Genomic DNA, 144,179 nt, shown 5'->3' with positions numbered 1-144,179 from the left:
CTACAAAACTGGTAAGCATTTTTATTACTGATTTTAATGTTTGAAATTAAAAGGTAAAGAAGTGAAAAAATACACAGAGATCAGAATACTCCAGCTAAGTTAGAGAGGAAGGAAGTTTGACCGTGATTTAGTCAGTAGTTGCTGGATTTTTCACTCTACTTTCATACAACTACATTTTTGGGATCATTTGGCTGATTTTGCAGGAAATACTGATTCTTTCCGCTGCCTGAGTCACTGATAAAATTTCCATTGTTTCTGCTCAAACATTTTAGAAATAAATATAAGTCTAATGTTCAAAATCCAAATGCTTAAACAGCAGATAAATTTTTATTATCTATATTTGATTTTATTTTGTTATTCTATTAATAGCTGTTGATATTCAGAAAGAGTTATTTTAAGACCATGTGTGTCCAAGAAGAGCTCTAGAGATAAATATATATACTGATACTATAGAGATAAACACATATACTGATAAATGACAAACTCCAAAATAAAAACATTCTTTGGTGAAGGCGGAACATTCAATCTCATAGTTTATTACTCTCTTCATTAGACATGAAGAACCTCCTACGCCAGGCTCTGGGAATACGAAAATGAGAAAGAGACAGTGCAGGCCCTTAGTAGCTCACATTTTATTGACAAGACAGTTACTATTCAATTTGCATACTGTGTAGACATGATGTAATAGAAGTATGTTTAATATTCCATGAGAAATGCATGCACAAAGTGCCTCAATCTGTGAGAAATCCTTAGGGAATGTTGCCCAGAGTACGTGATCTGGAGAGCAGAGGGTAGCAAGGCAGAAAAGGTTTACCATAGTAGAAACCAGCTGTTTCTGTCCAAGCTGGAAGGGTGCCTCTAGCCAGGAAGGAAGCTTCCATTCTTCTGAGCACTCATCACTTTAACAATGGCTGCATGAAGTGATATCGGAGAACATGCAGGGGGCATCTATAAGCAGTGGGGTTCTAGAAAAGCTTAGAAGAAACTTAAAAATGGCTACACTAAGACAGACATGTCCTCTTTCAGCCTATGTGTGTTACTGTGAGAAGGTATGATTCTAAGGCTCGCCACAGTTTTGTTATCACCCTAAGAAGAAATAAGAAGGAAAAAATGGGGGAGAGCAATCAAACTGAACACAATCAAAAGTTTATTTGGTTACATTTTGCATATGCACACAAAATGACTTTGAGGTCTTTACTAACTGGTCGAAAGAATCCAAAAGAGACATAATAGGTATAAATATAGAGATATATATTGTAGTTACCCACAGCCAAAGGGGGAGATAGAACAGCCAACTTAAAATGAGAACCTATCCTCTACTGATCTATTTAGTCCTAAAATTTCACCTTCCGTGAGTCACTCTTTTTGTGTTTTGATATAAAACCTTAAATATCATTGCATAGGTTCAGTTATTATTAGCTAATGTAACAATACATATTATGCACATAATAATGTAATGGGTCAGAATTAGAGAAGGATGGTTTTTGCCTGGAAGAGGGCTAGAGACTGGGAACCTAGTCAAGGGTACAAATCAAAGGAATAGCAAAAATAGGAGTGAAGTTAGAATGAGACCAAATTTGCCTACTTTATAATTTTGTCTAGCTATAGTCGTAAACACAATCTTTGAGCTAAAATCTATTTCATTCCAGAAAGCTAAATTTTATATCTAAAATTGCTTTTCTATTTCCTTATTAATCAAGTCTATTGTCAACTGGGTGCCATTTGGAAGTATTCCACTATAGTATTTGCAGGTCTATTATGAAATAATGATCCCAAATTGCTGTCATTATTGAAAAGTACTACACGGAGGAATTGTGTTCGATATGTATTATCTCATTTAATGCTCAAAGCAAAACTATGAGGCTGATATAGTCTTTATACTCCTTGATAAAACCCAAGACTCAGTTGACCAAAATCAAAAAACGTGTAAGTTTCAAAAGCAAGATTCAATCCCAGGCTTTCTGAATGTGTGTGCTTTTAACCACTAGCTGTGATGTATGGCTCCTAGGAAGAAACATGTCAGTAATTAGCTAGAGTATGGCGCCTCTTTGCTCTAGAGATAATTATTTCAGTGTTTCGTTTTTGAGTGGTGAAGTAGTCTATGGCAGTGTTTCTAAATATTCGTATCATACAATCATATCAAATTTCCTTGTCAAAAAAAAATGTTAACACAGCTTTTTTACTGAGTACAGACCAAGTATTTGCAAGGATTAATAATTTCTTTAAAAATACCTCCAAACAATCCTGTAACAACTGATCACTAATTTCCTCCTAATTATACACATGTATAAAAATGAACATTTTAAAAGTTACGTACGTTAGGATAGCATGAATAACATATTCTCTTGAAATTTTATAGGAATATTCATAAAGAACATTATAATTCCTAGTTTAAAGGTGCTTAATTTAAACGATGTATGGACTCTAATGAAAAGGTCAAGTGTGAAATTTATTGAACTAAAAGAAAGTTGTTCTTTATATGTAATTAATCATGAAGCTTATACTGACTCAGACTGAAAAAAAATGTGGCTCATTGCAATTGAGCCCTCCTAGGATTGTTAAACAGAGCACTAGTTGTTCAAGTGACACCAGCCTAAGGAACACAACAGAACTTAATATAAGCAAAAATGTCACAATTGCCACCATGTAATATTCGTTGGCTGCCTACTTAGTGGATATAGCTACGATAAATGCTTTAAGAGTTTTAAAGAGAGAGAGACCATCATGGGGCCGCAGCACAGGAAAAATAAGTTACATGATGTGATTATTAAATCTAGGATATAGACCCTCTTCCATGTACAGAAAGCATTATTCACTCACAACTTTATTCTTTTGTTCATATTTCACTCATTCATTTCATTAAGAAATATTTGACACAGATGAAAGAACATGTACAAGTATATACAAGCTATACAGAATAATAACAAACTAGATACCATCAAATACACTGTCTGTACTCTTATATCTTTTATTTTTGTCTATCACCCAGAAGGAAACATTTTTTTTTAAGTAAGATTCCCTTGTTCTTTACAGTTTTAGCGTACAGATATCTATTCCTGAATAATAAGTGAGTTTACTTGTTTTTTTTGAGATTTATAAAAATGGCATCATAGCTTATGTCTGTGGTTTGATTTTTCTCTCCTCATTATGTTTCTAATACTTATCCATTTGTTCTATTTTTTGTTTCACTTATTTTCATTACTGTAAAATATTCCATCATGTAAATGGACTTCAGTTATTTATCAGTTCTCTTCCTATATTCAGGAAGTTAGTTTCCAATTCCTTGCTTTTTATTTGTTTGTTTTGGGTATTACAAATAAAACTGCTATGAACATTTTTGCATCTGTCTCCCAGGGCTCACATACAACAGTTTCTCTGGGTACATATCTAGAAATAGGATCCCTGAGAGGTAGATATTAGTTTCTTTTTTTTTTCCTAAGTGAATATAGCAAAGTACAAAATTTTACTTGATCTACTTCCACACCAACACTTGATACTGTTGCTAAGCTATGTCCCAACAAAGTTGAGAATTATATTTTGTTTTTTAAAGCTATTCAGATTTTTTCCAATTTAATTGAATATATAAATCAGTTTGTAGAGAAACGACAAGCTTATATTTCTTGATTCATTTAAATTTTCTATAAAGACTTCCATTAAAATTTCATAAAATTTTCCATGCAGTTCCTCCAAATTGTATTATATATTCCAAGGTAACCTTTTTGTTGATAGGGTAAATAGTACTATTTTACTGTAGCAAAATGCAGTTGATTTTTATATATTGATTATCTGGACTTTGGCAATTCTTCTAATTTCTAATAATGTATATGCTGTAAGATATATATATATATATATATATATATTCATATATATATATATATATATATGATAGCATATATATATATAGCATATATATATATATGATAGCAGTTTTGTTTGTTCTTTTCTCTTAATATGTTGTATTTTTTCTTTCTTACTCTTTGGCCAGGCTTCCAGTACAATGTATCAAAGAAGTGAAAATAAAAGGAATTTTGGTCTTTTCTTTTTTCTTCCTTCCTTCCTTCCTTCCTTCCTCCCTTCTATCCTTCTTTATTTTTTTATTTATTTTTTTTTTAATTTATTTTTAATTTATTGGGGGTGACAATTGTTAGTAGAATTACATAGATTTCAGTTGTGCAATTCTGTATCACATCATCCATAAATCACACTGTGTGTTCACTACCCAGAGTCAGCTCCCCTTCCATCACCGTACATTTGATCCCCCTCACCCTCATCCCCCACCCCCCAACCCCCTTACGCTCTGGTAACCACCAAATTACGTTCCCCAGATTAATTTTCAAACCCCGTGGCCATCCTGTGGTCACCGACTGCCCTCCAATCCCCTCACCCTCCCCCCCACCCCCCACCCCCCCCGCCCATCTAGCAACCCTCAGTTTTTCCTCATTGTCTCCCAAACTGTTTCTGATTAGTTCATTCACTTATTCTTTTCTTTACAATCAGCAAATAAGTGAGATCATATGGTACTTATCTTTCTCTGTCTGACTTATTTCACTTAACATAATGTTCTCTAGATCCATCCATGTTGTTGCAAATGGTAAGATTTCTTTCTTCCTTATGGCTGTATAATACTCCATTGTATAAATGTACCACTGTTTCTTAATCCAGTCATCTACCGATGGGCATTTTGGTTGTTTCCATGTCTTAGCTATTGTGTATAGTGCTGCAATAAACATAGGAGTGCACAGAGATTTTTGAATTGAAGTTCTGGATTTCTCCGGATAGATACCTAGGAGTGGAATTACTGGATCATAGGGTAGTTCCATTTTCAGATTTTTGAGATACCTCCATACTGTTTTCCATAGCGGCTGCACCAGTCTGCAATCCCACCAACAGTGCACAAGCGTTCCCTTTTCTCCACATCCGCGCCAGCACTTGTTGTTTGTTGATTTATTGATGATAGCCATTCTGACTGGGGTGAGGTGGTATCTCATTGTGGTTTTTATTTGCATTTCTCTGATGGTTAGTGAGGTTGAGCATTTCTTCATATGTCTATTTGCCATCTGTATGTCCTTTTCAGAGAAATGTCTCTTCAAGTCCTCTGCCCATTTTTTAATTGGATCGTTTGTTTTTTTGGAGTTGGGTTGAGTAAGTTTTCCATAGATTTGTGATATTAATCCCTTATCAGATATATCATTGGCAAATATCTTTTCCCATTCAGTAGGATCCCTTCTTGTTTTATTGATGGTTTCCTTTGCTGTGAAAAAACTTTTTAGTTTGATATAATCCCACATGTTTATTCTTTCTCTTAGTTCCCTCGCGCGAGGGTGTATATCAGTAAAAATCTTACTCCGGGTAATGTCTGAGAAGTTTCTTCCTATATTTTCTTCTAGGTATTTTATGGTTTCAGACCTTACATTTAAGTCTTTAAGCCATTTTGAATTTATTTTTGTATATGGTGTAAGGAGGTGGTCCAACTTCATTTTTTTGCATGTGTCTGTCCAGGTTTCCCAGCACCATTTATTGAATAGACTGTCATTACTCCATCGTACATTCTTGCTTCCATTGTCGTAGATTAAATGGCCATATAGGCGTGGATTTATTTCTGGACTCTCTATTCTGTTCCATTGATCTATGTGTCTGTTTTTATGCCAGTACCATGCTGTTTTGATTACTGTAGCCTTGTAGTATAATTTGAAGTCAGGTATTGTTATACCTCCCACTTTGTTCTTATTTCTCAAGATTGCCTTTGCTATTCGGGGTCTTTTATGGTCCCATATAAATTTTAGGATTATATGTTCTATTTCTGTGAAAAACGACGTTGGCAGTTTGATAGGAATTGCATTGAATATGTATATTGCCTTAGGCAGTATGGACATTTTAACTATATTAATTCTTCCTATCCATGAACATGATATGTGTTTCCATCTATTTATATCTTCCTTCATTCCTTTCATCAGTGTCTTATAATTTTCTGAGTATAGATCTTTTACTTCTTTGGTTAAATTTATTCCCAGGTATTTTATAGTCTTTGGAGCGATTGTAAATGGGATTGTTTTTTTAATTTCTCCTTCTGATGTTTTATTATTGGTATATACAAATGCAACTGATTTCTGAATATTAATTTTGTATCCTGCCACTTTACTAAATTCATCTATCAGCTCTAATAGCTTCTTGGTGGAGTCTTTAGGGTTCTCTATATATAGTATCATATCATCTGCATACAATGATAACTTTACTTCCTCCTTACCAATCTGGATGCCTTTTATTTCTTTTTCTTGTCTGATTGCTGTGGCAAGAACTTCCAGAACTATGTTGAATAGAAGCGGAGATAGTGGGCATCCTTGCCTTGTTCCTGATCTTAGGGGGAATGGTTTTAGCTTTTCCCCATTGAGTATGATGTTAGCTGTGGGTTTGTCATATATGGCCTTTATTGTGTTGAGATAAGATCCCTCTATTCCCACTTTCTTAAGGGTTTTTATCATAAATGGCTGTTGGATTTTATCAAATGCTTTTTCTGCATCTATTGATATGATCATGTGATTTTTATTTTTCATTTTGTTAATGTGGTGTATCACATTAATAGATTTGCGGATGTTGAACCACCCCTGCATACCAGAGATGAATCCCACTTGATCGTGGTGAATGATCTTTTTAATGTATTGCTGAATTCTGTTTGCTAATATTTTGTTGAGGATTTTTGCATCTATGTTCATTAAAGATATCGGCCTGTAGTTTTCTTTTTTTGTGGTGTCTTTGTCTGATTTTGGGATCAGGGTGATAGTGGCTTCGTAAAAAGTGTTTGGGAGTCTTCCCTCCTTCTGGATTTTTTGGAAGAGCTTGAGGAGAATTGGTGATAATTCTTTTTTGAACGCTTTGTAAAATTCACCTGTAAAGCCATCTGGTCCAGGGCTTTTGTTTGTTGGGAGACTGTTGATTACTGATTCAATTTCCGTGGTGGTAATCAGTCTATTCAGGTTTTCTGTTTCTTCTTGAGTTAGCCTTGGAAGGTTGTACGCCTCTAGAAAATTGTCCATTTCTTCCAAATTGTCAAATTTGTTGGCATATAGTTGCTCATAGTAACTTCTTAAAACTCTTTGTATTTCTGCAGTGTCCGTTGTCACTTCTCCTCTTTCGTTTCTGATTTTATTAATTTGGGTCCTCTCTCTCTTTTTTTAATGAGTCTGGCTAAAGGTTTGTCGATTTTGTTTATCTTCTCTAAGAACCAACTCTTGGATTCATTGATCTTTTGTATTGTTTTTCTGGTTTCTATTTCATTTATTTCTGCTCTGATCTTTATTATCTCCTTCCTTGTGTTCCCTTTGGGCTTATTTTGCTGTTCTTTTTCCAAATCCCTTAAATGTGAAGATAAACTGTTGATTAGTGATGTTTCTTGTTTCTTTAGGTAGGCCTGCAAAGCTATGAATTTCCCTCTTAGGACTGCTTTCGCGGCATCCCATAGATTTTGGGTCGTCGTGTTTTCATTTTCATTTATCTCGAAATATCTTTTGATTTCTTCCTTGATCTCCTGCTTGACCCATTCATTATTTAGTAATAAGTTATTCAGCCTCCATGAATTGGTGTGTCTTCCCGTTTTTTTCCTGTAGTTCATTTCTAATTTCATAGCATTGTGATCAGAGAAGACAATTGGTATGATTTCAATTTTCTTAAATTTATCAAGACTTGTTTTGTGGCCTAACATATGATCTATCTTGGAAAATGTTCCATGTGCGCTTGAGAAGAAGGTGTATTTTGCAGCATTGGGGTGAAATGTTCTGAAAATATCGATTAAATCCAAGTGGTCCAATGTATCATTTAAGGCTGTTGTTTCCATATTGATTTTCTGTCTGGAAGACCTGTCCCTTGTGGTCAGAGGTGTGTTGAAGTCCCCGACTATAATAGTGTTACTGTTGATCTCTGCCTTTATGTCAGTCAGTACCTGTTTTATATATTTAGGTGCTCCTATGTTGGGTGCATAGATGTTTACTAAGGTTATGTCCTCTTGTCGGATCGATCCCTTTATTATTATATAGTGCCCATCTTTATCTTTTAGTATGTTCTTCATTTTAAAGTCTATTTTGTCAGAAATAAGTATTGCAACTCCAGCTTTTTTCTCGTTTCCATTTGCATGAAATATCTTACTCCAACCCTTCACTTTCAGCCTGTGTGTGTCTTTTGTTCTGAGGTGAGTCTCTTGTATACAGCATATACAAGGGTCTTGCTGTCTTATCCAGTCAGCCACCCTATGTCTTTTGATTGGAGCATTTAATCCATTTACATTTAAAGTGATTATTGATAGGTACATAGATATTGCCATTTTTAAATTTGTAGTTAGGTTGTTTTGATCTTTCTTCTATTTACAGAAGTCCTTTTAGTATTTCTTGCAATGCTGGCTTGGTGGTAATAAATTCCTTTAGCTTATTTTTTTCTGGAAAGCTCTTTATCTCTCCATCAACTTTAAATGATAGCCTTGCTGGATAAAGCAATCTAGGTTGTAGGCCTTTGTTTTCCATCACTTTGAGTATCTCCTGCCACTCCCTCCTGGCCTTCAATGTTTCTGTAGAAAAATCATTTGATAGTCTTATGGGAGTTCCCTTGTATGTAACCCTCCGTCTTTCTCTTGCTGCTTTTAGGATTCTCTCTTTGTCTTTAAGCTTTGCCATTTTAACTATAATGTGTCTTGGTGTGGACCTGTTTGGGTTAATCCTGGTTGGAACTCTCTGCACTTCCTGGACTTGTATGTTGGTTTCCTTCATCAGGTTGGGGAAGTTTTCAGACATTATTACTTCAAATATGTTCTCAATCCCTTGCTTGCTCTCTTCACCTTCTGGTATTCCTATGATGCGCATGTTGTTGCGCTTGATGTTATCCCAGAGGTCTCTTAGGCCATCTTCATTGTTTTTTATTCTTTTTTCTTTTTGTTGTTCCGTTTGGGTGATCTCTGCTACCTTGTCTTCTAAGTCGCTGATTCGATCCTCTGCTTCATCTAGCCTGCTGGTAATTCCTTCAAGTGAGTTCTTAATTTCGGTAATTGTGTTCTTTAGTTCCAACTGGTTTTTCGTTATGATTTCTACATCCTTCTTTATGTTTTCTCTAAGCTCGTTTGTTATGATTTCTACATCCTTCTTTATGTCTTCTCTAAGCTCCTTAAACATTCTTATCACCAGTGTTCTGAACTCTGTCTCTGAGAGGTTGGTTACGTCTGCTTCATTTGGTTCCAGTTGTGGAAGCTTCTTCTGTTCTTTTATTTGGGACGTGTATCTTTGTTTCCCCATTGTGGCTGACTGTGTTTATTTTGATATATTAGGTAGATCCCCTAGAGTTCTTAGTTCTTGCTAGGTTATCTTATGTAGTATGTGTCCTTTATATTTGACTCGCACCACGTCGTCCTCCTCTGCGTGTGCTCCAAAGGTGAGTCTAGTGTTGTGTATACTGTCCCGTTCAAGAAGATCTTTAATTGCTTCCCGCTAATGAGCAGGTGGGGTCACCTCCTGGGCTGACCTGCCGTGAGACTTGGCTCTGCCCCCCGCAGGGCACTCTGCTGCGTGAGGGTTTATCACCCCAATGTGATTTGGCCTCTATGGGCTCCAGAGCCTGCCGAGAACCCCCTCTAGGTGTGTGACCTGCAGGTCAAACCCGGCTGCACTCCGATTTGGTCTGGAGTTGGCCCCCGGATATGCCGAGTTCCGTGCCACCCAAGCTGGGCCCCGGCAGGGAAGTCCCAGAACAAGGCAAATCACCAAGCACAGCAGCAACGACAACAGCAAAGAGAAAAAAAAAAAAAACAAAACAAACAAACAAAAAAAACAAACAGCCGATAACCCCCGCTCGACACAGGCAAAGATATCAAAGATACAAGACAAAGCAAAACAAAACCAAGCAAAGCAAAACAAAGCAAAACAAAAAGCAGCGACCGTCTCGGCCTGAGCCCACCAAGCAATGACCAGGTTGTCCTCTGCTGTACCAAAGAGCCCCCTGCTTATTGCGCAGGCAGAGCCGGTCACCTGGTGCTCAGAGAGACTTTGGGACTGCAGACTTAAAAGCGTGGGCCTGAGGGGTCTGGATGATAGTCTCCACAAAGTCAGTGCAGCTTCTGCCCTTGTCCGCACGTATGCACACCGGGAGGAGCACCACCAGTCCTTTGTCCAGAGCTCGTGAGTCCTAGGGCACTCCTTCAGTGTGTGTGTATGGGTGCGGGCGGGATATTTCTGATCTGCTGACCGCGCCTCACAAGCTGGGCCCCGGCAGGGCAGTTTCAGAACAAAGCAAATCACCAAGCACAACAGCAACAACAACAACAAAGAAAAATATCAAATACGTTCACATGCAAAACCACCTGATAACCCCACTCGACAGAGGCAAAGATATCAAAGATATAAAGACAAAGCAAAACAAGACAAAACAAAGCAATACAAAAAGCAGCGACAGTCTCGGCCTAAGCCCACCAAGCAACGTCTAGGTTGTTCTCTGCTGTACCAAGGAGCCCCCTGCTTATTGCGCAGGCAGAGCCGGTCACCTGGTGCCCAGAGAGACTTTGGGACTGCAGACTTAAAAGCGTGGGCCTGAGGGGTCTGGATGATAGTTTTTACAATGTCAATGCAGTTTCTGCCCTTGCCTGCACAAATGCACACTGAGAGTGGCACCACCAGATACGTGACCAAAACTTTTGAGTCTTAAGGCACCTCTTCAGTGTGTGTGTGTGAGTGCGGGCGGGAGATTTCTGATCTGCTGAAAGCCCAGAGCTGCACCTGCCTCACTGCTGATCTCCGGGTGTGTCTCGGCAGCTGCACCCACCCCACCCTAGGCAAGCCAGGAAGGGTGGGGGCTGGAGATGGAGGGGTCTTCACTCTCCTAGCCCAGCCGTGCGTCGCCCTCTTCCCGCAGGCCAGAAAAGGTGGTGGCTGGGGGTGGAGGCGTCTCTTCTCTCCTAGCGCAGCCAAAATCACGCACACTGCCCAGTCTGCCTGGGTCAGGGCTGCCCGTCAGGCTTCCCAAAGCGTGAGCGTTAGATACCACTCCTCGGTTCAGGGGCCGGTTTAAGTCTCTGGAAGGGCGGGGTAAGATTGGAAGAGCGAGGCGGGGGAGGGGCCTAGGTATGGAGACTGCGCCCCCCCGTCCGCCGCAGGGCGCGCCGCCTTCCCGGCGGGAGAAATCAGCCGTGGGACGCAGGGAAAGCGCCCACCCCCGGTCTCTGCGCTCTCTGCTCCGCCTTGGGCTCCTGTGCGCGCCCGGCACAGCGGGGCTGCACCGCGGTTTCCAGTCCCAGTCTCTGGAAGGGCGGGGTAGGATTGGAAGAGCAGGGGGGGAGGAGGGGCCCAGGTATGGAGACTGCGCCCCCCGACCGCCGCAGGGCGCGCCGCCTTCCCGGCTGGAGAAATCAGCCGCGGGACGCAGGGAAAGAGCCTACCCCCGGTCTCTGCGCTCTCCGCTCCGCCTGGGATCCTGTGCGTGCCCGGCTCCGTGGTTTTCGGTTTTCTCCCCCGCCAGCCGAGGCTCCGCTGGGGGCTGGGCTCTCCCGCCGCTGCCGGCCGGGCGCTCCCACGCCGCCCCTCCTCCTCCTCTCTTTGCTCCGTCCAGCCAGCGCACCCCCAAGAATTTCTTAGCTTCAAGCAATCCACGAATATCCCCACTATATTGTGTGGTGAGCGAAAATTTCCTCGATGGGTTATAGTTCCCGTTTGCAACAAGATCCGGAGGAGAACTCAGAAAGTGCGCCCTGCTGCCGCCATTCCTATGACGTCACCTCTATCCTTCTTTAAATTACAGTTGACATACAATATTATATTAGTTTCATGTGCAAGATAGTAATTAGACATTTATGTACCTTTTGAAATCATCACCCCAATAAGTTTAGTACCCATCTGACACCATACATGGGTATTACAATATAGACTATAGTCCTTATGTTTTTTTTCCTTAATTTGAAAGCAAGCATTACTAATGAAGAATGGTATTTGCTATAATCTATAGATCATTTTATGGAGAAATGACACGTTTATATCACTTGAGTCATTTAAATTTTCTATAAAGACTTCTATTATAATTTCATAATATTTTCCATAGAGGTCTTCCAAATTGTATTATATATTCCAAGGTACCTTGTGTTTTTTCTTGATATGTTTCTAAAATTTCTAAAATCAGCAGGTCATAACAGAAATGGGAATGGTTTTGTGGTCTGTTCCATAAATGTGGTAATGGCACAAATTTGTTTGCTTTATCCCCTGCTCTTTTAAGATAGGTGCTCTTTCAGGAAGCATCTTCATCACTAATGTAAAGAAATTTGTGGCAGGCAGCTCATTCAAGGCAACTAACATACTCAATTTTCTACAATGGATCCAATTCATTTTTCATAGGTGTGTCTGCATACATACACATGTACATGTGCAAGTACACACACACACACATATATATGAATATAAAAACTACATATATATGTATATATATAGTTTTTCTTCGTTTAATAATCTCTCCTTCTAGACTGTGAACTTCAGAAAGCAACAATCTTCTCTGTCTTAGTCGTTCACAAGGTCTTTATTCATTTACCATTCAAATTTAATGGATGTATTTATTGGATAATAGGTTTAATCCTTCAGTGAATATTTATTGTTTGTTATATGCCAGTACTGTCTAACATGCTGTGGGGCCAACAGTAAAGAATTCATATTAGACCAAAGTCTCCACTTTTATGGATTTATAGTCCATCAGGAAAGAATGTAAAGAGATATATCTATATATCTAAATATAAGCAGAATGACAATCAAGTTCAAGAACTTGTTGCAACAATGTTGCTAACCTTTTTTGATATCAGAGGGATTATTCATTATAAATTTGTACCAACTGGACTAATAGTTAACTAAGTTTACTAATTGAAAGTGCTGTAAAGGCTGCATGGAAAACTTAGACGACCTGAACTTTTCGCCAAAAATTCATGGCTCTTTCTTCACAACAAAGCACCAGCTCACACTGCGCTGTCTGTGAGGGAGTTTTTAGCTAGTAAACAAATAACTGTATTCGAACACCCTCCCTATTCACCTGATCTGGCCCCCAATCACTTCGACTAATTTCTTTCCATGAGGATAAAGAAAATATTGAAAAGATGACATTTTGATGACTTTCAGGACGTCAAGGGTAATATGACGACAGCTCTGATGACCATTCCAGAAAAAGAGTTCCCAAATTGCTTTGAAGGGTGGACTAGGCACAAGTGTAGGTGCATAGTTTCCCAAGGGGAACACTTCAAATGTGACCATAGTGATATTCAGCAATGAGGTAGGTATGTAGCACTTTTTCTAGGATGAGTTCTTGAACTTAATTGTCAGACTGCATATATCTATATCTATACAGAATTACAATACATATTTTCTCAGATGGCAGTAAATGCCGTGGAGAAAAATAAAGAATAAAATGGGGGGAAAGAAGTAATAAATTTAATATTATGGTTTTAAAGTAGTCAGGAAAAGTCTCATTTAAAGAGTAACATTTCAGCAAATACCTGCAGTGCAAAAGCAACATGTCAATGCTGAGCAGGTGACTAAGACAAATCCATGTGAAAAGTAGGAGAAAAGCATTGTGAGATGGGGGACTTGTAAGAATAGATTCCCCAAAGAAGCCAGCATTAATGGAGTTGAATGGGGGAGCAGTATGGAGGAACTATAGGAGGGGAAGTTAGAGAGGTAAAAATGAGCCCAAATTATATATGGCTCTGCAGGGCAGTGGAAGAAATTTTGCTTCAATTCTGAATGAATATAGGTTGTCATTAGATGGTTTTGAGCAGAGTAATGTCATGATACAAGTTGCATTTTTAAAGATCACTCTAACTGCTGTATTGAGTACAGATTGTATGAGGGCCAAAGATGAGAATAGAAAGTCCAGTTAAGAGATGTACAGAGACACACAGGAGAGGGATGGGGATGGCTTGGACCAGAGTCAAGGTGGTGGTGGTAGTGAAATGTAAAAGGATTCTAAATAAATTCTCAAGGTAGAGCTCACAGAATGTGCTGACGAATTAGACGTTGGGTATAAGAGAGAACAGTCAAGAGTTATTTCAGGGCTTGTGTCTCAAGTAACAGGATGGAATTATCCTTAACTTAAATATGGAAGTAGACAGTTTGTTAATGTGTTGTTTGGGGTAGAAGAGGAGGAGATGGGAAGTTTAATTTTGGAAACTGTTTGAGACAGTCTAATGGCACATCCAATTAAGTAGTTCTAGGTGATAGGGATATAGTTGAAGCATGACAGTAGAAACAGTGCAGACATAGCTTCATCAGGCTTCATCTTGTTCACTGTTAAACCCGCATTACCTTGCATAGTGCATTGTTCTTAGGTGCTCAATAAATATTCAAGATGTGAAGGAAAACATGTCTTGTTATGAACATCTGAAATCGTGTTGTGATTTGCCTCTATGGGAGCTGTTTAGCAAGCATACTTGAGGATAAGGCCAGAAATTTCCTCAGAATGCAATTCCAGATCTATTCGTTTTTGAACTCTACTCCACTGAGTAACTTGCTTCCTGTAACATGTTTGATTTGAACAGTGATATCTATGTGAGTCAACTAGAATGTTAGTCAGAAAATAGACCTCTAGATAAGTAAACATGTTAAGAAGAACAGTTTAGTTTTATCTATAGGCTACCAGGTCATTTTGTGTAAAACAGTAACTGATTTTTCCATAACTGATATTCGGATGTTTTTCTGACAAATTGGCCAAGATGTTTGGCAACTTCTTGAGACCACTCCTGAAAAGAGGAAGTTTGTTTTCCTGTTGTTCTGACAGGAAGAGGTGGTTCTCCTTCGTCAAAATACAGAAACAAATTGCTGAACACAAGCTAAAAAGGATGAGTAAGTTAGTATATGGTACTCTTTAAAGTTATATGTTTCTATATACCAAGTTAGGTGTGTGTTTGTGCATATGTGTCCACATACTGAGTTTGCAATGCTAAAATATCTCATATGGGTTGCTGGCAAACCAGTTTTAAAATACTAATTTGACAGGTGAAACCATGGGCTATGTATGAGATGGGATCCAGACACTGCCACTCACCAATAGATGATATTGGACACATTTTATTCTGGGTAAGCTTCAGATAGTCATTCCTAAAATGCTAATGCATGTTTAACTTATGGAGTTACCTCAAAATGTACACGAATTTATATACACAAAATGCTTTAAAGTGGCTGGTATATAACAAATGCTTACCACATATCAATTATTAGTAATACTTTTATATATTAAAATTGGTATCTTTCTGTTCTTTGCTTAAAATTATGCCATACTAATCTTCCATGTCATTGAATATTCTCTATAAGCAGCACTTAAAATAGTGTTTGTGATACTTACGGTGTACAGTTATTCGAGTACGTGGGGCTGTTTTTAAGAATACACTCGTCTGTTTTGTTAGCATTATGCCATGATGTTGACAATTTAAAAATCTGAAATCTGTACCATTATTTTATTCAGGTGATGTTCAGTGACTCTCTTATATAATTAATTTGAAAACACAAGTCAATTTCTAATCGATAAACCTAGCCAGTTCTGTGCCAGTGAGTCTACATAGGCAAATATTTTGTGATATTGCAAATCTTCTTTTGTAAGGACGACTCTTACTCTACTTCAAAAGCATTCCAAATAAATGGAATACAAACATAGCAGTATTAAAACTGCTATATAGGTAAGTCTGCATCAAAACTTCCATTTGTCTATGATAAAATTACAGAAAATGAAAAACCAGACAACTGTTCTTTGTTATATGTATACATATAATTATTATATCCTATGCTCCATATATATATATATATGGCTTGCCATCAATAAAATGTTTGCAGAGCCAGGGGAAATAAAAAAAAGAAGAAAAACCTAAACTCTTATTTTAAATGGTCTCTTCAAAGTTATCAACTAAGGGATGTATTATTTAAAGAAAGATTTGGAATAACATATATGGAATTATGTTATAGCCTGTCTCGGCATCATTGTCTTGACTAATGTCAGAAAAAGCTTCTTCAGCAGCAGGTAATAATCTACATACAAAAATACTCATTAATGAACACTGATGATATTGACACTTTTTTTAAGATAGTGCTTTTTTAAAAAAGATCAAATATCATTTTGCTTTAAATATTTAATAATTAAATCTATTTTTCACTTTATATTATTTTTGGTTTACTGAACATACTTCATTATGTCAATTTTTATTTGAATTTAAAACATTTTTTAGATAAAAGAATAGCACTGATATCAGCATTTTGGAATTAGCCAAAAATGAAAACAAAACACCAAACTAACCATGTTGCCTTACTATCACTATCACTAATTATGTACGTGTATATCATATAACATTGACTGGTTGTGACATAGTTCCCTTATTTCCTTTTTGTTGAGTTTTTAAATTGTTTTCAATATTTGAATACTATAATTAAAGTAGCTGTAATTACTTTGGTGCATAAAACGTGTCAAAATTTAGGGATGTTTTTGTTTTTTTTTTTAGTATATACGTAGAGACTAGGAACTACTGAGTCAAAAGGTGAGAATACTTTTAAGGCTGTTGATAAATGCTGAAAATTCCTCTCCAAATCAGCTTAGATATTTGATTTTGTTTTGTTCAGTTTGTTTAACTAATTAATCAATTAACAGCTTCACAGAATTGCAGTATGAGACCACTTGTGTCAAGGCATTCTTAGGCATTAGGCATTACTGCTGTAACAATATCTACATGATAGATTTTCACAGTGTATGGCAATGAGTGAGCATAGGATTTGACTCAAAATTACATATAGATAACAGCACAAGACAGGGCTTGTCCCTGATGGAGCTTACTGTCTAATGTGGGGCATTCTATATGAATAGCCTTACTGAGGCAGGCAACGTAAGAGTCAAAACAGATAAATAAAATCAAAGGGACATGGAGAATGAAGAAATTAAATTCCATAAACAATTGTAAATCACAGAGCAAATGGTGTTCCTCATCACTAATGTGCACTCAAAATGTGAAAAGATTTTTAGACTATTCTTATTTTCTTCCTTAATTAACCATTATATTGAATCTGTATTTTATTTATAACTGAACTATGCACATAAAACTTTTCTTCATGTTTTCCCCCAAATCATTGTTGATCAATCTTATCAATATCATCAAATTTGTAAGATTAAATGAATTGTTTTTTAAAAAGTTTATTTATGATTATGCAAAATAAATTTTGATATACTCATATAGCAAAAAATTCCATGTTCTTGATAAAATTACAGAGACTTCTCATAAAGATCAAAATATTCTCTACGTTTTATCCTTCTATGAAAAACCACCAATATCAGTAAGCTAACATTATCAAATAATTGCATTTGAAAGTAAAACCAGAACTGACAATTTTACTAATAAAGCTATTAGTTCTAAGGATTTCACTTAAGATGTCAACTACCTAGAAACCAAAAGACTTTATCAAAAAGCCACATTTGCTTCACTCAAAGCCTGGGATTGTGTTTACAAAAACACCATGTGATAGTTATAAATTACTAAAAATTTCCATGATCACTGATAGCATCCTGGGATGCTTTTATGTTATGCTTGTAAATACGCTTATTTTTTAATGACCATCTTCGTAATATATCTAAGTAACCGTGTCAACTCTCTAGAAATGTTTCAGTAACTATTTGATTGAAAAAGTCCTTGTAGAATTCTTTGAAATTTTGAAGGTTTGCCATTATTTTTAATAAAATAAACAAAGCATTCAGAAGATGGAGTCATGAGCATTTAAACACTTGGATTTGGGCTTGCTTCACTAAGGTGTTTTCATGTAGCATTTATATTTTCATCAGGGATGATCTCTTCAATTTAATTTATAATGTGAGAATCTATTATAATAAGTTCAATATGCTCAAAGCATTTGAACAGACATCCAATATTAAAGCTATTATCTCATAATAAATTTTGAGATTTTATTTGCCCTAATTTTGTTTTAATCCCTAGATTCAATAAATAAATGAAAAAATATGAAAATAAAGATTCTAATTTTGATATTGTTGTACTTATGTATGAAAAGCAGTTACAGTTTCAAAAATTTAACATACATGTGTTTATCTAGAAATATACATATATAGTAAGTCCTTACTTAATGTCATCTATAGGTTCTTGGAAACTGACTTTATGTGAAACAACATGTAAGGAAACTATTAATAATTATACCATAGGCTAATTGATATAAATAAGACTTAATTTTCTGTGGCATATTTCTGGTCACAAAAACAGCACCTTCTACACTTCCAACATTAAACATTGAAATAAACAGGAACTCTACGTACACTTAAGAAAGATTAATAAAAACAAGAAAGATAATTCTTTTCCAACTGCTTATTCTAGGTCAGGGTCTCAGGTTGCCAGAGCCTTTTTGGGCAGCTCAGGGCACAAGGCAGGACCAACCCTAAACAGGATGCCCTTCCATCGCAGGGTATACTCACACACCCACAACACTCAGACCTGGACAATATAAACACACCAATTCACCCAACTGCACATCTTAGGGATGTGGGAGGAAACCGGAATCCCAAAGAAAACTCACGCAGACATGGAAGAATGTGCAAACTCCACACAGACAGTAGCCCCATACAGAATTGATTTTTGTCCCCCTCACCTACATAACAAAAGGACGTTGAATGAAACATTATTCGAGGAACTGCAGTATGCACAAACAAGGTGTGATTAAAAATTACAGTGAATACTGCTGCCAAGTGCCATCCAACGGAAAAGCAGAGATCTTCAATCTGGGAGCAGCATTTTCAACCTTAGTAAGTGTGTGACAAGTTTCAACTTGTTCAGTGCAGTAGGTTGGGTGTGAACTACAGTTCAGAGAAGGTGTTTTAATGTGTGCCATAAATCATCCTCCATCATGACAATACTCCGTGTCAGGTATTCCTTCTGGTATACGGCAATTTCTGTCAAATAAAAAAATTACAGTGTGTCTTCATCCACCTTATTCATTGGACCTGGCACTGTGCAACTACCTTCTGGCTCTTCCCCAAAGTCAAAATGACCATGAAAAGTAAACGTTTTGAATCGATTCAGGACTTCCAGGCAGCCACAACAGTGTAATCAAAGATACTCATGAAAGAGGACGTCCAGAACTGCTTCAGAAAGTGGCAAGAATGATGGGATAAGTGTTTTCGAAGCAAGGGGGAATATTTTGAGGGGACTAATGCCACTGCATCTTTTACTGTAATTTTTTTTTCATTTAAACACTTACCATATTTTTTAATCACACTGTGTACATACACATAGACATGCACACTCATGGATAATGTATATACTCTGACAATTAAGTTCGAGAACTCATCCTAGAAAAAGTGCTACAAAGCTCATTGCTGAATATCACTACAGTCACCTTCAAAGTACTCCCTTTGGGAAGCTATGCACCGATGCCAGCACCCAGTCCACCTTTCAAAGCTATTTTGGAACTCTTTTTCTAGAATGTCATCCTATTACACTTGGAGTCCTGAATGTCATCAAAATGTCTTCCTTTCAATATTTCCTTTATCTTCAGGAAAAGAAAGAAGTCATTGGGGGCCAGATCGGGCTAGTAGGAGGATGTTTGAATACAGTTATTTGTTTACTGGCTCAAAAATCCCTCACAGACAGTGCCGTGTGAGCTGGTGCATTGTCGTGATGCAAGAGGCATGAATCGTTAGTGAAAAGTTCAGGTCGTCTAACTTTTTCATGCAGCCTTTCCAGCACTTTCAAATAGTACACATGGTTGACTGTTTATTTAATTGGTACAAATCCATAATGAATAATTCCTCTGATATCAAAAAAGGTTAGCAACATCATTGCAACAAGTTTGGGAACTTAATTCTCAGACCTTGTATATTTTCATGTGTGTGAGTGTGTGTGAGTGTGTGTGTGTGTGTGTGTGTGTGTGTGTGTGTGTTTATGTGTATTTAATTCCCTAAGCTATAGTTCAGTGTCATGTGGTAGCGTCGTCTTATCCTAATGTCCCTACTTCCTGCCTGTGCATCTGTTTTCCTTTGCTGACAATCTCTGGTCATTACCTGGTCAAGAACAAATTAGGTCAATGCTAGGCATTATGTTGGTACAAAGAGTACATTCGCAGACTGCCATGGTAACCATGCTTTTGTCCAAATGTATAACAACCGTGTCCTCGTCTCCAGCTCTCTCAATTCTAGATCATTGATAGTTCAGAAAATATTGTCAGTTGGGATTAGATTTACCTATGTTTAAGAGTAAACCTCAAAACAACAATGGTTCAATCAAGGTAAGAGGTTATTTGTCTCACATTAAAGAAAGCTAGGGGTGGCCCATTCTGGGACGTGGCACTGGATCTGCTGTCTGTCCTCAAAGAGGACTCTAGTTTATCACTTCACCAAAGGAAGCTGCAGCTCTTTCTCCTAGCCCAAGACTGCTGCTAGTGTTCTGGTTTTTACCACTGTGTCATAAGTAGCAGATGGAAGAAGCAGGAAGAAAAAATTAGTCTATTTAAACATTTCCAAAAGTGAAATTCAAAGCTTGTGCTCATACCTCAAAGGCCAAAACTTAGTCTCAGTAGGCCCAGATGCAAGATAGACTAGAAAATGCAATTTTTATTTTAGTAGGCCAACTTCACGGCTTCAAGTACAGATGAAAAAAATATGCATATGTTTGGAAGCAGCCAGCAATCCCTGCCATACCCTCATGGAAAGCAATATTCTTTGTACTATTGATAATTAGTTCTATTGATAATTAGTTCTTTTTGTTAAGGTTTTGGCTTATCATTGCTTAACTCTAGAATTACTGAGGTCAGGAATATGCCATGCCAACTTTTATGCTATGAGGCGCAGGACTGCCTGAAAGTTACTCTGAGGATTCATTTTGGTTACTTAAGATAGCTTGGATTAAGGATTTGCTTTCCATCAGCAGGAAGTTTTTCTTTCCTACCTCAACCACCCACAGGAAGAGTTGTAACCTCCCAAGGGCCTAATAGTCAAACCAATGTTAGGCAGCTGGTATATAAAGCTAAATTTGTAGGCTCCCAGGAGTCTGCTGCCCTCTGAAAAAGCCATTTTCTTAGAATTGTGCTATAAGAACGGAGAACAGAGGACTGAGTCCCCTTCACTGGACTTCAAACCCACAAGGTGTGTCCAGTAAAGCACCCATCCAGATAAATTCACAATCCCAAGGTCAGCAATAGAAGAGAAGGCACAGGCCCTCCAGTCTTCCCATCATGCCCAGGGGAGGGCTGCTGGTTGAGGTTTTGCTATACATGAAGCACACATGATGTGTCTTCTCATGGAGAAGCTTTCCCGTTTAATGGGGTGAGTATGAGATCAATTTCTCAGTTGTAGAGGAAGAAATTGTCAGTTGATAATTGTGTTGATAAGTGCCAGGATCTAAATTTTGACATCAGTTGTTGACAAGATTCCTCTGAGAAAGTACCTCCCACGTTGGGGTCTCGTAGGAAGTCAGGTTTGGCAAAACCCCTCGTAATGAAGAAAGCAGGGAGGCGTCTTCAAATCTCAGCTGGTTCACTGTCCAGAAAACCTACAGTTAGACCCTACCTTCATTTGGGGATGTTTCTAAATGTTACAATTTTGCATCTTCAGACTGTCACACAGAATATGCCATAGAACAGACACTCAGTAACAATGGGTGGAGAATAAACGAATAAATAGAGGATATCTGATGCTACACCTAAAAGCAACATTGAGCAATTATATTAATACTTGAATTATTTGCTTCTTTCTTTAAATGAAAAAAAAAGTCATCTTTATATAGATTAATTACCCTGTCAGTGTGTGTTTTCTCATGAAAGACCAAACCTTTCTATAGCTACTAAGGGAAATGCAGAGTGAGCTCTACTGGAATAATGCTAAGTGCCTTTGTCTTAGGATTTACTCATCAGATGGAAGCTTTATCTACTTTATTTTTTGCAATCTGATTCCAATTACCTAATTAGAATAGTTTTCCTTTATCATAAATGTTTGGTTTTTTTTCTTTTTCTTTTTTTTTTTTTTAATGCATTATAAAACAGAGGCCATTTCAACTGTTTTGAAGGCACATGTAAAAGCAGGAAGGTCAAGGATGGACTGTGCTGTGCTTCCTGTTCTGAGATAGATTATCAGGCCAGGTACATGAAGCAATGCCTTTGGCTTCCGAAGATAAAGAAGTCTGACATCCCTTGGGCATACAAAGTCACTGGAAGCCAATGCGGATATGATTGTAGAAGTGATAAATGTGAAATGGAGTACAGTTTTCCAGATAAAGCAGAGCACTTCGAAATTATTTTCTATTCCATTGTTCCTAGTGTCTTAGTTAATTATTACACTTGTTATGCAGACTATTGCTTTTTTGGATAATAATATTTGGAGATGCTTCAGTACTAGAGTGATTTGATACTCTAATAACAGATTTTTAGGTTGAGAGTTAGATAATATACATTAAAAGTTACATCCAGGCAAATTATCTTACCATATACATACTTCTTCAGTGCTATGTAGCAATCAACATGAACCAGGAGGTTACTATTTAAAGATTCTGATAAAACAGTTAAAGTTCTTCTGGCATATTATCTCTCAGTAACTTTTTCCACAGTGTAAATATAAGGTTAAATTCAAGAATAGCTCTTTTTTTTAGAATCGAACACTTTATAATGACAGAGGTACAAAATTAATCCATTTTGTTGACAGCTTTATAAGTCTTTTGGAAAAAAAAAAGAAAGAAAAAGAGAAGATGAGATTTAGCCATTCTATTGACAGGATAGTAGGGAAATGGAACAAAATTGGTATATTTACAGGACAAACTCTAAGACCATAATCATATGGTTCCTCTCAAATGCTATCGTAATGGACAACAGGACTCTGTAAACAAGAAACATCACTTAAAAATTGTATAAATCAACCTTAACAATCTAAGTACTAAAGGTATAAGCAATGCATAATATTAATCTCAGCCTTCAAAAACAAAAAGAAGACAGTCAATTGGATTAAGTTTTAAAGTGACACATATTATTATAAAGTTTTCAAAATTACTTTCTTACAAGTATATGTAAAACTCTTATTCTCTCAAATATGGGGGTTATGATGGACATATTTAGAAGATTTTAATAATAGAACACTGAAATTAATAAAAATAAATTTAAAATAAGCAAAAAAGAAAATTGGCCAATAATATATAACAATAGAAATCAAATTCAAAATACTTAAGAAACTGTTTAATATGTAGCTCAATTTTTTTAAAGGAGAGGAAGTACCTATATTAACATAAATGTTAACTGCTTATATTGGAAATTTATTTTTGTCTTTCAATTTAATTAGGCAAAATGAAAAAACACTGAAAGAATCTCAACTTCAGGATTAAAAGGTCAATTTTTTATGATAATTTAACTGTCACTTTTATCTTTCACAACTAAATAATTTCACATGTAAACAATTTCATAACAATTATAGTTTAGAATTCTTTTCATTTTAATCATATGTATTACTAGAAAAGGTACTTATAAATACCTAAACATCTACTAATAAAAAAGAAAAATCAAAACTCTTCATTCTCCCAGTGTTCTAGGTTCAGCAATCACATTTGTCACAAAAACAAAATAATGTGAGAATTGTCTCATATCTTTATTCTTTGCACCTTAAACAATTTTGTTTACATTTCACAAACAAGATTTACTTGCAAAATACATCATTTAAAATACTTTTTCCCTCTCTCGAAGTACAGTCATAGGAAAAAAAAGGAATTATCACCCAAACTGATCATTATTCTAAATTTACATCACTTTCTTGTAAGTCATTGAATAAAACAAATATTTATATATAATTTCATATGACAAAGAAATTTGTTTTTTTGATAGATTTTTAAAAATGACATTATACTATGTTACCAAAAAAATAGTAGTATTTGGTATATCTAAAATTTGCAAAATCAATATTTAAGAATTTTGGAAGCGAAACTAGTGCCACTGGTTTGTGAATAATTTTTAAGGCATATATGAAAACTAAACTATATCTTAGCCTTTGTTTTAAAATGTTAATTAATAAATTATGTGACAATGATGCCTTTATCTCACCATGACTATTAGCAGAGAAAATGGTTATCCTTAAAATTGTTTAAGTAGGCAAAAGTATACTAGCAATTGGTTGGAAACAGCACTATTTATATGCATTTCTGAGTAAAAATGGAGATACGGGGAAAACTCATGGCCTAATGTCCACCTTTAATGAAAGACTTTTTAAAGCAAGGTAAATTACAAATGATTATAAGCTAACATATTTTATTTAGACTTCCAAATAGCTTTCTATTTTTTAAGTCAATCCCTTCTCAAAGAATGATATTAATAAAATAGACTACAATGGAAAAATTAAATCTTCTCTGAGATTAAAGATTTCTGACATAATAGAAAGCAAAGAGTAAAAAAGATAATTTTCAAAGTGGTAGGAAGTTAATAATAATGTTCCCTGGAGATCTGAACCAGAGACTTGTATCTTCAATATAGATGTTAATAATAATGGAGGATCACGATTAACAAGTAGCTGAACTATGCGGACAGTATATAATTACAGTGTTTAATTTTCCTAAAAAAATTGAGCAATCATGGGGAATTTTAAGAAGGTTTAATGAACTAGTGATTGAAGAACACAAAGGTAGATGAAATGTAAAGTACAATGTATTACATACCTAAAGAAATAATTTAAATTACTCGTACATCCTGATGGTGTCTGCAACCTCTCAGGATACTATTTAGAACAACTCAATGAAGAAAAAAAATTAACTATGAATAAATCAATGCTTCAACATGTTAAAATCATAGCTACAAAGTTTAACTGTATTAAATAGAAGGTGATTTAAGCATTGCTTGTAGTTTAAAAGTGCCACCCTTTTTAAAAAATGAGGTCAGTTTAATATTTTTATAACATGGAAAAGGTCCAAAGAAAGGAAAATACATTAATAAAATAATTTAGAAGTCAGTTACAATGTAAACAATCAGCATAATGCACATTTTTTTAAATTTTTTAATCAATGCCTGCCTCAAAAATATCAGTTCCTGACTGGATGTTAATTTATGAATCTTTAGGAACAGAAACCATAGGAGAGAGAAAAAAAAATCATACAAAACAGAAATATTCTCAAATGTTAAGCAGAATAATGGAAAGAATTACTGAGTTTTCTTAAGGTCACAAAACAATTGAATGATCAGATTGGGAAGGAACTCAGATCTCCTCCCTTCCAGTCAACTTTGAAAATTACCAGATGCTCTTTGCACCCCCTTCCACTAAAAAAATTAGTAGCATAAGAGCTAATCAAATAACGTTTCTGTTCATAGCTTTAGAAACTCAATTTTTAAATGTTCTCTTAAATACTAAAGAGGGTTATTTTTTGTTGTTTTTAGAGGATGAAGTCATTAAAAATGCCGAAGTGGAAATGTGTATTGAACATTATAGTTTATGTTGGATACAAAATTTTGACAGACACTAAATAGGCTCTATATAGATTAGAAAAACACAAATTTTCAGATAGCTAGGTTTGAAAAATCATAGCATCTTGACTACTTAAGACCATAAGTTTAACACTCGACAAAGAAAAAAAAAATAGCTCTACTGTTTAGGAACCATGAATTACAAATAACTAAGGGTTCTCCTGGCTTTTTTAAAAATGTAAATACAAAAGATTGAGATTTGTTATATTCCAATAGCATGAAATATATTTGGAAACCTAGATATAAGACCCCTGAAGCAAATAATTTCCTGTTAATCTCCAAAAATAAATATTCCATTTTTGATAAATTTTACTATGCACTGTTCTAGATATTCATTGATTTATTTATTCATTTGATCAGCACATTTCTTATTACATACCTTTTATCCTCAAGGCACTATCTGAGGTGTCATGGAGGAAAAAAAAAGAGTTTCTTACATTTGAGTTCTAAGAGGCAGAGTAACAACTATTAACAGACAAGTCCACCTTGTGGAATTTCAATCCTTACCTATTTATGGAAGTACCATTATTTGGGGTGTGGGGGGCTGATGTCCTACTTTGGTAAAGATTTCCTTGGTTTCAACATTTCCTTGGTGTTGGAATCAGATTACTCTTCCTAACTGTACATATAACTCAATTTTCCTTTTATTTTTTTTTTAACCTTTTCTTAAGTGTACACTGTTAATGCTGGGTTTGTCTAAAATTGACCTGTGGTGGAAAAATCTATCTAGTAAAATGTAATACTATTGATGGTACAATGGGAATACAGATAATATGAAGGAATGAGGAACTACTTACATTAACTAATTGGTTACGGAGTTTCCGCAAGTTAAGAAAAATCGAATGATTTGTGAGTAATAACAATACTTGGCGGCATAGTCACAGAGCTGGCCAAACACTTAGAATCCAATCACATTATTAACACTTAGGTGAGGAATTAGACTCTCTCACAGAGGCCTCAGGAGGGGGCTCCATAAACTGCATAGGTTCCTGGGGCCAGTCCCTGGGGGCACCATAAACACACCTTTGGAGAAGGTCTCCACATCATTGTGCACTCATTTCCTATATTTAGATGTGTTAAACATTAAAGGTACGGAATACCCAGTAGTTCTGACATGTATGTTAATAACCTTAGCAATCCGCTGTGATCTAGTCGGGCAGGCATTGCTATTTCCATGTTACAGTGGGTGAAATGATCCCCAAAGAGGTTAATGAATATATTGAAAATAAAAGCTAGAACTAAACCTGGGTCTTCACAGTGAATAATTTTCATAGCAAACTTCAACCTGACTGAGAACCTTTCAAGGAAACCCTGTCGAATTTGGCATCTTATAGACAGACCTAAGACAGAACTAATCATAGATGTGATAATATCTCACATTGCAAGATGAGTGTTTATAATAGCATATTAAAACCATAATTGGGTAGGCAGCTTAAAATAACTTAACTTCCATGTGTTATACTTAGGCCAAAATCAAGCTCTAAGTAATTGTTGTATCTTCAAAAGTTAGACATGTCTCACTGGTACCCAAGTGAAGATTGTTGATAAAAGTTTAAATTTACAGTTCTATACTTCTTTCAAATATGCCTTTCTCTCACTTATAATTAAATTATTTCTTCGGATTGAAAATTTTAAGTATTTCTTTTTCAACAATGGATCCAAAACTATGCAGTTATTACCTCATATCTCTTCCTTAAAATATAAACTTCTCTAAGTAATACTTTTCTAAGTAATTTTGATTTTTACAAAGAACAATATTAAAAGTATAAGCATCACTTAAACACTTCATGTTTGCCTGTTATCTTGTATTTTCTTGACAAAATATATGAATAAACTTTTACTTTTTAATAACACACATGCAAAGGAAAGTTTGGAAAATATTTTTTAATTAAATTTTACTTTAGTTTTGCTAATTATTAAGCAATGTTAGAGAAGAACAACATTTTTTTAATTGGCTACTTCTATTAGTTTTTGGATAATAATAAAGAATAAGCATGTGTAGCTGATTTGTAAACTATTTTAAGGTAATGATTTTAAAAATAAGTACTGTTTCTGTTCATAAAATGTCTCAAAAAATCATATATGTCTATGTTCGTGCCTTTTGAAGTATGAGTATATTCGATGACTTTGGAAAAAACTGTCTTCATATAAATGGAGTACAAGTATGTCATAGAATACCTTGAATTTTATATTATAAAGTAGACTCATTACATGTACAGTTTTTTTTCCTTCAAAATGACTCTTCATCCTATCTTTCCTATTTTTTCAATGATTCCAACCTTCTTTGCCCATACAACTAGAGAACCTCCATACTCTCTCTGTCTCAAACATATCCCTTAACCTTAACAAGTCAACCTGACATCACTTAGTTTTTATCTAATCCTTTCTGGAATCTGTCCCTATCTCCCCATCCAAATACTCTTGCCCTTGTTCAGGCATTCCTAGTCTATTTCCTGGACTATACTGGCTTCCCTGCCTTTGATGTCTCCTTAACATCCCTCATTCGGACTGCTGCCAGAGTTTTTTTCACTAAATCACAGTTCAGTTTTTGTTTTGTTTTGTTTTGTTTTGTTTTGTTTTGTTTTGTTTTGTGTTTTTTTTTTCATTTAGAGCATTTAAATTACCTTTCCAGACTCTGAAATGCAGTGACTGGTGATTCCTCATTTTTGCAACATCCTCCTGAAGGTACACTATAGCAGGAATATAGAAGGATGACTGAAATCACCGACCCAGAAGAAAAATAGCCTGGGTTCGAATAAAAGCCAGTCGCTTAGACTGTGTGACTCTGGGCAAGTCACAGGACACCTGTGTTCCTCATTTCCCTTATCTATTCTGGTTGGTACCACTCTTAGAAGCTTTTTGCAGGAATTAAATTAAGCCAGAAAGGAGATGGATAGCCAGGAAAATATGCCTATCCACAAGTACTTATCTCATCGTTACTCCTGTCATGGTGACTAGCTTTAGTTGTTGCCTTACTAGTTTATAATCTTCTTGGAGTTCAAGGGCCATGTCTCGTTCATCTTTGTGAGGGTACACCCTACACAGAGAAGATTCTCAGTAGAGGTTTGTTAAACGGAATGTGAATGAAATATGACAAAGCCGTGCCAAACTGGTTAAAGGTAAAATGACTTATATTGCTGGCACAAACATTAGTCATTTCTTTAAATCAACTTTATTGAAATATAATTTACACACAATAAATGCATTAATTGTAAGAGTTCAATGAGTTCTGATAAATGCACAAGTTCAAGATGTAGAATATTTCCACTGCCCCCAAATTTTCCTTTGTGCCTCTGCGTAGTCAATCCCCACTTCCCACCCCAATGAGGCAAAAACTGATCTGCTTTCTGTCATTATAGGTTAGCCTTGCCTGCCAGTTATTTTTAATTTTTAAGTGAGAATTGTTTCTAAGTCTCAACTCAACCTGAATCATCAGTTTCTGTATAATGACCTCATATATGGGAACACACAAAAGGAAGACTATACATGATGCACCAGACGTTCAGGGGTGGAGGGTGAGAATACGGGTAACTTTTCATTGAAAATGGGAAATAACATTCTGTAATTCGATAGCCGTTTAATTCTTGAAACTTGGTGTTGTTTTTTGTTTGTTTGTTTGTTTTTACTCAGTCTTTTTAGGTACAACCCTAACCTCTAGTCAAGGTAGAGAATATCCTTACTTTACAGTCTGGTACCTTGAGCCCCAACTAGGTTTGGACTGAATACTGGCAATGAGAGCCCCATTGTTTGAAGTCAGGGCTCCTTCCTACTGCTTGGCCTGCAGTTCTTTATAGAAATTTACTAGGAAATAAAAGAACTGCAATGTCCTGGAATTTAGGCTGTTGGAAGGACCCCTAAGATCTACGCAGCTCTAGATGCTCTCTCAGGAGAGACACTACATGGGTCTCTGAAGCGCTTTATAAAGCTACTGAGCACAGGCCTTGAGTTTGGCACTCTGGTCGCTGCACCTGGGGGGCAAAATGATGCCGCAAAGGGTCTGCAAGAGTGCTGGAGGTTGTAGCCAAGAGGCAGGGAATGAAGTTACGGTGGCGTGGGGGAAGGGGCTGGGGGCCGGACGAGACCAGCGGACTCAGGGCTTGACACACACACACTCACACAAAAGAGGCCGGAAAGTGTCCGGAGGAAGCTGGCGCGTCACTGGGGACGGAGCCGGGACCCTGCCGCGCCCGCCCAGCTGCGTCCCGTCCTGGGTACACGGCCACACACCCTGTCGCGCTCCCGCCACCGCCACCACCGCGGCCACCGCCAATGAAACTCCTCCCGCTCCTAGGTGAGTGCCCAGCGCCCCTGGTCTCTGAGGTTGCCTATACTTATAGGGAAGGGGATTTTTCCGAGGTGGAACTCACGTGCCAAGGGCATATGGCCAAGTCTCCAATGAGAATTGACGCAGACCTTCTCAGGATGTTTTTCTCCCGGGCCTTTCAACTTGGAAATTCAATATTCAGTGCCCAGGGACAAAGTCACCTTTTGTTCCTGCTAACAAAGTCCCTCAAACCCCCAAGTCTCAGACTTTGAACTTTCTTCTAAACCCCCCACCTCCTTAAGAAATTTGGGGAATCAGAACATTTGGGGAACCATTAACACTTGTGAGAGCTTTCTTGGAATTTTAAGGGAACTGCCAGCCCAGACTTTGGGTTCATTAAAAATACGATTTTGATGATCCAGTGCAGAAAGATAATAAATCACATCCTTGAAAGGTGAATTCATTATGGTTTAGACAGTATATACAACCCTATGTGAAGCTGGCATTTAGAATCAAATGTTTAAGGATCTCTTGTTATCAGTAGGGACAATTTATGTCAGATGTGACTGAAAATATTTTTTTTAAAAAAGTTACTTTCATGTCTCATAACTGTCCATCCCCAAGCAGAATTGTTTTGAGATCTTAGACATTAAAACAGGAACGGCCTATGCTTTTCCTTATTTTTTTCTAACAGCCCACAAAATACCATTTCCAACTTCATTTTCAGTGGCTCTAAAATAAGTCTTGTTCTCTTCTATGCTGCATTTTGTTGGTCATGTTTGTGTGGTGTTCCATTTCTGGAAGATCACTCTTTAACCAGTCTGTTGAGTTTTATTTTAATTTCCCCTAATGGGAGAAAATGTAAAAGATTTTTTTAATAGAAAAGTCAGAATTTAAAAAGATCATTAGAACACACAAAATATAGTAATTGCATGTGTCCTTCTGGATGTTATGGTATGTTGCTCTTCGTCTTAAAATAACACAAATATGAATTTAAAAAGACCCAAACACTCAATTTACTGTGAGTTTAGAACAGTATCATTCCCAGAGGAGGGAAATTGCTTTACAATCATGCAGTTACCTTTAAAAGTGTCTCACCTCAGGGTGAAGGGTGATACTATGGTCCAATGATCTCAGAATGTTGTTTTCTTTATAAACCTGGATTGTTTACTACCTTTTAGCTTTGTGGAGACTTATTTGAAAAACACTGAGATTGAAGAAATGCCTTAATCTTTTGCTTACTCAAGCTTCTGCTGTTATTTTGCTAAACGTTCCCTTGGGAAATTCTTAAAATCTAAATGGAAAGAGAGAAGACTATTTGTATTTATGTTCAGTAATTCAACTGAACAATGAGGGGAGACTTTTCTTTTTCTTTCTGAAAATATGTATTTTTCCTTTTTCTTTAGTGGGTTTTTCCACTTTGCTGAATTGTTTCTACGCTCAAAATTGCACCAAGACACCTTGTCTTCCAAATGCAAAATGTGAAATACGGAATGGAATGGAAGGCTGTTACTGCAACATGGGATTTTCAGGAAATGGTGTCACAATTTGTGAAGGTAAACAATCTTTATTACTTCTTTTAGATTTTATTGTAAAATTAAATTTTGATGTAATTAGTTTTTCCTTGTCCAGAAATTAAGTTGTTTTACATTATACTGTTTGATTTCATGCTATGGATTTTAAAAAAGCTTAATTAATTAAACAATAAGTTTGAATTTCCCATGTCAAAATGTATCATTGATGAAATATTTGTGATGATTCCATGTATATCTTATTTTTAGTGTGAATATTAAAGATTGTCCTTGAACTTAAGCTGGGAAACTGAGTTGCAGAGAGCAGAGTCAATACCTTTGAAAACAAAAGTACAGAAAATTCATGAAGTCCAGGCTCTACCGGTATAGGTTGTGCTCAGATACTTTCTTTAGTACTTGATTACCTGAATTTGAGGTTAACATTAAGAGATTTGAAGTTTTATACTGCATACTCTGGATGTAGGGGTGGGGCTGGGGGAGAGAGGGAGAGGGAGAGGAAGAGACAGAGGGAGAGGAAGAGGGAGAGAAGAGAATTTTGAAAATGCATTATTTTGTGAAAAAGTAGAACCCAGTATAGAACTTCAGGCTAGAGCCCAGAGCAAGAATGCTAGTAAGGATCCTTCCAGGGTGCAATTTAGGCATTGGCTCAATAAACATAACACCATCTGATAATCAAATTTAAGTAATATCTTGTCTGTGGTCTGTACCATCACCACCACTCCACCTCTTTCCTCAAGCATCACTCAATTTTTCTTTATTCACTCTTTCATTTTTGGTAGGATCTGGTTTTAACTGGATCAATAGAACAACATATGATGTAGAAGAGAGAGAAAAAAGTTTCAAGTCATGTCAAATAGTGTTTAAAATATAACTAAATAGCAACTTCAAATTAGAACTGTGTGGTATTATATCCTTAAATGTATTTAAAGTAACATGGACTTTTTCTAATTAAGCCAGGATATTGTACATTGATAATATTGCATGTATTTGCTTATAGCATAAACAAGTTGTATCTCGTGATTCAATTTGATAAGATTGTTAAAAAGATTAAATATGCACTATATAGTAAGATCAAACCCTCATTATAATCTGTTCAATATTTTGAAAATGTAGAACAAAGCTACGCTTGCTTAATGGTGCACTGGGTCAAGCATTCTGGGTATTAATGGGAATTTATTTATGCACCTATCTTTATGCTGGTACATGTGAGGATAAGAGAGAAGATAGAGAACTTTATGTAGAAACGTTGAGGTATGTTCAAAGGCTTTTGAAATCATTGGTGATATTTAACCCTAAAGTGTAGGTTATTTTTAGCTTTTTAAACATATATTACTATTGCTATACCTGATGCTTCTCAGTACAGTTTTGGTTACCCTCTGGTGCATAATTATCATAAATATAGGGAGTGAGAGATCCCTCCTCCCTCAGGTAATTAAGAAAGTGCTAACAATGAAAGGGAAGCTTGGAAGGGTTCAAAGAATCTGTGTACATCTACAACATGAAGTTGCTTGAGTTGGAAGAAACTGAGCTGGAAGAAGTGAGAAGCAAGAGCAAAGGGAAGAATGCACTACAGTGTGTGTTTGGATGTGATGATGGGTGGAAGAGATAGTCTCTCTACTCTGACGCCATGCATTAAGTGGGGCTGTTTTATTGGCAGTTTCATGGAATCAGAATGAGGCAAGAAACACAGTTTTCCTAGGAAGAGTCAGAAAGGATGGAATTGCCAGCTTGTATCCATGTATAAAAATATTGTCATAGCTTGGGACTTTTCATGGTTATTATGAACAACATCACAAGCACTTTACAGAAAATAAGGAAGTCTTGAGGGCCACACTCAGGGACACATACGCTACGTTTAAAAAGCAAGTTTTCGTTATTATCAAATAATCATATATATATGTGTGTAAAACTCATCTGGAAGAATATTATAATAAACTAGAGAGCAGTAGGACACTGGTAAAGGTAGAGAAAATCCTGTCACGAAAACTAAGAGTCAAGAAGAAAAAATAACCTATGGGTTCAAAATGTGGGAGTAAGAATAAAGAAAATAATCCACTAGCATAATTCCGCCTGGAATAAAATAGAAGTGCTGAGGACATGCAATCGCTGCCATAACAATTGGTTCTGTAGTAAAAAGGAGGAGGCTCATCAGAATTGGCAAAACAACAGTCATCAGAACAGATGCAATGCATACAAAGTGTGTGTGTCTGTGTTATGTCATGTGTATACACATCAATTCACACAATTAGATATACTTTCTAAACTATGAATAACTCCAGTTTTAAATATTTAACCAAGCGATAATTTGATAATTTCCATAACAGAAATTGACCAGAAAAATAATTCTAACTCTTCTTTGCACCACATTTCCATGGTATTTCACATTTAAGTATGGATATATAGTTACACCTATATGATAGATATGACATATATATATATACACATATATATGTACACATATATATACACATATATATATATACATGTACTTTTGACTTTTATGAGGTGTAATCACCTCATATATGTGAATGATTTTTTAAGAACAAACATGCCAGAATCACATGTGCTAATGAGGAGCTTCCATTTCTTTCTCAAATAAGTGTCATTGTAAGTTTGTTTAATTATTACAATGATGTTGCCAGTACTGAAAATTTGATGAGACCCCTTCTTCATGTTATATATATAATTTATCCTCAATGATAGTGAGATTGGATTTAATTTCCAAAACCAGCTAAGAACTTTTAGCCAAATTGGATGGGTAAAGTGAACAATTAATTCCCAAAGTGGTTTTAAGAAAATGGTATGTGCTTATAAAGTAATATGAGATAAAATATTTTGCATGAGTCGCGTAGGATAAAGATACTTTTAAAAGTTTTGAAGTAGTTTGATATTGCTTATAATATCTTACTTATAATAGTAAGATAACTGGAATAATATACTGGCTTCCGAATTGTTACCTTTCATTTGGATGTATACATGCTGTTATTTGTTTAAAGATAGGTGCATTATTTTCATGCATTTGTCTCATAAACATTATCTGTTCTTCATGAATCCACTTCCAAAGAACATTGTTAATATATTTCGCTTTAAAAGTAACAAAGATAAACCTAGTTCATTGTTAAACTGGATTCTAAGTATATATGAGCTTATTCAGAAATATATTAATCACACTGCTACTATCTAAATATTGTCTAAACTAACCATTACAATGTAGGGGAAAATGTCATAAAAATATATCAGTGCACTTTGGGAAACAAACCAAACATTTTCTTATATGAGAAAACACCATAATTGTCTTTTTTTTTTTAAGTGACCTAGAAAGAGAAAAAAATCATTTACTTATTTTAACAATTGGAATATTCGTTCTGTCTCTTCCATGCTGGAAATCTATTATAGTTTAGAAAATTTAGAACCTGGTACTCCTAATCACTTAGCATGATAACATTATATTTCTGCTACCAAAAAAGATGGTCTATCAGCCTAGTTTTGCCATTCCTGACAAATTAAATAGTCTGGTTACCAAAGTTAGGGATTTATTGAGACAGTTTGGAACTAAAATGACAGAAGTTGAAGTTCACAAATTATCTCTCGTTGTATCCATATAACTGCTGTGAAGTGATATGCCTAGAATGTAGAATGGGTCAAAAGTTCCTGGATCAGGTCCTTTTAGAGCAGTTATTTTTCAGTGTCTTTTAAATCTTGCCTTTTTGTCATAAAGCTTCAAATGGGTATCCTTTGAATATTAGTTTTCACTTCATATAAGACATTGTCAACTCTCCTGGTAGCTCATCTGCAACTTTTCTTGTCCTTTTATGTTTATTGCATTTTTTGTGTTATTAATGGGAATAGAAGGTTAAGTAGCAGCCTAGGCCAGCATTGTCTTTTCTTCCTCCCTTCCTCCCTTTTCTCTCTCTCCTCTTTCATTCTTTTTCCAATCCTCAGAAGGAGGTGACTCCTGATTTTTAAGAAATATTTTAAGAACGTTTGAAGAATTGGAAATATATACCTCAATGACATCACGCATGCATCTTCCTTCATATGAACATGTTACTAAAAATTATTGAGAAAGGAAATGATTTTTGTAACACAAATGTAGTTATACATAGTCCAGAGAAACTTCTGATAAATGAATACTAACAAAAATTGAAATACTAGAAACTCTGATGTGCCTCTATATAGTCGTAAATCAGATTTGTTTAAAGTGAGGTGCATATTTCCTTGGGAAGTCTTGTACTGCATGGAAACCGTAAGACATAATAGCCTAAATTAACCTAAGGCTTGCATACCAGGATGCATGATTTCTGTGAACTTCATCCAAATAAATAAAACACCTTTGCCAATTTCAGAAATCTTTTTCCTTGTACTAGAAATATGACCTCTTTTGTCTGTTGACAAGAAGGGCTACACAACAGAGAGAAAAAAATCTACCACAATAATTAGGCAGAATGTCCTCAAAAATATCCACTACATAAGACTGCAAATTTATTCAACGTATAGAAAAAGAAAAAGAAAATAATAAGTGATAATAAAAACTTCTTTTAAGCGAATATTTTATTTTTTAAAATGAGACAGAAAGAAGGACTTGTGTCATTTGAGTTTTGCTGATCAGCTCCACACTTTTAAAATTAAACATTTCTCTGATCTGATTTAACAATGTTGTTTTTTGCAGACTAAGTTTCAGGAATCATTTTTTTTTTTATGTTGTTCCGCTCCATGTTTATCTCACAGGACAATTATGAGAATTAATGAGATACAAACTAAGAAATATCTTGATATCTTACAGGAAGGTTTAATATGGACATGTGATTTGGGGTTTTGCCAAATCATCTACAATGAAACATCAAGAAAATTTTTCTCCATGTAGAAGTCTCATTTATTTTTAATCATTTTTAAATCAGTATCATTTATATGGATTCATTACATATTTAGAATCAGAAAAGTAACATCAAATAACTAAATAAAATAACTAAATTAAATAATTAAATAACTAAATTAAATAAACTAAATTAAATAACTAAATTAAACTGAAATAGCAAAATATACACACAGCTCTTGAGTCCTAATTTCAACAATAAAAAAGAGTTATTCAAAATTCTGTGTGAAATCAATCACAAATAAGACTTACTATCTGATTTGATATTTTTAATTACTGACTTTTCCCAGGTGAAGTGTACGACTTTTTTGTTTGTTTTTACTTCAGGCTAAAATATTAACTCGTTATAATATGTGCTACTGATGATAAGGTGTCAATAGCAATAAAAATTAGAGATTGTTTTCCAAGAATCAGTTTTAATTTTGCATGTGAAATGAACATGGCACTTATACCATCTTATATTTTCTGTTCAGCAATACCTTTAGGAGCTGCTAGGATATTAAAATTAAATAAAAACGGTGCTCTAAATGTGGAATTTTAATCCTCCAGAAAAATACTGGTAGAAAGAAGAGCAAAGAGATCATAGAGGTAGCACCTTCAATACCACAAAGCAACTCACTGAGTCTCAGTTTTTCTGCTTTGTTTATTATAATGCTACTCTTTTGTCAATATTTTAAGATTGCTAAGTTTATTTTGCAAAATTGACATTTCCTTTGTTCTGGAATGTCAGTTAACTATTGCTCCAGTTTTGTAGGGCATCAGCCTACTTCACAGCCATTTCCAACAAATGAACCAGTCTTCTGATTACTTATTTTCCCATTATTCCTCTCTTCCTTATTTAGTCTCTTTAATGCTTAAATAAGTAACTTTCATTTTTTTTTAATTTATTGGGGTGACAATTGTTAGTAAAATTACATAGATTTCAGGTGTGCAATAAGTAACTTTCAGATTTATGGCTTATTCACAAAAAGAGTAATAATATTGAAGTTAATTTTAGTGCTTTCTGTGAGCTAGGCTCTACTCTAATCTTTTTACATGAATTTATGAATTTAATCCTCAACAACTCTCTGAAATAAAGGCTAATATTATCCTCAATTTATAGATTAAATAATTCTCCCAGAAAAATCACATTCCAACAATTGCCTCATATGATCCTCAAACTACCATGTAAGGTAAGTCTGTAAATAAGAAAATTGAGTATCATTGAGATAAAAATAAATTATTGTGGTTCTACCCCTCCAACCTCAAATCTGCTTTCTTTCCCACTACATTATCAAAAGAATTGATAAAATAATATGTGTGCATGTGTGTGTGTGTGTGTGTGTTATGCATATTTATAATGCCATAGGAATAAGTGCAGGAAAGTTAAAACTATTTATCTTCCAATATCTTAATTGGGCATAATTATTTTTTTAATTCCTCCTTTTAAACACCTCCTTCAAGCCCAGTGTAGTGACAATAAAATCAATGAAATCAGAGTGGGGCCATGAGAAATCTGTAAATTGAGTGAATTTCTCAAAGCAGAATCCAGTGCCACAAAAGGGAGAATGTAGAGAAGGCTGCGGTGAAAATGGTGACTTTTCCTTGTGGTGATGGTATGCTATCCCCTTCTCAGAAAGGGAGTGGAAATCTAGATGACAATCGTTGAGATATTATTTTCCAAAGGCCACACAGGTCAGGCTCCCTATCCCCCATTGGTGTTTGCTCCCAGATAAAGCCAAGAAAATACTCCCAAAGGAAATTTTGTCATCTGCCTGTAGGGAAATCTTGAGTGCGAACATTAATGCCACCTTTCTACATAACCCCCACCTCTGCTACCTGGAATAATATCTGAAAGCTGCTGTACCGCATCCAGGTATACAGATAACTCTGAATTATCTTGCACTAAAGAGTTTGTAAAGGCTGACAGAAAAAATCTGGGCCAAATACTTGTAATAATCAACATTGTTTTGATTATAAACATGAGGGTCATTTAAGGATAAGTAGTCATTGGAGAAAAGCCAATGATATAAACACAAAGATGAATAAATAAAACAATGGCCTGGAAAATGATACTTTAGGAGGAGAAAACACGTAGAGGGAAAAAGTACAATTTATAGCCTCACAGAGATTCTGGAAAATTTTGCACCCAAACAAACAAAAAGTAGAATAGGCTTCTATGTACAAAAGAGCTACCACACCACAAAAATACTTTCTTCTTCGATAAATTCTATAACCTTTGTGTTGCTCAATTCTTGGTACCTTCTTTCTCCTCTTGTTCCTCTCCTGGTAGCAAGAGGCACCAAGACAATACGCTGATAAAATTGTCAGTAACACAAACCAATGCCAAAAAACCACCAGAAGATTGAGGCTAAAGTCTCCATTCCTGGGTTTCTTCTTCTACAAGGACGATCACACATAGAATAGAAAGGCTACAAATAACATTTTGTTTTAACACATCAGTGGAAGAAACACCAGGACTGCGTTAGTCAAGATATTTTTGAGCTCATCAAAGCGATTCAATCCTCCATTTTGTAATAATTTAATTTCATGCCCTTGTGATCTTTTCCATTGCCTATGAGCAGACCTCTCCCAAATTCTTCCCCTAATTTATTTATCTCAAAGGTGAAACAAGGTAACCAATGTGTTTTCTGACCTTAATTGCATGATTTACCTATGGTTTTTCACATTGCAATGTCATTAAAATGGATACAGAGCCCATATGTGGTAATCAGAAATACCACATTATTGTTGAAGAAACTCTGCCCCTTGTGGTTGAACTTAAAACTTTTGTGGTTATAAAACAGTAATTATCTACAGTCTCGTCCTTATGTTGTCTATTTTCCCCAAGTGATTTTATAAATTCACTGGCTAATACTTTTGATTGTTCCTGACAAACAAACCCAATATATTTTTACCCTCTAATAAAATATATTTACCATCTGATAAATATTATTCCCAAATCGAGGTGATAATGTACAATAGAAGAAATAAAAAAATAATATCCACAGAATTGCATATCTAAAAAGCAAAAATATGAGAACAAAACTGAGAAACAGAGAACTGAACATGGAGAACCTAATGTCTATCGAATAGCAGTCTTATTGAAGAAGGGATCAGACAAGATTTAGCAGAACAACTAATAAATGATGTAAGACAATTTTCCAGAGCTTAAGAAAGACATGAGTCTTCAATTTAAAAAGCACTCTAATACCCGCCAGTCTTCTGTAGAATATGTTTGCACCTTACTTTTCAACTAATGTTTGAGGAATATCTTTTGATATCTTTTGATATATTACTATAAAAGAGCAGTATAGTTTATGTTGTAATCTGTCTCTTTTATTACTATATTCAAGTCATTTATTACCTATATGTCCCTAAATAATAATGAAATATACAAGCTGCTAATTCCTAGAGCCTAGGTGAAAACCTATTCAAAACATGGGGATAGAGTGGGAGAAAGTGCTTTTCAAAAGGACATTTGGGTTACTGTTATCATCAGGAGCATGAATAGATGCCAAGCCGCCAAAACCCAGAGATGACCACCACAAGAAGAGTTTTTATCAATCCTTTGGGCCTCCATTTCTACATTCATCTACTTTCATTTAACCCCTACTTCATTTAATCCCTTTTCTCAGACTAATTTTAGCTTAAGGAAAGGGGGCATATTTTAGAATCACTGTGGTATTACCTCATCATGATAAAAATAAATAATTTCTACACAAAAGTGTTATCCTCCAGGTACCATTATTGGATCCCATCGTATATTCTCATATCTCAGTAACTAAGACCCAGCCCTCTAATTTGGAACCTGCTAGTATGGCATGCCCTCAGAACTAGATTCTCTAACAAATTCTAATTCTACTGTGCTAAGGTGTTTATTCTAGCCCCATACAACTAGGATTCTCATGGTAAATCACAGAGACCATTCCAGCCTCAATTTCTGTGTAAAATGACCAGATTGAACTAAGATTGTTATTAATGTCTCTATTTGCTTGATTCAAAATACTTGATTCTATTATTGTGAGACATTGATTTAACCTGTAGTCAGTTTCCAGTTCATCTGCTTTTAGGGTAAAGCCTGGGTTTGGGGCTCAATGTGAAATATAGAAGTGAAATAGATATGGATTTTGGTCTCTCGCCTCTACACTTAATGCACTTTCCACTGCACTACACTGTTCTTTTTAACTCTGATCTCTAGCTGGCATGACCAAGGCAGGCAATGCTTTCAACCTAGTTTGTCTGCTTCCCTCCTCCCTAGTCACAATGACATGTCATGATATTCTTTTCTGCTGAGCCTGGATGTGACCTCAAAGTTCTTCTCCTGGCAGAAGCTACAAATCAGTAGAGGTTGGCACATTAATGAAAATATTTTCCATGTTTTCTCTCGTGGCTTCCTTCTTCAGAAGGAATTTCTGGGCCAATTTTCAGTTCTGAACCCTCTTCAGTTGCAGTGCTGAGAAGTAAGGTATTAAATATAACATAATCAGCAAGAGAAGTACTACAGCAGAGTCACCTGAACCATTAAAAACAAACCAAAAGGCTGTAAAACCTTGATTTTTATATCTGTTTTCCTATGGGAGAGGTTTAGTCACTGCTGTATGTGATTGCGAGAACCCCCTTTGAATTAGATGGTATGCATATCCATTTGAGGGGAGGAAGATTTTGATTCATGTGATTTTATAATTACCCTTTAACTAACATCTGGAACAAAATGCTACAAAATGGAACTTCACCTTATGTTACAATTCAAAAGAACTTTGATGATTTGTTTATGAGTGCATGGTGAGCCAGGGACAGGGAAAATGAAATTGATCAGAGGGGCAGTGCTCTCAGCTGGAAACTTGTAGCCAAGTGTCTCCATTCTGAAGATTACATAATTCCAGGCATCAAAATGCTTTGTGTCAGACTCAACAAATTAGACAGAATAATCAAGTGTGTGCATGTTCAGGGGAGAAACTGGACACTTTTTGTGTTGGAAATATTATAAGCTGAGATTTATTTTCTAATACCCAATATACATATCATTTTCTTTGCAAGGCCTTTCTTATTTCTATCTGCTAAGGACAATTGGTTGTTTTTTCATATTATCCTCATAATTCCCTTTCATTTTTGCAGTAATACATAATATTGGAGTAAGTTTTGATAGGGTCTGCCTGCTTTTCAGTAGTACCTGGGGAATCTTATCAATGATTGCTGTTTGAGGATAGTGACTAATTCTTATTCTTTATTATATCCTTGGATCCAATCTATAAAATACCATCGATAGATTTTGAGTGGTTATTCTGATTAGTTGGTGCCCAATTATTATTATTCCTGCCTGTGCTGAATTTTTTTAAGATACTGTGAATGATATTCCTGCTTGCGTGAATCAGCACTCATATCTGGTTGAATTTTGTACATTGTTAAGACCCAATACAACAAGATTACCTTAGGTGTAATCCCATCCCAAATATTTAGTTATAAATGAAGAGTAGCAATTATATTAGGTTGGTGCAAAAGTAATTGGTGTTTAAAAGGTTAAAAATAATTGCAAAAACCACAATTATTTTTGCACCACCCTAATTGCCAGATGGATAATTTTCATGAATGATCAATTAGCATCATAAATTTTACATTGGTTTTCTAAAACTATCAGTTTTTATACGTTGTTTTGAGTGACCAACTATTCAAAACAGCATTTTCATTAACTTATTTATTGCTGTTCTGAACCTTTTCATGAATTAGGAAGCAATATGACCTAAGGCAGGGTCAGGTGCAATATTGGCACTAATACCTGGTGATGGCCTCCTGTTTTTGAGGGACCCTGGCCTTAATCTTCAGAGTTCCACGAGTCACGTTGACTATATATTTTCTTCTGCATCTTATATATTAAATATGCCTTTTTAAAAAAAAACAAAAATCCTAGGAAGTGTGAAATTAGAAAAATGATTTTTTTACTTCTAATTATATTAGTACTTTGACAGTTCTTTTTGTAGTTACAAAAATATTTAGTCTACGCGTTATTGAAAATGCCTGTCTCACATTTATCGTTCCTTCCAATGAACTGACCTTTTTAAATACAATTTATATGAAACTGTGTTTAATGTTCAGTTACCTATTTAAGAAGTTTTATGTTTCTTTGCATTAATATGCACAAAGTGAAGGATTGTTATTAAAACAAACTTTATTTTGTTTTTTATAAACCTCTAATCTTGATTAAAATGGAATAAATGATCACATGAACGAATTAGGAAGAAAAATATCCTTACCCTCTATAACTTTAAATTATTTCACTAGAATTTTGGTACTTCCAAATATAAAGATTATGAAGAAAATATTGTCTCCATCCAAAAAAAAAATGTTTTGTTTAATTTTTTTAAATGTGTTTAAACTCTTCCCAAGAATGATTCACTTCCTTGCTCTAGGAAAGATTATTTTCATTCCATTTAGCAGTGCCGAAATCAACAAAAAGATTACATGTGTAGGAGGATGTGGAGAAAATGGTTTTGAAAACTCTAATTTATTATTTCAGATAATTTCTTCTTCCTGTCTTCTTGAGATATGATTTTATAGCCTGTATTTTACCAACCATCAAACATCAAACTGGTCCAAAGGATCTGAACTTAATTTGTTCGTCAGCTATATGAGAAAATAGTACTGTGTAGTGTATATTATACAGCATTTGTATAAATGCATCAAATATCTGGAATATTAAAAAAACATAGAACAGAGCATATTTGTCTGGCATGAAAATTGTGATTTGCTGAATATTAAAACATTTAGGCAAGATTATTGAAATATTTCAGCTCCTTTAACTATTTTGGTCTATTGCCATTAAGAGAAAGGGAACCGGCCCTCAAGTTACTGTAGTCTCATGTAGCTGTGAGTAGGTTAAGAATAAGGATATTAGGACAAAAAAAAAAAAATTATGTTTAAAGAAATTGGAACACAGAAAAAGAACTCCAACACATTACGGTAATACATGATGTAGTCAATATTCAAGTCAAAGAGTTTTCATTAAAAACATGATTATCTTGAGTGCCATTGGTCAGACAAGCTCAATTCTTACAAAGGCCCTTTACATGGGATTTACTGCAAGGTAATGCTATTTTCCATATTAACATGATTTCTCTTGTAATTTTATGTTCAGATATTGATATTACCAAGAGATCTGGATTAGTATACAGTTTCATGCATTCTCTTTATATTTGTGTAAAACTTCCCAAATAAATTGCTGGAAGATACAATGTCAAAACTGTTTAAACCTTGTACTTATTTTAAGGAGGAAATTAATACTTTGGTCTTTTATTTGCAATGGAAGGAGATAATGAGGTTCTCTCTAAGATTAGAATCTAACGAAACATTGTAGGCTATATATAGCATACAAAGTCTTATACCATTTGTGAAAATGCTATTGGGTAGAAAACCCAATGACTGAGTTTCTGTACTACATTTTTTAGGTACACAGATTTAATTTAGAGATTATGATTTGAAAATAAAATTTACTTGTATGAGTGTTATTGGCTGATAAGAAATTGATTTTGTGACCTTGCTACACATTAATTGAAATATCTGGCAATGTGTTTTGACTAAGTTTAAGGAATCAAACATACTGAGAATCATATCATTTCTTCACATAACACTCACAGGTTAATCACTGTTACCATTGTAAGGAAGGAAACTGCTTTTTGCTACTGCAGGATCTGAGTAATCTCCCTCTATTGCATAACAAGTAGGTTATATAATTGACAGAATATTTAGTTGGTTCATTGTATTGAAAGTGTAGCCCTTTAATTTCTTTAACAGTGATATTACTTATAGATTAACATAGTACTTTATATTTTCTAATATTTTAAAGGTTATATTTATAAAGTAAAATTATGAAAGTGTGTGCACATGGGCTTCATTTAGACCGCAATAAAGGTTATTTGTTATTTAAATTGTTTAATGCATTTTAGATTGTAGTTTTGAAGAAGTTACAATAGAATGAAAGTAGTTAAGTTGTCAGTGCTCTTCATATGTCTTAAATGTTTATTTAACAGATAGCTTATTTAACAGATATTGACTCAGGTTGTATTTACACAGGCAAAACATGGATTGCAGAGGATAGTTAAAACAAGTTCTGAAATTTGTAAAATCTTCCCAAAGAATGCCAAAATATATCATTTCCATGAGATTCTTTGGACATGACTAACCAGATCAGTTATCTATACAATAATTATGCTGCCAATGGATGTCTTTACTTTGTTTCTCTTTTGTGGATATAACATCAGAACCAAAATTTGCGTCATATTTGTTTTGTGACTATATACAGTTGGCCCTCCACTTAATAAGAACATCTTGAATCTTAAAGAATTGAGCCTGAAAAATATAATTGAAGCTGTGTTTAACAATTACAGCTCAAATTGGGAAGGAGTGTGCTGTTTCTTGTGCATTTTTTTTTTATAATTAAAGTTGACAGGTATAGACAACTAACGCAATTTTGATTAGGTTGAACAGAATTTGAGGTGGATCTAACACGAGCTTGATAGTTTTGCATTTGTGGCAATATTTTTTTTTTTATAGTTTGAAATAAGAGAGTAGTCTACCCTTTGTGTTAGAAAGGTTGTTATGCCTGGTTTCCTGGTGCCATATGGAGGTAAGTTCTGAAGATAATTTCTGGACCTTTATAAACACAGAAATCTATTGAGAATACATAAAAAAAGTACAACAAGTCTCTGTTGTATATGCAAAGCAGGAGGCAAGCAGATGCTTGATTATAGTGTTATGTTTGTTCAACTAACGTTATGTTCATTGCAGCAGTTTCGTAATAGAGTACCATGTGGAGAAGAATGTTTTTTCAAATGTGTTTTGGACTTTGAATTTCAGTTTATTAGTAGACAAATATGTCAGAAAATTTTCAGTAGAGGCATTAATTATTGTTTTATAGTAAATAATCTCTTTATAGTTATCCTCTGAAAAAAAATCAAATGATTGCTTTAAGAATAAATAAGTAGAGTTAATATGAATTTAAGCAAGACTTTAGATTATAACCTTAGTGCAATTTCATTATTATGCTGAGAAGAGAAAACCTAAGTTTTATCAATTATTGGTGATACAGTTTCAATAAAAGATTCCAGTGATTCTTAAATTGTGATCCTAGGACTTAGTACTACTACTGTCTTAATATTTGCAGATCAATTTCTTTATTAATGGAAAGGTAATTGTTCTTAGAATGATATTTTAAATTGAATAGAAATATGATACACCTAGACAGAAGAATTTAAAATAAAAATTTGAAACCATAATAAGTGTTCAAAACTAGGATATCAAGTACAGATAATAAATATAGGAGAGAAAAAATGGTATTGTTTGCTTCAAAGTTGCTTTCAGAAGGTGAAGCACTATGATGGAGACAGACCCACTATGAAAATCTTAGGCTCAAGTTTTGAGATTCATACACTACGACAATTTCAACTAAAATTGATCAAAGTAGAATCACAGTTTATTGTAGGAGGCAGGACCATAGAAGAGCAAAACCTCTGAGGAAATCACTTGCGTGATCAAACCCTGGTTTTCTCATTTATTCACTGTCAAATTTGTACCATTTTCTACATATTTGGAATATAAATAGTTTTATCAAAATCAAAATTTTTGAAGCTTGAAGAAGATAATACAAATAAAACACTTAGATATGATACTGGCAATATAGAAATGCCTCAAGAAGTGATAACTGCTATTAATGTAAATCTGTCAATCACATTCTGCCAAACTGTTTTTGGTAGGTTCATGCTCTTTCTACATTCCCAAACCATCCAGGAAACCAGATTATAATCATCTAGGCAGCTAAGGTCTGTGGCTAACATCACACATATAGTAGTAACAAGATGTTCTGTTTTTCCCAAACACCAGGGACAGCAATGCCTATCTGCACTTCAGCATATCCCTGGAGTAAGGGCATATTACTCCCTATTTGTTAACAGTTTATTAATTTTGAACTCACCTTTTAGGCTCACTCTGTTTGGAGGGAAAAAAAGTTTTAAATCACCTACTTTTTTGAAAGAGTAAATTCCATCAAATTTCCTTTATGCCAATCACCTCAGCATGACAGAAGACTAAATTTAAAGTAGAAGCATATGTGAAAGGAATATCTGGGAACTACTCCCAAATTATATATATATATATATATATATATATATATATATATATATATATATTCCAATAAACAAAATTATTTTAAAAATATTTAATATTGAAAGCCTGCTACCTAATAGAGGATATAAAGCATAGTAAGAAACAAATTTAAAAAGCTTATCAGAAAACAGTTCTTTTAGTTACTGAGTATTTAACATGATTGAAATATGTTAATGTCCATCACAAGTTTTACTGCTTGAAAACAATAGGGTTTACATGAAAACTTAAATAAATCTCTGTATTACAAAATTCTAAATATTTTTGTTTGGATTAACAAATCTCCCACTAAAATTAGCTATTTAAAAGTATATGAAGATAGATAGCTAGACACACAGAAAAATATATGATAAATATTTCTATATATAAAGTTTCTTTTAATTATTATTTATGCAATTTCATAGAAAGATTGCAGGATACTTTGGTATAAAGCATATTAGAATAGAGAAATATATATATATATATATATATACATATATATATATATCTTTGTGTTTATATAATATCATTGTATATAATAAGATCACTCCATATATAATAAGATCATTATATATAATAATAAGATTCATTTTTCAAAGCAAAAGATCATTCTGAGAAATATGTAAGGAAAAAATAATTTGCAGACTGGAAGGATTGAACATTTGGCACAACTTTGTTTCAAAGAGGGGAATTTGGTGTCTTACTTCTCAATATAATCTCCAGGTAGATTCTTAAACTCTGAGAGAAATCATGGATCCATAGAATAACTCCATAGACCACACTTACCAGGATTTTCAGTGCCTGGGAGAAATGACGTGTGTTCATTGACAGGAACTGGTTGAGAGGAATGATTGGAATTACTCTTCTGCGGCTGTTCTAGCATTCACCAGTATAATGTCTCATCCTGAATAATGATAGATTTGAATGGAAATATGTCAAGACATCTTTATTCAGTTCAGCAACATTGCTGAGTTACAGTTTAACTCATGTCAACCCAAGATGATCAAAATATTATCAAATATTTACTCATTGCATTTAAACCCTCTATAATTTCTTGGAAACTTTCCCAAAAAATGAAAAGTAGGGAGGCTGAATACAAATCCAATTGATTAAAAATGAAAAGGCATCCTTTTGAAACTAAATCTCAACTTAATGTTTTTAAAAAGTCAAAACAGACTTTTTGCACTTGGCCAGTGATGAAAACTCCCATCAGGCTCTTCTAAGTCTAAAACTATTCCTCTATAACTTTCTTGAACCTCTCATTTCGAAACTATTAGCAAGAGCTGATGATCAATTTAACTTTTTTAGAAAGGCCTGCCATACAGTGTTTATACTCTCGATATAATAACATTTGTTTTTCACTACTTTCATTTTGTAATTTGGCAAGGAAGTACTAGGTTATGACTTGGAGTCCTTCACTTTTAAGTTTGTTATTTTGAATTCTAATACATTTTGCAACTGTCATTCTAAATTGTCAGTATTCCAAAATTATAGACGCAAAAATGCAATTGCCATTTAAAAATATATTTAAGTAATATGATAAATAATACTTGTATCATAAATATAAAAACAATAGAATAGTAAGGTTGAATCGGTTTGGAAGCTCTTTTGTCTAATTTTCCTTTCATTAATTCATGCATTCACTCACTCAAATAATAGTTGGCGATACATCAGGCACTATATAGGGATAACTATAAAGCAATGAACGATCATATATGTCTCTCATTAATTCTAGAAGGAAAGAAAAACATTAAAAACACAATTATAGAAATGATTATTTAATTATTTGAGTGGTGTGAGTGCTCATGGACGCTTCATAAGGATACAGTGACTAAGCTGAGGGCTGAGCTGAGAATTAGTTATATGGAGCATGTGCATGAGAACAGAAATGGGAGGCAGGGATGATCATTATACACACTTATGAAAGCTCTAATGCATGATAAAAAAAAGCAAATTCCTAAAACAAAAATAAGTGCTGAACTATAGTTAGTGATGTGCTGCAATTATACAAAATGTATCTAAAAATTTGATCAGTGGCCATATTGTATAGATAGCCATAGAAAAACTGGATTCCATTCTCAGCTATCTGCATTTTTGAAAATCACCTTTTTCTCTACAAAGGAAATGAACTGGAGGCCAGTAAAGGTGGATGCAACCTTATCAGACTGAGGCTGTTGCATTCGTCAGGAAGAAAGAGAATATTGGCTTAGTCAAGATTAGTCACCAAAAGGATGGAAGAAAACAGATAGGAGTGATAAATAAACTGTAAAGATCTATAGGTTTTGATGATGCTTTGGATTCTCCAAGTGAGAAGCAGGGAGATGTGAAAAGATATCTCTTAAGTCTGTAGTATGAACAATTGGGAGGATGTTTATGCATTTAAGAAAAGGGAATATAAAGAAAATGATTAGTTCTGTTTTGGACATAGTGTGACTGACATGCTAATCATACATCTAAGAGGAGACAGTATGGCCAAAAACTTAGAAAACTCTTGAGTAGACAGAAAATTTTTGGACTCATTAGCAGAATGTTGGTGTTAATGGAAGCCATGTAAGTAAATACGATTACCAACAGAGATCACGTAAGAAAGATCACAGAATGAAAATAAAGTGGAACGAAACCCAAGTTCTAAGAGACTCCAATCTTTAATTAGTAGAGAAAAGAAAACTAACATAGAGGAATTTGAAATGCAGCCTTGAAGGTACGTAGAGCTTGTGTGTTATCCTTAAAGTTGAGGGGACGGGTATATTAAGAGAAAGGGAGAGTTCTCGGTTTCAAATGCTACTGAAAGGCCCAGTGAAAATTGAAAAACTTGGAATAGCTCTTTTAATAATAGAGATCAATGGTAACTCTAGTAAGAACTACTTTGGTGAAGTTTTGATGATTGAATCTAACCTAGAATGGGCTGAGCAGTGAAGTGAAGTGAGAAGTGAAGAAATTATTTTAAGTAGTTTGGCTATGAAGGTAAACAAAAAAGCCAATATGGAAATCAACCAAATGTACAGGATGTTGGGAAGAATTGAATAGAAAAAGAGTAGAAAATAAAAGACTGGTAGGAAGTATAAGTTTACTGAAGACAACAATGGATGGGATCATGAACACTGGAGAAGACCCCCAGGCTCAGTGAAGATTTAGAACAGAAGATTCTGGCTTACTTGTAGGCACAGACACAAAGTTGGCATCTAGAGCATTCTCACATGCTATTTCAAATTCTTGAGTGGTGGGGACAAAAATGGGAATAAATGTGGCCTGCCTAGGAAAATGACAAGAGTCTTACAATATTAAAAGGAAAGGACAGCAACAGAGAACTTATCCATGTGAAATAACCAAGCAGTACTTGCTAGTGCCGAAAGCAGGATGTCAGATGGTGGTTCCAGTGATACCACACTTCCTATCTTCTCTCACAGATAACCACCACATCTTTTATCTGAATCAGGTTGGGCTGCTATAACACATACCATAGACTGGGTGGTTTAAACAACAAACATTTAGGTGAAACAGTTCTGGAGCCTGAGAAGTTTAAGATCAAGGTGACAGCAGACTACGTGTCTGGTGAAAACACCCTTCCTGGTTTTCAGATGGCCATTTGCTCTTTGTACCCTCACATGGCAGAGAGGGAACATGTTGTCACACAGCATCCTGGTCATCTGTCTCCTCTAGCCTTTCCTTAGGAAAGAGGGTCGCAGGGTTGTATGTCCTAGGGGTTGAGTTAATAAGTCTATTTTCTAGGTCCCAGTATGCAGGGTCTGTGGTCAAAGACGAGTAAGTTTCCTCTAGGGAGGGATGACTTAAGCCAGACGGGACCCCGGGGACCCCCATGAATGTTGCTCTAAGACTTAGAGGAAGCACTTCTCTTAAAGTTCCATCACAGGTTGCTGACGCATGGCTCATGTGGCAGAGACCTTGTTGTGCAAGGAACAATAGTGGAGCGGAACCTCCTGGCTCCTCGTTTATCTCATGGGAAAGCAATACAGAGACCTGCTCCCCCCGAGGCTTAGCATACCGCACCAGTGACCACCTGGGGACAGTTTGCTTAGGTTGCTTTGGGACACAATGATTGGGTATTGGCGATAAGGTGATTGTCTTAAGTGGTGTTTGAGATGTAACAGACCCTGCCCAGAGTCACATAATGCCTTTTGGAAAAATCAATAAATACTCAGGAGAGACCCGATTCGGGGCTCCAGTCTCTTGTGGCTGTGAGTCCCTTGGTCCTCTGTGATTTCTTGCTATGTAAGTGTTTGTGTCTTTATTTCTTAACCTAGCCCTCGCCGCCTCCCTCGTTTCTTCCCACTGCTTGTATTGTGCAGGTCGCAACAGGAACACTGTACTCCCATTGGCCCCTTAAAAGGGCACTAATTTCATTCATGAGGGCTTAACACTCATGACCTACTTACCTCCCAAAGTCCCTACCTCCAAATACCAACATCAGTGGGGATTAGGGCTTAAATATGTGATTTTGGGGGAGACACAAATATTCAATTCATAGCAGTATCCCTTACCCACATTAAATGAACATTGTCTTAGAATTTTCTCAGAACAGTGTATTGAGCAATAACTACCAAATAATTAGGATTGTTATGGAATCAATTCCACTCTAATTAATGATGTGAATTTTTATCTAATCCTCCATTCATGCTGTAAAATAGAATTTTTCAGACTGACATCATATCCAATGTGTGTACATTTGTTTAATTGTATTTACGCCAGTCTACATTATAGAATACCCCAAAATGGAAATGGAAAAAGGAAAATATATAAATAAATGAAGAAACGTTAACATTTTTTTCTTGTATATCAGTGGCTTTTTTCACATGCACTTTGGGGTACATTTTCTCCACTGTAATTTGGAAACAACTGGTACTGATGAGGTCCTTTTTGACAGGTATACCATGGGAGCTTGTCAAATATATATATACTGTGTAGCTGTCTTAAATCATGCATGGAAGTGTAATTATTATGCTTTCTGTTAGTTATTGATTTAGATACTGAGATTTGCAGCTACTTTTAACTAATGTTCTTGGTGGTGGAAAAAAATTCATGAGATTGAAAATTTACTATTAAAAATAGCACTGACAGTTCCTTCCAAAGCATGCTTTTTCAATGATACCATCATGCCATGATTTATCTATTTTTGTATTGAGATTAAAGTGCCTTCAAATCATCATATGGCTACAGAACAACTCCCTTGTGGTCAAATTCATTTTTAAGACTCTTTATCCAATCTCTTTTCCAAGATACATTTTTTTTTCTATTTTTTGATAATCTTCTGAGGCATTAACTTAGATTGTTCACAGTCATTTGAATAGAATACCGGCTGCTTTTAGCTATGATGAGTCAAAGATGTTGAAACTATTTTTTTCTTTTTTAAATAATTTTTTCAATATTTTTTGTATTTTTCAATTACAGTTGACATACAATATTATATTAGTTTCAGGTGTATGACATAGTGATTAGACATTTATGTAACTTACAAAGCAACTACCATAATAAATCTAGTACCCATCTGACACCATACATACAATATTACTGACAATATTACTGACTTATTACAATATTACTGACTATATTCTCTGTACTGTACTTTACATCCTCATGACTATTTTGTAATTACCTATTTGTACTTCTAATCCCTTTCCCCTTTGTCACCCACTCCCCTAAACCCCCACATCTGGCAACCATCAAAATGTTCTCTGTATCTATATGTTTGTTTCTGTGTTGTTTCTGCATTCATTTTGTTTTTGTTTTTTTAGATTCCAAGTATAAGTGAAATCATGTGGTATTTGTCTTTCTCTGTCTGACTTTCTGCATTCGTGTTGTTGCAGATGGCAAGATTTCGTTCTTTTTTTTGGCTAAGTAACATTCCATTGTATATATGGATGCATATGTCTTTTTGCATTGTACCCCTTCTTCTTTATCCATTCATCTATTGAGGGACACTTAGGTTGCTTTCATATCTGGGCTATTGTAAATAATGCTGCAATGAATATATGGATGCATATGTCTTTTTGAATTAATGTTTTGCCTTTCTTTGGATAAATACTCAGAAGTGTAATTAGGGGGTTCTTCTTTGTTTCTTGTTATAGCCTTTGTTTTAAAATTTGTTTTGTCTGGTGTAAAAAGTCTACCCAGGTTTTTTTTGTTTTTGTTTTCCATTTCCATATTCATGAAATATTTTTTCCATCTTTTATTTTCAGTCTGTGTGTGTGTGTTCCAATATGAAGTGAGTCTCTTATAGGCAGCATATGTAGGGGGCTTTTTTTCATATCCATTCAGCTACCCTATGTCTTTTGATTGGAGCATTTAATCCATTTACATTTAAAGTAATTTTTGATAGATATGTAGTCACTATTTTATTATTCATATTTTTATCTTTTTTTACGTGATGCATACTACTTTTTTAAAAATTGACATTTTTATTTCATATTTTAATTCCAAAAAAAGGCAATTAGTCATAGTTCTGCTATATGAAACTTAAATATTAATCTTTTTTTCATATATTTTTTAAGCTTTGCCACTCATATTTTCCACCATCTAAGAGGACCTCTTTATGTGTAATTTTTATCTTTCATCTTCACTTATATGTGAAATGAGAGATCATATAATAGCTATCAACCAATCTGAAGTTATATTGGAGGAAGCACAGTGTTGTGCAAAACAACAGAAATGTCAAAATGAAGGTATCATCACTAAATTTATCAAATAAAGAATGAACTCTAGTCTTTTTTATATAAATATTACTTTAGAATAACATTTTTGTTTTCATAAAAGTGACATTTACACGTTATAAAAATTTCAAGCATTTAAAAAGTTAAAAAAAAAAAAAAATCATTTCAGATCTCCACCCCCATCCCAAACTTGATCTTATGTGTTTAACAAACATTACTCTGGGGATTTTTCTCTGGACAACTACAAAAGGATATTATAGATAAGGGAAACTATAAATAAATAAACTATTATATCAGTCGGGTTATTATTTTACTGAATGGTGCCCACTCTCAATTTACTAGAAGTTAACAGATGGAAAAAGAAACTGAAATGAAGTTGAAATTATCGCTGATTGCATATTTCTTTTTTTAACCACCAGAGAAAAATGAATTTTGAAGTAACTGTGTAAATATAAGAAAAAATATATATAAATAGAATCAGACTGCTGAGATAATTTTTTTATCTACTTGTTTTAATTTCAGACAGTACTGATTTGTCTGTTGCTACAAATAATGAATCAATTACGTGCTAACACTTCTTTCTTTCTCCCTTTCCTTCCTTTTTTACCTGGTTTTGTTGCTCACACAATTTTCACTTTGTCAGGAATTATACTATTGATATTCTGTTTTACCACAATTCCCATAGAAGTTTAGTCTTGATTTTATGTTTAAAAGGTTTTATTGCTTCACTTGAGTAATTTTCACTATTGATTTTCCATTTCTGGGTATTAAAAACTATCTTCTCTAATTACCTGAATTTGTCTGTATTTTTTTCTTGTTCTTTAATTTAATATAACAATCAAATAAAGAGATAATTTTCCCTAAGAACTGTGAAGGTATATGTTATATTATTTTCTAGTTGTCACTATTAGAAATGTCTGTCATCATCTATCTTTGTTCACCATCTATCTTTTCTCTGTAGCTGTGTGTGCTAATTTGCTTGGGCTGCCATACAAAATCCCATAGAGTGGGTGGCTTTAAAAACAGAAATTTATTTCTCACAGCTCTGGGGGCTTGGAAGTCTGAGGTTCCTGGCTTGGAGATAGTCACCACGTCACTTTGTCCTAACTTGTCCAAAATACTGTATATAAGATCATCCATTTATAAGATTGTCTCTGCCATTTCATTGTGATATGTCCAGGCTTAAATTTCTTTTCATTTTCTTGCTTAAACTTGTATTTCCTGACTTTAAACATTCTTGTCTTCAATTCTGTAAAAGTTTTATCTTAGCTCATAAAATAATGATTCTCCCTCACATACTCTTGAAATTCTAGTCAGATGTTTTTCTTTCTAGCCTTCATGTCTCTTCAACTCTGTTCATTTTCCATCTCTTTGTTTATATGTGCTACATGCTAAGTAATTTTTTTCATATCTATCTATCTTATATATTACTATTTTTTTTACAGAAAGAGGAAATAACTTTGATGACATGGTTGTGCTCCTAAATTAGTCAACCCTATAGTTACTCAACTACAGTACTCTTTCTTTTGTGAGATAATTGTCTTATGGTTTAAGTTATTTTGAAAGGGGTTTTGTGTTACTTACAGTTAAAGCCCCTTTCATGATCCATAATCAGTCTGTTTGCTTTGATTTCTCAGCTGTCCCGGTTTGTGCCTTGATTGTAAGGCCATTTTGGTGTAAACTGTTGGCCTATCTTTCTTGGGAGAATGTTAGAGCAAGGGATTGTCTGGTTCTAACAAAACTTGCACACATGTTTTGGAATGGTTCTTGAAAATATGGGAAATATAGGTGAGATGTTCAAGTTAGAAATTTCTCTTAAGCTTAAGTTCAGGATTGCATATCAAAACAGAAAAAAATGTCAAAAAACAATATTTAACGAAAATATATGAACACAAAAATGATGTAAGGTTCAAAGGAGAATATTGTACTTTCATATTTCCTGAAGCTCCTTAAGGTTGAACTCAAGGGAAGTGAAGTAGACAGTTGAGACAGATTGCAAAAACGACTAAAACTAGAGGTAAAAAGTGAAAGTTGAAAATAAATTATAATATACATGGAACAGAGTGATAATGCTTCTTAGCAACCACTTTCATAAAACTGAGGAAAACCAGGATATCAAATAGGCTTCTGTTTCTGTAAGACCATATTCCTAGTCATTTCAGAGCTTGTTTTGAGAATTAAAATGATATAATATGGTTTATACGCTTAAGGAAAGTAAAAGATCATGGATACTACTAAAAAATGCTACTAATAATAACTAACTTTTACTGAGCACCTACTTAATGAAAGAACTCTTTTAATTCAGTCATGTTATTATTATCAATTCTATGTTGTAGATGTTTTTATTGTAACTGTTTTATGGGGGAAGATAGTTAAAATTTAACTTTTACGCCTAAATCAGTAGTGGACTAAATCAACACAAAATCTCAAACATTGTGAAGGGAATGGGCATGATATAATCGCGGCTTCATTGCAACCAATCCTTTCTGTATTGTGACTTCATATTAATGAATCTATTTTGCGTTGAATAGATTTTTTTTTTATCCTGTCATATTTGAAGTTTGCACGATAATATGACTGCTTTTAGGGGAAGGGCTTGTTGCAGGGCAGAAGGAAAAATCAGAAAGCTGTTGTAGAGAGAGGCTGACGCCTTCAGTAAGATTTCCAAGTGGTGGCACGAGGATTAATACAATTTTGGAAATGACTATTCAACCTGAGACAAAAGAAATACTCAGAGCTCCAGTAATAGACTACACTGTACGAGTTGCTCACATGAAGAAGATTAATGTGTTATTCTCAAGTTGAAACAGTGATAGTACAAGAGGAAATAAGTTTAAATTCTAGCAATAGAAATTTAGGTTACATTTAGGGAGAAATTTTTAGAGTGAAAGGTGTTAAGTACTGGAATGGATACAAAGAGAAGTTGCCGTATTTACTTTTCTGGAGGTTTTTACAAATAGTATAGCCTCTCATTTCTCTGAGATGATTTATACATGAGACATGAACTAAGTGACCTTTTTGGTTTATTTCCAGCCTCGTAATTCTGTGAAGAAATAAAATATTTCTTCAGCACTACTCATAAATTCCATTAGGCTGCAGTTAGTACTCTCAATGGTAAACTAATTACTAAAGATCTCTTCTAAATGTTATTACTTTACTATAAAGCTTTAACTCCTCAGTGGGTGTAAAATTTTCTGTTTTAGGAATATTAAGTAAAATTCTTTTAATTGTAGAAGTCAGCACTATTTTTCAGTGAAACACTCAAATGGGCTTGATTTATAGGTCTCTATCGCAGACAATGTTAAATTGTAAGAAGCAGTGTTTTTTAACTAAATATTTATTGCGTCTATTCTGAACTAAAACAGTATTAAGCACCAGAAAGAAACAAAGATGGCTTTACTCTTCAGAAGAAGAGCCAAGTGAAAAAGTCATAAGGTAAATAAAGAGGATTGGAACTCAATATAAATACTCACAATATAAAGAGATAGCACGTGGGAGAAGGGAATGTCTTCAAACCGTTGTGTGTGTGCTCACACACACGTGCAGATGAGAAATTAGGAAGGCTGCTGGAAAAAGATGAAATCTGAGCTGTGTCCTAAAGCATTGGTATTCTTTATTAAAGTGAGGTTAAGAAAGAATAATGTGTCAGAAGCAATGTGTTTAATGGATCTGAAAATGAGAAACATGAGTCGTTTAAAAATCTTCATGTACTTCAGAGATCTGGAATATTGACTACAAGGGAGGGGTGAGAAGACAGATGTAACCAAGTGTTGGATCGTGAAGGAACTTCAGTATCAAGCTATGGGAAATGGACTTAAATATATGGAATTTGAAGTTAATTTTAAAAACAAAGACTTTTTAAGTGGTGAAAGTACATGGTGACATTTATGTTTTGGGTCTATAGCTCTCATGACGGTGTGAACAATATTTGTTTTTGAGGGTCAGGTTAACCATTTACAAATTATAATAAATGTTTTTACGCCCTTAGGAAGGCTAGCCACATTGGGGAGAAAATTAGGCAGGGTCTACAGAAGACTATGGTGTTTTCTAAGTTTAAGTTAGGCACATTTAGAGATGTGTTTCTGTTGAATTTAACTCATAACTGATTCTAGAAATGGCTGCTGGTAGTGATAAATAATTATTGACAATCAAAAAACATTAAAATATAGAATGTCAACATTAGTTATGAATCTAATATTTGTACTATACTATACTATACATGTTAGGATAAAGAAGGAAAAAAAGGATATAATCTTTGGCATTAGATTAATTTGTGGTTTTAGTCCTAACTCCAGTCTTTCAGCTTTGTAAACTTTGAAAAGTCAGCTCCTTTTAGTCTAATTTGAACTGGTCAAATATAACTAATAAAAGCCAATCCACAGAAATTTTTTTTAAGGATCAATTGAAATAATGTATGTAAAGCACTTACATATTTCAGCACCTGGAAAGTACTTGATAAAAGTTAGTCTGCTGTTGTTCATATGTGTAAATTAGAGTAAGGTCTCTTAGGGAATTCTTCTCAAAGGGAAGTATCTATCATATATGTTGAAGAGTAAGGTTATGAGAAAAAGATGATAATGAAAACAGAAATATCTGGAAACAATGGTCTGAAGAATTACATAAGAGAGGAATTGAAGCATTGATTATTGCAGGCAATTTTGTACGTGGAAATTGTAGCTTTTCATCTTCCACATTCTTGTGGGCAGATAATGCCTTTCATTTTTACAGTGCCAGCTATAGGGTAGGCATCACATTTTAACACAAAAATTGTGTGTGCAATTATGCCAATATATGATCTATGTCAATCCTTTGAGGGCAAGAAAATCCCCCAAGACTCCCCCAAGCTCCAGAAATCTGGGGCCTGACAATAGGCACAGAGAGGAGAGTCAGGAATAAAGATCATGATGGGTACTGTTAAACTGAAAGAAAACTCGGATGCCTGTGGTTTGATATGTAACTTAGAGTCCAAGAGCTAAGTGGAAGTCTTGTTATTTTGGATGCCAAAGAATCTGATCCTCAAAACTTTTCCACATAGTCAAGATAAATGAGATATGACCAAGGTTATGGAAATTTATATGGCTGTAAAATTTTGTAGAGAAAATACTATTAGTATGGATATTAATTGAGAAAGATTAGTTATTTGTCATTTTTTTGTTTATTTAATGAATTTCTTTTCTGGTCTCGTGGGCTATTTTTATTAGCTAGTAACTTCCACCACAAATACATGATAAGAGTGACCGTCAAGTGTTTTAATTATGTTATACTTTGCTAACTAATTCTAGGTAAAGTTTAATCCTCTGTTGTAAATCATATTCACTAGCATAGATAGTCTACAGCTAGATTCTAGTAGGGTTAGATGAAAAACAGCCCTTATTCTCCACACTACTCACTAATACTCACAAATGCTACTACTGCTATTACTACTACTACTACGTACACACATATTTTCATGTGGATCTGTTTCTGGATTCTCTATTTTATTCATACCTTTTTCTACCTTGCATCAGCACTATATGGTCTTACTATAACCTAAAGTTGGTCTCTACTGTTAAAGCATCCCATCTTATTTTCTTCTCTTCAAGAGTATATTAGAAGTATTTAGCCTTTATCATTTTTTTTTAAAAATCAACTTTATTGTGGTGTAATTTGCATACAATTATATTCACCTGTTTTAAATATATTGATGAGTTTTGATAAATGTATAATACCATTTTGATAAATGTATAAGGCCACAATCAATATATAGAACATTTCCATACCCCCAAAACGTTCCCATATAATTCATCATAGTCAATTTTTCCCCACCGTTAATCCAGGCCCGAGACAACCCTTGATTGAAATTCTGTCACTATATGCTAGATCTATGTGCTGTTTTGAATATGGCTTCTTTTTCTCAGCATAATGATTTTGATATTCATCCATGTTGTGGGATGCATTGATACTTTCTTCCTTTTCCTTTCTGAGTAATATTCACAATTTACTAATCATTCACTATTGATGGACATTTATATTGTTTGTAAACAACTGACTATACATCTTTATTTTGTTCACCTTTATGCATATATAATCAAAATATTTTATGCAAAAAAAAGTGTTTCAAAACTTTATGTTTCTATAAATATATTTCTTTTAGATACAAGCAACAGGTTGATTTGGCATTCATTATCCGCAAAATGCATATAATAGTAATTACTTCTAGTACACTGCCTGGCACAAAATAATGATTCCATAGAGGTTAGCTACCAAAATATTTTGACAAATACATTCTATTCAGATGTTGGCTTAAGTATTTTATATGTAATAGTTTTATTTAAATATCAAGAAAATCCTGAGTTAGATTCTTATCTTCATTTTAGAGAAAGCCAAAGAAATTACAGCAGTAGCAAAGTCAGAGGTCAACTCCAGTCTAATTGTAAATGGCCAAGTTAAGATTTCATATAAAAGAGGCCTCATAAGGATGATATAGAGTTGAGATGGACATATAATTTTACAGATGGCAAAGATGTCTTAATACCCAGGCTTCTCTCACTAGCCATCTGGGTGACATAGGCATAACAGATTTATTTGTAAAATGAGAATGTGATATTAGTGTAAGCTTATCTTTTTTCTGTTCTGAAATTTGACAACTTTATTTGCTCATCATTTTGTATTTTAACTATACATTTTCACCATCATTTTTTCTATGCTATAATTGTCATATAATTAATTTTTCATGAGGTATTTGTTCTGAGCAATAATTGTTTCCTCCATCAGAATTACAACTCAGAAACCATTTGGGTTCTATTTATTAGAGTTACATCCAGAAACAAATGGTGATCAAGAGTAAGGATTGTTTGATAATCACGTAAACTCCCAATTTTTTTTGTGTGTGTGCTAGAGAGAAAAGTTAATTTATTTATCCATTGTTTTCTTTTCTGACTGTGGTTGGAATAGGATATGAAAAACAAATGTTGTCACCTACCCACTGCAGTCTATTTGCTATTTTTGTTAGTATTTCTTCACCATATGAAATAAGTAACTATGGTAGGCACAGTAATGGCCCCCAAATTACCCATGTCCTAGTCCTCAGAACCTGTAAGTATACTATGTTACATGGCAAGAAGAAATTAAAGTTGCATATAGAAGTAAGTCGCTAATCATGTGACCTTAAAATAGGGCAATTATCCTAGGATATCTCAGAGGGCCCAAAGCAATCTCACAAGTATCCTAAAATATCGAAGAGGGAGGCAGACGTGTCAGTGTCAGAGTGGTGAGATATGAGAAAGACTCAACTAGCCATTTCTGGCTTTGATAATGGAAAATTGGCCATGAGCCAAGGGATGCTGGCAGCTTCTAGAAGCCAAAGACAAGAAAATGGAATCTCCCTTAGAACTTCTTGAAGGAAATTCAGCTCCATCAACAAATTTTAGCTAGGTACAGGCCATTTCAGACTTCAACATCTAAAACTGTAAGAAAATAAATGTGTTGTCTATAACCCCCAAATGTGTGGTAATTTGTTATAGCAACAATAACAAATTAATACATTAACTGAGTGTATTTCCTTTGGTATAATACTGTATAAAAGTGAAAGTATCACAGGATGCATTTTATTAATTTATTTTTTAACCTCATAGGATTAAGTAATCATATTTTTTAAAGAGACAATATAAAAATATTTTAAAGCCAAATGGCACAATTGGATTGCCAATAAATACCTGGAAAAGTAGATAAAAATAGATCATGGTAGTGAAATTCACCTGTATACACAGGCATATCCTAAATTTCATGCCCTGAAATTTACCTGTATTCACAAGGAAACATAATACAGGACTGTGATTTTTTCTCCCAATTCCCCCCACATTTATAAGTAATTATTAAATAATAATTTAAAATCAGAGTAGTTACCCAAGAGAAGAAGACATTAAAGACAAATTGCAAAATAATAAAAAAATATTTGTTTGGTGTGTATATTTGAGGGAACAGTAGGGCAGGCAGTGTTACATGGGGAGGATAGCTGTGGTTGTGCCTGCTAGTGTGAGGTGCTGGAAAGAGGTATGTGTGTGTGTGTGTGTGTGTGTGTGTGTGTTCAATATACTGATCAAGCAAAGAAAAGACAGTATATTTTTCTCTAAATATTATTATTAATTTATTCTCAAAAGTGAAATAATACAACCCAACTTAAAGTTTGTGAGTAACTACCCAAAGATTTTGTTACTCTAACCTTAATTTATGTAGTAGTCAAGTCTTCTCAGAGCTATTGAAAAGGAGAATTGTAGAATATGAATATATATGAGAAAGACAACATGAAATAAAACCCCATTAGCACTAATGGATATTTTAGCACATTTTACAAGTGGAGAAAAATAACAAGCAGGTTAATTTACCATCAAGATTTTAGATGGTAAAAATTGTTGAAAAATGGGTTTTATGTGTTTAAACTAACATATAAATACTACGTTTCCTTCTTTACTTATTTCTATTGACATTTAATTATTTTAATATATGATATACTCATATCAGTGAAGAGAAATTGCTATGTTACATTTATTTAAATTGTATTTTCAATATACTGAACTTTCTCATAAAATATCTCCATTTGAAACTTTAAGTCAAATAATCATAAGAGTATCTTTTAAAACCATGTGTATTTATGTGAAAGTTTTTAAAATGCTATTTTAAATTATAAGCAGGTTAGAATCCTTTATTTCTTTAGAACTGAAGGCAATCTTTTCCTATATATAGCTGATGTATAATGCCTATACATACATAAAGGGAGTTACTCTTATAGATACTTGCTCTGTTACAGGGAGCAAAAATAAATTCATTTTAAAAACTCATGCAAATTAGGTGGTAAAGTAGTTCTTGGTTTAATTCTAAAATCTGAACCAAAATTTAAAACCTGGTTTTAAAAACTAGCTAGGAAGCTAAGAACAGACTAAATCTAAAAGGAAAACAAAGGAGTAGGGGGAGAAAAATGAGAGAAAATGCAAAGGACAACCACCTAAGGGTGCCACCTTTCTGGGTTCCTTTAAAACCCCAGCAGCATATGCTTAGCATCTGAATTCAGTCCCATTCAGAGCTGAGAAGCCCACAGCTGGTGGGAAAGGGTCCACTCGCTATTGTGTTCCTCAACCAGACTTCCCTCACTTTTGGTGCACAATGGACCAAGCCACAACAACCGATGGAGTTTCACTATGGTACAAAAAGCTTTTGGGGGGGAAACATGTCCAGATGTATGTTGACCATGAAACTATGAGCAGATCTTACAATTTGAGAAATTAATCAGAAAACAGAACTGTTGTGTAGAATTTGAGGAAGTTTTGACAATAAGCAAATTACCTTTGTGAAACCAAATGGACAACACTGCCCTCCTCATCTTTCAAATAATAAATTTTATTTCTCAACATGTTACCTTTATTATTCAACAAATTCATACCGTGTTTCCCCGAAAATAAGACCTAGCCAGACAATCAGCTTTAATGCATCTTTTGGAGCAACAATTTATATACGATCAGATCTTATTTTACTGTAAGACCCGGTCTTTATAAAATAATATAGTATAGTATAGTATTGTACAGTACAGTACAGTACAATATAATATAATATAATATATAATACAGGGTCTTATAGTAATTTTTGCTCCAAAAGATGCATTAGAGCTGATTGTCCAGCTAGGTCTTATTTTCGGGGAAACACAGCGTCACCGTACTAGTGGTGAATGCATAGCGTCCTTAAATTATAAAGGTTTGCTATAAGACTGAAACTATTTTTTATGTAAGATCCTCGTGTCTTATATTTTATTCTTTTTAACATATTTGTAATTTCCATTTGTTCTTATTGTGCTGCACTAGAAAACATATGAGTCAATAACATTTATAATGAAATCTATTAATTATAGTCTTAGAATCATGCAGTACTGTGTAAGTTTCTATTAACTATTTATTTGACTATAAATATTAGACCTAACCTAAGCATTTATACTGTTAAGAAATCCAGTCAGACTTTTTCATTATGATGATAAGATATGGTGATAAATACATGCTTAACATAAACAGAGGTAGAATTTTATAACCTAAGCAGTGGGTTAAAAATAATTATTTACTTTCTTGCATATTTATTCAAAAGTTAATATGCTTTATTGTTCATAACATTTGTACAGCAAAACTCTAGTGTGCCAAGTATTACCCGAGGATATATATATTTTTTAAATTCTATTTTTTTAAGCAGTTTTAGATTCATAACCAAATGAGAGGAAAGTACAGACAGGCCCCACACACCCGCTAACCTCACACGTGAACAGCCTTCTGCATTTTCAACATCCCCACCAGAGTCGTACATTTCTTACAATCGATGAGCCTACATGGACACATCATTATCACTCAAAATGCATCGTTCATATTAGAGTTCATCTTGGTGTTGTACACTCTATGGGTGTCAAAAAATGTGTAATGAAATCTATTCCCCATTATGGTATCATACAGACCGTTTTCACTGCCCTCAATAATCTCTGTGCTATGCCTAATCAATGCCTTTAATATTTTTTTTTATTAGTTTCAGGTGTACAAAATAATGTAATAGTTATACATTTACTCCCCTCACAAAGTGATAACCCCCCAGTCTACTACCTCTCTGACATCATATATAGCTCTTACAGTTCCATTGACTATATTCCCTATGCTGCACTCCACATCCCGTGAATATATATAGTTATAGTTGTTATAGTTATAGTTGACATTCAATATTATTCAGCTTCAGCTTCAGGTCTATAGTACAGTGGTCAGGCATCTACACAGTCTATTAATCTTAACAATAACCCCAGAGTGGACATCATTAATTTTATTCTGCTGATGGGAAAATTAAAATTTGGACAAATCACATAAGATTTGCACTTTGTTCTACATGACTCTTAAGTCTGTGTTTTTTTCCCAATCGCATGATGGCTCTTTTCAACAAGGATTCCAAATAGCAACTTCATTTTCTATTTTTTGGGAGGGTTGGGAGGATTGGGGGTTGATGGGGGGAGGTTCTGTGCTATCATCAGTATTAAACTGAAACAAATTTTTTCTCGTTGGTGAATAGTTCTTTGCCAGCATGTTCATTGGAGATAATATAAATCTTGGTTGATATTTTCGTGTCAGTTCAACTGTCACACTTATAATCCAGCTCTGACACTCTAATGCTATGTGTCTTTCTGTGTGCTGCTTAACGTCTCTGTGCTTTCAGTAGTACTTTCATCTATAACATAGAGGAAATATTATTTCAAAGGTTTGTTTTAATATTTAAATAACACAGTTAAATGTAACTGCCTAGCATAGAATTAGTGCTCAATTAGTATTAATGATTACTTTCTTATAAGAAATAGGTGGAAATGGGTACAGAAGTTTTTAATACTTACCATCTCTGTTCTTTCCAGTTATTGGTCTTTGGAGTAACTTATTTAAAAGAGGATTCTATTTATACTTGTCCTTGTAAATCATTTTATTGTTTGCTACAAAATTGCTGGGTTATGAGATAAGGACATGCTCCATTCTTCTTTCTAAATCGACACTTTTTTGTTTGGAAATCTCCAGGAATACTATAAAAACTGAAATGTTAGCATGTGGTTCCATATTATTTACTTTTATGTTAGCTTGCAAGGTTCTCATGCTATCAACAAGTAAGTACAAAGAGTTAGTGCTCCAAACATCTCCTTTTCTGGCACAGTTAAAATTGAATCATCGGTTAATTTTTCACTTAAATTTTGTTCTTATAACAAAATATTATAGATATTATAGTTTTTGAGTCACATTTAAGTGTGATTATTTTAAAAATTAAAAAAAAATTAAACAATTGTAGCTTTTGTGTTAAAAAAGGAATCTCCTAAAATATATATTTTAATTTTATCAGAACAATGGGTAGATAATCATAAACACTAATTTGATTTCTATATTATAAGTTAGGCAAATTCCTATTTTTAATAATTAAAATACTATGAATAAAATAGCTTCACAGTTTTACTTATTCAAGTCCATTTACAATTCCTATCTTATTTATTATGGAAAATAATTCCAAAGAAATTTAGAAAAGTTCAGTATTAATCTCACCACTTTTAGGTGAGAAAACAAAGACACCAAATAAAACTAACTGACTTGCCTGGAATAAAAAAAAAAAAAACTGGTTGCAAATAAATCCAGGACTCTGGTTTGTCTTTCCAACTTAGAGTCTTCATATTTTTTAACACACCAATAAGCAGAATTGTATTCTGATTACACGTCTTTCCTCTTCCAAAATATGAAGTATGAGTCATTTAGCCAGAACCAAGAAGTTGCCATTTTCAATAAGTCTGTTCGGGAAAAGCATTAGGCATAACTAACTGCTATTGTAGCCATCTTTAAATGGACTTTGAAAGAAACAACTTTGATACTGTAACAGAAAACATCACAGAAGCAGAGAACAGTATTTTATTTGATGAGTTTAAAAGTATCTTAACTAATAAACTGTCTGTCATCCTTGCTAAGTGTGGAGAAGATTGGGAGGAGGATATGTAGATGCCCTTTCTTTGGCATGACAATTTGCAATTACCCTATGACAGGGCACAGTTTTACGATGATTGATGAAACATTTTAGACAAAAAAAAAAAAAGAAAGAAAATAACTTAAATGGAAGAATTTTACTGGGTTTTGAAATGACATTGCTAACAATATGCTAAGGGGAAAAGAAACATGAAAACATTTTAAGTAGATAGTAGGAATGCAGCCTAATCCAAACTGCCTAGAATGCCCTTGCTGTTTTCACTTACTTTTGCATCATATTTGGGGATGTAAACAATTTAATTCTAAGGTTATTATTGCAACCTTTTCTGTTTTGTACTTTGATCAGAAATAGTGTCCAAAATAAAAATGAGATACCTCTAAGACTTCAGTGGCTTGTCATAAAAGGATATTATTAAACATTAAAAAATCGCAGTAACTGCATACTCTGAGCTAGAAAAGCACTAGAATTATAAAGTAATGTACATTATACAGTAATACCAGGATCACTCTGATCTTGAAACTTCATTTTTAAGTGCGACAAAGTTTTTAAATCAGTCTCCTTTGCTCTTAAGTATTCATATCTCAAGTTATATAATCAGTTTAACCATCCCATATTGGGTCAGATCACTGGTCCAGAAAATAAGGCACCATGTCTTTTCCCAAGCCAAATGATTTAGCCAAATCATCTTCACACAGCTCACTGTACCTAACTACTGGTATAAGGCTGCAAAACTGATGGAGAACAGCAATTTCTACCTGACCCTTCAGGGAATTATTTTAGGGCTGGAAGTGTGATATTTGATTACCCCTAGTATCATTTTCAATTTAAATAGCTATAAATTACACATTTCTTTTTTGAATAGCAACAATTTTTAATTCAATGAGCTCTTCTAAGAATCAAAGAATGTCCATATGTTTATTATATGCCCCATTAAACAGTATTTCTTTACATGCTTTAATTATTTCTTGGGGCCTTGATTTTGTTATGTGTAAATTTATATTTATCTTTTTTACTAAGAAATCATGTGAAACAGTCAAGTGAGTGGTGATTTAAGACCAGCCAGACATAAACGATAGAATAATAGTTTTGTGGCGTGTTTTAGGATAAAGGCAGATTTGTCTTAAAATGTAAACAAATTTTATTTTTAATCCTGTTAGTATAAAAACCAAGAACACAAGATTCATTTTTCACAGTCCCAAAGTAGACCTCAAATATCCAAATCCAATCAGAGTTTTCCATCTCACTAAAGAGACTTTAAAAGACAGAGAAAGATAATCTTGGCAGCACCCAGGGAATGAGAATAACTCCTAATAAGCAAGGTGTCCTTTGCTCCTTCCTGGGCTGAGAGGTGTTTGGGATGCGATGGAGAAAACAGACAGGTACAAAGGAGCAGAGCAGTTGGGGCAAAGGAAATATAGAGTTATGTATTTCCTATTGAGCATCATAGCTTCTGTATTTCAATAGGAACACTAATATGATTTACACCTCTCGTAAATTGCATACCAAATTTTAAACAAGTTGTCAATAAAAGGTGTACGACATACTCAGATATGAGTGCAAACAAGAAGACTCAATATTGCAGTCTCCTCAATGAATAAGCACTTATTGTGCATCTACTATGTGCCAGACATGTACATGTCTGAAAATACAAATAATCAATAATTCATGGTTTTTCCTTGAAAAACCAATTCCTCAAAATTTGTTATGTGATTAGTTTTATGTTACCATAGATTTTAAATACAGCCTCACCATTATTGTACTTTATTTCGTACATAGTGAGGTATCTGTCAGATTTGAAAAGATCTATTACCAGAAAAAATCATGAAATTAATTGTCTGTATTCTTTTCTTTCAACAAATAAAAACCATGTGTGTTATATACACAAGGATGTGTACATACATATGCATATAAATTAATTATAAAACAAAATACCTATGACATTTCACAATAATTTTTGAAGAATGTTTGATGTATTTTATTGGTACTATCTAAAGAAAAAGAGGTCATTCTGACATTGTCAAAGTAAAGTTTATGCTTGCATGGAGAAGACAGGATAGAGAAAGGAATCAAAGGTGTCTTCACCATAGGTCTGCAGGAGGATTTGTGAAATAATGGTGTGGATAAAAAGAACGTGAGGGAGGAAAACTATCTGTCATTTTTCAAGAGGATGGTAAAACATTAAAACTTTTTATATTTAATATAGGGAAGTGTTAGGAGAGGTGAGAATATCTAGTAGCTATTGAATTAAAACTCAGAGAGAGATCAAGGATAGAGGGGGAAAAAATGTAGACGTGTCCCCAGAGGTAACAGATGAACACAGGGAGTGAAAGTGGTCTCTAAGAAGAAGGACAAAGGACTGTTGAGGAATGTTAGGGAGGTGTTAAATGCCGATACTGTATAGCCCGAAATCCTGCCTATGCTCTGTACCATGATGCAGAATTGCTTTCTCACAGAGGAAGGGATGCTTTTGCAAATCTGTGCAAAGGCTCCATATGTTCACCTACTCACTTGCCTGCAAAGCTGTGTCCAAACAGAGAGGGCACATTTTTCTAAGGCATTTTTCTAATGGTGCCATATCAAAGACATCAGGGCTATAAATGCGGCCCTGATGTCTGTGCTCCAGGGTTGTTGTAACTGCCAATAAAAAGCATTGTTTAACCTCTGACATACAGCAGGTTATCAACAAATGATGTCTTAGAGGGTGGAACTTAGACTAAACAGAATCAAGTGACTTGAGCCATCTATGCCTGTCCAAACTTCAGTTAATGACCTGTAAGGAAGGCACATCATCAATATGATAGATCATGACCAGCGTTTTAAAACATACTGAAATAATACAGAATCAAAAACTATCAGAGCACTGTAAATGACAGAAGATAGTATTTTTTTGAAAAGTTTCTATTTATTTGTAAAATGCCCTTCTTACTATAATTGACTGTCTTAAAAAAAAATTGCAAATCCTTATCCTGGGAAATACACAGTAAAGTGGAAGAGTTAGGACAGTGTCTCAAATTTTCTAACTCCTCACCCCAGTCACAGTTGGCTCTGCGATCTACACAGTCTAGGATACAGGGTAATTATATTAGGTCACTCAATAAGGGTGTCAGATCTGTAATTATGGTTTCAAGAGCAAGGGATATTTATTGTCAGATTAATGGTATATTCCAAAGCCCTATGGTTACCAGAAACCTGAGTGAAATGTTTATTGTGGTATTTGTGTGATAATTTTAAACTCTAGATATTATTTACCATGTACAATGCATACGAATAAAATCATAAACTGTCATGTATAAACATACAGTTCAAAAAAATGTCTGAATAGCTTTTGCAAAATTTAATAGTTTTAGAAAAATCATGCTGCAAGCAGATGCTTTTTAGAAAAGCCATATTTTTATTTCATAGAAATAGTTCATATGAAGATATGCTTCTAAGAACACATTTTTCTTAAAAGATGCCAGAGATATTTCAACTAATTAGTAAGCAATAGGAGGTGGAATTCATCTTTGTGTTTTTCAGGATGTTTCCCTTATTAAACTATGGACATTATCTAAATTTAGCCAATATTCTTCAAAATGTTATTTTGAATGGCTGTAAGGTATCAGATAATTTAAAATATGTTTGTTGGGTAATTAGGCTCTTGCATATTCTTATTATTATATTACTTCAGTGAATATTCTTGTACATAACTTTTGCCAGATCCCCGAACCTTCAAATTATTACCTAGGAGGGAGATTCCTGAGGTGGGAAAAAAAAAAAAAAAAGATATGGCCATTTTATACAGTTACAGGAAATTAAAATGTTCAAGTTACATAAAATGAGCCCAGACCAATAAAATCAAAGGAAATACAAATTGAATTTCATAACTTCTGTTAATTGCTTTTTAAAAAAAGGTCCTGATACCAGCTTGCCCACCACTCCATACACTGTACTGACACTTCCCCAGGAGAAACACATATCCAAAGGTCAGAGTGGAGGCAGGATTGGAGTAAGATGTTAAGGAAGATATTCATGCGTCTTTGCTCTGTCTGTTTTATGCCTCTCTGGTTTAAAAATGTTTTGTACTGGCAAATAGTGAATACAGTGTGGGATGGTGTCATAACCAATTTGATTATTTATTAGTCACAAAATAACAACAAATCTCTAGGTTTAAAAAAAGTGGTAACAATTTTTAAATACTTTGCAAATTTCATAGATGATAATGGGCCTATTACTTGCTTGTTTAACTTAGCTTTGTTGTTTATTAGTAAGGATGAATGTGTATTTATAGAGCAATTAGATATTTCTGTTTTGTTTTTGTGAATTATACTCATTTCTATTGTACAAAGGCTATAAAATTACCATTATGATTTTTTATTTCTTCTGTGTTCTACACATTATCTAGCAGTTTTTCGTTTTTTTCTAAAATATTATATACTTTTAATAAAAGAACTTTTGTTAACTTTTTAAGCTATTAATACCTAATTTAATTCATTGTTGTCAGCAATACTATTCTATATTATGTATTATGAAAAATAATAGTGGGGCAACCTAATTTAGCATGGAAGAATTAAAAAATAACTGGAAACTAAGCTAGATTAAGGGATTTGAAAAAAAATGAGTGTTAGGCTCTTGCCTTACCAAAAGTAAAAAAGTAACAAACTTGAACATTAGATAAATATTATTTTCTAATGTTAACATTCTGATATCAAGATGAACTCATTGGCTGATAGAGAAATAAGTTGCCATTTTTGCTCAGATATTAACACAGTCGTATCTCTGGGAAAGTATAATAAAATGTGCACAGCTATGTAAAGATGGTGTAACCAATGTAGGGATCAGGAAAGAATATCATTCATGCATGGGACAACTATCTGTCAGAACCCTAAACTGAGTGCTGGGAAAGTTATGTATATTTTCAGTGCTATACAACGCAACAAAAAGAAAAGAGGCAAATTCCTAGTTTAGTTAGAGAAAACGCTGACAAACTCTGATAGTTTTGCATTTCAATAACATCCGTCACACATAAATGTAGTGAATATAGAGGTCAAGGTTGTAATCATGAGTTATGGAAGGCAACATATCATAACGATAGTATGTACTGTTGGATGCCAAGGTAATTTCAAATAATGTTAGAATATAATGTGAAAAAGGATTAGTCTATTTTATGACACAGAAAAGAAAGTACTATGTTGCTATATGCATACATGCTTAAACTTTCAGTAAGTATAGATTGGTTATAGTTGTTTTTTTTTCAAAAATTTTTATTACATTGATGAAGTGCCATTAAAATGTATGGCATTTTAAAATTAAGGAAACAAGGTCTCATTAATACTTAAATCAGGCTGGCAACGATGTAGCTATATATTTTAATATCAAAGGTGCCATCTCTATTTTCTTAGTCCATTGATTTATTTTCAAGATTGCTTTAATTTTAACTCTTCTGTTTATGATTAACAAAATATAACTGGATTTTATCTGTAATCTAATCTAACAAATTATGTCTTGTGATGGGGAAATACGTTCTTTTCCATTATTTAACTGATATTTTTATTCCACCAAAATTATTTCATGTTACCTATTTTATTTTTATAGTTTCATTTTTTTCTCTTAATTTTGACTGTCAGTTTACTTTACATCCCCTTTTCCTTTTTTTTTGAAAATTCAATTTTGAATTTTCAGCCCATTTCCTATTCCTGACATTCATAATCAAATCCATATTTTTTACTTTACTAAAATTAGGTAGCAACAATTCCTTTCTGCAGTGTCCTTTACTTGCCCACTGTACTGTATCCTCACACTGATCAGAATAATATGCATCTTATGAACTCTACTATGTACAGACTATTTATTAGTTTTTTTCAGTAACTATTTTATAAGAATCCTAATTATCTCTTAGACTACACATTCAAAATCATACAGTCATATCCACCTGAATTTATATGAGCATATGCATATTTTGCAGGGTTTATTTTCCACCATTGTTACACCACCATCTAATTTTCTCCTGCATTGAGGTCTGTCTGCTAAATCCGTTATTATTTGATAAGAACACTATCTTGAATGTTATCTTCACACAGACTGCATGGGTGATCTACCCTCTGAATTCATGTGTTTCTACAAGTGTTTTTCACCCTGAGAAGTGTAAGATTTCTTTACATAATTAGAGAATTATAGAATCACAGTCATTTTATCTCAATGACTTGCACAATCTGTCATGTTAATGAGAATCTGATACTGTTTTAATAATTTTTCCTTTGTAAACTGGCAACTTTTTCTATCAGTGATTTGATTTTCACTTTGAATATGTGTTACTTTCATGATTAGAAACAAAAATCAATAAAACTAGTTTCTTCAAAACTAGTTCATAACCATCACTTAAGAGAAAGACTATAAGAGTATTATTCATCTATACTATTACAGTTGATAGATACAATGGAATGAAAAACATTTCAGAATGTTGACTCATAATTTGAAACAAATGTATGAGAATATGTATCCCATTCTCTGCATCCAATGAACAAGAAAAGTGGTTTCGTGTCAAGAGATATAAAATGGTTTCCTTCTATTTGCCTATTGTACCTATGTTTGGTTTTGCTTCTTTGCTCTAAAATGTGTGTTTTAATAGTTCTTATAAAGAGAGAAGCAAAAACAAATAGTAGTATACAATGGGAACATTTCTTTAAGTGCTGCATTTCCCTCAGAAAATAAATAAATGCAAAAACAGCAACAGACGCCCTTTTACACTTGTTATTTTCCTGGCTTATATATCCTTTGCAAAATCTGATCCATAGTCAAAGACACACTTTTCCTCTCAAAATGCCTTGAAATGATACTCGTTGCTTCCCACAATTTAAAAAACACATTTCCAGTAACTAAATTTTTAAAAATAATAAATACTCAGTATAAACCCTTTATTCTTGTGTAATTCTGCTTTCCTTACCATAATTCTAATATTTTGCATTTAATGTATCTGACCTTTCCTTTATTGTATTGGACATATTACTTCTATTATGTCCAATATTACTTCTACTTCTGGTCATGGGAAATGTAAGTTTGTACAGGTGTGTTTTAGTCAACAATGGAAAAGTGGGAAGTACAGCTTCAATATTTCAATATTGGATTCATTTTTTTATCTGTTCTTCATCAATAACGCTACATCAATAATCTAGATGGGGAGGAGCAGGTTATATGTGTATCATACTCGTATTCTGATGCAGAAGAAATCCCCACAGGAAAGAGAGATATAATGTTATGTCTTTCCTTTGGTACCTTTCCTTGTCATATATATATATATATATATATATATATATATATATATATATATATATATATATATATATATATATGGGATGGTATTGGCAGTTCCAGTTAGGAAATAACTGTATTACTTTTCTTAACTGACTGAACCCACTCTAGCTTCATTGCAGTTCTCCTTTTTTAATTTTCCTTCTGCTGACCTTTCCTTCCCCCTTCCCTCCTTCCTCATATAATTACCTTGATATTCTCAAGGAACATACAAACCATAGAAAGTCCATAATTGAGGAGGCTCATAACGATGATTTTTCTAAGTTCATTAGAGTGCTAGGTATGAGAAAAGAATGGCCAGTGTTACTGAAAAGAAGTGAGCCCAGCAGGCTGCCTTGGGTAAAGAAAAAAAAAAAGCTTCTGTATTGCTCCACCTTTGACATAGAGGGTCCGTTGCACAAGAAATCGTATAATGGTTATAGGTATTTCAGTAGTCAAATTTTTTTTACAGAGCAGTACTGGCAATCATATCCAGAGGGAGAATATGTTTAAGAGTGATGCTGCTGTTAAATTTCCTTAGCTTTCAAGTTGTTACAATTAATTTGAGCTCCACCAATCATAATCTCAAGTGCTAGACAAGAGAGGGCACTATTTTCTCTTTTCAAAATTATTTTCCCCATCTGTGGTCAATAGAATGAAAAATAAAACACAAACTAAAATCTTATTCAGATTCTGAAATGTCAGTGACATTGAAAGTTTACTTTAGTATACAGAAAGTAATATCATTACATGGTTTTTGTTGTCAAAAATGTCTCATTTACTAGGGTACTTAATTTACTTTTGTATTTGGAGAATTATTTGTCCAATACTTGTGCCTTGTTTAGAAGCATACTTTATGACGAAGTACACCTCACTCTACAGTGAAAAGATACAACTTGGTCTTTGGAGACCTGCAGTTAAGAATAAAATCTGTGTCCAACAGGTTCTCTAAATTGGCATGAGTTAACCCATCTGAGCATTAGTTTACTAATAAGTAAAATGAAGACAATATCAATCATCGTGTATTGTAACAAATACAATGAGCCATGTAGCAGACTACTTGAAAAATGTTGTTTCTCTTCTTTATGAGGCATAAATCATGCTGATCTAGTTTTTAATATAAGGCCATGATAACTACATGAGTAACTCACCACCAACCATAGGTACAAGCTGCCCAAAAATGTATCTGAAAGGATATTTCTGGCATATGCATCTTTTATTACTTTAAACCTCTGTCTGGTTTTCTGAGAAGCTGGACTAATCATGTGGAACTCCAAGGATTTTTCTGGCCAACACTGAGAACAAAAACAGATAAAGGGGCCTCCTTGGTCCTTTTTCTCTATTCTCACATCTTAACCTCTGGACTTTATCACTCAGTTGGTAGGAAAAGGCAAACCACAAACCCAAGTAAATCATACAAAGCACAAAGAAAAGGAAAAAACAAGAGTGCAATAATGCCCACAGCAAAGTTAATTTACATTACTGAGATCAAAGAATGCCGAAACTGGAAAGAGAGTCCATCAGAGATAAGTGCAAGGGAAGACAGCAGGCTTGCTCCTTGCACTGGAGCCCAGTAAATGCCAGGCTCTTAATTCTAGCACGTCCTCTGGAAGAGAAGGGAGTCTTGAGCTCCCCCTTGCGATTAAACAATTTATGGAATAAGGCTGACTCTCCAGCTGTTGATACCTTTATCTAAATGTCCTAAACCACCTCAGCCTTTCCATGTCTAAAAGTGAACTCACTCTCTCAGTCCTGAACAAAGCTTCTCCTCTGCTTCTCCCTGTCCTGGTCAACGGATCAATTTACCCACCAAATCCGTCCAGGTCAGAACCTGAGAGTCATTCCTGCTTTCTCCCTCTCCAACTAAGCCCTATCCAATCAGTCTCCAAGCCCCACTGATATTTTAAAAATTATTTCATTACAAAAATTTTCAAACATACCAAAGTAAAAATAAGAATATAAAGATCTGCCTGCAGCCATTATCCAAATGACACAATTTTCAATTCATATGTTATCTAGTTTAATTCTTCCCACTTTCCTTTCTCTCCTCAGATCACTGATTTTAACACCTAAACATTTCTGAACTATAGCCCACCCTCCTTTCTCTTTGATTCTGCTTTGGTTAGCTATTCATGGCTTGCAGTATTCTACGAGGTCTACCTGGATATTAGCTAGTTTTCCTTATATTTCAAAAACTGTTTTGAAATTCAGACCCCATCAGATTTCTCCACTATAGACAAACTGCTAATGGCCATCCTTTATTCACTGAATATAATCCCAATCTCTTAGCAATTGTTTCCTCAGGTTAGGCCAGGCCTACCTGTTCAGATTCCTGCCCTACAGCTTCTGCCCTCATACCCAGTGTTCAACAATATAGTTCTCTAAAGTATGCTGGTCCTGTAGTCTTGGGGCATTGGGGTAAATGCTTTCCTTTGTCTCAATGGATTACTGTGGCTCCCTTCTTTGTCCAAATTCTTCTTATACTACAATGCCTGGATGAAGCATCCCCTCCTCTTCTAAACCTTCCCTGTGAATCCCCGTCACGTTTTCATCTTGAAAACTTACTGAGGAAACCATTCTTTTCTCAAAGTTACCACTGTGCTGTTAAACGGCCCTTTTATTTGTTACACATACTGCATTCTAATAATTTGGGTCTTTGTCAGTCTTCTCCAGTAGCCATGGATCCTGCCATACAACAGATTGTGTGCATGCCTTTGTTAATGCAATTCTCAACTCAGTGTGTTAGACACGTGCCAGTAAGAATTTTTGCTCTGAAAGAATGTCAAATATTTATCCTTATTAACAGTGCTTGATAAAATTTAAAAATTTATCTCCACTTTAACTGTACCCCAATGAATTTTACAAGTGACATCGTAATCTAAAATATTTACTTTATAATCCCACACGAAGGATTAAATATGGAGCTACAGATAGTTAGTGACATAACTGACAAATTGATTTTAATAATGGAAATAAGAGCACAAAAGAAGCAGACTTCTATTTTCCTATATTATCCCCAACCAAAGAAACTTTCTCCTTGAAAATTAATTATTATGAAGCTGGACACTGGAAAATTTAAGGCAATTTAAATAATTCAAATTTATATATTAATTCACAAAGATAATTTCTTGCCTATCTCCATCCACTATCTTAGGGGAAGAAAGGAGGTTACTTTCAGATAAGTGGTATTTTATGGAACAAGATTTGAGTCACACCATTAGGGAATTCATCCACATTGTATATCCAGTTCAGGAGACCTGGAGATAGATACAAAATATTTTTTTTTTCAAATTCTTGACAGAGAAGTTAAAAGGGCAAGTGCTCAAAATCACACAGTAGAGACACACAAAAATCATTATCAATCTTTTTTTTTTTTTTTGTCTTGCCTGTTAATATGTTACCAAGACTTTTGAAAAGGTGTTGGAGTCAAATAACATATTGGCACCTTAATTTGTTTTTAGAAACACAATCAAGTGATATAAAGTTTCTCATTTTCTTGGACTCAGACCAATATCTCAGACTTAGTGAGTCTTTTTTCCACTGTACTTTTGCGTATCATTTTTGCAGCTAAAGACCACAAGGGAGACAGTCTTCATCATTCTCTGTACTACCAATAACTGATCTGAGAGCACAATTCCTTTTAAAGTTAATATAAACTTCTCCCTGTATGCTATGAAGGGAGTCAAATTTTGAGATCAAAATTGAAACTTTTTATTTTAATAAGAACTCAATTATGTGCTTCTGTGTTAACTCGCTTTAAAATGTGAACTCTGACAGCAGGGCACAGATCCTGACTTTTTGATTAATTTTTCACTTATTTCCCAGTATAGACATTTTCACATTTGGGAACTGGGAAATTCCATAAATATTTGAGTACCTGAGTGATTGAATCAAACCCAAAGTGTGTGAAATATTTTCCGTTAGCTTGATTTAGATGCTTTTTTCAATTTGTGAGCTACTGTCAGTTAATTTTAATAAACTAATCTAATTTCCTTTGTATGCATACATGAACATATGTTTGTTTTTTGTATATACATATACATACACATATATGGTCATTAGTGTTGCATAATATATCTCTGTATACAAAACAGATCAATTAATAACTAAATACACACGTTAATAAAGTATTACAACTTCAGCATTTTATATAAGGCCATGCACAATTTATCTTACTTTATTATTATATTTTCAACTATTTTCCTCAATCACTCCCACCTCCATATGTTTTAGCTTACAGGTGACAAATGCTCAACCGAATGCTAAATCTGAACAAAGTGTTTTAAATATGATTTTTAAATTTAAAAAAAATTAAGTCCTTTAGATGAGGTGTGAACTTCCCACTATCACAAGCCACACCAACCTTCTACTGTCTGGCACAGTGGTGGAGTCAAACGTTAATACCTGCCTGGCCTATACAAGCTTTTGAAAGCTCAGCCTTTGTTCTTACATGTGTCCAAGCTGTTGGCCTCTAGGGGGAGCTCAACACTCTTCTCCTGAAGCTGACCTATTCACCCAAGAATGTATCAGGCAACATGCTGGAGATTAGAATTTTCAAGGGGTCAAGAGAGTAGAACTCAGAATGTCAGAGAGGTGCCTTATGGTAAGATAAAAAGAGGCCTGATGCCATAACATTAAAAAAAAAGAAAGAAAAAAAAAGGTGTGAGGCCTGGCCTACCTTTGTTCTAGACGTTGGAGAAAATGCTCTTCTTTAGGTCTGACTGATTTTTCAAAGCAAATGAAATGGTAGTGTGCCAAAAGTAGAGATCTGGCTGTGTGCTCAGAGCAGAAGACACTCTAGGTGATGCTGAGTTCCTTTGTTTTTGGGGCAGGACTGCCTCAGGCTTAGGAAAGGAGTCTAACATAGGGTCGTACCAGTCTTACCACAAGGTAGATTTGAGTTGAAAAAAATCTTTGTAATAATAAAAATCTTACATTTGTTGAGCTTTGGATATCTCATGGAATACCGAAGAGTCAAGGACAGGTCTGAAATATTTGAGAGCCTGTTTCCAGAGATCTTTTGTGAAGTAAATTATGTATTTTTTTCTTTATCATAAAATGAAATAACAGCATTTTATTAATGTTTTAGATAACTTTTACTAACATGGAATAATTCTTAAGAAGAAAATGTTACTATAATGGTACTATTGAGGTCATGTACAAAAGTGAATATTCTGCATCTGAATTAACTTTAAAATGGAGGTGCCCCAAAGGATGAATGTAATAGACTTATAAATGCTTTTTATTCTTTCTTTGCAGCATTCTTTCAAAGAATTACAATAAGCTGCATTAAGTTACTGGAATTTTTAAAACTGAATTATGGGGAAAATAATTTGATTTTTTTCTTGTATTTAGGATGGAAATATTTTAGCCATACTAATGGAATCCCTGGGCATTTGGAGATCTTACATTATAGATTATTTACAAATATCTTTATTATTAAAATATATATGTGTATATATTAAATAATCTTTTTATTGTGCTGAACCATCATATGTTTGTATATACTTATAGCAGCTGGCCTATTATAATTAAGATAATAAGTCAAAGTGATAAAACATAAGTATTAAAATTATGGAATAGAATTATATAGGTTGAATATCTTCAAAGGCTAAGATTTACAAATGCCACCTGCCCTGTCCATAATAGTCATTTTTGAAAAATAAAAATAAAAATATAATTCACCTATAGTTGCCTGCCAAATGTTAACTTTTATATTTAGAACCATAATGTTTGAAAATGAATTAGTAGAAGTAAAATTTAAGTTAAAAATAGAGTGCAAATAAAGTTTTCATTTTCCTTCTGAAATCACTACTTTAATATCTTTTCTTTTCCCAAAACGGATCCATAATTTATTAGATACATTCTTATATATATATTGGCTTTTTAAAATCATCTTCACAGAGGCAGCAGGATGCAACAGTTAAGAGAACAGGTTTTGGAACCAAACTACCTGACTCTGCAACTAAATGGCTGTGGGAAATTAGCAAATTTTTTTCCTCTCTATGTCTTATTTCCCTCATTCATTCAAGAGGATAATAATGGTACCTACTTCCTAGAGCTTACGTAAGGATTAAGTGAATTAATATTTATAAAATGTTTGAAAAAGCCTCCAACTCTTACTTATTACTATATATGTGCAATAGCCCATGTGTGAATTAAACATTATACAAATTCACCCTTTAAAAACTTGGTTTGATTAAAATGGAGAATTAAAATTCAAGACATTTTTCAAACCTGACTTGCTTTTACACCTATTCTCCCATGATTTATCTCTGTGCGCTTCAACTAGGCTTCCTTCTACCTTCAGAAATGTTTCATTCACCCCTATGCTTGCACCTTTGCCCAACATTTTGTCTTTCGTTAGTGACCGTTCTTCTCTCTATCTAATCAATACTTACCTATTCTACATTGGCCAGTCTGGGTCTGTTAGTTTTCTATGGCTGCCCTACAAAGCTAGCACAAACTCAGTGGCTCAAATCAACACAGATTTACTCTCTTGACAGTTTTGGAGGCTAGAAGTCAGAAATCAAGGAGTTAGAACAGCCATCCTTCCTCCAGAGAGTCTAGGGAAGAATCTTTCCTTCTCTCACTAGATACTGGTAGTTGTTAGCTATCCTTGAATTTTACAGCTGCATCACTTCAATCTCTGCTTCTGTCTTCACACAGCCTTCTCCTCTGTGTCTCACTGTTCAAATTCCCTCGTCTTTGCATTGGGGCCTACCTGATCCAGTATGGTCTGGATTGGTCTTAACTTGATTACATCTGCAAAGGTCCTATTTCCAAATAAAGTTACATTCATAGACATGAGATTAGTACTTGAATATAGCTTTTTGGGAGATACAGTTCAACTCACAACAGGATTTAATGCATCTGGAAATATTCTCTGTCTCCTCCAGCCCATCAAAATCACTTCTGAGAAGCACTTACTTTCATTTGATAGATAATATACATCTGCTTTCCGATTTTACCAAAGGATTTATGAGTCTATCTTTTCTGATAAATTTTGTTATAAGAGTATAAGGGTAAAAACTATGAGCCATGATATAATTGTTTTGTTTGGATTTTTTTTTTATATTTGTATACTCTTACATAGGACAATATAATGCATATAGTAATGAATAAATGAAGAGATGCAGACCTAGTAATATAAAATTATTCTAAGGAATAAGTGATAAAAATAAATGATACATGATTACAGCATGTCAATTTGTATGCTCTGATTTTTCATTTTTAACTTATGGTATGCTTTTGACTGATTCTAAAGCATATTATAAATTAGCAAATTAGTATATATTTATTGACATTATTATAATTAAATTACATACAAAATATGAAATATATTCCAATATAGATTCAATAGCTATATTCAGTGATTTTGAAGGAAGAGATTCTGTTTTGCCTTACAACTACAAAGAAGGTTTCACATTATAAGCAAGAATAAAACAAGTGTAAAATGTGGATTCTTTAGTATTAACTTTCTTTGAAATAAACTTTGCATTACTTTAAACTATTTAACAGCCAAAATTCCCAAATACTGATGGAAATCCATCTCAATTATATAAAAATAATGTTTTAAATTGATATCTCCACAGATGATAATGAATGTGGAAATTTAACCCAGTCCTGTGGTGAAAATGCTAACTGCACTAACACAGAGGGAAGTTATTATTGTATGTGTGCAACTGGTTTTAGATCCAGCAGTAACCAAGACAGGTTCATCACTAATGATGGCACCATCTGCATAGGTAAGTCAACTATCTCACTTCAAATTTGTTTCTATCTCTTATTGCTTATTACCTCCAGAGATTAGATAAAAATTCAGACCAACTGTTGCCAGTCCTTGATTATACCCTAGTTGTTAAATATTTTCAGAAATTTCATTAATTCCTTCATATCTGCAATAATCATCAGTTACTATGGAATATTCATCCAAGGAAATAATAAAAATCAAAGTTTTTGAGAAAAATAAAAGAGTTTACAAAACAAAATTCATGAAGCTGTGAGATCTAGCATGTGGACAAACAACAGAATAAGTGTTTACACTTTATTAAATCAAGAAAGTTAACAATTTGCATCAGAAGATATTGATGCTTTTATAAATATGCATGCTGAAATGAATTCTACCTTTTCTTAGAATATGTTCAGATAACCATTCCTTATGAAAGAATTGTCCTAGTGCTTTAGTACTTCCTGCCAAAAGTTAGTCACACTTAAGATCCACGTAAGCTTTTCTGAGCACTAGAGTTCTAATTGGAGAATCATTTCAGTTTCACTAAAATGTCTTCTGGAGGGATACTAAGTTCAATTCAATCCCTAAATGAAATATTATACTGAGTCTGAAGAGAGTATCTAGAAGATATTTTAAATGTCCTTCTACTGTAATTTGGTCTCACATTTGATTATCAGATCCTACAGTCTGAGGAGTCAAAAAGAAAAAAAGGTTGTTTAGAAACTTCAAAAGATGAATAATTTTCAGGGGCAAATTCTCTGAAGCCAAAGACTTTAACTTTGAAAATAAGTTATAAAACATCTTACTCATGGTTGCTAACAAAAAATTGTACAGTTTACCAACAACTAGTAAAATTAATTATGATTGATACAATTTACAAGATTAATAGATGAACTGAGACCCTGAGAGTTAAATCACATAGCCAGGAGTAGATGGGGGACTAGAACTCAGGAATAATGTGCTGTTTCTACTTTATGTAGTTAGATAAGAGAGAGAGATCCAAGTTAATCTAAATCACACTAAGGCCTTTGATTACTTCCCCAGTGAGATTCGCATCAGTAAGCTAAAAAGGAGTCTGGCAATGTTATTACTAACAACATGATGAGTCAGGGGATAATGTTCAAAGAAAATTTATCAGCGAAATCTCTGTATCAAAGAAATTGTCATGTTTCATGTACCTATGGTCCCTAACATTTACTCTGCTATGTAAACAGTAAAGATTTTATTCTCCTCATTTTTTAGCCAAGGGAAGTGCAAGGCTACTCCCAATTCATTTAGTATAAAAGGGGGATTAGAATCACAGTCTTATGTCAAGAAAGCCACAGTTATTTCCACAGGAGACTGAAGTGGGCAAGCCATTGAAATCTCACAGATTGTTCTGAATCATGCAAATGCAGTAGATCAAGCTTTGCAAGGGCGTAAAAGATTTAAAATATGAGATATAGTACTATTTTCATTAAATAGTAATTTTATCTTTAGTGTTGGCAGCAAAATATTTTATTGGAATATAGCTTTACAATATATTCAAGAAATAGGATAAATATGAAGTTCTGCCCAGAAAACTTACAGCACCTCACTATTTGTTCTTCTCGAGCTTATACTCCTGTTGCTAGTCTTAGAATGTTATTTAGTATGCGTATTTTACCTTTAGTACTTAAGTTCTAACTATGTAGCTCTGTTAGCTTTACTAAAACTGTTCTAGTTAGTGAAGAAATTTAACTTGTGACATCTTAATCACTGGAATGTAATACAAGTTTAGCTGTGCTCTTAATTCCCACTTGTCTCTAGAAGACATCTTTCTTTATAACCTGATCATGTTTACTTTTTTTTTTTTCAATTTAGTTTCAGGAGTACAAAACAATGTAATAGTTGGACATTTATACCCCTCACAAAGTGATAACCTCAATCTATTACCCCTCTGATCATGTTTACTTTTAATATGACTCAATTCACAAAGGGCTATATTTCTCTGTTCATGTTCCTTTCAAGTGGAGAATTCCTATATTAGAGAAAAACTGAATCACAGACACAGAGAACAGACACACACAGAGATGATTCAATACCAATATTTTGTGGGGGTGTAATACACTTGCAATTTAAAACGCTTTCCCCCCATACTCACTTATTATTGAGATACTGTGGCCCTAAATTTTTGCTAATTCTCTTTTTAGCTACTTTAAGTAATCAGTAAACACAATAACTATACTAAAACCCAATACTCAGTAGTGAATTCTTCAGTTTCTACCTGTTTTGTTTGATGGATTATTCAATGAAAAACTCATTCTCTGGAAAATTGTTATTTCTAACCTATTTTGTTGTCCTTAAGGATTATGCTTTTTTGAGAAGCAGAGCAACTATTTCTTTTTTTCCAGTCTTGTAGTAATTTTTGTTGTGCACTATGATAATCCTTGGGGAATTTGAACTGAGAACCATAATTCTACTCCCTTTCTACTTTAGTTGATCACCTTGTAGTGTATTATTTCTGATTTGACAGCTTAGCTGATACTTAAATTTGACATGTCTGATAATTATAGTCACTAAGAACCTGTATATATAGATAATGAAAAACTCCAACTCAGGGCAAGAAATGACCCAAACAAAATTCTTTACCTTTAGTCTATATTCAAGTACTATCTTCCACAGATAAGGTAATTTTGTTGCAGAAGGCTTTGAGTGAGATTTAGCACCATGCATATTTTTCTTTCCCTTGGAATAACAGTACAACAGAACTTCAAATGCCATGCTTCTGAGAGACCTAGATTTAGACTCACATTTCCCAAGTGGGGAAACTGTGGCATCCACTAGTAAAGCGACTCTCCAAGACCAAATGAGTAGAACCCAAGAACTCCTTCATGTTTACTGCATGCTTAAGAGCTGCGTTTACTGCTTGTATTTTTTTTTTTTTTTTTTATCTTATCGCCTTAGTTACTCTGATAGTTTCAGATTTTTTTCCTGGCTTTGAAAGCATTAATTATTCAATTTTGCCTTTGCAAATTATTTCCAGTAATTGAACATTTTATCTTTTCTTTGCAGTCTGTGACTTAAACAACTTTAGAAAATTCAGCTATTGATGAAAATTATAAGAATCAAAACAATCATATGACCATGTTTTAAAAGAAAATTATGATAATAGTCTGCTGGGTTGGCTTACTATAGACATTAAAAAAAACATAATATTATTAATGAAAAAATTGCAAATGAATTTTTTGATGTGCAAAACAAATTAATGATTTTTATGATGTGCCTACATTTAGAGAAATAAAATTAGCAGTATTAAGTCTAGTGTTGGGTTGGTAGTGAAAAAAGTGGATCAATTATCAAAAATGGTAGGTCAGGGGCCTGCCTGGTGGCTCAGGCGGTTAGAGCTCCATGCTCCTAACTCCGAGGCCAGCAGGTTCGATTCCCACATGGGCCAGTGGGCTCTCAACCACAAGGTTGCCAGTTCAATTCCTCGAGTCCCGCAAGGGATGGTGGGCAGCTCCCCCTGCAACTAAGATTGAACACGGCACCTTGAGCTGAGCTGCCACTGAGCTCCCGAATATCTCAGTTGGTTGGAGCGCATCCTCTCAACCACAAGGTTGCCGGTTCAACTCCTGCAAGGGATAGTGGGATGCGACCCCTGCAACTAGCAATGGCAACTGGACCTGGAGCTGAGCTGCGCCCTCCACAACTAAGACTGAAAGGACAACTTGAAGCTGAACAGCACCCTCCACAACTAAGATTAAAAGGACAACAACTTGACTTGGAATAAAGTCCTGGAAGTATACATTGTTCCCCAATAAAGTCCTGTTCACCTTCCCCCAATAAAATCTTAAAAAAAAAAAAATGGTAGGTCAATTCTAATCCAACAGAAATAATTACATAGTAGTAATTTAGTTTTCATTAAAATAGGGGAGAGCGTTCTTTTTCTCTTGTATAGCTCTGGGAAGTACCAACACATGGCAATCAAATGAGACACTCATTATCAATCTGTTTTCTCTAAACCTACATATTCATAGGGCTCCTGTTATTATGAAAACATATAAATAGGACCAGTGGACCTGATTTTTACTTATAATATCAGGTACCTACTACATCTTAGACACGACTCCACACAACATATATTTCCTCATTTTTCAGGAAAAAGAATACTTTGGAGTTAAAAGATATTTTTAATAGTATTACCCAAGGTCACAAAGCTAATGAGTATTATATAGGCAGGGAGCTTCCATAGTGGTTTTATTAGATCTAGAACGGCATTTCTATTTCTTTAAAAATAGTGTACTCAGATTTCTGGGTAGTACAGATCATGAATACATAGACTTGGCAGAAGAACAAGGGATTTTCTACCTCTTTTTCAGATCTTTTAATTGTCTTCTTAAATCTGGTACCATCATCTTTATTAGCTAATAGAAATTTCTTCAAGAATCTGGCAATATGTTATTGTTATTTTTCAGTTTTTGGTGGTATGAGTTTTAATGCTTGCCTGTATTTTTTTGCATTTTAAAAGTGAAAAATTAGGATCAGCTATATTTAAGAAAACTAACTAGATGGTGTTTTTAAATTGGACTATGATCACTCCCCCCTTTTTATAGCAAATGGTATTGTGAACCTCTATTAGTTGTTTAAAAATCAAATTGTATACTTTAGAGTACAGATTTATTCATTACTCTAACATAGAGTAGCTCAAGATGTCAGAGCTATGCTGGGAACACAAAAATCTTTGTATTAGTTTAAAGTAACAATCTGTACTTTTCAGTTCCTTGGACTCTTTCTCTATTGGACCTCTGCCTACTGTCAGAGTATTTATACTTTATTACTTTAAGACATATTTCACTGTAGTATATAAAAATTTAAATTAAGAGTATAAATTAAAACCTGTAAGTTTTATTGTGGCCTTTGAATTATGGCTACTGAAAATCTAAGAGTTAATTCTGTACAATTTGTTCCTTTATCTAAAATAAGTATGTATTAAGAATCATAATAGAATATAACCTGAACTAAAGTAATAAATTGTGGTAAAATTTTAAGGGAGTTGAATCACACATTCTGCTACTTCTGAATGTTAAGTTAACTTACATGCAGAAATGAAGCTTTGGAAAGAAAGGAGGCTACTCTTTTTTATCCTCCAGATTTATCTAAATTGAATTGTTATAATAAATGTCGTTTAATACTAGAAAACAAAGTATTTTAAAAATTGGGTTTTTATTAAATTAGAACTAAATTTTGCATAGTCCATGATGAAAATTTCTGTAATGACTTTATTGAGGAATCATGCTATTCAGAAAACAATTCAAGAGTTTAGATCGTGAATAATATTTTTAATACATTGTCAAAATGGATTGGCCAAATCAGGGTTAAATAAATATATGTAGCCAAGTTTGCTCTGTCATTTTTTTTTTTCCGAATGATGGGATTTTCCTTGCATTTTTGTAGAATTTGATATGAAATCACTAACTGTATGTAATATTATTAACAGTGTAAGCAACATTATGAGTACTAAATAAAATAGCTAATTTTTCAAATATTTCCAGATATAGATGAGTGTAGTGAATCAGTTGCCTGTGGTGATCATGCAGTATGTGAAAACGTGGATGGTGGGTATAACTGCTCCTGCAAAGAAGGTTATCAGACGTCCACAGGAAACACAAAGTTCACACCTAATGATGGCACTTACTGCCAAGGTAAATTATGTTATTAAATTTTATGTATTACCAAAGAACTATATAAAATATATAGTACACAGTTGTGAAGTATCAAAGAGCTACACCTTCCAAAAAAATGTGCCACTAATCCTTTATTGCCTTAAAATAAAATAAGAAAAATATTGTTTTATTTAATGGAAGATGTAGATCACATATTTTATGTAGTTAACAGCTTTCTTTAGTCTAACTACATTCTTACATTTTTCATAAAATATTGTGTATTTTAATGAATAAAAATGAATAAATTTTATTTTGAATAAAATTTTTAAATGTTTTAAATTTTTAAATAACTAAGAAAAATCTTTAGAATCAATATAATCATCTTAGGAAAAATATTTTAAAATTTACTGTATATTTTCTTTTTCTACAGAAACTGTGAATGCAGATTGTCATTTAGATAATGACTGTATTGCTGCAAATATTGACAAAACATTAACAAAAGTAAGTAGACTGGTTGAATTAAAAATATATTTTATTTTAATATTTTGGTTTTAATTAAAATTTTTCTAATGTCAAATTTTAAAAACAGTAACAAGCAGTTGAACTTCGTGTAGAATTGAAACTATTTATGTACAGAGACCTAAGTATTTTATTTGAGACACAATAGGATTAATTAGAAAATCCCCAAAATATTGAGGAAAAATTTTACCTATTTAACTTATGCTGCTTTTAAACTATTCAATATACTGGAAAATTCTTTTCAACATGTAAAGAAAGTTGATGAATAAAATAGCAAAAACACATTTTGACCCCAGGCCCATTGCCACATTTTAAGGAGCCATAGTTAAATGAAACTAGATTTTGTACTCTAAAGTAAATATTTCAAAGAGTAAATAAAAAGTAGGACATCCATAAAATTATTGTCATGTGATTAAAAGGTTGAATCTCAATATAACTAATTAACAATCAGCTAAAGCAAATTTCCATTTTATCACATTGTAAAGAATTTTCTCTGATTGATTAAAATCTAATTCATATTAAGTTATGATTATTATAACTTTCAAAAGCTACTTTTAAAAATTATCAATTCAAGCATGTTGCTTCTTTTCTGAAGTAATTTCTATGATTTTAAGTATACTTGTCAGCCTTTTGTAAATAATTTCGGGTTTCACTGCTGCATGTTATCATTTGGGTTTAATCTGGTAACTTATTAATGTATAGGACAAGAAAACAAGACTCAGAATAAATTTAACATGCAAATTGTATTCTTGTAAAAGATCCAGTAGTACTCTAAACTGGCTTCCTTTCTCTGGACTCATTTTTGTTCAGATTAGACGAATAGACCAACCTGTGGCTTTGCTGCAAGAAGTCTATAGAAATTCTGTAAAAAATCTTTCACCGATGGATATAATTACATATATAGAAATATTAGCAAAATCATCACCATTACTGGGTTACATGAATAGTACTAACTCAGACAAGGACACCCTTTCTAATTCAACTCTTGCTGTAAGTATTTTGAACTTTAACTCAGTATTATTGAGCTTTAAAATTTTCCTTACATCTGTGATTAATGTAATATTCCAACATTTTTAAAAGATACTTTTTTTCCACAGGAATTTATAAAAACTATGAATAATTTGGTTCAAAAGGAAACATTTATAGCTTGGGACAAGTTACCTACAAATCGTAGAAGAACTCATCTTACAAAACTGATGCATGTGGCCGAACAAGCTACCTTAAGTATATCTCAGAACTTCCAAAAGACCACTCAGTTTGATACTAATTCAAGTGATGTAGGTAAGAAGCCCTGGTCAGTTTCAAAGCAATAGTATTTTTCAAACAAGGCATTCTCAAAAGGGAGGAAAGTCTTTAAAATAGTGTTAATGAAATTGGCATTTGTTTTATCAATGTAGAAATGAATGGTGATGCATATTACAAGAGCGATATGAATGAAGGATGAATAAAAATGATGACTACATAAGCATTGCCTCATTCCTACAATCTCCACCTTTTCCTGTTCCTGGATTGCTTAGCACTTAAATGCTCAGAGTACATTACTCCTTTACCATTTTGAGTTAGTCATCTCATGACTTGTTAGGATCTACCTTGACCAATGATAGTGACAGACAGATTTTCTGGATGTAGTATATTTAAATTTCTCTTTAGGAATTCTTTGCCTTTTGATAATATAAATCAATCAACATATTAAATTAGAATGTTCCCTGCTTTATGCAATTTCATACTTAAAACATTAGGAATCTTGGATCAAATTGAAGATGCCCATAAAGTTGTTCTGAGGAAACAAGGTACATTTTCTGAAATAATCATTACCTCTATCTCTACTATATTTTCTGGGTGATATCCTGCTTGGCAACAATAGATATACAAAAATCATTATCTCATCTGAATTCACCATTTAACTCAAAATTAAGGTAGCAAGCATTGTGACATATATAAAAGTGTACATTTCTATGATGTTCCTGCACGAGAAGGGCGAAAAAATACCAGGTAAGGAAACTATCCCTTAAGAATTTAATTCAATCCATTTCTAGATAGTAAATGTTATAGTAGACATCATCCTCTCAGACGTCATAGTCCCTACTTTTTGCTTTAGTAATTATGACATATAGCTCTCTTGCATTCATACATGTTTTATGTTTTATTTAATTTAATAAATATAAACCATGAGTGTTATAGTAAAATAAAAAATTTAAAGTTGAATCAGATTTTAAGATAGAAATTATAATGTGAAAACATGTTCAGAATATGTTCATTCTACTTGCCATAAATAAAAAGTTGAAGTCCAATACTGACAGATTTTATTGACAGAAATTATCCTGACAGATGAAATTATGTTTAACTAAATAAAAACATTGATTAAACTAACTTCAAGGAATTTATGATATTCATGGTTTTCTTTCAGCTCTCAAAGCTTTCTTTTTTGACTCACATCACATGAAACATATACATCCCCATATGAACGTGGACAGAGATTACATAAAGATATTTCCAAAGAGAAAAACTGCAGATGATTCAAATGGTAGTATTTTGATAATCTTATATACAATGTCAATGATTTGCAATAAATACTTGTCATGCATTTGATTGTATCATATGTACATATAACGTGTGTGGTTTCCTATAGAAAAATATTTGATGTTTGCATACAGAATTTCCATATTTATACTTGAGATTTTTATTCTGATATAAATACGTGGGGAGAATTTTCTTTTATATTTATTTTTTAATTATTTATTTTTTTATTTATTAAATTTATTGGGGTGACATTACTTAGAATTATATAGGTTTCAAGTGTGTATTTCTATAATACATCATTTATATATTGCATTGTCTGTTCACCACCCAGTGTCAGTTCTCCTTCCATCACCATACATTTGACCCCCTTTTCCGTCTTCTACCACTGCCCCCCTCATACCTTCTGGTAACCACTAAACTGTTGTCTGTGTCTTTTGAGTTTTAGTTTGTCTTGTATATTGGTTGCTTTTAGTTTTTTATCCCACATATGAGTGAAGTCCTGTGGTTCGCGACTTTTTCTTTCTGGTTTATTTTACTTAGCATGATAAACTCAAGATCCGTCCATGTTGTCCCAAATGGCAGTACTGTATTTCACCTTTTGTTATGGCCAAGTAATATTCCATTGTGTATATGCACCACATCTTCTTTATCCAATCATCTATCAAAGGACACTTTGGTTGTTTCCATGTCTTGGCCATGAATAGTGCTGAATTGAACATAGTGGTAACATATAGTTTTACAGATAAATGTTTTCAGATTTTTGGAGTAGAAAATGAATTGCTGGGTTGTATGGTATTTCTTAATTTTTTGAGGAACCTACATACTGTTTTCCATAGTGACTGTACCAATTTACATTCCAACCAGCAGTATATGAGGGTTGCTTTTTCTCCACAGCATCTCCAACACTTTTTATTACTTGTCTTGTTGATGATAGCCATTCTAACAGGTATGAGGTGGTATTTCATTGTGGTATTGATTTATTTCCCCTAATAGCTAGTGATGTTGAGCATTTTTTCATATATCTGTTGGCCATTGTGTTCTTAGGAGAATTTTCTGTTCAGGTCCTCTGCCCATTTTTTAATTGAATTGTTTTTTTGTTTTTTTTCTTGTTGAGTTCTATGAGTTCTTTATATATTTTGGATATTAGCCCTTTGTTGGAGGTATTGTTTGCAAATATCTTCGCCCATTCAGTTGTTTGCCTCTTTGTTTTGTTGATAGTTTCTTTTGCTGTGCAGAACCTTTTTAGTTTAATATAGTCCCATTCATTTATATTTGTTTTTACTTCCCTTGCCTTTGGAGTCAAATTCATAAAATCCTCTCTGAATACAAGGTCCATAAGTTTAGTGCCTATGCTTTCTTCTATGCAATTTATTGTTTCACAACCTGTTCAATGTTTAGGTCTTTGATCCATTTTGGGTTAATTTTGGTACATGGTGACAGAAAGCAGTCTAGTTTCATTCTTTTGCTTGTGGCTTTCTAATTTCCCTGCACCATTTATTGAAGAGGATTTCTGTCATCATTGTTATTCAACATAGTATTGGAAGTCCTAGCCGGAGTAATAGACAAGAGAAAGAAATAAAAGGCATCTGAACTGGAAATGGAGAAGTTAAATTGTCACTTTTTGCAGATGACATGATTCTTTATATGGAAAACCCTAAAGACTCCACCAAAAACTGTTAGAAACAATAAACAAATACAGTAAAGTTGCAGGATACAAAATCAATGTATAAAAATCCATTGCATTCCTATATACGATAAATGAAACTTCAGAGAAAGAAATGAAAAAAAATCATTTTGCAATTGCAACAAAAGGAATAAAATACCTAGGAATAAATTTACCAAAGCACCATGTTACCCCGAAAATAAGATCTACCTTGAAAATAAGCCCCAGTTAAGATCGTCAGCCAGACAGACACATTTAGTACGTTATGACGATGTTCCAGAAGAAGATGACATGAATGTATTTGAATAAATCTAGATTGTTGTATATGAAAAATAAGATATCCCTTGAAAATATACCTTAATGTGTCTTTTGGAGCAAAAATTAATGTAAGACCCGATCTTATTTTCTGGGAAACATGGTATGTGAAGGACTTATACACTGAAAACTAGAAGACATTTTTAAAAGAAATTGAAGAAGATACAAAGAAATGGAAAGATATTCTGTGTTCATATATTGGAACATTCAACATAGTTAAAATGGCCATAATACTCAAAGCAATAAGATTTAATATAATCCCCATCGAAATCCCAATGGCATTTTTTCAAGAAATAGAACAAAAAATCATCAGATTTGTATGGAGTCACAAAGGACCCTGAATAGCTAAAGTAACTTAAGGAAAAAGAACAAAGCTGGAGGTACCAACTCTCTGACTTCAATTTTTACTACAAAGTAACAATAATCAAAACAGCTTGGTACTGGCAGAAAAACAGACACACAGACCAATGGAATAGAATTGAGAACCCAGAAATAAACCCACATATACATGGGCAGACAATTTTTGACAAAGGATTCAAAAACATACAATGGAGAAATGAAAGCCTCTTCAATAACTGGGGAGAAACTTAGCTGACAATATCTACATCCTTCTTGTCTTGCCTCTAACATCTGTAACTGTCTGATACCGTTAAGATTTTAAGGAAAATATACAAGGAACTATGGGTTTACTACTTGTTTTGTAGTAGTCAATAGATAATATAATTTACATAGAGTTTGAAATATTTTTTTCTTCAATAATCCTTCATATTCCTGAATTTGTGATTGTGTGAGGAAGACAAATAAAGATAATGTTCAAAAAGGTAGAAAGTTATTGTGCAGGCTTGGACTTCTCTTCTACTTGCTATTTCTTAGTATTTGTATACCACACTCTTTAACTAAGGCAGGATTTCTTAAGAAATGGAATCAGAAAATGCCAGTTCTAGCAGGTAGCTTAATAACTAACCTATTTTCCTTATTTTATGGGTAATGGAACTAGGTCACAAAGAATTTAACAGATTTGTCTCTAAGCCCATCAACAGATAGTACAGAGCCAACACTGGAAGGGAGGTAGTTGACAAAGAAATCGGCCCTGACCAGCTTTTCCTTGTCACCTAACCATAGGCAAGCTAGCAGCTTGTTCTTTTAATTTAACCATTTTGCTGCTCTCTTAGCGCAATGCACTTAGAAAAAAGTCTCTGCTGATAGTAGAATTGTTGTGGTTGTTCTTCCCCTATAGTTCAAAATATATTACCCAGGGAAAACATGAATTATAATATTTTCTCAAGAATGTATGGGTGGTTATAAATACAAATGAAAAATATATGCGATCACACATTTATGGTCTCTTTTATAGACATCATTTCATAAACAGATATGTTGTCTTTATTATTAAGAATCTTGTGCATTCATTCTCAGAAGAATGTGTTTTTAAAACAATTTTTATGACACTAATGTGGGACTTTTATTTAATCCATAGATAGTATACTCTCCATTTTTTTTGTCAGTTTTTTAATTCAAAAGTAAGAAACAGATGGCTTTAAAACAAAGCAAAAATAACTAAGCCATACTGCCATTGAACCCATGGCTCTTCCATCTTGCATCATATTCTAATTAACCAAGAACACATATAATATTTAGGAGCAAATCCAAAGAATGTGCTAAACTGTTATATTTTCAAAGATTTGAGAAGTGATTAGAAGTTGAAAATAAAGACACTGAAAACACTTATCATAGTGACAGATGATAAAAATTGTCATGGAATTAATATCTCAAAGAGATCCTGTCTGAGTACATGGTAGTTTTCTTATGTTGAATGATCATGCATGCAAACTCTGACATTTGAAAGGGACAATAATATCAGCTCTCGAGAAAGCAAAGAGAGAAAATTTGTTTTCCTCGAGGTTGGATCTTAAAAATAAGGGCAAGAGTAACAAACTGATCAAACTCACTCAATGATGTCTACATGTATTTATTCACTTATTGACAAAGTCAATTAATAAAAAACATGCATTAGTTAAAAGCTGTGTAGTGTCATTAGTAGAAAAATAAGGGAGGCACAGGTGGATTTTTTAATCTTTTGTATAGGCTGAATTTTAGTCCCTATCATTAATGAATGACCCCTAATTTACTAAGAGAAAGTACAGATTTCATAAGAGAGTTAAAAGTTAGATCAGGCTCAGAATTAGTGAGAAATCATGGGAATTAAGAGGTTCAAAATGATGAGAATGGACAAATACTGTGACAGTATTCTGAAAGGAGTCAAAAATGGATTTTGGAGTATTCTATGTGGCATGAATCTCCTTTTCCCTAGTCAAAAATTGACGTTAAATAAATATTTTCCCATAGAAAGAATAGAGTAATTAAAAGATTTTAAAAATCTATCATATCTTTTTGGTGCTTCATTGGATTTTTGACTGTCTCCTACTACAACCTCCGAGAAGTCACTGTTACATGAACTGGTTCATCTACTGAACTAGATCCAGTTGACCTAAAAAATTTCTAGGTTCTGCTTAAGGCCCTGGTGTGTCCATAGAAAGTCTGGGCTAGTTGTCATCTCCTGGAGTCATCATAATTTCACTAGCCCAACTATGTTTTACTAACATTATTTCTTTATTTGATATCAGTTTTCTAAGATGGAAGTTCAGGGAAATACTCTATGTAAGGCCTTTTTAGATTAAGATAGAAAATATGAAAAGCAATGCACTTTGGCAACTTCTAGCTCACATAACCATATCCAAAGAACATTATTTATGAATGCAATGTTGTGATGTGCAAAGTTCCAGCTTTGTTTCACAGTCTATTGTTTTCGTTATTAGCAACATTTGTGTTTATGATTTTAATTTATGCTTTTTAAATTATTTGGTAATATCACAAAGTTGAGGGAACAAATGAATGTGATGGAGTTCTTCCTCTGTTGTCCAAGTATCTAACACAAACATATAATGTTTCTAGTTAATAAGTATAACAACGATCATAATAATATAGCATGTCAAACTTTGCAGAAGACTTTCTCATGTACTGTTTCATTTGGTCTCCACCTTATCCTAAGAAAAAGCTGGGGTAACTATTACCTCCATCACTTGATTAGTGAGAAAGCTGAAGTTCAAAGTAGCTGCTTTATCCATAGCCACAGAAGTAGGAGCAATGATTGAAAGCAGAACTCCTGATTCCAAGAGTAAATTCTAAATATAAAGTCCGAAATTTAGTGTCCATAATTCTGTACAATAAATAGAGGAGGAATATGACCTAATTAACAACAGAAATTTAAAAGATAATAAGTCTAGATGTTGAGTCATCCACATACTTAATATCAGTGATAATGAGCTGCTACAAAAACCAAGACAGTTTGAGATCCATTAATATAAGTTTAATGTCCAAGCTAAGAAAAAAATAGTCACGTGGTAGTCTGTACTGATGAAGGTCCTTTCTAATTGGGTTTTACGTGTATGCTGATTGATGCACTGCATTTGGGGAGAAAGAATGGTACAGATAAATGACCGCCTTGAAAAATAATAAATTTCCTACCCTGAGACTGCCTAGTTATATGCCATTAATATTAAATAGAAAACATTTCAGTGGGCATGATGTTGAACTCAGTGGGATCTCACAACCTGTTCAATTCTAAACTTTCTTACTACTGTTAAGTCTCTGATAATTTTCTCTCCAAATCTTTCTAACTCATGTACTTACACATACCAAAGTAATAACTATCTTTTATGTGACTACACTTTTCACCTTGATTGCTAGTCAACACTTGGATATAAATTTACCTAGGAATATTATTCTCCTAAATATAGTTTGTGCAAAGGGGGTGCTACAGTCCATGATCAGTTTCAGAGACGTAAAGGTCAAAGAATATGTCTTAATACAGTTTGATGACGTAGGCATGGAGTTATTATGATTCAAATTTCAATATCTGGGTATTTGTATGACTCCCTTAGAGCAAAAATTTTGTCTGTTCAATTGTTATGTTTATTTTAATAGTTTATTTATGTTTTATAAAAATCTCACCAAATGCACTTATTTGTTTGATAGGCAATGTTGCAGTTGTGTTTTTATATTATAAGAATATTGGTCCCTTGTTTTCATCATCTGACAAATTCTTATTGGAACCTCAAAGTTATGATAATTCTGAAGAGGAAGAAAGAGTCATCTCATCAATAATTTCAGTCTCAATTAGCTCGAACCCACCCACACTGTATGAATTTGAAAAAATAGCATTTACATTAAGTCACATAAAGGTAAGTTGTTTTTCTGGTGATTATTATGATCATGAAACATTCAGAGAAGTAGACATTTTCTGTGATGTCACTTTAATTATACGTGAGTTCTTGAGTTTAAAAATACAGATTCAAAATTAAAATAATAAAGTGGTTAAAACTAATTTTTCTATAAAATAATTTCATACTTTCAGTGCTCTTTAAACTGTCTAACAAATACCAAAGAGTTTCACATACTTGATTCTCTGAAATTAAGCTATACTTTAGTTTTATTTTTTAAGTACATACATTGTTCATTTTGGAGTCTCTCTACCTTTAAGAAATGAGTTATAAAAATGTATCAGTGTCAAAGAGAGAAACGTCACTTGTGGAATGAAGGCAGTGTTTGATTAGTGATTGCCATTTAAAATAATATTTGTACAGATTTGGGTGCTGATTAAAACAAAATCACAGATACGTTTATAATATTTCATAAAGAAATTAACTGAGACCATTTTACTATTTTATTATTATTCTAAATCTTTTTTCAAACTCATATATAATTAAAACCATACAATGAAAGAATGTGATTAGAAATAACCAAGTATTCATTTCTTTTATATACCTAAAAATGAATGAGAAAACCCAAAAGTCATAGATTTCTGCCTTTTTACAGTTTAAGCTTTGGGGGCGGGGGGGCTTTCAGTAGAATTTCAGTCCTAGTACAGGATTTAAATATCTCTGATGCTCCATTTGGAGAGCCTTGAAGCTGGCCAGTTACATTGACATGTTTGTGGGGGAGGGAAGGAAGTAGAGGAACATATATGCTTACCCACAATATAAATTTGGGTAAGTAGAAATTATAAATTAAAAAATCTAATGTAGAAACTAAATGCAGAAGAATTCAAGAAAACAGTAGCTCAAACCTAAACATCGATGGGTATTATGTTGAGAGAACTGGGTGTGAAATGTATAAGAAAGGAAACTAAACTTCGATATTTTCAGATGCTAATGCAAATGATATTTCTGACACTAGAAACCCAACACCGTTCTTTTACATAGTTTGATTATTTTTGTAGAGGTTTTATTAGTGAATGTTTTGGCAGCTGAAAAGATGCCAGGGACAATCCACGTCACCAATCTGTTTGACACAGCAACTAGACACATTTAAACAAAAATTCTTCACCATAATTAATGGGAAAACTTTATTGTTCTTAGTCTGCCTCTCTGTTCAAATCTTTTTCCAATTCAAAATAAGGACCATTACAACATTTCATCACTTTCCTTTGATAACACACCTGTCTAATCCATGGCTCCCTCTCCCTGAGAATAAAATTTGGATCCTACTCCATTTACCAAAATTTGGATCCTAATCAATTTTCTCTGAGAAAATCGAAACTATCTCATATATAACACCTTCAGTTTCCTGATTCCTTAATAATTTTTTTGTAATTTCACCAATTAGTATATACTTCTCTATTACTTCAGAGGAATATTAATAGTAGTTGTCATAACAATATTAATAATAATGATAGTAACTAGTACTTTAACAATGCTTATATGAGACCTTGTTCTACATTCTTTATGTAAAAATCAAAAACAACTTATTATCACAAGAGCCCTATGAGGTACGTACTATTATTTTCATTTTATAGATAGGAAACTGAGACTCTGAGAGATGAAATAACTGTCCCTGGTCACTTGCAGTAAACTAGTAGAACAAAGTGTTATTCCCAGGAAGGCTTCCTCCAGAATCCATGCTTTCAGCAGCTATGATACTCTCCTGCTCAATGCTGTTCTCTGAATCCCTCCTCCAGCTGCCTCGCAAAAAATTACGCTTTGTCCATTATCTAATCTCTCCTGGATCTCTCAACATTAGTGCAGTTGAGAGACAGTATCTCCACTAACAAATAGTCTCAAGTTTCTGGCTTCATACAAAGAAGGGAAAAACAGTCACCACTGGCCCGATATCTCCTTGACCAAAAACTCAATAAATCCTCTTATTTTTAAGCTTCTAAAACATAGGTATTATCTATTGACTTTCATCTATGGAAAATTTAAATATAGTTTTCCTACACACATCTTCCCCTGTGATACAAAAACTCCCCAAACTCTCCATCCTCCCATGCTTACCTCAAATTTTTGGTTAAATCTGTTTTCAATGTGCATATCATTATAATTTAGTATGTGTTATTCACAGCTGAATCACGAGGCTGAACCATTTTCCTGGTGTTAGTAAATTCTTCTAATTTAGCTTGCTTAAATTTCTATTTATCCATTACTAATTCATGCTTAAACTTTCTGACATACTATATATCTTCTCGCAAAATAGTCAAACACATAAAATTATGTATCAGCTAATGGAATGTCCTGAAGGCATCCTACCTAGGCCTCTGTAAACATGATCCTATCCAGGTGGTTTACTCTTCAGTCTGTGGCACAGCTATCAGTCTGAACACGCCTGTCAGCATCGTCCTGGACACGCAACTCACCTCTCCCCTGTGACAGAGTCAATATTTCCTTGCACCAATATTTCCTCTTTCTTGGTTTATGTCTGTATTTAAAGCATATTCATCAGTGGCTCTTGAGAAAAGGTGCACAGAAGACCAATTTTTTAAGGTATCTTGTCCTAACACTTGTTTGGTAAATTTCATGAACTAGTGTTATAAATTGTAAATATTTTTTCTCAAAATTTTTTAGAATTTGAGGAAGGTTGTCTTCTAGCTTGTAAGGTTAACCTGGAGAAGTTAATGCAATTAATATTTTACTTAAAATTTGCAGTCTTTCGCGTGTGATCAATCAGTCCCTTTCTCTCAAATTTTTGAGATCTTATCTTTATTCTCAGAATTCTGATCTCAGATGAACGTGGGGTGGGTCATTCTTCATTACTTCTATTAGACATTATGTGAGTCTGTTTAGTCTGAAAATGTATGGCCTTCAGTTCTAGGGAATTTTGTAATATTATATCTTTGCTAATTTCTTTCTCTCCAGTGTTCCTGTTCTCTTTTCCTGTTATTCCTATTACTCGAGAATTAGACTTCCCAGCCAAGACTCTAGGTATTTTTTTTTTTAGTTTTATTTTGTTTTCCATTTTTAATGTTTTTATTCTGCTAACATTTTTATTTCAACTGTATACTTAGCTATCACTAAAAACCTTAATTTTTTTACCTTAATTTCATTTAATGGGTGCATATTTTCTCCCCCTGTTTTTTTGAATGACACTCATCCTCTCAGCTGATTCTGGCTTCCCATTTCTAGAGGCCCTCTGTTTCCTCTGAATTATCTGGTTTCCTACAAGAGAGGGATCGGGCATTTTCCTGGCTGTTTTGGGGGGAAATGGATACAGAGAGTTTCAATTTTCTTCACATACCTTGACCTCTTTAAAACACTTCTTGTCATCTCTCCAATTTTAGCTCAATCACTGTCTTCCCAGATTCACTCCATTCTGATTTAGTCTTTCACCAGTGCTCCAACTGCTGACCTAAGTGTTGGGTTTTGCATATATCCCATTAAATCAATTGTCTGAGTGTATTAAAATCATGTGAGTTTCTATCATCCTTGAGGGCGGATGATTTATATTTTTAACAGAGCATCTCTGGCTCCTCACACAAAGTCTATCCCTTACTTGATACTCAACTAATGTTTTGTTTAATAAATTGTTGTGTGAAGTTTTGGGTTTGATTCTATGCTACTCCACTTACTAATGGTTAGTCTTGAATATATCTCTTGCCATTTCTTAGCCTCTGAACACAATACCTACTTCACAGGACCCTTTTGAGGGTCAAATTAAACAAAGTCGGTGAGAAAACACCTGGTTAAACTGTAAACTGTTATATAATTATAAATAGTTTTTTTTTCCCCTGCAACATACAGAAATAGGGTGTTCAATATTCTATGGCTAAATTATTATTAAAACTTTTGGAATATTAGGTATTGTGTGGAGATTAGTTAAAATAAATATATGGTAAAGAAAACTCTATTTATTGAGCAACCACCTAGTAGTCTGATCATCCTGTTTAATCTACCCTTTGTCTACATTCATTGTGCTCCAACTACTCTGGTTTCTACATGTTTCTAGAAGACCCTGTGCAATCTCACCACAACCTTTTCCATTTTCCATTCCAACCGTCTGAAATCTTCTCTTCCCAAGTCTTCAGGGCTCCCTCTCTCACTTCCCTGAGGCTTAGACAGTTTAGACATAATATGGGAAAAGCCTCCTCAGATCAACCTCCATCCTGCTTTTCTTTTTTTCCCCTGATTTATTTTTCTTTTTAAAAAATTTCTCAGCTCCTCCCAAGAATGTAAGTTCAATAATACAAACACTTTTTCTTTTTTTTTTTCCAGTGTTGTATTTTTACTACTGGGATCAACAACTAATATCTAGAATATACTCAATAAATATTTATTGAATGGAGATTATATGATAACTATCTGTGTCATGCACTGTTCTAAATGACACATGATCTCATTTGATAATAATTTTCACAACGTTAGGGATACAGGGTTGATAAAATATTGCACTATTGCAATGTAAACTTTAATTCTTCTAGCTAACAGCAGCATTCATTTATTAGCATTGATTTTATGCTTCACTTTTTAGACGAGGTTTTATTTATATTGATATGCAAAGTGGTATTTTTAATATGACAAAGTGATACCATATGTGTAACTTTTTCTTTTTTTTCCATCAGTAAAATGTCTCTTTTTCAGATCGCAGATAAATATAGGAGTCGATGTGCATTTTGGAACTACTTGCCTGACACTATGAACGGCAACTGGTCTTCAGAGGGCTGTGAGCTGACATTTTCAAATGAGACCCACACCTCATGCAGCTGTAATCACCTGACACATTTTGCAATTTTGATGTCTTCTGGTACTTCCATTGTAAGGCTATTTTCCACTTCGTATTTGTAAATTTGCATGTGTTTTGTTGTTTTTTGAATGTCATTCAAGAGAATAATTTTATATGCTTTCTTCGGTTGTAAATAGCATATTAAATTAATTAATAAAACCCCACCGTTATCTTTTTTAGTCTTTGTTTTTCTTACCTGCCTTCTATGACATATCTAGTCTGGATGTTAGATGATTTTTAGTCTAGGACTTACCTACTTTGTAATATGTAGTAGATTGTATGTTAAGTATCTGTCCATTGACTCTTTGTTTTTAATGCTGCTTTTAAGGACCATTTATACATTTTACTGTATCATAGACTTTATGGGCTTTTGGCTTTGTGTTGAAAGTTTATTGTTATCAATGACAAATTACTTAAAAATTTGACACCTGATCAATAAGCATTAGTACATTTATAAATACCATGTTTTAATAATGTAGAACCCCATAAGATTTTAAACATGAAAAATCTCTCTAAGGTGAATAGCTTCATAACATGTATTTCACGTCAGTAATGTCTTGCTTTTACATTATGTATATCTTATTTTATATCTCTGTATGATAATCTTCATGGATTACAGGTTTATTTCTACATATACTTAGAATCTGTCAAGTATATAAAGTGGCCAAATAAATCCACCTCATCATGTCAGTCATAAAGATGATTTTTTTCTGAATGTTAAGTAAGCAAAGCCTCGATTCTGTATGTTAAAAATAAATATTCAGCTAAGTAGAATAAAATCAATCTTTCTCATTTTAAAGTCTCTCAGCTAGACTGTTTTGATATTCTATATATTCAGCATTTCTAATACCTTTGTTAATGTGTTTTAGATGAATCACTGCATAGAAATGACTTGTTCTTTCAACTGATAAATCTGCTTTAATTAACCATTTTCACTGTAGAATAATGAATTGCCATTCTAATATCATGAAACTGATGATAACATTGTTAAACCATATACTAATATGTATACTATGCCTAGAAAAAAAATCACTAATTACAGAACTGTTAAAGTGACACATGATTTATAGCAATTTTTTCTGAATATTGAACATTTTCAAAAGTCATCTAAATGCACATTTGTATTTTTACATTTTATGAACATTTTGATTAATGTTTCACCAAAAAAGGAAGTTCATTATATGTTGTAGTTCCTTTGATAAGTTACTGAGTTATTCTCTTAACAGCTTTATTATTATTTTCCCTTAGGGTATTAAAGATTATAATATTCTTACAAGGATCACTCAACTAGGAATAATTATTTCACTAATTTGCCTGGCCATATGCATTTTTACCTTCTGGTTCTTCAGTGAAATTCAAAGCACCAGGACGACAATTCACAAAAATCTTTGCTGTAACCTATTCCTTGCTGAACTTGTTTTTCTTGTTGGGATCAATACAAATTCTAATAAGGTATGTAGACCTCTTTACCTCTCTATTTTTATTTTTAAATTTGTACTTTCCTAAATATATATGTCACAGAAACATGAATTATATTTAAGGGTTTAATGGGGCAAAAATACTATACACTTAAGTCTCTTCTAAGTTTGATAATGCTAATATATCTAATCAACCTGCTTATCAATTTCCTTAACCACAATGTTTCTCATTGTGATGAAGTATTGGGACAAATGAAAACCTTGCAACAAACTGAAGAGATAACTTTCTTTGTTTTGTTTTTACATGGCCATTAAACAAAGGCAGAGGGGGAGAGAGAGAATTCTAAATAAAGTTTATAGTAACATGGAGATTGCACATAGCAGCTAAGGTTCATAGGTTGAACTATGATAAATTTGTTCTACCTGGTAGTCCACTTTCCTAACTACTGATTTTCCACCATTATTGATTGAGGGCCTTACCAAATACCATATTGTGTTAGTCTGGGTCCTTCTAGAAGTAGACACTAAAATGGAATTAAACATGCAATGAATTTATTAGGCAAAATGATTGTGGAAGAAAATGGGGAGAGAGTTTGAGAGCCATCAGACCAATCTATAGGTCTGACCCCAAGTGAGGGAGAGAAGAAAGAAAGGATGAGTGGGTGGAAGGATTTTACACAGTAGAGCAATTCTAAAGAAAGTTCAGCATGGTTGTCACGGAGCCCTTTGAGAAGACCTTGAGCCAAAGTCACAGGGCAGAGGAATCCTCTGTCTCTCAAGTACAGGAAAGTTTTAGTAAGCATTGCTGTGCTCAGTCACTGGCTGGCAGCTGCCAGAGGAAAACATAAACACAGCTATCCTAGTGCAGCAGCTGGAGCCCTAGGCCACAGCCCTTCATTGGAGCCTGGAGAGGTGCATTCCCACGGTTGCAAAAAAATTAAATTGCTTCCATATTTCCATTGTTACTAGAAATCTTTCAAGTACTGAATCTAACCGTCAGTTACCAAAGTTTTCTCCTGAAATAAATGTCACAAAGCATCTGTTTTAAATAGTATACACTAGACCTGCCTGTTGTGTTTTTTAAATTTCTTTTGCAGTTTTATTCAGAACACCTTTCAATTTTACGTATCTCCCACTATCCTCCAACACCTATTTCCTCCTTCAATTTCATCCCACCATCATTTTCACTGCAAAAGTATTCCTTATACCATTCGTGTTCAATTCTATTTCACCTAGCAAATTTTTCCCATTTCAAGCCATATTTCAAATCCCACTTCCTCACTAAAGCGATTCCCAAATCTTAATCATCAATGATTTCTGTTTCCAACCTTATATACCACTCTCTAACATATTTTAGTATGTAGTCTCATTGTGCTTGATTATATTCAATTTTAATAAGTGCAATAGATATGTGTGTATTATGAGTATGTTATCTTTCCAGTAATAGATCATGTTAGGTCTATTAATACAGAAGTGTGTAACTACTTTTTTGTTGTTAATTCTTATGAGCCAAGCTACAGTTATAGATGTAAAGTAAATACTAACAGATAATATTTCACTGAAAAATTCATCTGAAATTTACCCAGTAATCTTATAACTTAACGTGATTCTTCAATGGATATTTTGTAAATTAAATGTTTGCTACTTAAGATATGTTTTATTTAGCGTACTATTAGAGTATTTTTATGCGGTAAGCATGAATAAAATAAAGGCATCTCTAAAACAGAAATCCACTTAAATCATACCATTTTCATTAAGATATCATGGTTGACATGTAAATCCACAATTTATCACACAATATAAATGGATAAAAAAGTATAACTGGACATAACCAGTAACTTAGTTCTGTCACAGGATTGGTGAATATTTTATATTGATGAAATACAGTTCATTTTAAGTCCGCTGGAAGTGGTACATCTTAAAAAATTGACACGTGACAGGAATATTTTAATGTGATCAAGCATGATATAAGGTGGCATCATTTATAGAGAAAGTAAGATTGTATGTTATAAGAGTGTTAAAGCAAACATTTCTCATTTTTGTTTCTTTCTTTGCCTTCTAGCTCTTCTGTTCAATCATTGCCGGCCTGCTTCATTACTTCTTTCTCGCTGCCTTTGCATGGATGTGCATTGAGGGCATCCACCTTTATCTCATTGTGGTAGGAGTCATCTACAACAAGGGATTTTTGCACAAGAATTTTTATATTTTTGGTTATCTCAGCCCCGCTGTGGTAGTTGGATTTTCCGCATCATTAGGTTATAGATATTATGGCACCACCAAAGTGTAAGTTAAGATGATCTTGTAAGTATTGGAATTGTAAGTCTGAATATGCGTTGTAGTATCACTGAAAATTTTGTTTTGTTAAAGTACGTACCAACACATTTATAGATTTTTATTTCTTATTTACTTTTCAGATGTTGGCTTAGCACAGAAAACAACTTTATTTGGAGTTTTATAGGACCAGCGTGTCTAATCATTCTTGTACGTATATTTAAAATTGTTAGAATTCAAAAAACTGATAATGAAAGGGTGTTTAAAAATTTCAGCAATCAGACATTACTCTAAGGGAAGAAATGATTTTGAACACTTTACAGTATATCATTTATTAACATTTAAATATATTGTACCACTATTGAGAAAAAATATATGCTTCTCAAATTCAAAGCTAATACAGTTAAGTTACCCTTCCTAGGGAGAATATGTTTCTGCATAACATATAGTATAGGAAAAACATTTTTCACTTATCAGTAGTATCTCAGCATACCCCAATACTGAGAGTATTCCAACCAGCTGATAATCTGGCACTTCAGATGTTTTTGTTCTTTAATATTCTATTGATGATCAGTGATCTTTGAAGATTAGACTGTCATCTTTGTTGTTTTATCATCCTGTGTACCCTGTTATCATGAAAGTGATTTTATACTAAATTGCAACGTCTGAGACAGAACCCACTATTTCTTGTGAGTAGACAAGTCATATATTGATAGTCCTATTTCAGCTAGGAAGAGGGCCTTTTAATTCTTATTGGAAGTGGTTTCAAACCTACAAATTTGGCAGGTATTATATGTTCCATTCTAAGACATTTTTATATGTCTCAAGAGCATTTCTAAGGGCTGTAAGTTTTCAAAGCCATTCTGAATATAACAGTCTGTCAATGAATCTGGGAGGTCTGACATGGTTCTAGAATGGAATGAATTATCAGTGAAGCAGTTGTGACAATATTTTGGATAACTTTGTCCCACATGTTTTGACCATAAGCTAGCTATCTTTTCTTAAAATTATTTTTTGTCTCATTCTTTTCCCATGTTTACTTTTACGGTTGTGAGGACGCTGCTAACTGGAGAAATTTTGAAATGCAAAGCCGAGAATTTTCATCAGGATTTATTTTCTAATGCTGTGGGTGAAATAAAATGCATTCAGATACTATATTTTACCATTATCACAGAAAAGTGTTTATAATTCTCACAATGAATCTAGTTATATATATTTTCAAAAATTGGCTAGATTTCAGCTGAAATAATTTCAGTTAACTTATTGCAATCCCAGAATTTTCAGCCTACATAAGAATACAGACTGAATAGTATCCCATTTACATATTTTCATATGTTGCCCTGATCTGAGTACTGTGTCAACACTTTCTACATATTCGAATTGTACTGAACCCCTCTCTACAGTAGACCATCTCTGACATTCTGTCAGGCAAGTGAAAGTTCTGTGGATATATGATTCTTAGAGTTTAGATGAAAAGTAGTGGGCTAGAAATTATACTGAAAACAAAAATTAGGAGCCTATTTATCTAAAGTAAAAAATGGATAATGCTCCCTGAATTTTTTTTGTTTTTGTTTTTGCTTATGTAAAGGAAATGGTAACTTTGGATTGTCTTACAGCGAAGTCCATGGGCTTTGGATGAGCTTATCTAAAAATAAGTCTTGCAGGCTTTCTTAGTACCCTAACTGAACAATGTCACACTGTCCTAGTCTGGAATTAATGAACCAATTTATCTTTCATACAGTTTCAGGACGATAATCATTACTTTTAACCAGAGGGTCAGGGTACTTAAGAAATGTATGAGGCACCTCAGTGTTACTCAAAAACTGTTTATCTTTTTGAGTATTTTCAAAAACTGTATAAATTCCTTAAACAATTACTGAATTGAATCGAAATGAATTCATTTACTCTAGTATTCCTGGTTTTCTGTGCTAATGCTGTCTGACTACTACGACTACCACTACTACTACTACTACACAGCTGTATGACACAACATTAGAGGTGAAACTTTTCCCATTGTCACAGAATAATATTTTGTTCAAAGATGAAGTAAAAGAAATGTTGAGCACCAAACGTTTGAAAAAGGGCCACCCACAGGTTGGGCCTGACACGTCACATGGGTCTTATACAGAGACGGTAGGACCTCCTGTAGCCCAGTAGGAGACCTGGAGAGTGGAGGCACCGTGGCTAGTGACTCAGAGGTAGGAGTCTTGGGCCTTTGGGAGAGCATAATATTCTCTTTGAAAATGTTTTATTTTCCCTACCAGTGAGAAAAAAGATAAGAGTTCCCCGTTCTCTTAAAGAGAAGCTGTGGAGGAATATTCAAAGGTTTGTAGAGAATGGAATCAGAAATAGTAAGAGTAAAACTATCATCCTAGTGTTACATGGAATGCCAGTGTGACAGAATTTTCATGATGAGCACATTTTTATGAAAGCTTGACACATGTCCCTTGATGCTGGGCCAAATGTGAACATAGACACTAGCCCTGGTTTTGTTGGGAGTTTCTTACAAGCTGCATGCTTACTGGAGTATCCCCTCACAACAGGGGAGGAAAGGATTATTATACAGCATGCCTAGGAATAAAATGATGGGGATACACTCAAAGACTTCAGCTATTCCATATGCGAAGGAAAGTTAGAGAAGTGGAGATAAGTTGTAGGGTTACCTGGAAGGTTGCCAGGTCAGGTGAAGTTATGCACACCTATGAGAATCGGTTGAATAGGCTTGTGAGGTTAGATGGTGATATGGCTGTCCTTCTCTGAAGAGTAGAAGGGGCCCAGATGGAAAGGAAATACTATAAACATCAAAAATAACATATACTATCTAAGTAGAGGTCATCACATAAGCCAAGATTACCAGCAATAAGAACCAAACTAAATCAAAATGATGTTATGAAGTACCTTCCATCACCAAGAAATGATCATATCCTTCTAAGCCTCAACAGCAGAGGAGCTGGGCTTTGTCAATGGAGGGACAGTGCCCTAGAACCAACCAGGCTACCCCCACACTCATCTACACAGCTCTACTGAATTGAAAATCATTATACGATGTTTGGGGACATTCTGATAGGTAAAGGTGCCAAGCCATAGAATTAAGTTTACCATATTAATGGGATGGTGTGGGTATGATGGGAGACTAAAGAAAATATAAAAAGTATCCCATATCTACTGTAGTATTAATGAGGAGAAAGCAAGAAAAAAACAAATGACAAAAAACAATATATAATAAAATATAAGTGACACTGCTGAGATGTGGGAAAGATCAATATGGGCCATCACAATCATTCAGCAAGTCTTCGTGGAGATGGAGGAACGTGCTTATGGGTGGGGCAAGAAACACATTTTGCTTCAAATGCAATGGATTTTTAATGTGGACTTAAGTGTCTACCAAGCTGCCTTGAAAGCTTGCCAGATTCCCTTTAAAGGCAAACAAAGGGCACAGTCAAAATAGTTGCCATTATAAATAAGGCAATACCAAAAATAACAAAATGATCATCTGTTATTAAAAATATTCAAGAATCATCTTTTCGTAGATTCATCACTCCCTAGTTTAAATGTCATTGATTACACATTAAAATTTTACCTCCATAAATACAGTCTTTCTTCTCTACTTTCATAGTCAAACTATTGTTATCCATTACTAAGATTCTAGTATTAATAACAAGAGGATTTTTTTTAATTTATGATATATTGAACACCTACTGCTTTTGAAACACACAGCTAATTTGTAATGTGCAATCTCCTTAAATCATTCACATTATTATCCCATTTTATAGTTAACAGAAAATAAGATTTGATTCAAAATGTTAAGTGACTAGCCCAATGCTCTAAGTCTACAGATAGTATTAACATTAGAATTAAAAATTCTTTCTGTCTTAATGTAGACTACCTTTTCCTTTTACCATGCCTCTTTTGCAGTTGCTTTCCAACCTTTCTTTCATCTGCCATTCTCTACCATTTCATTCTTTTTCAAAGTCTTTTTTTTAATTAAATTTATCGGGGTGATATTGTTTAGTAAAATTATATAGGTTCAAAGAGCACATTTCTCTAATACATTACCTATGTATTACATGTGTGTTCACCACCCAGTGTCAGTTCTCCTTCCATCACCATATATTTGACCCCTTTTCCCTTTTCTACCTCCCACCCTCCTCCCTTACCCTCTGATAACCACTAAACTGTTATCTGTGTCTATGAGTTTTTGTTTCTTTGTCTTGTTCCTTTGTTGCTTTCAGTTTTATATCCCACATATGAGTAAAATCATATAGTTCTTGACTTTTTCTGTTGGTTTATTTCACTTAGCATGAGAATCTCAAGATCCATCTATGTTATCGCAAATGGCAGTATTTTATCTTTTCTTATGGCCAAGTAATGTTCCATCGTATATATGTACCACATCTTTATCCAGTGGTCTATCAAAGGACACTTTGGTTATTTCCATGTCATATCCACTGTGAATAATGTTGCAATAAACAAATGGGGTACATATATCTTTATGGATAAATGTTTTCAGATTTTTTGAGTGGATACTCAAAAGAGGGATTGTTCAGTTGCATGGTAATTTTATTCTTAATTTTTTGAGGAACCTCCATACTGTTTACCATAGTGGCTGCACCAATCTGCTTTCCCATCAACAGTGTATGAGGGTTCCTTTTCCTCCATCTCCTCTCCAGCACTTATTGTCACTTGTCTTGTTGATGATAGTCATTCTAACAGGCATAAGGAGGTATCTCATTGTGGTTTTGATTTGCATTTCCCTAATAGCTAGTGAAGTTGAGCATTTTTTCATGTGTCTGTTGGCCATTTACATATCTTCTTGGGAGAAGTATCTCTCAGGTCCTTTGCACATTTTTTAATTGGATTGTTTGGTTTTGTTGTTGTTGTTGTTGTTGTTGTTGTTGAGTTGTATGAGTTCCTTATATATTTTGGGTATTAGTCCCTTATTGGAAGCGTTGTTTGCAAATATCTTCTCCCATTCAGTTGGTTGCCTCTTTGTTTTGTTTATGGTTTCTTTTGCTGTGTAGACTTTTGAGTCTGATATAGTCCCATTCACTTATTTTTTTAATTAAAATTTATTGGGGTGACAAGTAAGTTACATAGATTTCAGGTGTACAATTCTGTAATACATCATCTATATATCTATATATCACATTGTGTGTTCACCACCCACAGTCAATTCTTTTTCCTTCACCATATATTTGATCCCCTTTACCCTCATCTACTACTCCCCTCCCGCCTTACCCACTGGTAACCACTACACTATGCCCATTCACTTATTTTTGCTTTTACTTCCCTTGCCTTTGAGATCAAATTCATAAAATCCTCTTTGAACCCAAGGTCCATAAGTTTAGTACCTATGCTTTCTTCTATGCAATCTATTGTTTCAGGTCTTATGTTTAGATCTTTGATCCATTTTGAATTAATTTTGATATATGATGACAAACAGCAGTCTAGTTTCATTCTTTCACACATGGCTTCCAATTCTCCCAGCATTATTTATTGAAGAGGCTGTCTTTTCTTCATTGTATGTTTTTGGCTTCTTTGTTGAAAATTGTCTGCCCATGTATATGTGGGTTTATTTCTGGGATCGCAGTTCTATTCCATTGGTCTGTGTGTCTGTTTTTCTGCCAATACCATGCTGTTTTGATTATTGTTGCTTTGTAGTCTAAATTGAAATCAGGGAGTCTAATACCTCCAGCCTCGTTGATTTTTGGTTTGTTTTGTTTTTTTCCTTAGGTTGCATTGGCTATTTGTGATCTTTTGTGATTCCATACAAATCTGATTTCCATTTCATTTTAATCTATCCATAATAATAAACTCAGCTAAGATAATGGGAACTATGAATAAGAATAATAAGAATGTTAATGTTAAGTCTTAGTATATTCCTGGCACTAATCTAAACATTCTCCATGTGTTAGCACATTTAATTTAATCCATCAAACAACTCAAAATGATGTGTGTGTGTGTGTGTGTGTGTGTGTGTATATATAATTTATCTTATTTTGAAGTTGAAGAAATTGAGGCATAGAATAATTACACAGCTTGCCCAACACCTAGTAAATACCTGAGTAGGAACTCACATTTATGAAATTGAATCTATGGTCTGCCTTCTTAATTCCCTGCTGATAGTTCCTTTGCCTGTAGTCCAAATGCCATAGGCTGGTATATAAAATTCTCAGTATTCTAGCTGAACCTTTCTTATTTTCAGCCTTTTTTCACACTGCATATCTCCACAAAACAACTCCTCCAAGAACTTTATCCTCATTAGAATACTTGCTGTCCCTTGGGTATTTTCTTGGTCCTGTGCACTCAATAATCTTACCACTTTGTGCAAAACTCTGCTGCCTAAAATCTCATTATTAATTAATACACAACATGATGAAAACCTTTCCAGATTTATAACTAATCTTCTACAGAGTAAGGACTAGACCCTGTAAATGGTATTTGCTTGTTTTTATGAATGGAGCCCTGGGGCATATCTGGTTTGAGATTATAATGTAAAATGCCTTTAAGACAATATGTAAATGAATAAGAACTGATTTAGTTCAGTGCTGATGGCTTTTTCTACCCTTAGTTATGTTGTTTTATAGGAATACTCAAGCTTTTAATCTACTCTGATATGTGTTAATGATTTAGGTATTTGAGCAGCAATATTTCCTGCATTGATCAAATGAAAGTACTTCCTCAGGTGTTGACTCATTAATATTAAGAATCTCTCAGAATTCCAAAGTATGAACGAGTGACCCCACTGATTCTATCTGAGAGTCACTACATTTAGAATGTTAAGATTGTAACTATACATGAAAAGACCTAGCTATGCTTTTGAAAGATTGAACTGTGTAAGAAAGAGGCTTCGAATCTTTGTAAAGCAAGCTGCAAACTGAAGATAATTTCCATAATTTATTTCTTTCTTCAATATTTTTAATCTTTAATGCAGAGTTCTTTCATCTAAAAATGTGCAAAATTAGACTCAAGTACACAAATAAAAAAAGAGTTTGGAAAATAATTTAACTTTTAAGTAGAAATTGAAGTTTTTCATAGACACGTTCAGTATTGAAGAATAAAGTTTCCTTGATTGAGGCAAATACTAATTAAACTATATCCAATAAGGCATTTTCTTTAAAAAATGTGAGCTTTCATTTTAATTTAAATTACAACCCTTATAATTAAGTGTTTCTATATTGTTACTCTTACCCACTTTTTTATAGGTTTGCCCAGAATTCCACTCAATTTTTGTAGTGGCCTCCTCCAATTGTTCTTTCTACAGCTAAAATCTCTTAATTCTCTTTCACCAGGAAAAATCAATTCCTCACATAATCCTTACAAGATGGACCATTTCTATGTATATTTATCATTATGTGATGTATTCTTACTACATTTTTTATTTCAAAAATTTCCTGAACTTGAAATGCAAATATTACAATACTGTGTAAAAAAATGAACATTTTATCCCATACTCATATTCTCACGACTACTCTTATTCTATATATTTACTCTACTTCTTCCAGACCTTTGCTATACACACACACACACACACACACGCATGCACACACACGAATATAAATTTATATACATTTAAGAAAAATTGTTGATTAGAAATTTAAACAACCTGAATGATTATATTTATAATTTGCAATATATCATATCTATCCTTCCTTGTCAGAATACACAATTCTACCATTTTATTTTATCATTGCCTATTATGGGTATGCTCTAATTTATTTAACCACTTCTTTATTGATAAACATTTAATTTGTTTCCAATATTTTCTTATTACAAATAATACTGCATAGAGAATCCTTGTTCTAATACAGTTACATATATCCATCATGTATAGTTGTTAAGAACTGCTTCTTAAAAATAGAAATGCAAGTAGAGGTAGATTTTTAAATTTACAAATTGCCTCTAAAACATTAACTTTAATTGATACTTCCACCAACAATATATGAGATTGTCCTTTTTCTGACATTTTTATCAACACTAGATATTATCTACTGTGGTATCTAAATGGCTAAACTGGAATATTTAAACCCACAGGAAGGGTTTTGCTACACCACAGTTCTGCAACAGTGGCACCATTCACATCGGGACCTCACCTTTGTTGCGGGGGATATCCTGTTCTATAGGGAGTTTGGCCGCATCTCTGGCTTCTACTCACCAGATGCCAGTAGCACCACCACCGCCGCCTGTATATGACAACACAAAATGCTCCCAGACACAACTAAATGTCCCATGGGCAACGATATTCCCAATTCTTTTCATTGGGAACTTGCAGTTTAGACTTGGATAGTAAATTTCTTGTACAGGAGTTCATTTGCAGCTTTCTTTAAATGGCATAAATATGTTAAAAAGAATTAAAATCATGGTTTGGACAATGTCTTTTAGATAATGCTATTGAAGCTATATTAGAAACACTACCCTTTGTAAATTTTAAATGTTATAGATGACAGCATCAACATTTCACTTACATGTTTTAATTTAAGGGTATCATATTTATTAGATGCATCTTTTAGTGACCACTGTGGTTCAAGGTACTTTAATATTCTAACCTTTTCTCCATATTATGTATTAATAAGCATTTCAGTGCCTGTAACATTTAGCTACTTTTTTTCATATTATTCTGACCTTCATGAAACAATAGGTAGCTAGAATTTTAAAAAGAAAAAGTGGAGTTAAAAAACAACTTAACATAAATAATACATTTGTAGTTTTCAATGTATTCCCATACATGGGAATTATATTCTTACTGGAAATACTTTCACAGATCATCTCCTTGGGACTCCTACTAGAAAATTTCATAAAAATTGAATAACCTCATAGAAATTAGATATCCAGAAAAAAAAAGGGGGGGGGAAGTCTCTTGGGTTTCTCAAACCTAATTAGAAATAACAGGCCAAGGTGAAGTTCATCACTGTTATTTTCTTATACATGTAGCTTTACAGTAATGAATGCTACATGATGAAAGGGAAATACTATGTTGGTAGACTAAAATAATCATTGGAATTGTTCTTCACTTTATATTTGTATAGTCTTTTAGTTTTTACAAAATCCTTGTAAATCTTGGTGATACCTCAAAAACCAGTAATACATCACAAACCAGTAATACATCAAAATAAAAATAGTAATAACATTTAGTAAGAGATATGTTTTACTAGATTTTCACTAGATTGATGAAAATCTAGTGAAATCTAGATTTTCACATATGTATTGATATATACCAGTGGGGGTTCTGCTATGTATAGCTTTTTAAAGAAGTGTACTAATTACTTGAGAAGAGCTGGTTACACTCAAGCAAATTATGTGCCCTCTTATATAGCTAACAGATAAGACCTTCAAGCTTCTACTAAGAATTTATAAAACTGTTAAACTTGGCCAAGAGCATAGTCCATGTTCTGATCATTCTTATACTTCCCATCACCCTCTGAGCATAACACAGTGTCCTTGCCCAAGCTGATCTGCAAGAAGAGTGAGCCCTTCTTTGATTCAGTCTTTATTAGCTTTTGCAGAGTTCTTGCTCTACACATCTGAAAATATTTAATCTTCCTTATAAGTATTTATCGTGTCCCTCTTTCTCCTTCAGTATTCTCTGCAAAAGACAAATTACTCATTTTGAAAGAATGGACTATCTCTGTGTCTCTGTCTTGATTTCTGTTTCTCATATGAAAATGTCGCCATGTCTAGTTTCAGGGCTTCCCAAAAAAGGAACATTTAAAATTCCTTCTGATGAAAAAAATATGCCCCCTGATGGTATCTGATCAATACAAGAGCGAAAGTTGTTCAGTATTAGAGCACAGCCTTTAGTTGTTAGGGCTTAATTCACACACTTATTTGGATAAGAGCCACCACTTTGTCTGTATTTTAAATAAGTGGAAACTAAGGCTTAGAGAGATTAAGCAATTTACTCAGGATCACCCTGCTACTGAGAGGTAGAGTCGAGCTCATGCGGTTTAAATTTAGTCTATGCGCTATTTCACTACCACATATCCTTTCATTTTCCCATGCAAATGAAATCAAAAGGTCTAGATCTTTGTTAGGTCCTTGGAAAACATGTTCCTATTTCCCAAATTCCACAAATCATTTTAAGGTGAGTTGTGAGAGACCTAACAACTGCAGATCTTCTAAAAATTATTTATGAACTTTTAATTCTTTAGTTTACTTAATAAAGATGTCAAAATAAGTTACTTCCCATCTTGTTGAAAATGAAGGAAATCTTGTCCGCTGTAAATATTTCTTTCCCATTTTGTATTGCTTTATCTAAACACTTGCCAAGAATATACAACAACTAATCAAAATATGCTACCTAAAATCCTGATTAGATCAGATTATAGACCAATATATGGAATACAGATAGTCTGGATGTTTACTGTCTTTTAATTGATATTTATCATTAAGTAATTTCCAATGCCCTAATTGCTCATATTCCTTTTTTTTTCTTCATTTTCTTTCATTGAGAAAAACTAAAAGGTGAGCTAAAATCTTTATCTATTTAAATTGACCTTAATCTTATAATTCTAATTAGCAGATTTATTTTCGTTAGGGAAAAAAGTGCTCTTTTAGATTCTTTGAAAAATCCTTATGATTTTCTTTAATTAATATTACTATACTAAAACAGGTAGTATTAAACCAAAATAAAAGTACAGGTAGTGTGAAAGGGAAAAAAACCTGGGGGAAAATAAGTATAATATTTTGAATATTTCAGAATATGTTAAACCTTTATCAACTATTAAAGCCCCAAATAAGTCTGTGATAGGAACTAAGGGGAGATATATGGAGAAATAAACCTTGCTCTCTAAAAATATATCAAGGTGACGCGTAAATAAAGCACTCTAAAACAACATACTAGTAAGTTTGAGATAATATTTTGAAAAAGCCAATCTATTTCTTCATTTCTTCACCTTGTGTTTACATCTTTCCTGACTTTACATAGCTCTTGGGAGCAAATCTAAAACCTTTAACAAAGCCTATGATAAGAGTGATATTATTTTCTTCAAAATTTAGACTTTTTGAGAGTTAAATTGGGTGATAAAAATACTTCCAACTGGTTTCATTACGCTATGGGCCTATAAAACATCTCTATTAAAAAATCTATTTTCAAGGTAATTTTTTTCTACAAGGTAAAAATTATTTTGAATAGAGCACCATGTGCCTGACAATGCCAGCGAACCCTTCTTCTATTACTCCCTGATATAAGAAGAAGGTAGCTGTTCCTAAGCACTCGTGCTTGAGCTTATTTGAATGCAAAGTGGTACTTTATGTCTGGATAGGTTGTGGAAAGAGAGGTGGATTTTACAGATTATCTTCCTTAAGTAAGCACATGGGATAGTCAGATTGGTCACTGTACATATGACTCTCAGACAGCAACCCAGGAGACATGGCAGAAGCTGGAAGTGAAGCTTACCAAACCTATCTGAGTTTATTTTAATAAGATGTAAACAAATAAAAAACTCAGGTAAGTGCTAAGCTGAACAGAACTCTGGGCAATATACATGAAAAAATACTAGCCCTGGCAGTTAGGGGAAAAGTGGACACTATCTAGGAGGCACTGCATGTTCTGGCCCCTGTCGATGGCTCAGCCTCATCTCACATGACCTACCCCTGGGCTTTTGTGTTTTAATCACATTGGCTGCTATGCAGTTTTTAATAGGTTCTATGTACCTTCCCATCTCAGCACCTCTGCACTAAAACACTCACTGTCACTTCCTTCTGGCCATCCCTTCATCCAGTTAACTCCTGTTTGTTTTTCAGATAACAATTCAGACATCACTTCCTGAGGAAAGTAGTCCCTGGCTTAACAGTCTATAATAAATCTTTTTGTTATATGCCTTCATAGAAGCCCTTTTTTGTTTTCTTTCTGAATAGTATCCTCAATTTAAAATGACATGCATGTTAGTGTGAATAACTCATTAAAAACTGATTCATATCTGTCTTCTCCAGGAGACTGTAAGCTCTATGAGAGGAAAACCTTATGGGATTTCTCTCACTATATTATCCTTAAGGGTTACCATGTACTAATCACTCAAGTAATATTGTTGGATGAATAAATAAATGATGCACCAAGCACAGTAGTCGAAAATGTCAATTTCTTTCCTGTAAAGGAAACTTAAAGAAAGAGATCATCATCACGGAAATGAAATTATTTTGAAAAGATTTACCAGAAAAGATAACATGTGAAGTATTCATTATAGTGTAACACTTTTTCTTTATTCCTTTTCTCCTTAGGAATGACTGCTATGAGTTGTGATGATAAAAAAAAAAGAATGTTTAAATTAAAAAATAATTATTACAGTAAAATATATATTTCCATAATCCCCCTCAAAATACTCCCTCTCGCTTAGAACCTACTTATTCCATTGTTCTTGCCACTTTCTGAAGCAGTTCTGGAAGTCCTCTTTCATGTCTTTAGTTGTGCTTTCATGGCTGCCTCAATGTCTTGAATCGATTCAAAACAGTTTCCTTTCATGGTCATTTTGACTTTGGGAAAGAGCCAGAAGTTGCACGGTGCCAGATCTGATAAACAAGATGGATGAGAGAACACACTGTAATATTTTTATTTGACTGAAATTGCCATATCAAAAGTGATGAGTGACATGGAGACTTTCCATTGATATCAAAACTTATGCCAAATGCTGCTGCCAAATGCCATCCAACGGAAAGGCAGGAACCTTCAATATGAGAAGTGGTGAATCAAACCTTAGTAACAATGTGTGGCAAGTTTCAGCTTGTTCTGTGCAGTCAGTCGGGTGTGAGCTATGGTTGAGAGAAAGTATGTTTTAAAGTGTGCCGTAAATCATCCTTCATCATGACAGTGCTCTGTGTCACACATCGCTTCTGGTATATGACAATTTCTGTCAAACAAAAATATTACAGTGTGTCCTCATCCACCTTATTCACCAGATCTGGCACCATGCGACTTCTGGCTCTTCCCCAAAGTCAAAATGATTCAGGAGATCGAGGCAGGCAACACAGTGCAACTGAAGACTCTCACAAAAATAGACTTCCAAAACTGCTTCAGAAAATGGCAAGAACGATGGGATAAGTGTGTTTGAAGTGGGGGTTGGGGGGGCAGGGGTATTTTGAGGGGAATTAATGGCAATGTGTCTTTTACTATAATTTTTTTATTTAAACATTCACTGTATTGTTTGATCACACCTCGTATAGCTTTCTACATTAACCTATTTATGACATTTTCACTAGGAATTTTAACATTGACATTTTATGATTAACTGAATAAAATAAGGTCCTGGACAAATAATGGCAGAAGTTTTCAAAAGCTATATGATTGGGAAAAACACCACGCCATGGTGTGATGACAAGCAGGGAAAAGAAAGGGTAGGGACACACTAGAGAGGGGCTAATGATTTTATTTATTTAACAATATCCAATCAACTTATTTAGCAATATGCAATAACAAAATACAAAAGCAATTAATAGAATGTGCTAATGACAGAAAGTAAAGGTGGTTAAGACTAAACTATATACCTTGATCACAATGTCATGTCATAGGAGTATACATATGAGTTTAAGAGACCTCAACATATGTTTACTATTGATCAAAAATCACTTGGCTAAATACACAAAGAACATTAATAAGGCATGTTCAAAAGAGGCAATAAGCTTTATAAGATAGTAACTATTATAGCAGATACCAAAAGCTCACCAAACCTGGGGAGAACAGCACTGGAAAAGTCATAAATCAAAACCTTGCCGGGTCTGTAGTTGAGAGAAACTCAGGCATCTCCCACACCACTGCTTGCTAGTTCCCAAGAATGTTGCTGCTGTTGCCATTGCCATTGTTGTTGTTGTTGTTGTTGCTGCTGCTGCTAGAAGTCAAGGTGTCTTCTGATGCTGTAAGCTGCAAGCTGCGTATAAGTTTTTAAGATGCAAACAAGTTCTCAAGAATGTTGCTGCTGTTGCCGTTGTTGTTGGGATTGTTGTTGCTGGAAGTTAGGGCACATTCTGATACTGTTAGCTGCAAGCTGCATAAAAGCTTCTAAAATGTTAACACTTTTCAAGAAGGTTATCCATGGGGAACAACAGTGGAGAGGTCGGGAACCAGCCAGACCTCACCAAGTCTGCGGCTGGAAATCAGGACATCTCTGGGTGTTGTAAGCTGCATGTTGCTGGAAGTTTCCAGAATGTTAAAATGATGAAGAATCACCAATGACAAATGAAAAAAATAATAATTACACTGCCATCTTAGGTCTGTCATATATTTTATCTAAGATGTACCTTAGAGCCAAGTTTCTTGTTCCTGCCTCCCCCTCTGGGAATGACCAGTTTCGGGGAGGGCAGTTACTGATAGGAATGTTGCCCATCCGGCCAAAGGGCCAATACTTCTGGATAAGCAACAAGGCCTGGCAATGTGCCTGTCACGTCATCCTGATATAACTTAGCTACTTCTTCATCTGCTGATGTGGGTAAAACAGACAGAACAAAGAGGGAATTTTCTCAACCCCTGATCAAGAATTCCTTTAACCCTAAGCTAACCGTCACCTCACAGCACAGACAAAAGCAACCTCATCTCATGTCTCCCCTGATTGGGAGAATGAGACCAAAGAGGAAATTTACTCAACCCTTGATCGCAGCACAGAAATCATCTCACAGACAGGAACAGATAAAAGCTAATAGACAAAAGCTCACATCAACCAATGAAGGCAAATTTTTTTAACTTAATATCTTCCCTGACAAAAAGAAACAATGGAGTCACATCAGCCAATGAAGGCAAACTTTCTACAACATCTTCCCTACACATGGGTCCTTTCTATACACTGGATTTCTAATATGTACATGAAGACAACAATGCCAACTCTATATACGCAGCTACTATTAAAACAAAAAATGGAAATTAAAAGAATAACAACATCCTTTAAAAGTCAAAAAAGAGAACTTTTTAATAATTTTAGGGACAATCTTATATCTCTTTTTGTATTTTCACCTTTTAAATTTGTGATAACTTTAGATGCGTCTTTAAATTGAATTTTACAAGTTCTATCATAGATGCTGAGTAACAGTCAAATGATTTATATAAGTTTGTATAAAATGTGTTCGTGCTTACTAACCTGTCCTCATTTTGCACAGCATGCGTATACAAGGAACATATTACCTTGCTTATATTTTAACAAAAGAGATTTTATCACTGTTTCATTATTACATTAAATCTAAGAATTGTAAATATTCTTCATGTAAAATTTTTCTCATTCACCTTTGTTCCTTTTCTAGTATCTTTCTATGGCTTATAATCATCTGCAGTTAAAACCAGCTATAAAAATAGGCCCATGAAAGTCACTTACACTTATGGAGCTCACTTTAGCATTCATGTTTATAAATTTCTAGTTCTGCCCAACTTTTGATTCTGTTTTAGAGATCAGCAAATTATTCTTTCAAACACTAAAAAAATCAGCTATTAAAATATTCCTAATAGAAACATGTTAAAAATAAGATAATTTTTAATGCCTAAGGTGATTAAATAATTTTTAATGCCTAAGGTGATTAAATATTGGAATGGGATTTTACCCATAATAAGTATTTCACTATTGCCTCAGGATATGTGGAAAGATATGAGATATAAATTTATATATATATAAATATATATGTATTTAATATATATTATATAATATATGTGTTTATATATATGTTACATATGTGTTAATATATATGTTATAATATATATTATATAATATATATACTTAATATAAATTTATATATATATATAATATAAATTAGATATATATAATTTTTTAAAAATTTTAATCAAATTAATGGTGGAATGCTCTTTTACATAGGCCAGTAAGGATACCTGGGATTTGGGTATACCATCTTTCATCCTTTTATTCATTTAAGAAATGTGTATTGAACATATTTTATATGACATACTGTTCTAGGCCTTGGGGATACATCAGTAAATAATATAGAAAAAAATATTTATCTTTATGCATCTTGGATTCTAGACCAGGAGTCATCAATGGCCATAACCTATTTTTGTAAATGAAGTTTTATTGCAATACAGTCACATTCATTTGTTTGCAAATTGTCAAAGGCTGGTTTAATGGTAGGTAGGGCAGAGTTGAATAGTTGTAATAGAGATCATGTGGTCCTCAAAAACCTAAACTATTTAATATCTGGCCCTTTACAGAAAAAATTTGCTACCCCCTGTTCTATACTAGAGTGATGTAAGAAAAGATAAGTTCCGCCTCCCATAAAATATCCCAGAATATGTTGGATGCATTAAAAATATTTCTTATATTTAAGCATGTGGTAATTTTATCTATGGATTGCCTTTTCAAATATAGCTACTCATTCCTTTTCTGTAAAATTTTTGAAGACAGCCAGATTTTTTAACCTGGAATTTTTAGTTCTACCCTAGTGGAGTTTCAACAACAATAAGAAAAAGGTTACATAAATTATAAATGCTTGAGTTATTATTGAATTCTATCTCCTTACGGATTCATATTGCTGACATTATTTTAGAGGAAAGTCCTGAAAGTAGAAAAATATATTTTTTTCTATTGAGAACATGTTACACAAAACAAAGACTTACAGATATAAGTTCTGATGTTTTTAGGTGCTGTTTACAGGTCCAATGAGACTATAACACAAAATATGCTTATCAACTATTGAATAAATATATGTTAGATTCATTGTTGGATACTTCAATATTCAAGACAATTTGGAAGAACATTTTTTTCATATGAACATAATAACCATTGGTGGTGATAATTTATGTGTGTTGAGATTTTATATATTGAGCACTATTCTAAATGCTTTACATTAATTATATAATTTAATATATACGACAACCCTATAAGTACTAATATTATCCATATTTTAAAGACAAAGGAAGTGAGATACAAGGAATTAAATAAATTGCCCAGTAAGTAAGTGTCAGAGCTGGAATTTGCATCCATGAAGTGTGGCTCCAGAGTCCATTTATTTTCTTTATTTTGAAGATGCTTCTGCTGCTTTTTTGAAACTGTCAAAGCAAAGCATATAAGGCAATGATCTCAGAACTCTTTTGACCAAAGAGCCCATCAGTAAAATATATGTACCTCAAAAAACATAGGTTTTCATCTTGAAAAATTTTATACATCTACTAGTTTCCTAATGTTTTATGTACATTACATGTTACATATACAATGTGTATTATAAAATATACTTGAAAACATATTTTAAAAGATTAAAGGTGAAAAACAATATTTAAATGTATTTAATATGATCCTCACTAAAATATTTGTGTTTCATTTTTTAATGAAATATTGATTATGCTTTTAATACAGCTATCCAAATGTATAGATCTAAATTCAGTTTATTTTAATTCTTGGTTTGAATGTCTATCAGAGCTGAAACTTCACAAAGATACATTAAATCTGTACTTTAGTATGACTATGTAGTGAATATGCCACCCTAACTACTCTGTTCTAATACTTATTTCTTCAAATCTTTACTATTGTTTTCTAATTGTAGTTCACAATAATATTACTGGAAAACTGTGTATTTAAATTTATACAGGGAATGCCTTTAAGTTTGTACCATATTATTTTTCATGTATTATTTCAGTTAATTTACTTCATCATAAACAGCAGAGTTTTCTTCAATGGTTTGTGACTTTTTAAAACTCTCACTATAAAGTAGAAAACGTTAGAAGAAACATCTAAACATGTATGATAGACTTTAGAAAAATTATGTTTATTTTGACTATGCATGACTTAAAATATGATTGAAAACTGTAGACTAAATGTAGAAAAACTGTAAACTAAATGCATACCTCAAATAGTCCCCTTAATAATTTGAATTTTTAAATAATATTTTATTAAATCTGATTAGATCTTCCTGGATTTTAACCTGGCTGACTTACATATACTTGCAACTTGGCTGGCAAATAATTCACTCTGAGAGTAGGGAAAATGTCAGTTCTGTCTTTTTACCATTTGTATATTCTTTATCAGTGTCAATTTTAAACCACAGTGCACTTGGAAGTGTCTTGGGTCTTTTTTTTTTCATTTTATTAGAGTTATTTTAATGAAACTACATAATGTGATCTGAAATCCACCTAACAGGCACACATACAATATATTGCAGTGACTGAGATAACAAAAGGGGTAAACCTCTCTACTTTTAGGAATAATCACTCATCTCTCCAAATGGCTTGTATCTTACATGTGATTCTATTCGACATGTTAAAAGCTAGGGAACCAGGATTATCTGTATTTTAAGTAGTAAACCTTAATATTTTCCTTAGGAAAATATCAGTGAGAATTCTAATATATTTTTCCTGTGCCCCAGTGTATTATTTTGTCATTGCACTTTGGAGGCCACTAACATGAACCAGTAACCACATTCAAACTCTCAGCTCTGTTGTTCAAGACCACAAGAACTACCACTTTCTTATATCCTTTGACCACAGATAACAGTGAGGACAGATAGCTCCACTGGGGATAAATGACATAACACACTAAATCCTGTTCAGTGTTAACAAGGCCTTCCACTGGTATCTGAAGTTCAGGGAACACTAATGCTAAATAGTGAACCATATCACTACTCATTAATATTCTACTCTTCTACTCTGAACCATTTTTAAAATGCAATAACGATTAGCATTAATATCAATAAATGTCTAAATTACTAAAATTTTAGATATCAATTTAACTTCTCTTTACAGGTGTTTCATCTGTAGTTTGATAGTCTTGTAAAGTTCTTAGGACCATAAACTCTAGAACCTGTCTCCTAGGTATGAATCCTACTTAGCTCAGCTACTTCCTAACTGTGTCACCGTGGGCGAGTCATATGACCTCTCTATGCCTCTATTGCCATAAATGTAATGATAATGATAATTATAATATTAAGAACAAGAATATAAACCCCATAAAGTTAGCATGAGGGTTAATTGAATTAATAAATAGAAAAGACTTGGAATAGTGTATGGCACACAGAAAATACTCAATAAATATTATTTTTTGTCATTGACTTGAGTCTCAATATTACAGTAGTTATTCAGTACATGAAAAAATGCATTTTATTCCAGAACAACAATTCATCCAGTTGTATAACACAGCAGTCAATGCCTGGGTGGAGAGCATTGCTGTTTTCTAAAGTGTAAACCATAAGAGATTAGTGAAGTATCATAAAAACTGTTAATATCCCAGGGTAATCTATAAAGACTATCTCCTCTTATGATTTGTAGAACCTACTTAAATATTTTATTATATGTTATTATATTTTCAGATTGTTTAGATGTTTCAATATGTTTCATATTACTCTTTGTGTATTTTTTTCATATAATTGTGTTTCTCTTTCATTTCATACACTTCCATTTCTCTGTAGTCTGCTCCCTCCTAAGCGGTGTGTTAATAATCTCAGTAGAGGAGTATCTCTCTCTTACCATGTTTCCCCGAAAATAAGACTTAAATGGACCATCAGCTCTAATGCGTCTTCTGGAGCAAAAATTTATATACGACCCGGTCTTATTTTATTATAAGACCGGGTAATATAATATAATACCGGGTCTTATATTAATTTTTGCTCCAAAATATCTGTTAGAACTGATGGTCCAGCTAGGTCTTATTTTCGGGGAAACACGGTAGTTCTGTAGATATATCCAAGGATGCTAAATCCTGAGCCCAGGGAATGTTAGACAGGTTGAGACTTGTGAAATGAGGAGAGAAATGCTTCCTAGCACTGTCATGTAACATATGTAGGGGGAAAAGTTATTCTACTCCAGAATTCTGACAGTAGGCCAACACTGTAGCATTATCATTTCTGTCAGTTTTCACTAAATTGATATTAATACAATTTCATAGCTAAGCTTTGAAAATTTAATTTCTAATTATTATTTTATTACCAAAAGTTTTTTAGCAAGTGCCTTCCTGGCACAGCTTCAGCAGGCACACACGAGGCAGCCAAAGTTGAGGAGTTCTGCCAAGCCTGGGTGTATTCTTTACTCAAACCTTTTAATAGGTACTTTCATCTGCTATATACTTTTAGGACATTTTATCAGGCTTAACACATACACACATATTCAGATTCCAAACAGTTCCAGCATCTGAAAATGTACCCCGTCTTCCTTTGAGATCTCTTTTCAAATAGTTATAGACCAGCCTGGGTGGAAAGGGTGATGTCCTTGGGGATTTCTACTAAGAAGCCAGTGTCCTCAGATTATAAGAAGGATCAGATGTGAAAATAATTTGAAAGCTATTAAGTTAACAGTTGCCATACAAAATACAGCATGCCCAGTGAACTTGAATTTCAGATAAACAATTTTTGAAGTATAAGTATGTCCCAAATATTGCATGGGACATAGTTATACTAAAAAAAAATTATTTGTTGTATATCTGAAATTCAAATTTAACTGACATCCTGTATTTTTATTTACTAATCTGACAACCCTATGAGAAGGACCTATAAAGATAGTTATTATAGAGAAGAAAATGTGACAGGTACTCGAAAGTATTATACAAACTTCATTTATGACTACCTGAAAACAAAGTCATATACTAGTTATAATTTTTCTTGATCTTTTTATTTTAAGAAACATAGACGCAGAATCTACAAATGATAAAGAAGTTTTTTATATAATTGACTGTTCACCAGATATCTAGAAAATCAATAATAAATATGAATTATTGATAAATTAGTATTTATTTTAAACTGGATTTTAAATTTTTATTTAAAATAGGAAACACTATAATTATAGAGTATATAATTCCTTTTGCCATATTCACAGATTCAAGACATTAAGCTGTGGACATTTTTTGGAGGAGTGACATTATTTGACTCACCACATACTGCTATGCTATGGGATTAGCATGATAACTAAGGCATTTAAAGGGTGATTCTAATTGGGAAATAATCAAAAAAGAAAAAATAAAATCACACGGAAGACAAAATTCTAACTATTTGATTCCAATCTACCTAGCAGACAATTTTTAAAAAATTAATACATCATACTTTCCATTTTACAGCTTAGATTAAAAATCACTTAGCTATCTCTGCAGGGGTCTAGGGAATAAGAATGAGTTGATTTTTTTTATGGCCTCTCTGTAGGCCAGTAGAAACCCACCCTTTATCCATGGCAGAAGCGGATGTGTCCTAGGCTAGTTAATTTAAAGGTAATAAAACTATTTGAAAGGACATAATAGTTGTGATCATGACATATTCTTAAATGAACCAGTTTCTGTTTGATATATATGAAAAATTAAAGTCAGGTCTAAAAGTGCTATAAGAGAAATTTTCTCATTCTTTTTGCTGAGATCTGACATCAGCATATAAATGGCTTCATCAATTATTGAGGAAAAGACTAAGAAAGGAAAAATGACTGATTGGGATGCTTCATTTTGAAGTCTGAATGTGAAGCCCTTGGGTTGAATGTACCTGTAGGTCTGAATCTTTCAGAATTAGCTCCCGCTCTTTCACCAGCTCCTCTATTTAAATTTCTTGTTTAAAAAAAGTAAGACTTAAAAAATTTTATCACACTCTGTCAAACATCAGAACATGTGTGCCAAACTTTGAAGTAACTGCATATATCAATGAAGTTAAGAAACAGATCTCTGTATAAATATCCCTTAAGATGAAGCAAGGGGAATTATTTTAAATTTAAAATATTTTTCTCTCAAGGGTTAAGTTTTCATGACTTTGAATGATTATTTTTCTTCACAGCTATTTTCACTCTCTTTTGTATTCTAGAGTACAGCGATGAATTTCACAGTTCTTATGTTTGCCATCTAATGTCCTTGCCTTGTTTGTTCCTAAAAAAGTATTATGGACTCCTACTTGACAAGCTAAAACTGTTTCGATTTTTTTAAACTGAGACAAAAATGACCATGAATGACTTTGTTCATTTGTAAGTCATTAATCCCTGTGTGTTTGTGGCACTAACATTTAGAGCTAAATAATAGGGGAAAAACAGCTAACAAAACCAGCATATATAGGTGAACACTAATGAACAAATGTGTGAATGATTTTAAAGGCACCATTTTCCTAAGGTTAATATTAATGCTTTCTTATATTGAAAAAAATTACTCACATACTCAAGTCAGTTATCATTGATGTAACCATTGCCTGTAAGCACAGTGCAAATAATATATTTCCAACTATTTGACCTAAAATACAAATACTTTTCTCCCTATCCTCAAAGTCATTACTTCTGAAATAATTGTGAACTATTACTTATTATCAGAAATACTTTTTAATTCTATATAATTTTGTTTGAACTTCTGCTTTTATCTCCTCTCAGACTGTTCATACTTATTTCATAAAACTTCCTTCTCAAAAGATACTTTTCCATACCAAATAAAATGCAGAATTTCAATTTAATTGCCACCTCTAAGTAAATAAATTCATGTGCATTTAGGATATGTTGATTCTTTGTGGTTTTTTATTCTGTTAGAAAGGGGATTAAAACTATCTTGGATATTCATGAGTAAGAAAGAATGCAGTCAGTGTAAAAGGAGCAAATGTAGGCTTTTCCAGTTATTCCAAATTTGAGGAATATTGTAACATGATGTTGGATTTAGCTCTGAGTTTAATTAAAGAAAAATTATTCTGACACTTGTTAAAATGGTAAGAAAGACTTTGTTCAGGACTACTTGTGATAGGTGTCAAGACTATCGCAATAGGGGAGAGAGATTTGGTCCAACTCTGAATGCAAAAAGATATCTGGGGATTATAGCCAAGGAACAGGTTGTATGTTGGGGGTGTGGGTGAAGGGGTTGGTAGATGGAAATTTACTAAGAGGTGACATCAAGGTTAAGGAGAATTCTTACTTAAACAATATTCTTGCTGAAAGGCAAACCACCATGATCAGATATCAAGGCTGGGGAATGAGGAATCAACTGTCAACAGTGGGAGGATCCCCTCTTAGGATGACTTAGCAGGATTCTTACTAAAACTGGAGTCCGCAAGGATAGACATGGAAGCCTAAGGTCAAAGCCTAGATGAGAAGAGGGATCAGAGGAACCTGACTAAACTTTGGTCAAAGAGAGTCTGGCAGTTTTCTAGTGACAAACACAAAGGATAAACATGTTGCCCTACAGAATACACGCTGTCCAACATGGTAAAGAAAACCATCATTTCCTACATTTCCATAGAATTGATTTCAGGTCTAATTTATCATTTGGGTTTCAGATAAAAGTACACTGGTAGGCAGTCTGTAGATAAGCAGCATTTAAGAAGAGATGGTGAGGGAATGAACTATAGGACTATCTGAGGGCCCAGAAAGTACAAACGCTCAAAGGCCTGCTTGGTGTGCTGGAGGAAGGACAGAGAACCCAGTGTGAGTGGAGTGAAGTGATCAGAGAATGAAGTTAAGACTTCAGGGAAGAGGTATACCATTTCAAACCTTAGAGGCCATTATGAGATCTTCAGGTTTAACTCTGAGATGGGAAAGCCACTGGAGAGCTCTGAATAGAGAACTGGTCTGTCTTAACATTTTACAGGGATAAATCTGACTATGTAATGAGAAGAGGTTGTTGGAAGACAAGGCTGGAAGAGAGGAGACCAATTAGGAGGCTTGTACAATAGCCCAGGAGAGGCACAATGGTGGTCTCTTTCAGAATAGGAGCTGGGAAAACAGTGAGTGGTGGTTGTATTCTGAATATGTTTTGAAGGGAGAGGTGAAGGGTTTGCTGATAAATAAGCCTGATCTACTAGAAGGATGAGATACATCTCCTCCCAGCCCCCAAAAGTGGGGAAGATTACAGCAAAAATTGGTTCTTTGAGGAAAGAATAGCAGTTTGGTTTTTGATGTTTTTAACACAGGATGCCTATTAGCTTTCCAAGTGGATAGGTCAGATAGGACCTACGGATAGCATTTTGAGCCATTGGATCTGATCACCTGGAAAATGAGTGTACATACCATGTTTCCCTGAAAATAAGACCTACCCGGACCATCCAATCTAATGCGTCTTTTGGAGAAAAAATATAAGACCTGGTCTTATTTTACTATGAGACCCGGTCTTTAATATAATATAATATAATAAATATAATATAATATATAATACCAGGTCTTATATTAATTTTTGCTCCAAAAGATGCATTAGAGCTGATGGTCCAGCTAGGTCTTATTTTTGGGGAAACATGGTAGGTAGATCTAATGATGAAGATCTGGAGTGATCACTTATATTCTCTAGGTTGCCCTTCTTTGGTTCTACCAGTCATTCAAGATTGGCTTACAAACCATACATTAGGGTATCATCCTCTGTTCTTTTACTTTACTGTGCAAATTGCATGGCACTTATTGAATAGTGTTATACTTTCCTGTTGACTGGTCATCTTCTCCATTACACTGTAAGTTCCTTGAGGAAAAGACTTATAGGATATAAGTAATTCCTGAGTGAAAGAATAAATAAAAACCTTTGCATTTAGGATAAAATCTAAGTACTTTTATCTCTACCTCAGCCACCCTGCATCATGCTACTCTTTCCTTTGTTTACTGTACCCCAGCCACTGTTAATTCCTTAAAGGCATACCACATTCTCAACTCCCTCAAGCCTCATGGCCTTTTCTACAATGTTTTTTCCTTCATAGAATGCCTTTCTCCCCTCATTCTTGATCTGCTAATATTTACAATGCATCAGGTTCTGGTTTAAATGCTAAATTTTAGGAGAGATATTTCCCAAACCTTCATTCTAATTCATACACATTTTTTCTCTCCTAATAGTTTAGATTTGTAACTTCATGGCCTATATCACAGTTTGTAGATTTATACCTATTTGGTTGAAAATTCGTTTACCATCTATTTTCTTAATAAGTTTATGAGAATCAAGGACAATGTATGTTTTGTTCATTAATATGTACCAGGCCACACCACTATACCTGACACTTAATAGACCCTTTATAAAACATTTAGAATAAGTGCAAATGAAAAGGTCCATATATTTGTATTATTATCCATGAATGTAAATATCACAATCAATGTATTTGTGATTGTTTTCACTACCATAACACCTTTTGATAAAAGTATTTTAATCTGTTCTCCCTTACAATTGGGAAAATATGAGTTAATGGTGTAAGAATTAGTCTCCTACTTGTCCAGCAGCACATGGTTTTTATAACTATGTAAACACTTTCCCTTTTGTAAAGAAAAGAAATGTACTTTCCAGAACTGGATCACCCCTAGGAAATGTTCCATTTCTATTCTTCACTATTTAAGCGTACGATGTAGAAGAGCATATCCAAAATATATTTGAGAAACCAAAGCAGTATGAGCAACTATTTTTCAAATCTGTATTATCAAAAGCAGAAGTCTGAGAAAGGTTATTTAATAAATATTATAAATTACTTATGTGGAAAAATTATGTATTAGAGAACATTTATCATTTGAACTTCTTTTATCTCATAACTCTTTCTTTGTTGAGACAACAAGTTCAATATAAACACCTCATAAAAATTCTTTGAAGATTTTAAAACCAATAGTGCTTTGAATATATTATTTATACTAACCAAATGTTAATACTTTTTATTATTTAAAAATATGGATTATTTTTATAAAATTAAATACAATACTGTTTCCAAATTTATTTAAAGAAGCTATAGTTATAGAAACCAAGAAAATACTATGCATCACTTTTTCAAAAGCTGTAAAGACTATTTATAAAATTAAGTATTAAATTATTATTTCAGTTAGTTATATGAGCACATAGTAAAGTGAAACTGTTAAAAAATTTAATTTAAATATACTTTATCTCCTCCTTGCAATTGCTGGTCTTTTCTTTGTATGGAAGCTTAATGTAATTAGAATTAATTAATCATATCATTAGAATTAATAAACATTTGGAAGCAGGAAGAAGGAACTAGATCCTTATTCCTCTAAGTTTTTACTCTCAAGAACCTCTCCATGGAGAAGTGACAACATGAAATTATCTCACCCATTGTTGCATACTGCTTTTTATAATAAAAAAGCATTAAGCTTCATTTTGAGAAACTATGAAAGTCCTTACAATATATTATAGAAGAAAAAACAGAATTTTTCCAAGCTTTAGAAATACTAATGTAAGAATTAGCTGAAAATTGAAGTATTGCACTTTGCTAAAGTTATTATAAAATGGCTTTTGAAATATGTTTGGATTAATATATTCAATAAAGGAGTAATCTACAAATTATTTTATAATATTTAATGTTTTACATTACTGGTATGCTCATATTAAAATAGATATTCACTTAAAATATACTCCTCAATTAGTCTTCTGACACTGCAAATATGATTTACAGGTTTTCAAAAATATAAGTAAAGAAAAGAAGATGAAACTTTTCATAATACAGTCACTTTAAAAGGGGTGTAAATTTGTATACTCTCTTTAGCCCATATTAGGAAATATAATAATAGAAAGACAAATGTTTATCAATAAAATGTATATACCTTCAAACAAACATTTATTTATAGATTAAAGTTAAATGAAGAGAAAGGAAATCTCAACATAAATACTAGAACAGCTAGCTAGATGAACCATACAAAAGAACTTACATTAAAACTTTTTCTAGCAATAGAAATTGAGTGTATTTTGTTGAGTTTTCTAATTTCCTTTTGATTTCTCCTTCCAGTTTAAATTTTTAAAGGGTTGACAGAATTATCACTAATACTTCTCCTCAAAGAAACAATACACAATTTAATGAACAAAAATTTGATTTCTCAACTGTTTATAAAGTTTTTCAAACCAAGATTTATCTTAATATGTATATTCATTACAGTACTGGCAGCATAATATCTGAAGAAATGTCTAGAACAGGTTCCTTAATACAATGTGGCAAATTGTACTACCAGTTTTCAGTGATATTATAAAGATCAACCACAGATTTGTTTGCCAAAGTTTACCAGAAGGTTTGTACCTTGTAATAGATATAAACATACCATGATTTTCTGGTTTTTATTTATTTGAAATATTTTCTACTGATTTCCTTTATATGCATCTAATTTACTATGAAAAATATCTCTTCTTTGAAATTATTTTCTCAGGTGAATCTCTTGGCTTTTGGAGTTATCATATACAAAGTTTTTCGTCACACTGCAGGGTTGAAACCAGAAGTCAGTTGCTATGAGAACATAAGGTAATTGTTTCTTTAAATCTACTTTCTTTAGTGATTAAAAGCCTTAGTAACTTAAAGTACAAATAAGTTTTGGAAGGACAATTTTTAAAATGATTTTTCACCCTTTCTTCTTCCATCTTTAAAGTACTTATTGTTAAATAACATTTAATGCGCTTAATAAGCCTGTAATCACTACAGATCAAATGGTAACCAAAACAATCCTTTTATATATACTCCCCTGTGAAAGAAAAGATGATGACTATTTTAAGCAAAAGTAGGCTTTAGTGATTCTCTTTCGCAAAACATTTCTCAAAGCTTTATAACTATGTTTCTTTCTTGTGTTTCCTAGTTTGCATGCTGCCATGATTTTCCCTTCAACCCCCCTCTATTTAAACTGATTTATTGAAACTGTGAAAATAGTTTGTTCAAGAAAATCTGAAGTATACTATAGGGACCATCAGACACAACTTATGTTTGGGTTGCTTGAGAACACTCCTGTAGTTTCAATACCTTGCACAAGATTTATAGGTAGGATTTAGCAAGTGTTTGATTGATTACTTTTCTTTATTCCTTACCATTCATAGTTTCACGTAGGGTGCTGGTTTTAATAAAGTTAAAAATGACTCATTTTCTGAGGTACACTGCTAAAACATCTTCTGCAGTAAAGAATGCTTAGACTAAGGATAAATGAGAAAATAATCATGAGATGCCTCATTTTTAACAGTGTCCTCAGTGAGCAGGACTAAATATTTTTTTACTCAAAGTCATAGGCAATAAGCTGAAAATATGTAAAAGTGAGTATGCATATGTATTATTTTTAAGATATCAGTATTCTGACATGAATTTATTTTGAGGTAATGGTATTGTAAAAGCTTTTTAAAAATCTAATTTTATATCTTACACTTTCTTCTCTACTAAACCTGAAAGGAAAATAGAAGTTTCCTTTGATGTCATGCACATGTGTGACCCCAGACTACATGGTATACTTTTCAAGGTTTCTTAAAGAAAATATTGCCAAACAGATATATGTCTTACCTTTGGGAATTACTGCAACATTAGATTTGAAATCAAAGCATACACACTGCAGTTCACCAGATAAAAATATTTGAAGATTAAGGAAATTCCTTGAAAAATGCTATATTTTAATAATACTGTCGTGATTTGGGAGGCACATCCTGCCACAGTGTTGTAGCATACCCTAAAGGCTGTCCCATGTAACTGTCGCACAGTTTGTCAGCTTCAAAATTGTTACTGGTCTTTCCAAAAAGTTGTTTATACCAAAAACTCATTTCCCACGTAATCTGAGGAATTTGTGGATGTGCTGAGTATATGTTACTGTCTTAATTTGAACATTTCAAATATGTTCTAGGTCTTGTGCCAGAGGAGCCCTTGCTCTCCTATTCCTTCTTGGCACCACCTGGATCTTTGGGGTTCTCCATGTTGTACATGCATCAGTGGTGACAGCTTACCTCTTCACCATCAGCAATGCCTTCCAGGGGATGTTCATTTTTTTATTCCTGTGTGTTTTATCTAGAAAGGTAAGCATTTGCTATTTTGGTCAACTCTATAGTATACTCATGTACCATAGGCTACCAAAGTGATAAAAATTCTTATTATCATAGATTCATGATTTGTGCCTTAATTGTCTTTATGCAGTACATTTTAGTATCAAAAAAGTCAGAACATCTAGCTAGGTTTAGGAAAATATACTTTTACAAAACTTGCCATTAAGAATATAAACATACCTTATATTCACTTGAACATATTCTCACAGGTAATCAGAAATCATTAATAATTTAGAAAAACAAATATAAAAATTGAATATGATTTGAAAATAATTTGATGTGATTGATGCAATTATGTTGAACATTTCTCTTCCTTTCTCTTTTTCCTTTTTTTTAGATCCAAGAAGAATATTATAGATTGTTCAAAAATGTCCCTTGTTGTTTTGGATGTTTAAGGTAAACAGAGGGAACTATGGATAATTATTGCTACACAAAACTAAAAAAGCCAAGCTGTGGATGGCCAATGTATAAAAATGACTCAAACAAATTATCCAACTGTCAATTACCAGATAATCAAATATTTTAAATCAGTTTTTTTGTTTACAGTGTAGGAACTGTATATAAGAGATATTGTGTACCGTATAACTATAGTATGCTTCCCTATATGACTAAGTTAGCTATGTCAAAAATAGTGTTGCAAATATTTGGAAAGTAATTGGTTTCTTGAGAGCGATATCACTGTGCCCAAGGAAAAATTTTTCTAACACTAGAAATATATGAATGTCCTGAAGGAAACCACTGGCTTGATTTTTTTGACTTATGTTGCCTTTGAAACTAGTCTCCTATCACCTTGGTAATGAGCTCTGTTACAGAAAGTGGAACATAAGAGAATGAAAGGGCAGAATATAAAACAGTAAAAAGGGAATGGCTATTATAACAATGGGATGTATTTTGAGTAAACTCGTTTTTTTGGTAAACTAGATGAAAAATTATTGAGATAAAATAAAGAATTGAATAAACACATATTACCATTTTGTGAATTGTTCTAAACATAAATTTCTACTATAATAACTTGGACTTGTATTTCTACTATAATAAAATGGAACTCCATTTTCTTTTCTAATATTCTAAAAACCACAAACTTTACAAAAGAAAAAAAACATACATTTCTGTTCTGTTTTAGGTTAATATTAGAATAAGGTATATGCTATTTCTGTACTTATTTCACAGATTTTGATTTCAAGAGCTTAATCAGTAATACATAAATGTGTCAAAATATAATATTGTCCATGCTTGTAAATGTTCACGCCTGTAAATAAAGCTGAAATATTCTATTCTGTAACCTTTCAGTGTGGTCAAAAATATTGTATCTCATTAGACTAGTATATTTGAGTTCTTTATGTTTTTAATTTTAGAAGTATTATAGTTCACATCGCAGTATTCCCATTTAACTTACTATTTTGAAAAGGGCATTGTAAATATAAAAGTATTCATAAAGTGAATAGCTATTTTTTTTTCTGTTCAGAAAAGTACACACTTAAAAGTGTTATTTATAACAAAGAAATCACTAAGAACTCTAGAAATTTTCACAGTGGATCAATTTTATGACAGTTTTCCACTATCTACTAAAGCATATCTGCTTAAATGTATGGCTTCTATCTATCTTCAAATCTTCTCATTAAAATGTAGAAGCAGTGACTAGATTTCAAAAATATGTCATTGTTCTGCACCCTGCACCTACCTGTAAAAGTATGCCAATACACTAAACATTGTGATTTTAAATTAATTTCTTCAGCTGTTGAAATGAAGTCTGTCAAATCTTGCTCTAACAAATAAAATGTTATCTAAATGAATCCTGCTACTGCCTTGCTGAGTCATTTTGTCGAGAAAGATGAGCTACCTGCCAATACATCTTACACGTTTTTAAAGGATTTGTAATAATAACTTTTCATTATAGCTTTGATCTCTTATCTGGTAAGCCTATGACCTATTATTATTATTGTCATTATAGGAAAGTGTTCTAGGAATGTGATATTGAAAAGTAATCTGTTCAATCAATGTATACAAAATTAAGAGTGGTCGGTAGAATAATGACCCTCCAAAATGGCCACACTCTAATCTTCAGAACATATGACAATGTTAGACTGCATGGAGAGGAGAATTATGGTTGCTAATCAGCTAACTTTGACGTGGGGAGATTATCCTGGATTAACTGCTAGGCCCAATGTAATCACAAGATTTCTTATAAGTGAAAGAGGGAGGCAAAAGAGGGAGCCTGTGCAAAGGATCAACATGAGACATATTCAACCAGACATTGCTGGCTTTAAAGATGGAAATAGTTCACAAACTGAGGAATGTGGATAGCCTCTATAAACTCGAAAAGGCAAGGAAATGGATTTTTCACCCTAGAGCTTCTAGAAGGAAGTCAGTCCTGCTGATATCTTTATTTCAGCCCAGGAAGACCTAATTCCAACTTCTAACCTCAGAACTGCAAGATGATAAATGTATATTGCTTTAAGCCACCAAGTTTGTTAATAATTTGTCACAGGTTTATTGAAAAATTTTTGATAATTTGTTACATTAACCATAGAAAACAAATAGTATGGACATATTTGTACAATAACTTTTCAGAGATAAGCAACTATTCATATCATTAGGACAAACCTTAATTCCAACATCTTGTTTTCATCAACCCTCCCCTAGATATCATTGGATAAAACTTGTATTTTTTAGCACTAGATTTCAGACCATCTCACATCAACTTACCTCCCTGGTTTACACTTTTGCCCTATGAAAGTTTCTTCAGTCATACTAAACTGTTTATCTTCCCAAACTTACTATGGTTAACAAATCCCCTACTTCTGGAATTTTCTCCTTATTACCATCATTACTCTGAAAGATCTACTCAACCCTAATATATCTTTCTCTATGAAGCCTTCCTTGATTCACATAAGGAATTAATCTCTTCCATCTTTGTGTTACCACTTCATCTAGTATTTATCAATTTCAACATTTATCACAATATATTGCAATTAGTTAGCATGAGCTGACGACATTCATTCTACCAAGTTTTGTTCCTTTAAAGCAGGTACCTTCTGTTGTTTGCTTCCTGAGTCAATATCACTGCCTTCTGCTGTCTTGTGACCATGTGATTGATGTGATAAGAGGGTCTGGACCCTCTGAACAATCTGGTTTTTACTCTTTTGCTTTAGGTATTTCATATTGAAAATCCACTGGGTGAACAGACTTTCTCAGGTAAAGCCCTCCATGCTTGTCTTTAACTGTTAGGAAGTCAGGTGGGAAGAGATGGCTAAACAATTTCAAATTGGTGAAGTGGAGTAGGCAGAGAAATTAGACTACCAGTGTAGACTTCAGCTCATACTATGGCTTCAGCTCTATCCAGAAAAGAACTCCTTTAGGGATTTGTAAGGATCTTGTCAACAACTAATAATGTGGTGCTTCATTATGGCTGTTATTTGGCTGTTATTCTTCATGTACTGGCTGTTTGTACTTCATGTACTCCATTTGGCTATTATTCTTCATGTACAACTTCCTCATTTGATACTGAGTGGGGTAAATATTAAGATTTGAAACTCAATTTTCTCAACAACTAAAATATATCACAAATTCATTAATAAATATTAATTTACAAACTATTCTTCATAAACAAATGGGTATGAAATGAGGGCTATAGGATCTCAAGAGATGCAATCAAAGAAAAAATACATTAAGTTTGGCCTCAAATGATGAGATGAATGGACACCAAAGAAGTATGAAATAAATTCCCTGACTATGTGAAAACTTGCTGTTTACTAGAGACCCTATAACAAAAAATATGTATATATTGTTTTTACTGATTACACTGTGGTTAAGAAAAATATATTTACACACAATATAACAATTAGAAAAAAGTATAAGAAAGTCTATAAGCAAATACTCCACAATCTGTATACAAGGCATAATCAACAAACCATACATACTAATTTGATGATGACATCATTTCCTTCAGTCCTTCATTTAATTCAATGATACCTCCTAAAATTAAATGATAGCTCTGCATTTCTTAATTTTCTATACAGTCAATATAACTTATTGTACCCATCTTCAATGCCCTATAAAATATGAGCCTTTTTTCTATGTATCAATAATATTCTTGGAGAGTAGATAAACTCTAAATTCTTGGTAGAGTAGATAAACATTATGCCTGCTTCCTTCCATGAACACATTATAATTACAACTAAATTATAGAACAATCAACCTGGAGAACAATCTGAAGTCTAGCTGGACAGAAGTTTTATAACTAAGAATATAAAGAAGAAATCACATAGAAACTGGTAGGAGGGATGGAGATACAAAATGGGCTAGCCCCAAACCTCGTGTGACAGTTAAGAATAGGGAGGGATATCTCAACTGTGGAAGTTCCCCCTCAAGCAGCAAGGGACCCCAGCCCCATACAGTATCCCCAGCTCCAAATACTGGTGTAGAAAAGAGGAGCCCCCACAACATCTGCCTGTGAAAAACAGTGGGATTCTAATTGAACAGGTGGGATGGAAGGATGAAGGAGACCCAGACATTCTCTTAAAAGTCCCACAAACAGACTCACTCGCTTGCAAGCACTCACTCTGGGCTCCAGCAAAGGGATGATGACTTGGGAGGGCGGGGGGGTGGATGTATTGGAGGCATATGGAGGGCAGACTGAGGTGTGTTGCATCAGTACGAAGGCTGGAGGACAGTCACCATTTTCCCTGTGTGGGGTACTTCTCCCATGCAGCTGGCAGGTCGTTAGCATCTTTAATATGTTGAGCCCTCCTCCATGGAGTCAAATCTGAGTCTGATTGGTCTGGTGAGCTCCAATGGGACCCCAGCCTATCCTACTCCTCCAATGCCAAAAGCATTTTCTTGGTGAGCAGCTAGCCCACCCATATGACACTCGTTTTGGAAAACTATTGGAGTCCACGGGCCCCAGGCAGGCAGTGACTGGCCTCAGTGTGCTCTGAGACTTTTGTTGAGTAAGTCCAGGCTCTGCACTGGCACCAAACCAGAATCTATATTAACCTGGTGACCACAACTCTTCCCACTCCGGTGACTCCGAGACCCTGGCTTACCCAACTTGTGTACCTCATGAAGCTTTATCCATGGCTGAACCTTAAGGAAGTCAGCAGGTGGGTGCTGACATCAGGTGTCCTGGCTTTTTGCGGAGGTACCCCAGGCCCGGTACTGGTAACAGTAACCCTCGATTCCCAGTATGGCATTTCCCATGTGCCTTCAATTTTAGCACAGGCAGTGAATAACCATGGATTGCTTTTAGCTCATACCAGGTAGTCTCCATCTGGTGACAAGCAGTGGATAACCTTGGCCTGCACTGAGCCCTTTCAAAGAGGCCCCAGAACTAACATATTTGGAGGTTCGCTTCAGACACAGCAGACCACCACCCAATTAGCAACACAAATGGCATAACCAAAGGACAGTCATGATAGACAACCGGAACACACTGGAGCAAATCCCACTGAATGGGGTAACCTCCGCGCACACCAGCCTGTAAGTGGTGGAAATGGCAAAACGCCACAACCAGTCACCCTGAGAGTCAATCCCATCCACTGATGTGCTAAGAGCAATCAAGTCTCAACTATAATAGGAGGGCACACACAACACACACAAGGAACAATCTTGGAGCTCCCAGAACAGGTGACCAGGGAGACTGCGACAGGGCCCCACAGAGCACCTACTACATAAGGCACTGGCCAAGAGTGGGAGACATAGCAGAACTACCTAATACATAGAAACAAACAGGCAGCCAAAATAAGGAAACAAAGAAATGAATCCCAAAAGAAAGAAGAGAAAACTCCAGAAAAATCACTAAACAAAATGGAGGCAAACAACCATCCAGACACAGAGTTCAAAGCAATCATTATAAGGATGTTCAAGAAACTTAGTGAGAACTTCTACAAAGAGATAGCAAGTGTTAAAAAAAAGACATAACACCATAAAAAAGAACCAGTCAGAACTGAAGAATACAATAACTGAAATGAAGTCTTCACTGAAAGGAATCACCAGCTGACTAGATGAAGCAGAGGATCGAATCAGCAATTTGAAAGACAAGGTAGCAGTAAACACTCAATCAGAACAGCAAAAAGAAAAAAAAATGAAAAACAAAAATATGAGGATAGTTTAAGAGATCTCTGGGACAACATCAAGCACAACATTCGTATCACAGGAGTACCGGAAGGAGAAGAGAGAAAGCAACGAATTGAGAACCTATTTAAAGAAATAATGACTGAAAACTTTCCTAACCTGGCAAAAGAAATAGACATACAAGTCCAGGAAACGCAGAGAGTCCCAAACAAGATGCACCCAAACAGGTCCACACAAACAGGCCCAAATAAATGGCAAAGGTTAAAGACAAAGAGAGAATCCTAAGGGCAGCAAGAGAAAGCTAACCAGTAACTTATAAGGGAGCTCCCATAAAATTGTCAGCTGATTACTCAAAAAACCTTTGCAGGCCAGAAGGGACTGGCATAAAATATTCAATGGCCTACAACCAAGATTACTTTACTCAGCAAGGCTATCATTTAAATTTGAAGGACAAACAAAGAGCTTCTTAAACAAGAAAAAGCTAAAAGAGTTCATGGCCACCAAACCAGTATTATATGGAATCTTGGAAGGATTTCCAAAAAAAAACAAACAAAAAAAAATCAAAATTATGAATAATAAAATGGCAATAGATACATATCTATCAACAATTATTTTCAATGTAAATGGATTAAATGCTCCAATCAAAAGACATAGGAGGGCTGAATGGATAAGAAAACAAAACCTTTATATATTCTGCCTACAAGAGACTCACTTCAGATTGAAAGACACATGCAGATGGAAAGTAAAGGGCTCAAAAAAGATATTTTGTAAAAATAGAAATGAACGACAACAACAAAAAATTGGGGGAGCAATACTTCTATCAGACAAAATAGACATTAAAACAAAGGGCATGACAAGACACAAAGAAGGACCCAGTAATCCCACTTCTGGGTATTTATCCAAAGAAAACCAAAAAGCTATTTCAATGGTACGTGTGCATCTATATGGTCATTGCAGCATTGTTTACAATGGACAAGATCTGGAGGCAGCCTGGATGTCTGTTGATGGATAAATGGATAAAGATGTGGTACATATATACAATGGAATATTACTCAGCCAAAAGAAAAGATGAAATACTGCCATTTACGACAACATTAGTAGATCTCTAGAATAGCATACTATCCTCATTTTTCGATGTGAAAAGTGCTCAGTGTTATGCAGCTAGGGACTTGAAAAGGTAATGTTCAAACCGAAAGCTCCAGCTATTTCTGTTTCCCCATGTGACTCTGAAAACCTTGCTCAGACTCCCTCAAATTGGAAGTTAAAGTGATGGGATTCATACCCCAGCTTTCAGTCTTTAAGTCCAGGGCATGATCCACTGTTCAATAGCTATAAACATATAATATAAGGACAATATTCATTTATATCTATGTTCTTTCAGGGATGGAGGAAGCATGACATGCTTTTTACAATGTCTTTCTACATGCATACACAGTTTGAAGTGCCTTTCATATATTTTAAAGTAAAATGCTTTTCTTCTTTTTTTGTGCTTTCCCTGCAGGTTCATTTCTATCACCCAATCCCCACCCACACCCTCAACCAGGCAATTCATTTTAACTATCTCTTATATCTTCTGTCATGTTTTTCTTTTTGTTCGTATCATCATATTCAACTCATTGTTACAAGATTACATTATGAAAACATGACTGTTACCTGCTTTGCTTTCTTAGAAAGCTAACAGGTATACCCATTCATTCTTTTTAGTGACTGAATAACATTCCATATTGAGAATGGACCATAATTTGCACTGCTGCTTTGCAATCTGGGTTAATGCAATAACACATTAGAAGATTTTGATATCTTTCAGAAATAATGTTCTCCAGGCTATGTGGCTTAGTTTGGTTGCTGAAAATACCAAATGCCAACTTTTTTCCCCCTACAATTGATAAAGACCCATGTTGATTAGCCAAAACACCATAATCCTTTCATTGATATAGATTTGTTTGTTATTTCTTGTAAGTATTCAGTAAAAACCATATTATGGATTTGAGATCCACAAAGCTCCTTAAGCATTTTCATTTAAGTGAAAAGGATTTGAATTATTTACCTTAGATTGAAGGTTTGAGCAAGCCTTATGATTGGTAGGCAACCTGAAAGTACAGAACATTTTACTTGGTATTTCATTCAGATTTTATACACCATAATTCTGTATTGTAGTTATGATTCATATAAAATGAGAGGATTAGTTTAGCTGCAATGGATCTCTTCCGGTGCCAATGTACCATGATTCTAATTAACCCCCCATTCTGAGGCATTGTAAATAATAAAATCTATAAATTATATTACAATTTTATATACTCAAAATAAGGGAAAAAATAATAGGTTTCTTTCAAAATTGTCCTTAAGAAATGTGGTTTCATCTCCTATTGGGCTGCAATTTGCTATATATCAGCATCCAAGGCCAGCCTGCTCAACCTGAAAATGATTATTTTCTTTCTTTCCCTTAATGTATCAGAAGTGGATCTAAAAGAACTTTCAGTATGCAGTGGGGGTTAATTATCCTGGCAGTCAGTTAAGCTTTGGAAGTTTTAGGTGATAAGAACAGAGGACTAAAAAGGACTCCCTGCTACTGCTGCCTGCTGGGAAGAAAGAACCATGTGCTGCCATCACTGCAAATATTGTTCAAATTACCCTAAAATTCCCCAGGTCTTCTGTGCAGCCTGGCTCCTGGAGAGCGGCACTGTTCCGGCGAGGTCATTTATTCTGTCACTTCAACCCACTCGGCAATCATGACAACTACATCTTTCACTCAATCTAATGCAGGAGGCTTTTCTGCAAGACCTTAGGTGACCGAGTGAGGAAAGTAATTATTCAAAACATCGCTTCTTGTTCCTTGAGTGCCGCCAACTCCTCTGCAGAACTACCTAAATGCTTGCCAATTTGATCTTCCCACTCAGATCAATTTCTCAGATTCTCCTAAAGGAATGTGTAAATAAACAACCACCCCTCACATCTTAGACCTTTCATTTTCAGAGAGGCAGTGCAGTGTTGCAGATGCACACAGAGACTCTGCAGTCGGAATTGCCTGGGTGAGAATTCCATTTTACCACCAGTGAGATATGTGATCTCAGGCAAGTTATGGCCCTGTGCTTCACTTTCTCATCTAGGAAATGCAGACAACAATAGTACCTACCTCATAATAATGTTATGTGAATAAAATCGCTTAATAAATGGAAGATAATTACCAATAGTGCTTAGCACCTAGCAAGTGACATCGAAGTATTAGCTATTATTATTATAACCTGGATGAACAGCTATTTATTGTGCACCTACTAGGTACCAATACCAGGTATATAGTGGAATTTACTAGTGAAAAGCAAACTAATATAAAATATTAGGCACAAATATCTTGTATAGAGTGAGGATTTCCACATTATTGATTTATCAGAAAGTTATTTCTGAAACAAGCAAGGAAACAGTAAAAATTAAAAATCAGTAATGATAAAGTCAAATTGTAGGTTTACCTTCTCTATTTTCTACCGCCTCCCAATCGACCTTCCCAACCTCTGTCTTTCCTCTTTCAAAACCTCTAACCCCAAATCTCACTGCCATCCATTGTGAAGCTAGTAGGATGTCAGAGAGAATTTAAAATATTCAACATTATTGAGTTCTTTGGAGTCGGTGTGGCCCACCCCAGCCCCACGCTGTTCCATACATGTAAAATCCCTGCCCCTGCAGAGATAATGTCCTACAATTTGATTAAAATGACTTTCCTGTACAAAGATGTGTGTATATATACATATATGTATATATATATACATATATACATATACATTTAAATATACATACTATTAGCATTGACATGAACTTGAAAAATATAATCTCTTCTTCAAACAGTATATAAGCAATGATAAGCTGGTATTCTCCCCTTTTTATATATCTCTATAAATGAGAGAGAAATGTATACTGGCATTATTTGGGTGCTTCATATTCTTTGTTCAGGACTCTGCATGTTTATTTCATTTGCTCTCGCCTAATGTAAAACATAGAAACCATGCTCCTTTAAAACAGTCTTGATTCCTTTAAAAGTAAAAGCAAATGAGCTATTTTAAAACTTGAGGAAAAAAGTAATATAGGAATCTTTAATAGAAAGAAATATTCTTTAATAAATGCCTGTTATTCATATGTAGAAAGCATTTGATTTTTACCTAATTTTTTAATGTTATTTAAATGTTCAACATTGCTTCCTGAACAATAAGATGTCTTTATTATTATATAAAGATAATTTCTAGTTTCCACATTTAGTAAACTAGATATTGCAAATTTCTGAGATAAATGAACTAAGAATTCTATTAGTTGCTAATTTAGGAATTCAGACATTTTGTTATATCTGTCACCTTCATTTGCATACCTCATCATTCTGATAAAGAATGCCTCAGAGGTCAGAAATGTAGTTTATTTTTCTTTGTACTAAAGTATATGACATGTTTAGCATTGTGTGATTTTTTTTCTCCAAATAGATTTGCATAAATAGCTTGAATACATAGTGGAACATTTTTTTCTGCTTTTTGCAAAAGTAGAATAGAAACTCCTTCTTGCTCACCAAATCTCTGTTTCCTTGAGAGCAGAAATACAATGTTGTTTTTTAGAATGCCTCCACTGCTTTTATAAAACTCAGAAATGGTAAGTGGAAAATACAGTTTCTGACTTGGACATGATATGAATTTTATGCACAAAGAATTTTGTACATTCAAACTTCTTACAAAATGAATTTTAAACCCTTTAAAAAGATGTATAAACTATAAACTAGATAGAATAAATGTCAAGCACATGAGAGTTGATTCAAAGGAAAAACAAGGGTATAGTCAAAAAATAGAGGTAAAAACTTTAGTGAAACAGGAGTGTTTTACTCACTCAAGTTCTGTCCTGTTTTCTGTTCCTCTGTAACAACACCACTCCAAAACCTAGTGCCTTAAAAATGGTGTACGACTGTTTCTCATATTTCTGTTGGTTGATTGGGCTTAGTAGGGTAGCCTTCACCTAGGGTTTCTTATGAAGCTGCAGTCAGATGTCCACTGGGGTTGCAGCCATCTGACATGGTTGTCCACTGCAATCTCAACAGAAGCTGCCAGCCAACACCCATTCATGGACTCTCCATGCCATTTGGCTTTCACACAGCATAGATCCTGGGGTCCTTGAGAGAGCATTACAAAAGCAAGCATTCCAAAAAGGTCTCCTTAAAGGTTGAAAGGCTTCTTACCACCTAATCTCTGAAGTCATGCATACTTCTGCCAAAGCAGTCAGTCACAAAGCCCACCCAGATTTAAAGGGTTGGAGAAAGACATCCACCTTTTAATGGAGAAATGACAAGGTCACATTGCATAAGAGCATATGGAAATGGGAAATATTATTGAGGTCATTTTGGGAAAATACAACCCGCCACAGCTTTATGTTCTTGCCAATATCTATATATCATAATAATATCCTTACATTAGACAAAGCAATGAACTTCATAGGACAGTTTCCTGAAGTGCCCTTGAATATAAACCAATGAAATCATACTACAGAACAATTCAGTTAAAGCAATAAAAGCTATAAAAGTCTCAAGTTATATGACCTAGGTAACTATTTTTACTATTATATCCTAATCCAGAGGTAAATTTAAAAATCCATGCCAACATCAGTATTTCTCATACTATATCCAAGTATTCTGAACACTACTATCTGATTAAAACAGATAGGGCCATATTTGAAAAATAAAATAATAAAGGCATTCCATAAGTATTTTGGCATTCCAAAATTTTGCCCATATCTACTGCCCAATTCCACCACTGACTCTGAA

At 33.9% G+C, this 144,179-nt stretch overlaps 1 protein-coding gene across 1 annotated transcript; it reads left to right on the top strand.

Moving 5' to 3' along the window:
• The first annotated feature begins 29,572 nt into the window (after positions 1-29,572).
• On the top strand, positions 29,573-134,118 carry ADGRL4 (adhesion G protein-coupled receptor L4). The gene is made up of 16 exons (XM_033115909.1): positions 29,573-29,730; positions 31,110-31,259; positions 80,234-80,386; positions 85,884-86,033; positions 86,425-86,495; positions 87,324-87,503; positions 87,611-87,794; positions 88,921-89,037; positions 95,047-95,252; positions 99,921-100,094; positions 101,311-101,514; positions 103,543-103,763; positions 103,895-103,961; positions 130,690-130,781; positions 132,130-132,298; positions 132,663-134,118. Exons 1-16 carry the CDS (start codon positions 29,709-29,711, stop codon positions 132,723-132,725), a joined length of 2,223 nt encoding a protein of 740 aa, XP_032971800.1. The 5' UTR covers positions 29,573-29,708; the 3' UTR covers positions 132,726-134,118.
• The last annotated feature ends 10,061 nt before the right edge of the window (positions 134,119-144,179 follow it).

This window comes from Rhinolophus ferrumequinum, chromosome 9 (genome assembly GCF_004115265.2).
Source record: "Rhinolophus ferrumequinum isolate MPI-CBG mRhiFer1 chromosome 9, mRhiFer1_v1.p, whole genome shotgun sequence".
Taxonomy (NCBI): domain Eukaryota; kingdom Metazoa; phylum Chordata; class Mammalia; order Chiroptera; family Rhinolophidae; genus Rhinolophus; species Rhinolophus ferrumequinum.
The sequence above is the reverse complement of the archived record's forward strand: the minus strand, read 5'-3'. Positions and strand labels throughout refer to the sequence as shown.

What these genes read in the sequence shown, in the direction of transcription:
- ADGRL4 (XM_033115909.1), top strand. Translation starts at nt 29,709, where the DNA reads ATGAAACTCCTCCCGCTCCTAG. An exon ending in TGGTGTCACAATTTGTGAAG is followed by an intron (nt 31,260 to 80,233) that starts GTAAACAATCTT and finishes ATATCTCCACAG; the next exon opens with ATGATAATGAATGTGGAAAT. An exon ending in TTGACAAAACATTAACAAAA is followed by an intron (nt 86,496 to 87,323) that starts GTAAGTAGACTG and finishes ATTTTTGTTCAG; the next exon opens with ATTAGACGAATAGACCAACC.